The sequence below is a fragment of the Poecilia mexicana genome, unplaced genomic scaffold, assembly GCF_051168715.1.
Source record: "Poecilia mexicana isolate PSO_F unplaced genomic scaffold, ASM5116871v1 scaffold_22, whole genome shotgun sequence".
Lineage (NCBI taxonomy): Eukaryota > Metazoa > Chordata > Actinopteri > Cyprinodontiformes > Poeciliidae > Poecilia > Poecilia mexicana.
This window is the reverse complement of record NW_028263391.1, coordinates 21,578,378-21,694,391: the sequence shown is the minus strand read 5'-3', so window position 1 is coordinate 21,694,391 and position 116,014 is coordinate 21,578,378. Positions and strand designations below refer to the sequence as shown.

The 116,014-nt window shown below is 37.6% G+C and overlaps 6 protein-coding genes across 9 annotated transcripts; 3 read left to right on the top strand and 3 right to left on the bottom strand.

Moving 5' to 3' along the window:
- Positions 1 to 3,711: 3,711 nt before the first annotated feature.
- Positions 3,712 to 11,056, bottom strand: prlh2r (prolactin releasing hormone 2 receptor). Its single transcript, XM_014987857.2, has 2 exons — positions 10,104 to 11,056; positions 3,712 to 4,489 (listed from the first exon to the last, which is right to left on the bottom strand). The coding sequence occupies exons 1-2, from the start codon at positions 10,998 to 11,000 to the stop codon at positions 4,163 to 4,165; spliced, it is 1,224 nt and encodes a 407-aa protein (XP_014843343.2). The 5' UTR covers positions 11,001 to 11,056; the 3' UTR covers positions 3,712 to 4,162.
- A 14,142-nt stretch (positions 11,057 to 25,198) lies between these two features.
- ccdc32 (coiled-coil domain containing 32) lies at positions 25,199 to 27,559 on the bottom strand. Its single transcript, XM_014987862.2, has 4 exons — positions 27,421 to 27,559; positions 27,007 to 27,254; positions 25,732 to 25,885; positions 25,199 to 25,640 (listed from the first exon to the last, which is right to left on the bottom strand). The coding sequence occupies exons 2-4, from the start codon at positions 27,236 to 27,238 to the stop codon at positions 25,454 to 25,456; spliced, it is 573 nt and encodes a 190-aa protein (XP_014843348.2). The 5' UTR covers positions 27,239 to 27,254; positions 27,421 to 27,559; the 3' UTR covers positions 25,199 to 25,453.
- Positions 27,560 to 28,698: 1,139 nt separating this feature from the next.
- pcmtl (l-isoaspartyl protein carboxyl methyltransferase, like) lies at positions 28,699 to 35,667 on the top strand. Of its 4 annotated transcripts, none has more exons than XM_014987859.2 (9): positions 28,699 to 28,803; positions 29,063 to 29,192; positions 30,187 to 30,291; positions 31,392 to 31,423; positions 31,537 to 31,641; positions 32,560 to 32,680; positions 33,793 to 33,878; positions 34,096 to 34,265; positions 34,887 to 35,667. In XM_014987859.2, exons 2-9 carry the CDS (start codon positions 29,075 to 29,077, stop codon positions 34,897 to 34,899), a joined length of 750 nt encoding a protein of 249 aa, XP_014843345.1. In that variant the 5' UTR covers positions 28,699 to 28,803; positions 29,063 to 29,074; the 3' UTR covers positions 34,900 to 35,667. The 4 variants fall into 4 exon arrangements, with proteins under 4 accessions (XP_014843345.1, XP_087858752.1, XP_014843344.1 ...); XM_014987858.2 differs by having other exon boundaries at positions 28,732 to 28,803; positions 28,991 to 29,192; XM_088002626.1 differs by lacking the exon at positions 34,887 to 35,667 and having other exon boundaries at positions 28,729 to 28,803; positions 28,991 to 29,192; positions 34,096 to 34,269.
- A 1,014-nt stretch (positions 35,668 to 36,681) lies between these two features.
- Positions 36,682 to 39,641, top strand: rpusd2 (RNA pseudouridine synthase domain containing 2). The gene is made up of 3 exons (XM_014987855.2): positions 36,682 to 37,317; positions 37,746 to 38,042; positions 38,755 to 39,641. Exons 1-3 carry the CDS (start codon positions 36,694 to 36,696, stop codon positions 39,469 to 39,471), a joined length of 1,638 nt encoding a protein of 545 aa, XP_014843341.2. The 5' UTR covers positions 36,682 to 36,693; the 3' UTR covers positions 39,472 to 39,641.
- A 1,093-nt stretch (positions 39,642 to 40,734) lies between these two features.
- Positions 40,735 to 69,181, bottom strand: disp2 (dispatched RND transporter family member 2). Its single transcript, XM_014987853.2, has 10 exons — positions 67,329 to 69,181; positions 61,266 to 61,404; positions 60,043 to 60,308; positions 59,615 to 59,644; positions 59,380 to 59,503; positions 58,481 to 58,596; positions 55,971 to 56,095; positions 48,598 to 48,695; positions 47,276 to 47,434; positions 40,735 to 46,474 (listed from the first exon to the last, which is right to left on the bottom strand). The coding sequence occupies exons 1-10, from the start codon at positions 67,421 to 67,423 to the stop codon at positions 43,217 to 43,219; spliced, it is 4,410 nt and encodes a 1,469-aa protein (XP_014843339.2). The 5' UTR covers positions 67,424 to 69,181; the 3' UTR covers positions 40,735 to 43,216.
- A 3,254-nt stretch (positions 69,182 to 72,435) lies between these two features.
- On the top strand, positions 72,436 to 89,644 carry pkdccb (protein kinase domain containing, cytoplasmic b). The gene is made up of 7 exons (XM_014987863.2): positions 72,436 to 73,586; positions 76,597 to 76,737; positions 79,310 to 79,581; positions 80,900 to 80,979; positions 81,814 to 81,921; positions 86,668 to 86,844; positions 88,186 to 89,644. Exons 1-7 carry the CDS (start codon positions 72,744 to 72,746, stop codon positions 88,308 to 88,310), a joined length of 1,746 nt encoding a protein of 581 aa, XP_014843349.1. The 5' UTR covers positions 72,436 to 72,743; the 3' UTR covers positions 88,311 to 89,644.
- Positions 89,645 to 116,014: the final 26,370 nt, after the last annotated feature.

The following is a 116,014-nucleotide window of genomic DNA, read 5'->3' as shown; positions in this document are numbered from 1 at the left end:
AGGATTTAAGAAGGTTTTTTTTTTATGTTTTGTTTTGTTTTCTAAATTTTCTGCAGGTGTCAAAATTCATGACATCAGTTCTGGTGTAAATATCTTTTTTAAAATTATATTTTTAAGCAGTGACTGGTTTTTAAATGCTGATTTTTGCCTTGATTTATTATTATTGTGAATGTCTATTCTGAAATCATAATAGATACTTTACCATTTTAGTGTTTAAATGTTTACTTGGAATTGTAAAAAAGACAATTCTTTTCATGATGAAACAACATGAGAAAAGATGTAATTCAGGTTTCCCTTAAAAATTACATATAAAAACATAAATTAAACTAATCTCAAGGATATGAACCTAAAAACTGAATGTTATGCTCACTTTAAATCATGATAAACGCATGCATACTATTTTTTGGGTGCAATTGTCTTCTCTTGAGTTCTTCTTCCTACTCAATGAGGATTTACCTGAAATTCTCCAACATTCTGGTTAAATCCATACAATTTCCATCACAATTGGGGGCAAAAAAGATCAGTTGAGGATTTAATCCTCCGTTCTGGAGGGAAGAAGCAGTAGAGCGCTACAGCTCCATAACAACTGCTCCAAATTATGACAGGATGTTTGATTAACCACCTGCTGGGTTATAGATTTTACAAATAATTGACAGACGTGATGTTGCTTAGCTCTTTGGGTTTAGTGTGCACCTGTTGTGTGATGCTTGAAGGGCCAACAGCGCACAGACACCTTGTTTTCTCTTAAGGATAATAAATCCCCATTATTGAAAGTTGCTGGGTGAATGGAAGAAAGCACAAAGTCACACCCATTCAGCATCATAGCAGGGACTTAACTGCTGCTCCACCACAAATGAATCAAACATCTGTGATGAGACACAGATGTTCATTCAAAAAGAGGTGTAAGGAAAAGGATGAGATTAAAATGAACAAAAACATCAGATTTGGCTTCTTACATTTACATCTCATCTAAATTCCTTCAAAATTATCTTCTAAGTCTAATCAGGACAAACTATTACCCCACACAATTTGATGTTTTTCAATATGATCATTTTTAAAGGAGTTTCTTCCAAATTCTTCAGATTTTTCTCATTTAGAAATTTCTGAAAAATCTGTAAAAACATAAAATATTTGCAAGTACTTTTGTCCTAGTTTATAGTGCAAATATCTCAGTACACTTGAAGAAGACAAATTTACAAGAAACTTTTCAGCAAGATATGGTCATATAATGCTTATATTTTATTTGTTTTAACATCTGAGTAGAAGCTCCCTAAAACCTCCCACAAACTAACAATAAAATACTTCAATCTGTTTGCATTGTAATTATTTCATTTAAAATATTCAATCTGCATTTTAAGTGCACCAAACTAAGTAATAAAAACCTTCATTACAATGCTAAAGCTAGTTAGCTTGCCAACGGGTGACGGTGGATAAGCAGTTTTTCTGAGGCAGGTAAGTTGTTTCTTCGTGTGCATGTGGCTTCTTCTCACAGTCCCAAAACATAACTATTAGGGTAATTGGCCTCTCTAAATTGGTCAGAGATGTGTATGAGTGTGTGCATAGTTGTTTATTCAGTGTGTGTCTGTGCTATCATGCTATCATGGCAACCTGTACAGTTTGTACCCAGCCTCTTGCCTAATGGCTGCTGAAAACAGCCACCACAAAATCCTCTGAGATGATGGATGGAGGATCCATCATCTTACATTATGATCCATCATCTTACATGATGGATGGATGATCACCTTCTTTGGATTTAGTTTTTGTGTACACTTTTCCATGGGTGGTTCTACATAGAAGTCAACAGGGGCCAGCACCCAGTATAACTGCCCATCATTATGGCCCCTGTACAGAAGAGATAACGTTAAGTATGATAATACACAGCTAACTAGATACATTATTTGACTTTGACATTGCTTTATTGTTCTCTAAAGGGAACATATTATGCAAAATTCACATTTCTCTCATTTTTGTACTTCCTTTTGGGCCTCAACCACTTCTCAAAACAGTCCAAATGCTTAAAAAGCCAACCAGATGTTTTTAGAGAATAAGTTTGTATGTTTTAGTGTCAGAAAAATGACATGTTTCAAAAACCTTCTGAATGTAAGGTCACAAATCCACAAGCACTGCCCGTCACCTAGCAACCACAGGGAAGCCCAGCCCGTCACCTAGCAACCACAGGGAAGCCCAGCCCGTCACCTAGCAACCAAAGCAGAATTCTAGGGAATTTGGTCAGTTGGTTTTGTGTTCTTGAAGGAGCTCAAATGGACTGCACTTACAGTATATAGTGCTTTTCCAGTCATTTTGACCACTCAAAGCACTTTACACTAAAGTCACATTCACCCTTTTGCACTCACAAACGCTCACACATTTATATACTGATACGCAGATCGGTTGGCACTTTGGGGTTAAGTGTGACACATTGACATGTGGCAGGAGGAAGCTGGAATCGGACCTACAACCTTCCGATTGCAAGACGACGATTCTACTGTGGCTGATTTTGATGGTTGCCCAGTCAATCATCAAAATAGACAGAACCGACCAGAATGACACTTCTTTATCTAAGAATGATGTTGTTCATAAAATGTAATGAACATGTTCGTTATAGAACATTTAGTTCTAATTTGTCACCTTTAAGAGATCCCTGCCTTGCAAAGTATTTAACATTAAAAGCAGAATAAGACGTTTTGAAAAGCACTTAAATTATTAAATAGAAAACAACAAAGAGTCAATAACCACTGAAAACAAGTTTGATTTTAAGAGACACAAACAGCAGATGACTCGTTAAAGGCAGCAGCCGATAGAAGAAAAAGTTTTTCTCTCTTTGAGAGAAACTCACTCCAGCTTGTTAGCTCAACAAATCTCAAATGTCTCGGGTCAAGGCAGCTTCACATCTAAGGTCGGACAAACAGAGAAACTTTGCAGTCAAACGGCTTGTTTGGCTGCTAGTTTAATGTAAGAAAATAATAAGTTGAGAAACTTGTGTTGTTTTGTTTCAGGCTGTGACTCAACAGTGAAGTTTGAACAAAGCTCAAAGCAGAACTACAGTTTGATGGCACTAGAACACAAATTGCAGTAATTTTGTATGCATTTTGGTTTGTATAACTAGTATTTACTTCAAAAAACACAAGTGACACTACAAACTATACTTATCAAGTTCATTCATTGCTTTATAATTATAGAAGACATAATTTGAGTGCCACATTCTGTCCTCATCTCAGCTGACATTTTAAACACGCTAAAAAGTTTACACACGCACTGTCCGACAAATGTCACATCTGCAGCTCAATCGATTGTTCTGAAGTCTGACATGAATTCATTCATTCAGTCTGTGCTGCAAAAAAATCTACTATTTTCTTTAATTTCCACAATCCAAATTTTATTTTATCGAATTATTTTCATTTTCAATATACACAAATCTGCTCATAACTTTGTATTTTTGTCCATCTGGTGACATTATTTTAAAATACAACGATCAGTTACTCTGTGCTCAAGTAACCTTTTTACCAAATATTGTTTTACTCTTGAATATTTTTTTGACTGCCACTTGTTTACTTGACTAAAAATATGTTGAAGTTTTGCTAATTGAGTAAAATGTTTGGGTCATCCGTGGTTTTGACCTTTGACCCCTCCCATAGAGGTCATATAGTCAGACAGGATCTATTAGGCAATAACCAAGTGTGACTTCTGAAATAAAAAACACAGTCAAGTGTAGATTTAACAAGGTTTTTATTATTTCCATAAATAAAAGGTTTGCTCAGGTTATTTCTGTCTTATATTAAAGTTTGTTTAATGATCTGAAAATACTTTTCCACATCACATAAACATTAAAATGTGCACCAAGAGCGATGGCCAACTAAAGGCTGAAAAACCATTTTACAAGATAAGGAAACTTACAGCAAACAGCAGCATAACTAAACTGTTCAGCATTTACATCATTCCTAAAATAGCTACATTTTCAAAGTGATAAGATTATTTTTCTACTGATTTATTTGTACAAAGAGGAATGTGACAATCTTAATGTTTTGTATTTAAAGTGTGCTTTAGATTCATTTGTGTCACCGTTAGTAAAAGTTCACACCCTCCATCTCACCTGCTTTTAGTGATGTTTGTAAAGCTGATGTGAAAATCTTTATTACACATTTTGAGACAAAAACATCGCGGCTCAGATGTAGTTTTCTTTTGGCACGAGGTCATTTAGGACAACGGCAGGTAAATCCGCCACGGTGGTGAAGGTGTTGAGGCGCGGCATCCTGTGAGACGTCGTCAGCACGCTTGACCCCTGACCTCCGTGCTTCTCTGTTCCTCTCCTGCGAGTCAGGGGGTTCAGACAGAGGTAGGACAGGAATTTATTGTGCAGTGAAGCGTAAATGAAGGGGTTGTAGCACGCCGAGCTCATGGCGAGCAGGTGAGCAGACACCTGGATGACGTTAATGTAATTTTTCCCCAGTATGGAGAAGTCTGTGTCCAGGTCACGGATCAGGTTCACCACCTGGAAAATAAGACGTGTTATTGAAAGGCAAGAAACTGTAATATTTCAGAAATATGCAGTCCAATATAGAAAGCAAATCAACCTCTTGTAGCATGACCCGGTCTGTTTTTGACCTTGGAGGTTCAATACTCCAAGATCTGCATGCAAAGTTTCTTTCATTGGGTGAATGAAATGCACTGAAACATTTCAAATATGCAGAACAAGGACATAGTTTGTGTCTGGTTTGTTTGGGGAAGTGTGAATGTGCCATCAAACTCTAATGCCCAGCAAATAAGTGAAACCTTAGTTTTGATTTGGTTGAAGTGAAACCTGCTGCGGTGTGAATGCACATGTTAGCGGCAAGCAGACCAAAGATGGCTCCAGAATCAGGAGGTGGGCTAGAGTGCAAGGCATTCTGGGTAAATGCAATTAAAACAAGTTTATAACCTGTGCGAGAAATGGGTGGACATCTTTTACCAAAGACAAAATAGAAATCCTACAACTGATAAAATCTGTTGTTTTGCTACTTAGCTACTTCTGTACACTTCATGCTACATCAACCATTCAACTTTCACCATATTCTGCTGACTCAGGACGTTATGTCTATGTCTTTTGGTATTGACATCATCTACAGTTTATGAAATATTCAACTTTTTACAATCATATTGAGACCCATTGAAATGAATGAAACATCCCATAATTCTGAAAAATTATGCTAAAAAATGTTCACAGCTAACTAATTCAGTGTACTTCCAGATTTTAACACCATTTAAACTATAAAATGTGGTCATATCCTCCAAATACTTCTGTTTATTTCAGGTTTTCCAGATTTAAGGTTTTGCTTGCAGTACGAACAGTCTTCAGAAAAACCAAACAAACCACTGGAACGTTGTAACATAACCACTATGTTTGTTTGTTTTTTTCCTGGATAAATACATGGAAGAGTAAATGTATCATCTGATTTGTATAACAGTTGCTGTTATTTCATTGTAAAATTATTCCGCTTTGGATTTTTCATTTTGAATTGGGACTTTGGATTAAAATGGAGAAATTCTTCCAGGATATGGAACTCTTTTGTGGACAATATTCGCATTAAAAAGAAACGGGAATATTTGTACATTTAACCATTTGGGTTTCTATACTGACATGAACTGAGTGAATTAAATCTAACCTAACCTTATTTTTGAGGGATTTTTGGTTACTAAAACTCAACTAAATTTCATATTGAGTGGTTGGCTATTTATTTACTTCTCAAATTAACTGGTGTAACATATTTTACCTGATGCCTGTGACGTATCCCCCTTGTGTGAGTTCCGCTTAAATAGAAGCTGAATTTTACAATGTGAGAGCTAAATGTAACGCTAGCTCCAACCGCTCCTTCAAACCATAATGTCATCATTTCCTACTGTAGCCCAGGGTAAAATCTGCCCTTTCACCCGCCTCTGCTGCTCCAGATGCAGCATCATTGGTCAGAATGACGGCCAGTCATGGAGCAGAAGTGATGTCAGCTGTGAGGGGGAGGTTAGCTGCTACAGGTTTGTGCTTCCAAACAACTAATTAATCGCTTTGTTTGTTATGCTCTTTTAAAATATTATTTAGATCTGAACAACAAGTGAGCTTGGAGCCACGAAGTTTGTCTTGCACAGAACTGCGAATGGAACTGGTGAACAAAATGTTTGTTGTTTAGCATGGTGGTTTTTGTAGCCTCTGCTAATTGTTGGCTGGCGTCTGCAGCAAATTATTACCTTTTTAACTTATTAAACTCAATATGATTTTAATATGAGTTAGATGAGATATCTCTATTTTTGTCCTAAGACATACAGATTTGTTGACATAATTGCATTTGATTTATGTACCTGATCATTGAAAAGTGTCTAGCTAACTTGCAGTCTGGTAATTTACTGGTCCTGTTTATTTTAATGCAGGTGACCCTTTTAGGGTTCAAGGATGGCGAGTTTCTGACTGGGAGGCAGCGGACCTGAAGGTTCCTCTACTGGTCTGGTAGGAGGCTGTGATGGTCTGCACCTCCACCTCACCATACAGACACACAAACCACTATTCATCTCTTCTCCGTTGACAACAAACTGGGCTTGGATATTTTCCCCTCACATAGCTGGACTTACAAACCCCTGGACCTTTCAAATATTGCCAGTTGGTCCCTGTGCTGACCTGCGACAATCAATGGGGAAATTTAGGGCTGTTGTTGCACAGTTTATGCACCTTCATCCGGACGATTTGCTGCAGTACTGTGTGATTGTATTTATTTTTTGGGTTCCATTTGTGTTTTTGTGATGTCCACTTAATTTTTTTTCTTCAAAATACCTGGTATTGAAAGCAGTTATTCTTTTGCATTTTTTTCTTTTAATTACTTCAGCTCCAGGGGTCATTCCTAAGTCTTCTGGTTTTATGTGTCATCCAGTCCCTTAGTAAACTAAACAGTGCTACACAAACCTCCTTCACAGGCTGTGATGCAATCCTGCATGTATATAAAGTTTAGTCCATTTAGCTTATATTCTATTTATCGCTCAAAGCATTTTTTTTTTAGCAGTTTCAAACATCCAGTATTAATTTTTGCGTTTCTGCAGATGACAGGTTATCTTTAGTATTTCAGCTAGTTTTTGTTTTTATCTCATCTAACTTATAAACTATGACCTTACAGTTTAGCTTTGTAAACGGCGTTCTGCATACATTTCTAATGCTTTCTGACTGGAATTTTGTTTGTATTTTGCAGGTTTTTACTTTATTCTCTCACATTTCTGAAAGTCTTCTGCAGTCAACTTCTGCAATTTCCACTAAAAATATTCAGCTTACAGCATTCACAATGCAGAATTTCTAACGTTTTGTGAAGAAGGAAGTTGCTCTCAGTATCTTCTTTAGAGATCTACGTGTTGTTTCCTGTAGTGGTTCTTGTCTTGGTGCAGCGCCCCCGGAGGTGAGGAGGGGAACAGGTTTTGGTTCATTTGACTGCAGTGTGAAAGTGAATGGCAGCAGCTAAAAATGCAACAAATGTTGCAATTTTGATTCCCAGTTGAATCAAGTTCAGACTATCGGGTGAAATCACAACAGTCTCTGATTGGCTGCTTCCCAAAGGTGGGTTTAAACACTTTGAACCCACTTCAAGTGGGTTTCAATTTGACCTAATTTGTTGATCACTTTGATTTCCGTCTCTGGCTTTTGCCTTATAGATCATCCATTACATCATTGGTTTCTCGTCGGACCGTTGTTAGTTCTCCACTTTGCAGGAAGATTTGTTGTGGCCTCTGGCACCAAGCACTCTTCAGTAAATTCATTAAACCTGTAAAGTGGAAGGTGGGCTCATGTCCTTGTTAGCCAACACAACCCGCAGATCTTTAACTTGATTAATATGCAATAAATTTGGATGACAGGACCGAACTTCACACAGGAAATCAATAATCTTCCCCATCGCCACATGCCTAATATAAGTTAATTTGAGTCTGTTCATATATTTGGATTATTTTGGATAATATGATTCCATAATACCAGTTAAAAATTTGTAAATGGGTTTCTTACCATTGCGTATTGACTCTGCATCAATAAAAGTGACTGAATGTGGTAAAGATTAACAGTTTCTACAGTTTTGTAGCTGCAATTTGTCATTGTTTAAGCTGTGTCAAAGAAACAGCAGAGTGCAGCTCAAAGTGTTATATAACTGCTGACTTGCTATTTTTCTCCATGTTTTCTCATTACAAGATCTGTATGTGCAGACATTGCAATGAAAGCCATGACTAATAAAACTAAATTTTTTTAAAGCGATGGTCCATTTTTAGAGCTTTCAGGCCCGTTGACGGTGCTTCTTATGTGCGCTGCTACGTGGCTTTTGGATGTGCATGACTGATGTTTTATGATTCATGGCATCCACAAATAACCTAAACATTTTCTTCTTCTTATAGATCAGAAAATAATAATAATAACTTCTTAATGTTTTTAGTCTAGTTTGTAGTACATTTGAAATAAGACAAAACTAACTTATAAGTAACTTTTCAGCAAGATATGAGAGCTTATTTTAGGTAAATAATTCCTTAATATTGAGGAAAAGATACTAGTTCCATTGGTGGAAAAATGCTTTAAGTGAAATAATCTCCCAGTGGAACTAGTTCTTTAGACGTGTTTCTTCTTCATGTTCAAATTGCTTCCACCAGTGATCCAAGCCACACTGGTCTCTGAATTACCCTTAGTGTGTGTGTGCATGATTATTTTTAGTGTGGAATACCAACCAGTCCAGCATTTACTTTTCCTCTTGTTCATTTATTGCTGGAAATAGGCACCAGCTCCCCTTGAGACCCTTCAACAATAAGCAGCAAAGAAAATAAATGGATGGAATCTGGTTTGATTGGCTCCAGGACTGCAGGTTCAGGCATAAAATGGGCTTTAATCTGATTTCCTAACTCTCAAGAGATTCCCCTTTTCTACTCAGAATGTCAGTAAGCGTGATGCTTCATTCCAGGGTATCTGCAGATTTTGGCAACTCAAATTTAAGACTTTTAAAGACCGCTGTGAATGAAACTTAAGACAGGTATCATAACAGAAACCTGCAGAAGAAAACTGCATATTAATACTATCAACCACTATAATACCGAGCCTATTTGAACAGAATGCATCTCGCTTTTCATTGGTTGGCAACAGAAGAGAGCCAGAAGCAAAATCAAACATCCAGTAAACTGATGATAAATTTGCTTGCTTACCAATGACAGATGCAAAACCTACCTAGCTAACAAGGGTATATTAGCAGCTGCAGCCTCAGCCGCCTAAAGTCGCAGAACGCAAACAAGGTTTTTGCGCACAACTCAAGCTTTTGCCTGAGAGATAAGTCATTCAAAGAAAATATGTAAGGCCTCTGATTAAAGTATTTCAGGGCAACTTACATTTTTTTAATTAAGTTAAGAGATTTTTAAGGCCGTAATTTAAGATACATTAATTTGAAGGGAATATATTATGAAAAATTCAAAGTTTACACGGTTTTGTACTTCCATTTGGGTCTGAGCAGCTTTTAAAAACAGCCCAGATGCTTAAAAACACACACACTCACAACTGTTTTATGGCAAAAAGTTTAAGTTTTCTGGTTCCTGGAAAATGTGCAATTTCAAAAGCCTCCTGAATGTTGAGTCACGCCATCACCTAGCAACCCTGGCTTAGCCTAGCCCGTCACCTAGCAGCTGAAGCAGAGCTCCAGCTCATTTGGTCAGCTTGTTTTACCACTGTATGCGCTGTACAATGGCTGCTGGAAAAGACAAGTGTTTTGTTGTTGACTTACCATCCAGAAACCACTTTCTGCATTCTTGTGCAGGAGACTCCACTTCTGCTTTTCAAAGATGTACTGCTGTATATTTGTGCATTTGTTTGCAGTCATTTTCAGGAGCGAGTGTAAATGTTGAGTTGGGGGCCAGCAGAAGTTAATTTGGATGTAAAGTGACGGAGGCCCTAAAATATCTCAGTCTGAACTGACCAGACCAAAATGTCATTACCCAAGAATGATTTTGTGCAAAAAAATGTAATGAACATGTTTTCTAGACACCTATTACAACCTTCTCAACCTATTCAAGGAATCATGATAGGTCACCTTTAAGGCTTTTTAAAACTTTTTAAGGATATGCAGACAGCCTGTATTCATGTTTACCTGCAAGGGGAGCCAGGAGAAGGCAAAGCAGAGAACAGAAACCAGCAGCAGACAGAAGGTCTTCCTCCGCCGTCTACTCCAGGCGGCCCGTGCGCACCTCAGCTCGGGACATGCTGTCAAACTGGACGTGGTCCTCCGCTTCAGGTGGCAGGATATAGCACAGTAGGAAATGGACACAGCAGCCAGCGGGACAAAGTAGGAAAAGAAGAGGATGAAACAGGAGTAAATGAGTCTGCCTTGTTCCTGTCCATCCCAAAACTCCTCGCAGACCGCCATGTCCAGGCCCGCAGCGTGCAGGTCCAGGTAGACCGTGTGAAGCGCAGTCGGGGTGGAGAGCGCCAAAGAGGACAACCAGATCAGCATCACCAGGCAGCAGCAGAACTGGCATCCCACTCTCTTGCGAATGGGATACGCTACAACGATATAACGATCCACCGCGATGGCCATGAGGGACAGAACCGCTGCGTAAACGGCGGTGGACTGCATCATGGTCACAAAGTGACACATGTGGTACCCGAACACCCAACCGCGCCTGTCGAAGGCGTAGGAGGCCGTCAAAGGGACGCAGAAGACGCACATCACCAGGTCGACTAGCGCCAAGTTACTGATGAGGAAGTTAGTGGTGTTGTGTCTCTTTTTGTTGTACCAGATGAGAAAGAGGAGGAGGAGGTTCCCGGAGCAGGCGATCAGAACCACGACAGAGTAGAGCGGGATGAAGAAGAGCTTCAGGCTGAACAGTAGGTCGAAGCCGGAAAATGTGGGGACCGGAAACAGAGAGGGGTGGAAGAGGAGGTGGGAGGAGTTACAGCAGGAGGATGAAGAAAAGGAGGATGAAGAGTCAGAGGCCGGGGTCGAAGAGTTCACTCTGGAGAAATTCATCGCTTTCTCCCAGTCCATGTCTGCAGAAACGAAGACGGAGATGATTAGGTCGACATTCAAAAAGAAACTGAGACTCATTCCACCGATCCGATTATTTACATCTGTATCGTCCCGATACTGAAAAATATTCTAGATAGGGTATCAGTGATGATGTTTCCGGTCCATATGCTTTGGATTCTGAGCAACATCATGTTTTATTATTTATTTTACATTTACAATTCATAATTTAACTATTCTGAACTATTTGAAAGGTTTGTAGCAGTTTAATTTTGTCAGTTTTATTTTTATACTCCAAAATGAACTGACTGAACAAATTAAAATGTTTTTCTTTTACATATCTGACCAAGATTGGGAAGTTATTGGTTTATTTAAGTATGCTGCACTGTTTCTAATTCAGTACATTTATCTCTTTTTATTTTAATTTTTTTTTAAAGAAAAGTTTTCAGTCAATTCAAAACTGTTTTCCTGTATTGGATAGACACCAGCCGATAATAAACCTTAGATATTGATATCAGTATCGGCATTGGAAGTGAAAAAAATGGACCGCTGCAACCCCAAGATTCAAAAACACAAAATCAGAATGAGTATTTTTGGTATAGTTTTAAGTGAGCATTTCTTAATACACTTGAAATAAGACAAAAACTTACAAGTAACCTTTTAGCAAGACACAGGCACTTGTCAATAATTTCTTAATATTGATGAAAATGTTCTAGTTCCACAATTAGGTTGTATCACGTTTCCAATTTTAGTGAAATGAGTATTTTTTAAAATCAATGTTAAATTATTTACTTCAAAGAAGCTCCTATATCTTGCTGAAAAAAGTTACTTGTAAGTTTATGTCATATTTCAAGTGTTTTAAGATACTTACACAAGAAACTAGACCAAAAATACTGAAGCCTTTGTGTTCAATTAAAATATTTCATGTTAACTTTATGGTTGAACATTTCTATCAAACTTTATGATTTCAGTTTATTAAAAAAAAATTTTTTTGGCTTGTGAAGTTTGGACACCCTTGGCTTGATGAGATGAGTCACATTAGAGGAGAATAATCAGCGGCCACTTCAGAGCTCTCTATCAAGCTCATTAAAGAACCTTCAGCGAGGCTTTTTGTCCCCGTCAACAAACCCAACACTTCTTAGTTTTCAGCTTTTATTCTCTGAGCCTCTCTAAATCTGATGCATCGGGTATTCATGAGAAGACCAGATGATGTGTTCAGCACACGTGAACCACGCTGAACATATCCTCAAACATCTTTACATGAAATTAAATACTCATTTAGCCTTTACACGTGACGTCATTTGCATCGAAACTCGGCCCGCTCCGCCATGACGGACCTCAAAACAACCTGTGCGTTCCTGTAAAGCCTGTCGAAAAAACGCATATGTGGTGGCCTAATATCGCTTTTATTGAGCTGATTTCGCAGTAAAAAGTGGTCACAGGATACTTCGCGGTCAAACAGACACGGATACAAACCAAACCTGTCATTTTATTGTATAACTTTTAACGAGGAGCGATGGGCAGCAGCCGTCAGCCATAATGACTCGGTGTAACCGCGGACTTGCAGCGAACACTTTTTACAAGGTAAGAGTAACGTTCATATACTTTATAAGTAAGTATTATTAGAAAGATATGAAATATTGCATTATGGCGGAGGTAGCGTCTGACTATCAGTAACCATGGAAACGGTGCCGCACCGTCATGTAGCCTAGCATGTATGGTTAGCTACATACTGGTTAGCTGGTTAGCATCTCGTCTTCTGTACGTTTTTAATGCTGCTCCGGTGTAAAGGGAACCGCAGTTTATGACATAGTGACAAAAATAATGTGGTGTGAATTCAGGCAAAGTCGGTAATTTGATCACATCAGGAGGGAGGAGGTACGGGTCGGTTTCTAAGCTAGCTGCTTCCTACTTCTGTAAATACCGCCGTCTATGAGCCCCAACCAGGTTTGTTACGCTCAGAGTCAAATTTGTTTGACTTGAACAAGTAAAAGCCATTAATAAACTGGCAAAAACAACTTGGGAAAACAACTTAAGTCGTTCAGTTCAATACTCCCGATCTTCATTTCCGACGACCATCATGGCGGCTAGAATGACTGAATGACGTAGTTGCAAAGGTTCAACATCATCAGATATTAAACAAAAAAGTCAAGAAGGAGGACTTGATTTGCGGCTTTTGTTAAAAAAAAAAAGATTAAAAACACTAAATAATTAAATATAATTCAATCTTCCAGATCAGAAAAAGATTAAACAGCAGCAAGACTCACACTTTTACTGGAGGTGGATACAGAACAATCTGTCTCTCTTTGTGTCAGTTTTGTGATTGAAAAGAGAACAAGTAGCAGGCATCAAGCACACAATCAGAAGAAATCCCATCTGAGATGCTGAAGCCCAGGTAGCAGCAATGCAAAAAGAGGCAACGCCTCATTACGTGTTCAACGCACTGTAGCGCAGAAATAAGTGCATCATAATGAGCTTGGCTACTGCATGTCTTTATTCTGTCTCAAACTACCAAATTATTCCCAAAATAATCCCAATCAAAACTTAAAATTAATATTTATACCATCTTGCTTTAAAGCTGCAACATAAAACAATGCTATTCTGACTTTAGACTTGTTCTATGTCAACTATTCTTCTGTTTAATGCAACATACTGAAAGTATTTGACTATGTTTTGTCAGTGAAGTTCATATTAGAGGAAAAAGTACCTGTTAGTCCGGAGGCTCGGCACCTGTTAGTGTCTTCTATCTTGCAGGGAGTCCTGCCGTTGTGCAGAATTTCCTCCTCTGTGCTTTGAAATAAAGATGTGAGCTCGCTCTCTCTCTTTGTCAGTGGGCTTCACACACACACACACACACACACACACACACACACACACACACACACACGCACACACACACACACAGACCACTCAGTATGTGATTGTGCGTGAGTCACCTCCACTATGATGGGGGGGAAAAAAAGAGTCTGTTGTAAATGTTCTTGAGGAAGTCTGATATTCAGATAGAAATCTCTTAATTTAAAAAGGACGGTAATTACCTCCAGATGATCCAGTCGGTGTATCAGAGATTAGCTGTGGTCACACTGAATTTTCTTTAATTCCTCCATATTACCCAGTACTGTTAGACATGCCTTATACAACATTGTTAAAATTACATCACAAATTTCCTCCAGCGGTTGCTTTTTTAATACTTGTATTGGATAATTAAACATTCAAATCTAAATAAAGTTCAAAAACTAAGAATACATACATGTACTTTTTTATTTAGGTATGATGAAATATTTTTTAAAGATGTATGAGGTACTAGCTGCATGGTAATGACCTAATTATTTAGTTTAAAGGGGACAAATTATGCAAAATTCTCATTTTGCAGTTTTTTTTTTCTTGCTTTATAGTTTTTACTGCTTCTTAAAACAGTCCAAGTGCTTGGCAATAAGTTGATGTTTTTGTGGTGTCTGGAAAACGAGTCGTTTCAAAAACCTCCCAATTGTTAAGTCACATTCAACTGGCACTGTGCCGTTGCTTAGCAACCTCAGAAGCCTAGTTTGTCACCTAGCAACCCAAGCTGAGCTCCAGTATGTTTGGTCAGCTGGTTTTATTGCTCTATGCACTGCACAATGGCTGCTGGAAAAGACAAGTGTTTTTGTTGTTGACTTTCCAACCAGAAACCACTTGCTGCATTCTTGTTGATTGTACAGAAGGCTCTACTAATGCTTTTCAAAGATGTACGGTTGTATAATTACGCTGTTACAACCCCATCCCAAAACCCCTAAAGTAAATGCTGGCACTGGGCTTAACATAAAAGTCAGTCAATCCGAATATTTGATGTCAGTAACGGAACATAATTTATTTTACAATTCTGATAAAACAACTACAGGAGACAAAAAAAACAGGGAAGCTTTATGCTTCAGGGTCTCCAAGGCCAAAATAATAAACAAAACACCCCCTTATAATTATAAAATAAAACAACCACTTTCTAAAGCAGAACTAAAAGAAAATACAAAACCTAAACTCCCTTGCTAACCAAAAAACAAGAGAAAACAGTTTGCGACAAAAATGGCAGAGAACCCCTACCAGCTTCCACTGTGAACAGAAACACTTCTTAGACAATTATTCACCAAGATGCTCCCTGCAAGATCAGTTCAGTCCCCACAAACAGTCAGCTTCTCAAACAGGATCACGTCAGGTCAAGGCCCACTTCCTTTCCAAGGTTGGTCACCACTGCTTTGGCAAACTCACATTTTGCCAGATTCAAGGTGAGTGAGGCTTGAGCTAGACTAGCAAACACAGTTTTCAAAGTGTTAACATGATCAGTCCAGGATGATGAAGATGTCATGTACGATAAGCATGATAAAGACATTCCCGACACTGTGACAAACTCAAGAACATTGGATTGTGGCTGCGTCTCAGCAGACAGGAGTTGTTCTTTCAGAACCTTCAGTGGTCCTCTTGCACCATACCCAAAAACCAGTTCAGCAGGGCTAAAACCTAAAGACTCCTGTTTAGCTTCTCGGGCTGCAAACGGCAGAAAAGGAAGTCTTTCATCCCAGCTTTTGTCTGTCTCATGATAATATTTGCGCATATTGGCCTTGATAGTCTGATGCCATCTTTCTAGAGCGCCTTGTGACTGGGGGTGGTAAGGACTAGAGGAAACGTGTTCATACGCATCTCCTTGCAGCCATTTTAATGTGTTGGTGTAAACATTGAGTTTTACACTTTTGGGTGTGGCCAGCAGCAGCTTATTTAGATTTAAAGTGCCAAGATGCCCTGAAACAGCTCAGAATAGGCAGAACTGACCAGAATAAAATCTCATTATTTAAGAGTGATGTTCTGCAAAAAATTAAATGAACATGTCCCATATAGCCCAGACCTATCCTAACCTTTTTAAGGAAGCATAAGAGCATGTGCAAATAAGCATCTTTCTGTATTATATATATACATTGTAGTCACTGAAATTCACAGCTATTTCAGTCGACTAAAACAAAAAACAAGAGGCCTAAATGCAACTACAACTAAAAGAAAATTGGCATGACATTTAATACTGAGGTTATCATGCATCTGATGATCTAAAACGTGTCAAAGTTGAGGCCTGTGGGCCAAATCTGGCCCGCCGTATCTTCTTATGTGGCCCTCTAGACTCCAGATGCCACATTTCATACATCAGCCAATTTTTTTACCCAAACTCAAATAATGCATAATTATGCAAAGTCTTCTCAAAATTGGTCAAATCATTGAGTTTAAGTGATGTTAACTCCCACCTGTAGGTGGCGGTATTTGTCACTTCTATACCTCAAATAATGAAAGTCACATTTAATGTCATATATAAGTGCAAATATTACAAAATTCCCTGAAAACCTAAATTAGCGACACTACATCTTCGATTTTGATTGCAAAAAATCATAAAAACAATCATTAAATCCCATGAAAAGATGTTCAATATTAGCTAATTTTAAAAAGTACAGCTTTTTATTAATATTTTAGCAGTTTTATGTTTTATCTATGCATTCTGGCAGATCCTTTGAACACATTAATGATTTTGATGTGGCCCAAAATGAAAAAAATTTGACGTCCCTGATCTAAAACATTTAAATCCGAGAAAAAGAAGTAAAATTTTTCCAGAGAAAAATAAATTTTTCACGTCTCTGTTGGCGGAATCACCAGATCTTGACTTCCTGGAATCGTGAACGAATTGCGTCACATCTCCTGCAGTGAGGTACAAAAAAAAAAAAAACACTTGTTTGCTGAAGAGAAGAGCTGATTGAAACATGAGGAGACAAACTGGACGCCTCAGTAGCTGGAAACACATTAAACTTTCATAATAATGACTTGGGAATCATGACCTTTATTGTTTGGGTCTTTAAAGTCAGCGTGACACTGACTGTCAAAAACAACCCAGAATTCATTACTAGTCAGCTCTGTTCATGTAGAGCAAATGATTATTAGAGCCAGAATAATCTTATTTTTCCATAATTTTCTCCCAGAATATTTATGATCTCATCAAGATTGTGTTAAAATACACGCATGGACAAAGTTGTTAATGACTGAAAAACTCATTCTGGTCACTGAAATAACTTCATTCGTTTATTTTAAATTATTCTGTTGAACCAAAATCAATTTCAGTGATTCATTTTCAGGTCATTTCAGTTTTAAGATGTTTCAGTGACCAAAAAACTTCAAGTTCCACTTGCAGATTATTTCACTTATAACAAGACATTTCTCCTAAATTATAAATGAAATAATCCACCAGTGAAACTAATACTTTTTAAAAAAAATCAATATTAATTAATTATTTACTTTAGAAAAGCTCATATAACTCACTGAAAGATTACTGGTAAGTTAGTTTTTTTATTTATTTGAAGTGAAATAAGATGGTTGCACTAGAATGTCTAATTTCTAAAATTTAAAATTTAATCTCAGTATACTTGAAATAAGACAAAACTAAGACTCAGCAGTTGGTTTTAAATAAATAATTACCTATTATTTTAAAAAGTACTAGTTCTATTGACAGATTATTTCACTTAAAACACAATATTTTTCCCACATTATAAGTGAAATAATCCACCAGGGGAACCAGAACTTTTTCATCAATATTGAGGACTTATTTACTTACAAAAAACTGTAAGTCACTGAAAGGTTACTTGTAAGTTAGTTTATTTGAATTGTTCTAATATATTTGAACTAGACAGAAAAACCTTACAACCAGGTTGTGATAAGCAGCATAAAGTTTAAATATTTGTCAGTTTCTGACAATAAAACGTTGGGTTCTTTCCTGACGCTGTTGTTGGATTTACTGAGGATTTTTCCACCTGTTTCTGTCTGCAGGAGTTTTTTCACCTGGTTCACCTGAGGTTACTGGGAGTCTTTTCTGTGGAGTTATTAGACTGCTGAGCAGACAAATCCTCCAAGAAAGCCAAGTGGCCGATTCCCTCTCCTGTGTGATGAGTTCCTTGTGCAGAATATAATGTTTTATTGCTGCAGCCTCCTCAGAGTGTGACTGTCAGCGGCAAGCCTCAGGTCTAACATGTGACCACGGCCACAGCAGTCGTTTCTGGGTTCTACCTTTTTATTGTCCAAATGGAGCGTTGCCACATGCAGGGAAGGCAACCTCACGTGTGTCCACCCATTGTGTGCAGGTATAAGTGGCTCACTTTAAGATGATGGCGCTCTTTTTGAGAAAATGTTGGTTCTCCCAAGCAGGAAATCAGGTGGGACTCATGGCAGACCTCCTGGGGATTGACTCTTATTCATCAATTTTGAATATGCAGCTATTAAATATTCATTTATTTATCAAGATCTGTTTGCATTTTGATTTCCAATCCGATTTATTATTTATGTCTGGCATAAGGTTGATTTCCTTGTTTATGCCAAACATGAAAAATAATTTCATTTCAGACTCATATTTCCAAAGAACATTATCCTTGTCTTTGTTGATATTCTCTGTATCAAACTTCAGTTACACCCAGAGGTGGGTAGAGTTCCTAAAAATTGTACTCAAGTAAAAGTAGTACTACTTCAACATATTTTTACTCAAGTAAATGTAAAAGGTAGCCATCCAAAAAGTTATTAAAGTAAGAGTAAATAGTATTTGGTAAAAAGTCTACTCAAACACTGAGCAACAAATCAAATTATCAATCATTTAATAGTTAGAAATTTCATAATCGGATGGATCAAAATGTAAAGTGAACAGTTTTGTATTTTAAGGACCAAAATCAGACAAATGAAATGTTTCCAAATCAATTTCTTTCAATAGAGAATTTCTGAAACTTTAATACAAACTACAGGTGTGTGTGTGAGTCTGGTGAATTTTTAATTGAAATCTGTTTGTTTTTCATTCAGTGCATAGAGAATCCAGACATTACTCATGTAAGAGTAGCAATTCTTCACAATTAAATTACTCTATAGTAAAAGTAAAAAGTTCAGTGTAGTAAAAATACTCAATTGTTTCAAAAACGTTACTCAAGTCAATGTAATGAGTTACTTCCCAACTCTGATCACATCATTATGTCACTATGGAGACAGTTAAAGACACAAATCAGCATTTAGATTCCCTAGTTGTCAGGATTTCCCTGTTCTCTCTAGCCATTGCAAATGTATGCAAAACTTTGTCAATATTCCTCTAATACCTAAAAAAAAAAGCCACAATTTTGCAATTGTTAAGAAATGTAATAAAAATCACATGTGAATAAGTTTTTTTACGTGTTAAGTCATTAAAAACTAGCTAGCCTACTGTAAAGGAGCTGCAGCTCCTCTTGGGTTGCTAGGAGCCCGGTTGGGGTTGCTAGGTAACAGCACAGTGTGACTCAACAACCAGGAGGTTTTTGAAACGGCTCATTTTCCAGACACCAAATAATATCTGGCTGGGTAGTTGGGGGGAGGGGGTTAAGTGCTTTGGAAGTTGGTTTTTTGTTTGTTTGTTTTTTGTGGGGGTTTTTTAATAGAAATTTATTTAGCATCAAAGTACATGGTGTGGTACATTACATTAATGAACAAAAAAAAAAGAAGAGAAACAGAATGTATTGTGTTTTAATGAATGAATATTATTAACCGTGTGTGTGTTTAAAATCAGTTGAGACCCAAGTGGAAGTGTAAAAATGGAAAAAGTTAGTTTCCAGAACTTAAGTTTTCTTCTCTACGGTTCTTTGGGTGTAACAATCCCGTTAAACCACAGGTGTCAAAGTCCAGTCCTCGAGGGCCGGTGTCCTGCAACTTTTAGATGTGCCTCTGCTGCACCACACCTGAATAGAATAATTAGGTCATTAGCAGGACTCTGGTGAACTGATCTACACAAGGAGGAGGTAATTAAGCCATTTCATTCCAGTGTTTTGTACCTGTGGTACATCTAAAAACTGCAGGACACCGGCCCTCGAGGACTGGAGTTTGACACCCCTGCGTTAAACAGACGGTCTCCTCTATCTCACTGTTTTTACTTTAAGTATTCCAGTCTACCAAGGTCTGAGCATCAGAAGGGGAAGGAAAAGGAAACTACCTGAGCCAGGTAACGCATTAATTCATACCTGATCATCACTTCCTGGTTGCTTTAGCAGTCACTCCTCACTTTGTTTCTTTTGGAGAGTCTGACCTGAAAGTCACCCCCATGAAGCTCATACACATGTTCAGATTTATTATCAATAAAACTGTTTTATCTCTACTGGGTTGCTGTTTTCATTTTGGCTCCAGAACGTACTTACACTAATATTACTGGCTTTATTTATTGGCGCTGCTTTAAACAAGCAGTGCTTGTGAATGCCTTGAAATCCCAATCAGCTGATCAACACCAGCAGGATTTATTATCTTTTATCTTCATCACCTGCTGATGATAAACGACCAGCAGCTGAAGCAGAAATGGCATTTATGGATTCAGATGAAATATATCTGTGAGGTCCTGTTCAGGTCACAGACCCACTTAAACTCTGACAGGTGACACCAAATAAATCTCCAGCAAAACCAGAGAAAGTGAGCTCAGGTTATTTTATATTTAACTGCAGTTTTTAGTCATTTGTTTGTGTTTTCTTTTTGTTTGGATTTTCATGAATCAAAGCAGAGTTTTAAACATGGCAGCTACAAAATTTTGATTTCAGTCACACTGCAAAAATACTAAATCTTACCAAGAATTTTTGGTCTTAGTTTCTAGTTCAAATATCTTAGTTCACTTAAAATAAGACAAAATTAACTTTAACTGTTCAGCAAGATATCAGAGCTTGTTTCAAACTGATAATTAGTTAATAAATGAAAAGGTGCTTGTTCCTCAGGGAGATTATTTCACTTAACAGTTTTACCTTATTAGTAAAGTAATCTGCATTGGCATTAATAAACTAAATAAATTGACATAAAACAAGCTAATGTATCTTGTTAAAAGTTGCTTGTAAGTTAATTTTGTTTTATTTTAAGTGTTCTTAGATATTTGCAAAAACTAAAAAATACTTGGTAAGATTTTGTATTTTTGTAGTGTGACAAAATTAAAGCAATTCATATAAATATAATTCAAAAGTAAAATAAGAAAAAAGCTGAGATGACAGTTTGTCTTGAGAAAAATTCTCAGTAATTAAATAACTTAGACATTTAAGGTATATAATAATAAATATAATATTGAAAAAGACCAAAAATAGAAATGTTAGTTTTCTAGAAAGAACATGAAAAATATTACTGATGTCTTTGAATTCATTTTATAATCTTAGTTTCTTGAGGTAAAGTACTTTGAGTTCTTACACATGTAATCTGAGTAAATGGGCCTCGTCTGTAGTAATGCAGAAACGAAACCGTGAATAAGATTATGACGAATACATAAAGGAGTTCTTTATGAGCGCCTCACAGGTACGGATGGTACGTTTGATTAAAAAATGGATGCCAGCTAAATTCCAATTTCCAGGTCGTTATCGCCCATCCATCATGTTGGCGCTGTGAAAACAGTTTTTGATTAATTATTCTCACTGAAATAATTATGAAGAAGGGCTTCCCATAATAGATGAAAAAAGAAGTGTTTTTTATTGGCATGAATCGCCTCCTGTGAAGGATTAAATCAGGACAAACAGATCAGGAGATTTCAGATGTTCTGGAAGACGGACAGCAGAACGATCAGGGGTTTTCACACCAGGACCCTGGAAGACACTGAAAACAAAGCTGCTGGTTTTGTTTTAATGACAACATGTTGCCAGGAGTTTCCCAGGATGAATTGATTTTGCTGAAAGGGACAATTTATATGTTGCATTTGGGACAAACTGGAAAAAAATGCTGATATGTGAACTTTGAGCATCGATTCTTCTTTTTCTCTTCATTTTTCTATCACTGATCTTTATTTATGTGATATATATTCCAACGTGTAGGAGGTTTAAACTCAGCAATACACATTTCAATCTGATCTGACTAAAGTAAAATTAATTTTATGATGCGAATTTTAAATGTTGGCTGATTCAGTTCAGTTCAACTCTGAACAGGAATGGATGTCATCCCACAGAATATTATCAGATTTGTCCCAAAATGGTTCTCGCCAATACAACAGCATATTAGTGACATTGTGGATAAAAAAGAACATTTTTACCAAAAACTCATAAAGTTTTAGATTAATCTAAGAAATTTTCAAGAAAAAAAATTAAGAGCTTGAAAAGTGGAAAGTCTGGTCGATAAAATACTTTGAATTTTACGATTAAGCTCAGAAATATTTTAGAAAAAACAAGAAAATTTCAGAGATTAAACTCAGAAATTTCTAGAAAAAGCAAGGAATTTTTTGAGCTTGAAAAGTGGAAAAATGTCCAGAAAAAGAACTGAAATTCTGAGATTAATCTTATAAATTTTCTATAACAAAAATATAGAAAATATTCAAGATGTGTCCAAGCTGACAAGCTTCAGCCTCACAGAGCAGCTCTCCTCTGCAACTTTTCCACTCCTTCAGACTAGCCAGCAGCAATTAGCAAACAGTGGAACTGCACATCTGTTGAGCTCATGATAGGAGCAGCTTCGCAGTGAAACGCTGGTAAAAACGTGCTCCAGGGTTAATAGAGGAAAAATGTTATGATCATTTCCTGAAAGTAGAGTTTCAGAAAGAGCAGAATGTCTTAAAGAGACAGAGAATTTCAAGGTGCTAAATTACAAAGTAAAATTTCTTTTAAGTTATATTTGATATATAGAAACTGAAGTTAACATAGTTACTTAATCGTGCTATAAAATTGCACTATGTCCATTTAAAATGCATAATACTGGCCCTTTAAATTTAATTTTTTTATTTGCTGCAGACACATTTTTCAGTTTTTACCCATAGTGCATCTGTTCTTTCCCAGATCTTTACTCACTCAGGATCACCCCTCTTAGGGAAACACGTGCAGATCCTGATTCCTCCTTCACTGCGTCTTGGTGTCGAGATAATGAGGCGACATTCTGGGCAGGATTTCTTTTAACCCGCTGTGTGACAGCATTTATGATGCACAAGTGTCTGGAAGGTTTGGAGCTTTAGGAAACTGCAAAGAGAGATGTGAAAACAGACTTCGGGTTCCTGAATCTGAATTTATTCTAACTACAGGTGGGAGCCACATGCCCAGCCTCTGAAAAGCTTTGAGAAATTTGTGTTGCTTGATGTTACATCACGTTACCTGCACAATGATGCAGAAAAGGATGACAAATGCAGGGGACGTTCCTGGACTATTTGGTCATGAAGGAGAAACGTTCAAAGAAAAATAGTCAGAACCAAACTTCCTGCTTTCCCTTTAATTTTATGGTTGATATGACCACATTTATCCTTCATGTATACACTAAAAATGACCAAAATCTGTATTTATTTACATCATTTAAACCTGGCTGAATGCAGAAAGTGTTTTCAAATAAAGAATTACCTAGATTGTGTTATTGATAAGAATATACTCAATCCTTTCTACTTTTCTTTAACAGTTGCCCAAAAAATAAGGAAAATGTTTTCAGTCTACAAACATTTACACATTCCTTTATATATATATATATATATATATATATATATATATATATATAACCTGACTGTTTTGTTTACACCTTAAAAGCAAAATCTTACCAAGTGTTTTTGTTTAGTTACTAGTGATAATGTATTAGTACATTTTAAATAAGAAAAAACTAAATTAAAAGTAACTTTTCAGCAAGATATTGGTGCTTGTTTTAGACCAATAATCCCTGAAAGGTTTTATGATTGCTTGGACAGGTTAGAATATGTCTATGGGTTACACATGTTGCTAGGTAATGGGCTGGACTCGGCTGGGGTTGCTAGGAAACAGGCTAGGCACGGCTGGGGTTGCTAGGTAACGGGCTAGGCTTGGCTGATGTGTTACGTTATATTCCAGAGGTTTTTGAAACCGCTCATTTTCCAAACACTTTTATGCACCTGAGCTGTTTTTATAAGAAATAGAAATCCAAATCAAAGTAAAAAGAAAAAATTTTATTCAAAATGTGAATTTTGTATAAAATTAAAAAAAAACATCCTGGTTGTAGATTATTTAACTGGTTGTAGATTATTTAATTTATAGGAAAAATGTTTTGTTACAAGTGAAGCAATCTGCCAGTAGAGCTAATAAAGTTGCTAATGTTAGCATAAATCTCAGTGTTGATGATTTTTTTGCTGCTTTTTGTTTAGATTTATAGCTAATACACAGAACCAGTCTCTGCAGATTGTTGCTCAAATATAAGTCGAGTCTTACTTTTAATTAAAAGATAATTTATGAACCACTCATGTTTATGATAGAAATTACATGAAGAAATGGGATTTCTTGTCTCTTAATACTCAAGTGTACTTCTGTGCCACTTTCCAATAAATTAACCAGACTTATAATTTGATTTTAAATAAGCTAAAAGTAAGTGTAATCTAAAAATCAAACAGATATTTAATGAACCACATTGAAGTCTAGTGGTTTATCCTCCTCTAAATGTTTTAACTAAAACATAACAGTGGAAGCAGAGAGATATGAAAAAACCTAACATGTTTGGGTACACAGATATTTACAACCTAGAAGGTTGAACAGATATTACAATTAAAACGGAAGAAAATTATGGAGAGTGAACAGTGCCGAATTATGAAAAAATGATTTAAATGTCACTATTTTTTTTAAAAACTGGAAGAAAATACAGAAATAACTTATTAAATATAGATTATAGAATTCATTTCTACCAAGAAATAGAAAAAATAAGGAAATGTCTGAGTTTCAAGTCAAAATTTTCCAACTTTTGAAACTCAGAAATGTCCTTGATTTTTCTTGAAATTTTCTGAAATTTATCTAAAAAGATTTTTTTCTAACAAATGTTCAACTTTTCAAATTCAGAATTCTGTTTTTAATTCTTTTATTAATTTCAAAATGCTTGAGTTTTTTCTAGAAAATTGTCAAACTCAAAGTGTTTTCACTGTTTTTTAGAAAACCCTGTCTTGTTAAACAATATTTCACATTTGAAATACAGTTCAGTATCCGTGAATCTTTTCCAAATGTTTTTTGGTTAAAGTCAACAGCCAGAAGTCAGGAGAAGCTAATCTGGAGGCAGCTGATCTGCTGTGGCGCCCCCTACGGGGAACAGGCTACAGCTTTTTTTCCTTTTGAATAATTAAAACATTAAATCAAATTTCTCTCATTTTCAACTGCATGTAAGAAGCAAAGTAACAGTCACAACATTTTTTATTTAAACATGAGTAAAATTATGCTCAAAATGAAAGGAAACATAAAATGATGTATAGGTTTCTAAAAGTCATATTGATTTGTGGAAATGAGATTAAAAAAACAGAATGTGGTTTGTATTTTATTGCAATATTTACAGCTTTTTGTATTTCCAACTATTGTGGTTTTCCTATTTAAGCAAATCTGAGAAACACATGAGAACAAGGATATTTTTACACGTCATTTTGTGGAAAAAGATGGACATTTAAGACAAAAACAGGAGAACTGGCAGATGAACCCGACATCGCCACTGGAAGGTAAATTGGAAATTATTTTTACAGAATACTTGGCTGATTAATACTTCCATTCAGAATATTTACACATTTATTTCTCTGGGGAGCTGCTATTGCCCTCCTCTTCGTTCTGTTCTCCCGCCGTCTCCTCTTCGTGTGGCGTGCAAACCGATCCGGTTGGTTCTGTACTCTGGGTCGGCCTCAGGAGATACTCCAGCTCCTCCGCGCTGATGGCCACCTTCTCTGGGATCAACCACCTCTTGAAATGCTCCAGAGCACTGAGAGGAGCAGCCAAGGCCTAACGGTTACTGACTGAGTCACACACACATGAATAAGTAAATAAAAACTAACAGATTTGGATGGTCCTACCTCTCATCCATGTCGTCGCTTTGGAAGAGCTCTGAGGTCTGGGCATCATGCAGAAATCGATCCCAGCATTCCTTCTTAGCTTGAGACAACGAGCGCAGGATGTCTCTGGAGGTCACGTCACTGGACTGACCCTTTATCTTTCTCAAACGGTTTTCTGTGATAAAATAGAAACAAAATGTACAAGTCTTAAATTATTATAATTATTATTCCATTTTGATCAGCATTGATGCAGAAGAATATTTAGTAATTTAAAACAAAATGAAAACGTTTCATTGACAAAATAGCACACAACAACCTTTTTAATAAAACCTTAAAATTATGGAAATATTTTATTTTCCATTTAGACATTTATAGCTTTTAATTTTTAATTTACTGCAGCATTTACCAGTAATACTGCTGACAGGATAAAATTGTTATCAAAGAGAAAACAAGAAGCACTAATCTAAAGAAATGAGAAACATGTTAGTCTGGAGTTACAAAGACGATGGTAAGACTTTGGGAGTCCGTTTAATCACAGTATATGGAGGACTGGTCCTGCCAAAACAAACAAATAAATACACAAGGAAATAAAACTGTAAATAAATCTGTTAAAAATAATTAGTATTATCTCCTCATTTATTATTTATTACTGACCTACTTCATGCTGCCAGATAAGTTGTATTTAAGTAATTTCTTAATTCTACAGATCTAACAGTAATGAGGACTCAACTTTCTAAAATAAAAAAAGCTTATTTATGGTTAATTTATAGCTTAATGAGGGGGACAATTATATTTTCCTCAAAGAATCATATTGGTTTAGATGTCTGGTTTCCTTTTAAGACTCAAACTCTTCAACTGTAAACTGCTTTTTGAATTTATTTATTTTTTTGCCAAATATTAAACATTCCTTGGTCTTCTGAAACACTTCAGTTTGGCAAAGCACTAAAACAAGGAAAAATCTGAGAAGTAAATACTTTAACGCTGTAAAAACCAGTACAATGGTTTAGATAATAATTATAATTTGGATATAATTTAGATTGTATTTCCATGTATTCTCTGTTATGAATTATTATTTTATACAGTAACTAAGACTAAAACAAGCAGTTTATTCTAACCATGAAAAAAAAATCAACAATATTTTGTTTAACATTTCATGGGAACATCAGGAAAATGTCTGAAATTAGCTTTTTTTTTTTTTGTTTTTTTGTAATAGAAACTCAGCATTTAACTCATAATCTACACAGTGTTTGTATTCGAGAGTGCATTTCTTTCACATAAAGAGCAGAAGAGAAATACCTAAACTGGCTAAGTAAGACTCGGAGTCCTCCATGGGTTTCCACTGAGCACTGGGAGAACTGGTCCCATTCACTTGTGCACCAGCCTGGACTTCATGGTGGGCTACTGGGTGGAAGGAGTCCGTGAACTCCGGGCTGGTCTCCGGAGCCTGGACCTCCGGAAGGCTGGAGCAAATCTGCGACCACAACTCCCCGCTGGTTTGAACCTCCTGACCGTCGAAGTTATCAACCATCCTTGTCCAGTCAGCGCTGAACAGAGATCGGTTTTAGATCGTTATTTTTCCTTTAATAACGACAGTTTCCTGAGACAGTAATAACCTCCATGGTTGCTTCTGCGCACCTAAAGTGTTCTCCTGACATGTTAGCACTAAAAAACGACAACACAAATCAAATAACATTAACAAACGAGTCTTACCTGGTAGATAATATCACCTGGTCAATATGTATTTACGATGATTTATAAAGTTAAACTAGCTACCACTGCTAACTGTGTCGTCCAAACACTGTTTTAAATCGCAGGGAGAATTTAATTGGACGTCACGGCTGTTAATCAAACGTTCTAGAGATTTCATTGGATAATCACTCAAACACGTAAAAGAGACGTACACGCGGCGTAAGAGTCCAGATCGTACGTAGACCTCTTCGCCATATTGTGAAGGTAATTTCAAGAGATTTCTGTCCAGTTATATGATTGTGAGACATCAAAAGCTAAAAATGTTGTGTATTTTGCTACTTATCATAACATAGAAATGAATAACCGAAAACCATGATTCCTGATACTATGTAATAAATTATGAAAAATAAAAAGTAAAGTTAATATAATAATAATAATAATAATAATAATAATAATAATAATAATAATAATAATAATAACATACTATATTAATTAATCATCATCATCATCAATGTTAACTGAAGATAAGATTACTTTCATAAAAAGTAATCTTTCTTTATTTAACCTTTAAAAATGACTCTTTTTGCTATTTACAACTGGAACCAAACAAAAGGCAGGGCACACTGAGGAAAATTGGACTAAATTGCTACAAAGCAAAACATTAATAACGCTAAACAAATCAAACCATTTAGGGATTTGAAGCATAAAGCTAAGTAAAAATACATATCTTTTAACCTTTAAAGCTACAAACACAAAGAACTTATTAAAATTACCAACAAGATAAAACTAGCAAAGGTCAGACACACATAAAATTATGAAAAACTAATATCAGCAGGAAATAAAAGAGAAGTGCTAACCAGTATAATCTTTCATTCTGCTGTGTTCACTGACTTCCCCTTTTTAGACTAGGGAAGCTGCTCTAAAATTATTCGTCCGTCTAAACAAACAGTTTTAAATAGATTATGACAAAACAGGATTTTAGCTTGCAAACTGAGCCAAATTAAAATTAGCTTTGGTGAATTTTCTAGATGAAATCAAAGTATATACAGGTTCATTTTTTGTACAGAATTGGTATGAGTTGTGCTGTTTATTGTAATATATTTTAATATATGTAAAAATATATTACTGAATGTGAAAAGATATATCAAAATCAGTTAAACGTTTTTTTAACCTCAGAAAACTAAATTTTCAAGTGGAAGTCTGAGGGGAAACTGACACTCACAATATGGCGGACGCTGTGACGTTCCGCTTCTCCATTGGGCACCAACGCCAATGAGGCGCGTGTTCTATGTAGTTACGCCTGCGGCGTGTAAAGTCAGGATCCTATTGGCTAACGGCTTCTGCAGCTCCGATGACAGTCAGGAAGTGTCCATCGCTTTAAAGGAACTGTGACCAACTTCAAAGGTAAACAACTATTAATACGTCCTCTACTCACGACAATAAACCTTAAATGTGACGAGAAAATCCATGTTATTTTCGCTCTACTTTTGTATTATGGTTACATATTAGCGTGAACTTTAACTATCTGCTTGCTAGCTAGCTGACTTTCAAGTGCATTTATTAAAAATTGCGCCGCTGTTCTGCATTTCAGCACACAGAGCGTTTCTGTGGCTTCTTTGTAAATGCTGTTGGTGAGTAAAGCTGCGTGAATTTGTCCCGGCAGGACACCCGGGAGATGAAAGCTGCCCTGCGCTTTGCAGCAGTGGCAGTCCCGATGGGTGTCCTGCTGTCCCGCACCATGGCGTGGATGTCCAGCGGAAAAACTAACTCAGAGCTCGTCACTAGACTGAGAGGTACTGGTTTGAAAGGCTAAGCCGTGGGAATCGTTTCTTTGTTGTTTTTCTTTAAATGTTGCATGTACATTTAGACAAACTGATTGCTTAAAGGGGAGAAATGATCTAAAATTGACTTTTTTAAAGCTTTATATCATGTTATAATGTACATTTCTAATCAACAATATACATGGAGAGTTGCTTTGATTTGTTCATGAATGTTTGAGGAGTCTTTGAATGTCTGGACAGACATTTGGAAGGTGCCTAAGCGCTTGCTATCACAAAGCTCCCCCATTTTGGCAAACTTTCCCTCTCAGCTCCTCCAGACTAGCGGCAGCAGCAATTAGCAAACACCTGGTGCAACCCTTCTAAGAATGGTTGTTAAGATATGTTTGATATATGCAGTTATAACAGTTGTAGAATGAATCACGTCAAGGAACCAGGATTTGCATTGATTTATTCCTGTTTAAAACAAAAACATGTTCAGCAGCAGCTCCTGGCTCTGGCTTTCTCTCACATACCTCTCCCCAGCGCAGCTTCGCGCAAACTGACAGGAATGGGTTAAAACCAACCAAAGTTCACAAATGATAATAAAATAAAATCTGCATTCATACAAAACAATTAAAATAAAACAGAAATAATCTGCCCAAAAGTTACAATTTTACATTATAATATAAAAATATACAAAATACGTACATTTAACAACAAGATAACATTTTGAAATAACTGTTTAAAACAAAAACATGTTCAGCAGCAGCTTCTGGCTCTGGCTTTCCCACATACACCTTTACCATCCAAAAGAACAAAAAAAATAACCATACTGGCACGGTAAACTGGATAAATGAAAACCAGAATTATTTTTACCTTCTAAATGCCAAAGTTAAGACAGAATGTTTGTATTGTTTTCTTCAAAGTCAGAAATCTAAATCTGTTTAGATTTAAATAGGCTTTATTTCTTTTTGCTGCCACATTAAGTACCAGTGTAGGATTAATTATTATTTCTTTTCCCCTTCAGATCATGGAATAATCCGGAGCGACAGAGTGTTTGATGCCATGCTATCCACTGACAGAGGACTTTACTCCAGAGATTATCCTTATGCAGACTCTCCACAAACAATAGGTACTCCATTTAGTCACACTTCATAAACACACACTGGTGCTTCTTAGTAAATCTGAGATAAATAGAAAAGTCATTTTATTCCAGTGATTCATACTGAGTTACACACAAACAGTGATATATGTCCAAGTGTTTATTCCACCTGATTGTGGCTCAGTTTCTAGAGTAGTTAATATTAGAAATTGGTAGACTTTATTCCAGCTCTGCCACATCTCAACGTTAATCATTTATGCTTATGGTATCTTACAAATGTATTCAGCCTTAAGAGTGGAATGCATTTGTTTTTGTTTTATATTTCAGGAAAAAAAATATACAGAAAGAAAGGAAGTAAGCTGTAAAAAATAAAAAAAAACTGAAAATACACAATAAAATTATGTTCAAAACAACTAAATTACTGTAACTCCTCTGTTTTGTCTTCAAAAGGTGAAACAAGGTTGTTGTGTTGCTTTTTTTAAAGATAACACATTTACTGCACATTTTTAGGGATATTTTGCTGGACGATAAATTGTACCAGACGTTATCGTGATAAACAATAATAATGTTGTTTTGAGACATTAGAGTAATATATCTCTAATGATGTAATAATAATTCAGGGACACATTCTTAAAGATCAACAAACTTTAAATTTTAATGAACATTCAATGCTGGAACTGGAAGACATTTTAAATATACAAACTAAATTAACAAAACAACAAATAAAATTAACTATGAAGTTTCTGTAAACAAAATTGTCGTTCAAAAAAACGAAACTAGTTGAGACTAAAGCACCAGACTGAAGACTTGTTTCTTCGGTAGAAAGAGAGAAAATTGATAAATCATGAATATTATTAAACTCTTTTAATCTATTGATTAATTTATTGCAACAAGCCTAATTGTGCTTTGTTGGCTCTCTTTCCGACTGCATTAAAACTACACCAGATTCTGTGAATATTGATTTCTCAGCGACATTCTGAATCACTGAGATGCATCTGTGTTTGACAAGTAAATCATTGTTATAAACCTCAGGATTTAGTGTTTTGAATCACACTAACAGTGAACACCTTTTGCTGCAGATGTGCAGCAGCTGTGCAGTAGCTCCAGCTAATAATGTTTACTTCTTACAGGCTTCAGGGCAACCATCAGTGCTCCACACATGGTAAGGCCGACTGGAAACACTTCAGATACAATAGACAGAGACAGAGTTGATCATTTATTATCATAAAAAATCAAAATGAAGCAGAAGTGTTTGTTGCTGGTTTAATTTTGCAGCATGCTCATGCTTTGGAGCTGCTGAGCGACAAGCTAGTCGAAGGAGCGTCGGCGCTGGATGTAGGCTCGGGAAGTGGATATTTAACCGCCTGTTTTGCAAGAATGGTACGTCTAATACGTACGTACGTGAGTCTGATCCGGAAGTGATCCGCGCCATCTTAGGAGGCAAGTGCAGCACAAAGCATAGCAGACCCATGGCTTCGAGAGCAATGAAAAGAAAATATGTGCATACTCTTGACCCATTGCAAGAGAATGATATAATCAATGCTTAAACGGATTTGTAAAGGACGTATAAACCCTTCATTGTGATGACCAGCAGAGTAAGTACATAAATATGTAGGCAACATGTCCGTCTTAGCTAGCGGAAAAAAGTTACATTAGCTAAGCTAATTTTGCTAATTTGGCAGTAGGTACTACAGTAAATATCACTGATATTTATCTTAGTATTACAGGGAGGTGGGTAGAGCACTCAAAAATTGTAATCAAGTAATAGTTGTAATCAACCTATAATGTTTATAAGTTAGATAGGTGAGCGCTAGTTCTAAGCCTGTGAGGGGTTTTTGTTGGCATAGCAACTCCATAGCAGCTACCTGCCAAAATGGCGGTCAGTTACAAAGTACCCAGTAGACCTAAACTATTTACTGCACAAATGTAATCAAGTTGATTGACGCCATTTTTTTTCAGACAAAATGTGGACAGGCTGGTTGACATTTCATGACCTCTGAAACATTTATTACAAAACTTTATGCTGCACAAATATCTGACACCAACTTTGTTAGATTTCTAGAAGGTGGAGAGGGTATAACACTCAGATTTCTGCTGCACATTGGTCAAAAATGTCAATATAATTGATTTATTTTGGACTGGAAGACATGGTTCATCTATTCTTTACCTACCAAGATGGCGCAGAGCACTTCCTGTTCAGACTTGTGGAAACTCTGTATAGTGGTTTTTATTTATTCCTAATGATTAGCAGGAGACGTACAGATTAACTACTGGTTTTTGTTTTTGTTTACTGAGCAGACGGGACTCACTGGTAGAGTTGTTGGCATCGAACACATTGAAGAACTCGTTCAGAAGTCGATAAAAAATGTGCAAAGTGACGACCCAGAACTGCTGTCGTCTGGACGCATTAGACTTGTTGGTGAGTCAGGGAACTTTCAGTACCGTATTTTCCGCACTATAAGGCGCACGGGATTATAAGGCGCACCTTCACTGAATGGCCTATTTTAGGACTTTTTTCATATATTAGGCGCACCGCATTATAAGGCGCATAGAATAGACGCGTCATACTCTATTATTACACATCCACATTAATAAAGAAATGGTCCCCGAGTACTTTATATAGTAGGCTTGCCCAGTCGTTGTTTCACTCACGGTGTTGGTGTTGCGATATTATGCCCAACTGCTTTCTGGGTAACACAGACCAACCGACACGCTGCCGCTGCAGTCTCTGTCTCTCTTCCCCTGCCCCTCCCCCCCTGGCTTTAAATGTATTATCAAACTTTATTAACAAACCAACGTTCTGACAACTATCCCAGCATGCACCGCGCATTTCTTCTTCTACGGGGAAAAAGAACCGTACTGGACCAACTACGTAAGCAGCTTACTGCATGTCTGTGTAAACATGAGGTCTTTCATTTCGATCTGAGTTAATTAGCGTAGCATTTCTGCCGGATTTTCACAAAATATCAGCCACGACAATGGACAGGGGAACCAACAAGTTCATGTCATCTTTTTTGGACGACATCAAGGTGTTTGAGCCACGGGATGCCTCTAACATTGTGCGCGTCACAGCTAAAAGCTACCGACAGATGAGGAAAACAGCAGATCCTCACACCCTCAGCATATAGCTGTGGACAAGATCACTGATGCCTATTGTTCTTGCAAGGCTGGGTAAGTCGGCATTCATGGTTTTGATGGTCCACAATGTACATTAGCATGTGTTTAGTACTGTAGCTTGTGTTTGTGAGACGGTCACGCACGTGGTAGCTGCGCTGTGACGTAAAATGGGCATTAGCCAATGAAATGCGGCCCCTGTGGTAAGGTCCGTTGCTAGACCTGTTGTGGCTCAATATTGGTCCATATATAAGGCGCACCGGATTATAAGGCGCACTGTCGGCTTTTGAGGAAATTGAAGGTTTTTAGGTGCGTCTTATAGTGCGGAAAATACGGTACTTTGATATGATTATTTTTAAATATTCCTAATTAAAATGTGCTGCAGGAAGTGACTGTTAGAACTCCATCTGATTGTAGTTGGGGATGGAAGACTTGGATATCCAGATGGAGCGCCGTACGACGCCATTCATGTTGGTGCAGCTGCAGCGACGGTTCCCAAAGCTGTAAGTTCATATTAGCTTAACTCTCAGCAGAGCTGAATCATTTATTCTACCAGAAGTTAGATTTTGTCTGTATTTTCAAATCTGATTCTCACATTATCAGGTTGTTTTACAGAAATATGTCCTCCTATGATCCGTTAATCCACCTGTCTGTTTCAGGATAATTAAAGAGTGTCTGAAAGTTCATATTTGAGCCATTTTGGTTTTCTGTTAACTGAAGCTGTTGGAGCAGCTGAAGCCGGGTGGGCGTCTGGTTCTTCCAGTCGGACCCGAAGGTGGCAGTCAGGTGCTGGAGCAGTACGACCGACAAAGTGACGGGACCTTCCTGAAGAGGGCGCTGATGGGCGTGGTTTACGTCCCGCTAACCGACAAGAGGCGTCAGTGGCCGGGGTGAGAAAACGGCTCAAACTTCTCCATAAATGTTTCCTCAACCTTCTGATTTTAGATGGCCATCAGTTCTGTGGAGGAAAATTTTATTAAAAGATCATTCAGTTTTTCATCACAATTATTTTGTCTATAAGAAAATATGTAACATTTTATATTAATGACATCAAATTTTATTTTATTCCCACAGTTCTTATGGTTTCTGTTCAGTTTTTTGTATTTTTTCTATTTGAATTTAATATATCTAATTTAATTTAATTTATCTTATGTAACTTAATTCATCATATCTAATTAAATTTATCTAACTTAACCTACCTCATATATTTTAATTTAATTGGTCTAATTTAATATATTCAATCTATTTTATCTGATTTATTTATCTCCACTAACTTGCAGCCAATTAGAAAATGAGCATCACAAATAACATTTAAATTAATTATCTTTACTTATTTTATTATTTTTTTAATGATTGAATAGCAGCAAATAAAAATTATGATGGAATTTTTTTAAATTATGGCATTCCTTTTTTTTTCTGGTCTTCCGTCCAATTTTCTGAGGCCCTCACAGGCGCCCCCTGGTGGCCCACTGCCTTCAGTAACTTCAATCTGTGTTTTCTTCTGCCTGCAGAGACGAACTCTGACTGCAGTGCTGCTGATCCGCCAGCAGGTGGCGGTGGTGCTGCATCTCTGGGGAACCATAACAGTTCCTGTTATTTACCTTCCGCTCCAGTGGCACCGCAGCGGGAGGGCAGTACGGATTGACTAACTCAATAAATGACTGAATAACAGACCTGAGGTTTACTGATTAACCTTTTTCCAGAGTTCTTGGACGAAGCAAAGTAGCAGCGAGGATGAGAAAGGAGAGATTTTTTATAGGGAGAAAACTGTAACCTCTACACTGCAAAAACAAAAAAATGTGTTTATAGTCAAGTTTCTAGTACAAATATCTTAGTACACTTTAAATAAGACAGAACAAACTTTAAAGTAACATTTAGGAGGTTTCTTTACATAAATGATTCCTTAATATTGATTAAGTGAAATAATCTGCCAGTTGAACTAGTACTTTTTTCTTTAATATTAGGGAATTATTTATTCCTTAATATTAATTAAGCTGCTAAAGGTTGCTGAGAAGTTACTTGTTAGTTAGTTTTGTTACAATACTTTATTTACACTAAAAATTAGACCAAAAATACTTGGTGTTTTTGCAGTGTAGAAAAGCAACAATTACCGAGCATAAGCCATTATTCTGTAATTAAAACACTTTGCTTATTGAATTAATTTATATTTGGCATAAAGAAGGCTTTGTCTTCTGAGAATGGTGTGCCAAAACCTGAGGAATATTTTTAACAACAGAAATATTGTATGAAGTGTGTAAATCTTGTTTCTTAATAAATCACATTAGAAAATTACTTGTTGCACTTTGATTTATTTTAAGTTGAAACATTGCCATCCATGTGTGTTTTTTTGTTTTTAATCAAAAGAGTAACATTTTTCCTGGACGTTTTTCTAAACAGAAAAAAAGGAGTTCTCACTGTGTCTGTCGACAAACACTTAAAAAATATTAAACAATAATAACCAAAAACCTTGATATATTTTTTTCAGGAAATTGTTTTCTAAACTTTTATTTATTTACATAGTGAAAAATATTTTAACTCCTTACAACATCTCACACATGTATCAAACTGAAGCACATTGCATTAGTGTTTATTTAAAAATTGTATTTATCTTTTAATTCATATTTTTTTCTTTAATTTCTAAACACTTTTTTGCATACAACTTAGAAGGAGTTTGTTTAAAATTTTTTACATCGTCAGTGTAGTTCTGAAATCTATTAAATCATAAAATTTTAAGATATGCAATGTAATCAATATTTAATTAAGATGATGATCCGATGCATTTATAATTTAAATAACTTTCTTCTGAGGCGTGTAGACAGGTTTTGTGTTAGTTTTTAATAAGAGTTTCCCCAGATCATCACGCCATAATTTAGGTATTTTAAAAAAGACTGAATGTTTTTCTTTTGACAATACTTAATTTGATTTAATATTGCTAACATTTCCATTGCATCACTCCCAAAAATCTGATTTCATACACTTTCTATTTCAATATTGTTTATCATGTGTTTAACATATTTTTTATTTGTATGCTACTAAATATTACAATTTTGTCTTACCAATATTAGGGTAACTTAATAATAACTTCAAACTATCACAATAATTCTTATTTTATAACCTTTATTTTAGTAGTGTTTTATGTTAATTTGAATCTATTTAGCCTGAATTAGATTACATAGGTAACTAGTAAAATGTAAAAAAATTATATTTATCATTATTGTTATTTATAACAAGTCCTTTAAACATTAAAATGATCATAATGGGACTAACATAACGTCTTTCAGTTGGCAGAACTACAAATGGGTCATCTTGGTTCGCGTAATGACGTCATCACCATGCGCCCAGACTCGAGCGATGCATGTCCGTTCATCAGCTAGAAGTTTTCTGTTGTTCCTAGAATCCCAGAGTCGCTTCAGGAGGCATGTTGTTCGCTTATTTTCACCTGCTAAGATTAGGAAACCTTTGACTCGCCGTCTTATTCATCCGTGGTCTCAACAGGGGGATTTAACGATGGAGGAGCAGGACACAACCCCCGAAGCTCCGTCAGGTGGGGACACAAACACCGGGAAACGCAAACACGACGACGAGCCGGGCCCCCAGGAGACAGGCGGCCGGGGAAAGAAGCGAAGAGGAGCCGGAGGGAAGAAGCTCCGACCTGGAGAGAGATACGTCCCACCGCCCCAGAAACGGAACCCGGGGGTCAGCTTCAGCCAGGAACACTTCGACGAAACATCCTACTTCTTCGAAGGCGGCCTGCGCAAAGTTTGCCCGTATTACTTTGACTTTAAAACCTACTGCAAAGGCCGGTGGATCGGGAAAAGCCTGCTGGAGGTGTTCAAAAGCGAGTTCAGAGCGGAGTCCATTGAGTACTATGAGAAGGCCACTAAAGAGGGCCGCATCCGGCTCAATGAGAGTCCTGTGGATGACCTGTCCGTGGTGCTCAGGGTCAGTGCTGTCAGAAAACATTTACATCCAACTCAAATCAAATTAAACGGATTAAATTATCCCAGTTCACTGTCATACAACGTTACTCCATTAGTGTCTCTGCTTATTTAACCGCTCAAAAGTAGCTCCTAACAAAATAATCCAGAAATGATTTAAAGCAGTGGCGATCCCAAAGGGTGGGTAGGAGGTGGCCACAGCCCCCCATGGATTAAGTCATATTGTAATTGACAGTACATAAGTAGTTATTTCTTGAACAGGTCTTTTAATGGCATTTAGTGATACGTTTTCTAAAATGGCTTCTACTATTACCTTAGAAGATTAGTTGTTTCCCTTTATAAAAGTTAAGTTGCTTCTTTGTTTCAAAAACTAAAAAAAGAAATAAAGTGGCTCTAATTATTAAAATAAGTGATGCAGTGTTTGTTCTGCAGAATAACGACCACATGAGGAACACCGTGCACCGCCATGAGCCTCCCGTAATCGGCACGCCGCTGAAGATCCTGGTGGACGACGGGGAAGTCCTCGTGGTCGACAAGCCAGCTTCCATCCCCGTCCATCCGTGCGGCCGTTTCCGCCATAACACGGTGATCTTCATCCTGGGTAAAGAGCACGGCGTCTCCAAGCTGCACACTGTCCACAGGCTGGACAGGCTCACCTCCGGGGTGCTGCTGTTCGCCCGGACACTGGAGATGTCCAAGAAGCTGGACCAGCTGGTGAGGGATAGACAGGTACGTCTGGGATGGTATTAGGGCTGCAACTACCGATTACTTTAGTTATTGGTTAATCTATTGATTATTCAAGGTTTTGACTGGTATTATAAGCCTGGCAGGTCACCAGGCTTTACTTGGCTCCCTGTCAGGCTAACATTGTTTAGATTAAATAGGGTTTTAACCATCAGAAGTAGTAAAGATGGATTAATCTAGGTCTATAGTTGAAGCATTGAGCTGGGCGTGAAGCGGTACCACTTGCGCCCATTTGCCTCACAAGCTGTTATTTCCAAATTTCATCTGTTCATCCACCTCCGAATTTTCGTAACTTTTAAAAATCTTTAGCACAAAAATACGTTGACTGCCCTAGCGCCACTACCAATAGGCTTGGGAGGTTTTTTGGGTGGAAATCCTCTTATTCTGAATATTAATTGGATAAAAAAAAAATGCCTCTAAGTCTGTCACAATAAACAATAAGTCAATTAGTCACATGGTAAATTAAACGATCTCAGTAATCTCCATTTGTATGATTTATCATCTCTCTTTCTACCAGTTACTCGAGGTTGTTGCTAGGCAACCAAAGAGTGAGTGAGTTAGTTGATTTCACCAACTTTGCTTAACTGGCTGTGTTTTTTGTATCGTTGTACGTTTTTCAGCCATACGCTTATATTTTTTTAAGAAAAGCTTTTTTCTAATCATTTACTTAGATTTTTTTTCCTTTTCATTATTTTAGCTTGAGAAGGAGTATGTGTGTCGAGTAGAGGGGGAATTTCCTGAGGGCGAGCTGATCTGTGAGGAGCCCATCCTGGTGGTCTCCTTTAAAATCGGGCTCTGCCGCGTCGACCCGAAGGGAAAAGAGTGCAGAACCGTCTTCCAGAGGCTCAGCTTCAACGGAAAAACCAGTGTAGTCCGCTGTTTACCGCTCACCGGCCGCACACACCAGATCCGAGTCCACCTGCAGTACCTGGGCTTTCCCATCCTCAACGACCCCATATATGGGTCCCATGCCTGGGGCCCCCACAGGGGCAAAGGGGGCCTGGTGGGGAAGAGCGACGAAGAGCTCCTGCAGGCTTTAGTGGAAGAACATCGCTCTCAGGAAAGTTTACACCTGCTGGACTTTATGGACGACAGCAGCGCTGTGAAGGAAGCAGAGAAAACAAACACTTTTCCAGCACAAACGGAGGATTTCTCTGAGAAAGAAAACTCCAGCCAGGTTCCACCAGAGGAGCATCAGAGTACTGGATCAACCGGAGCCGAATCGGGTCAGAAAAGTCCCCCAGGAAGCCGGGACCACCTGTGCAGCGAATGCAAGCTGGTGCGACCGGACCCCACGGAGAAGGAGCTCATCATGTATCTCCACGCTTTACGCTACAAAGGACCGGACTTTGAATATTCCACACAGTTACCCAACTGGGCCGAAGCGGACTGGGAGGAGACCGATCTCAGCTGACCTCATTTAGCCACATTTTTTTATTTATTTTGTCTCAATTTCTTGGGTTTTATTTTGATACTTCTCAGGATGTTTTCTGAAAAAGATGCTGTATAACACCTCAGTGGGAGGATTGTTTGTATTTAATTTCAGACATCTGAAATAAACCAACCTCTGCTGCTGTTGGAAAATTTGCTTTATTTCAGGTTTGTTAAAAAATTTAAAAAAAAAAGCAGGGTTCCTATCTGAAATTTTGTTTCAGTATTTTTCAGATCTAGAAAGATATGGGAAATAAAATGGTGCACTGACTGCACTTTTCTCGCAATGTTGATTTTGGCCGACACCAATTTTTTTTGTCTGAAATGTTGCAATATAAATATAATTATATCAAGAAAATTGCTGAGTTTGAAACAGTGGGGTGACTAAGGTTAACTGCAAACATGATCTGGTGGAAGAGGACAGAGGCTGATTTTAGACTTTTATGCTGCATTCACACCAAACACGTTTCAGACGTCAGAAACGAGTCAGACGCTTCAAACTGGGTGCGTTTGCACTTTGAAGTCAGGCCATCAAACGTGTCAAAGTTGCTTGAGAGGCACTATAAAAATTTGGGCTGATATCAATATTACAGCCATGTTCCAGCACCTTTTGGAAAAAAATGACCAGAAAGAGACGGCGACAACAAAGAAATATGTCTGCAGAAAACATCAAAAGTCTGAATCAAAAGAAAAGTTTTATTTCAGGTAAGTGAAAAGGTGATGATGGTGCAGCTGAGGTGTCTTTTCCACCACAAAATAAGAAACCGGGCTGTTCTGCTAGAACAAAGACTTTCTAAAAACTTAATCACACTTATGGCATCAAAAGCTTTAACAACTCAGAGGCACATTTTATGAAAGTCTTGCCAAGGTCTCATGCTGAACCACCATCAAAGCCACTTTAAAGCCTCTGTTTTTACACTTCATATCATTTAAAGGAACACAAAACACATTTACTACCCAAACAAACAAGCAAAGACAAATACTTTTCCGACACCAATAAAGTTTTGCATTGATTAAAAATAGATATTTTATGTTTGTTTAAACAACAAAAATAAAAGGTTTGACAATTCCCTGGTATAAATTTAAATTACAGCCTCATTTTCCTCACCAAAAGTCCAAATATACTTTGATTTCTTTAAAATTTAAATATCTTTGTTCATTTGAAATCTGTTTGTAAGCAAATAATCACTTTTAAATGTACTTAAAATCATTGAGTATATCCAAATTTCCTGTTTTTTTTTTTCAATTTTTGACTGATCAAAAACCTTAGATGTTTGACCCACTGAGTGTTTCTTTAACAGAAATCCCACATCTGGTTTTCTGATTCGACACCAACCACCTGTCTGCATAAGCTTTATTTAAATTGAACAAAAAGAATCACTTACAAATGTTAAAGCACCAACTTGATAACAAACATCGACTTTCAGACAATGAGCACTTGTTATAGTAAATTGTTCCAGGAATGATTGCATTGGATTGTTTTAGACTTCTAATAACAATAATAAATGGCTTTAGGGATTTCACCAGAAAACCTTACATGCTACACATATAATTAAGGCATAATTACACCACAATGTACAAAAAATATGCTTTTAAAAGTTGTTAGGCTATGGCCATAAGGGACACTCAATGCCAGTTTATCTTGAGTAAGAATTGCAATTTCACATAAAAATATAAGCAATAAATTAATTCTATAATTTTAAAACATAAAATAATCTAAATGCTTTTTTTTGGAGCAGAAAATTGCACAGGTTTTATGGAGTAATACCAGGAGTAAAGCTATCTGCTGTTGTAGAGGCTGCAGTCAGCTGGTTAGCAGACATTACCGATCCAACTGTAATTTTGAGCTAGAATTAGTTTAATAAGAATGACAAACTTCCAAAATATCCCAATTTATCTTAATTGTAAGTAAACGTATATGAGATTTATTGGAGTCAGCGTGAGCAGCAACGAGTGGGGGAGGAGCAACGCTGCACTCCTGTGCTCCATATAGCTGCGAAAACCTTGAGTAACCGTTTGCGTCACTAAATCCTTCGATGGACGTTGTGAGTACTGAACAGAGCGACTGAAATTGTTTTCCTAAGTTGTTTTTCCAGTTTATTCGTGGCTTCTTCTTGATCAAGTCGAGCTAACACACCAGGTTGGGGCTCACAGACGGAGCTATTTACAAGTTGGAAATAGCTAGCTTAGAAAATAAAGTCCAGCAGTAAATATACAGTAAGTAAACAGTATTTTAGCACTTTTCTGCTGCTTTATATCAACCCACTCCTACAAAGAAGCTGAAATTTGTATTTCAGAAGCTCAAACTTTGAAATGTTAAAGAAAATAAATGGTTAGTATTAAATGCGTATTTGTGGAACAAGATTTTGCATGAATATAATAAAGAACAACAAAATTATACAAAGTGAATCAGTGAAATGTCAGATATTCAGAGCGTTTAGGTTCAGTAGTACAAAATACTTTTTTCAAGGTTTCAGAGATAAACATGCAACTGTCTTGACTTCAACTGGTGCCTGAACAGGGTTTGTTATGCTCTGCTGGGGTTAAAGGTCATGCTTTGATTTGACCCATTTCATTGGAACAGACAGACAACCTTAAAGCGACATTAAACAAACGCAGTGTCGGCCCATATTTCCTTATGTTTGGTGACTTTTTGCATGATTTTGTGACTCTATAAATACAATAGGTTTTATAAATTAGAGCAATAAATGCACAGTGTTCGGAAAAGGTTGCTTAACGTGATCATAAGTGCTTCAGCAGAAGGCAGATTGACTTTTTCCTCCTGTTTACTGCAGGAATGTTCAGATTACGGGTAGATTATCAGAGAGGTTAAACCTGAAGTCTCTGTTTATTGTTGATTTCCGCCTCCTTTTCTTTCTCCAAGCACAAATCTTTTCTGCCCAAAAAGTGTTTGAGATGTAGAAGAACCGTTGAGTCATAACCCGACCCAAACAACTCACACACTGTAAAACATATGACCTGCATTTAGTTGCATCTACTGTTTTCTATTCTTTAGTCAAATATTTGGTATATGATAATGATTTAGTATAAATTGCAGCATTAAGTTAAAACTCACAATTCAAGATGAATAAACTTTAAAAATGTTTATACAACTTTTCTCTTGTTAAATTAACTTAATGAATATTAATTTCTGAGTTAAAACCAAAACAATTTTCAAGGAAGCAGGTGGACTTTCTTTTTGAAGTTAAACCATCTTTAAATGTTTTACAGTGTAGGACATACAGGTGAATCAGGGATTCGAGACCTTCATGGTCCTGTTGCGTTTCCATAACTTTCTCAATAATCTGCTAATGTCAAAACAGCAGAATTTCGCCATTTAATAAGAAATTGAATTAATAAGTTTGTTCATGTGATAAGTCATGATCCTTCAACTACTTCCTGTCGTCGTCTTTGTGGTTTACGTCAGTGGCAACATTCGGTCGTTGGTCATGTGACTCGTGTTTCTATTGTAACTAATTTAGATACAGCCCAGAAAACGTCTTATCCTAGCGCCAAAATTTTTCAAAATATTCTAAGTATGCGAAATTATATAGTCAATGGAAACGCAGATGGCATTTTCTAAGTTTTGAAGTCCTAACCCTCGATCTGAACAGAAGATGAGCGGTGAAATGTCTTCAGGAAACAAGAGAATAAGTCTTGATGCCTTCAATTCAAGCACTTAGCATTGAGATGTCCTGGACGACTGCAAATCCACAGCAACGTGTTGCTCAACATGCATCCTCCCGCTGTCCGTCTCGCTTTATCCAGACGTCTGGTAGGTCCGGCCTGCTGTTGGGTAAGATGACCACTTCTTCACTCCGGCTGCTGCGGTCCTTCGTCTCGTAAACCGTTTCCTTCAGCGAGAGCCTCAGCGTGTCTCTCTTGCCGTTGAGGTGTCCTGGTTGCAGCTGAGCCGCTGTCTCTCCATCGTCCTGCTGTGGGTTTGAAGACCCCTCCTCAACGTCACTCAGACATGTTTCACAGGAGTCCTCCAGGCCTTCGCAGGAGCTCTGAGATGGGAAGTGCTGACAGTGACCCTCCTTTGTGGTATTTTCATCCTTGCAGAACGACTGCTGGTCTGTGGTCTCCATTGTGTGGCTGATGATGGTTTCCTCTATGCTCGATGATGAGGAGTAAGACGTATTGCTCCATTGCTTCCCCACAACTGATTGACCCCTGCAGGTTTTGCACAGCAGATTTCCAGTAGCTACATCTTCTTGCACCTGGCCTGCTTGGCGGAGGGTATTTTCTCTGTAAGGGGACGAGGTTTGAAGGGCTGGCTGGGCTGGATCCAAATCCTTCTTGCTCACCTCTACCCCACAAAACTCAATTTCATCTGAGAGCACAGAGGGCTGGTTGGACAGCTTGCTGGTACAGGTGCTGTTTTCGAAGCTGTCGCTGAGGCGATATGCCAGAGGCTGCAGCTCGTATTGCTCTGCGCCCCTGTGCAAACCACCTCCTCCTCCGGTCTGTTTGTGTCTGTGCTGACGCTGGTGGTCGGGGTAGAGGTAACCACCTGCCTCTTTGTCATAACTCCGCCTCCCTCTAGACCTGCCAAAAGCCCCATTGGCAGCAGGCGAAGGGCCAGGCTCGGAGCAGGAGGTCAGCACGCCGTCTGTGTCCTCCGAGCAACACGGCAGCGTGATTCTTCCGCAGTTTCTCTGTGGCCCGCAAAAGCAGCACAGGGACTGAAAAAAGAAGGTAGCAAATCCACACGCCACACATTTCACCAGAAACAGGAAAATCCCTATTTTTCTAAAGTGTAAGGCAGTGGCTGGTAGCATGACAATGCCCATGAAGAAAAATGCACCGGAAACTATTGCTACAGGGCATCCCATTCTTTTAGTGGAGTGAGCCACTTTTCCTATCTTGTCCGAATGAGGAGCTAAGCTGTAGGAAATGGAAAAGTTGGCTACAAAGTCAACAGAAAGCCCTGCGGCGGAGGATATAAGCAGGGCCTCGACGCCACTGAGCTGCCACTCAAGCAGGACGAGGAGTCCAACAGTGACGAACACACTTCCTCCTACAGCAACAGTTGCATATAAGCTAAGTGGGATATTCCAGGTGGTTAGCAGCAGGAGAATAAACGTGAGAGCGACAGAGACCCCAGCGACCACCAGAGTCTCAGAACTTAGAGACTGTTGTAGATCGAACAGAGACAGCTGGCTGATGAACCAGCCGTTCTCCAGCCCTTGTGGGGCTCCTGACATCTCTTTGTTGAACCATGTCAGGATTTCCCTGTAAAAACCACTGGTTCTGCTAAAGTTGAAGCTGTAGAGATAGGTGGTCTGGAACTCCAGAACGAGGGCAGCTGCCGTGCCGTTTGGCAGGAAGTACAGGCCTCCACTACGAGGCGCATGGCTCTCAGCGTGTTTCTCTGCCAGCATCATATTCAGGCAGCTTTCAAAGACGCTGGGAGGGAAAGGGAAGAAGATGTTGCTACAGCAGAGATGAAGGGCATCACTGGTTCCTGAGCACCGCCTGACAGATACCCAGCGCACCAGCTGCTCCACAAGGCAGACGTTATCCGCCATGACATCTTTATTTTCTGGTGTTGGAGCAGAATAAAAGCTTTGGTTCTGGACCCTTGCACACAGATCTCTCAGCCAGACCTGAGCGTCCGGCCTGCTCATGTTAAAGTCCGGGTCAAAAACCAGGGAGCCGTTACTCTGTGGGTTAAAATGATCTCCATTATCAGTCGGTTTGATGCCCCAAACGAGCAGAACAGTGACGGGTTTGTCCTCCCCATTCCTCTGCCTCTCAAACATAAACATGTGGCGGTACTCTGCGTCGTATCTCTCAAAAGGGTGGCTGGAGCGGAACAGCTGGGCGACCCAGCTGTCCAGAGTGGGTAACCTCATGCCCGGGTCAACGCAGGACATATACGTGCCCCCGGCCGCAAGAACTGCAAACCAGCACACCCAGATGTAGCGAAACTTCACGACCCCACAGGGTAGGATCTTCAGAAACAGCAGGTTTGAGGTGTCTGACAGGCCTCTTTTCAGCTCTCTCAGCTTCTGAATCATGCTGAAGATGCACCTCTTACGGGAACTCGTTACCCAGAAGCCACCCAGGTTTTTGGAGCAGTGGGGCTTCCATGTTTGCACCACTACAGACGCAGCGGGCGCCTTCCTGGAGCGCTCAAGCAAGATGAAAGAGCACGGCAGCCACACTAACGCCAGCACACAGCTGATTAAGGAAGCAGTCCCCAGATAAATAGAGAAACATCTAATTGCTGGGATGCTGCTGAGATAACCGGAGAAAAAAGCTGCACTGGAGGTCCAGCCTGAAGCTAAGATAATATAGCCTATTTCCTGTAAGGCTCTGTTTACTCTCTTCTCCAGGGAGGCTGAAGGGTTTTGCGTTAGCTGCAGATTCCAGAAATCTGTAAAGATAAAAATCTGATTGGAGCAACTTCCTAAGAGAATCAGAGCTGCTGCCAGGTTTACCATGGGGAAGAAAGTCAGGTGAAAAGCTACTTTATAGAAGAAATACGAGGTCAGGAGTGAGGCTGTGATTGCTAGAACAGATAATGCTACAATGAAGAAGGACTGGAGATATAAAACCATGGTGAGCAAGAGGGATAAAACAGCGAGGACCGGGAACACCGAATCTCTCGCCAAGTAATATCTGAACAGCGTCTTCTTGATACCAAAGTCTATCCCGGTTATGGTCGTGTTATTGTACGTCAGATCTCTTCCTTCAAGGCTGTTCATGTAGATCTCCATCATGTGCTCTCCTTTCTGGACGGGTAAGAACAGAAGGCTGTACTTCAGCGTCGGTATTTGGTATTCAACAGTCTGGGGGCCGAGAAAGTCTTTGTCAACGAGGAAGTGCAGGATCTGGAACACAACGCGGGATTGTTTACAGCGCGAGGGAACGGAGGAGCAGCCGCCATGCATGGGTCTCTCTGCGCAGGCCGAGGTCAGATCTCCTCGGTGGTAGGATGGAGCACATTTCCGGAGAAGTTTCAAAGACTCTGAGACCTGGTGTGGCAGAAGGATAACAGAAAATGATTATTTAATATCTCAAATAAGACAAAGCTAACTTATAAGTAACTCTTCTGTTGTTTTAAGTCAGTAATTTGTTAACATTGATCTAAAAGTACTTGTCCAATTGGAAGATTATTTAACTCGAAAGATGGGAAATTTATCTTGTAATTACTGAACCACACGGCCAATGGAACTGGTACTTTTAGATCAATATTAAGACATTATTTATTTAAAACATGCTCATTTATTATGCTGAAAAGTTGCTTGCAAGTTAGTTCTGTCTTATTTCAAGGGTAATAAGATATTTGCATTAAAAACGAGGCAAAAATACTAGCTTCTTATATTTCATTTTAAAAAATCATAATTTCCAAACTACATTTTGTATTAAGTCAAGTTGTTTTTTCATCAGAGATTGCAATTTGTCTAACAATCTGAGACATTTAGTGTCAGTTTATATCTGAAAAAAGTAAAATTTCAGTTTCAGTTCCATTTGGGCAACAATATAAAATAGTTCAGCTCCAACTCCTTGGTTAGAGTTATAAAAATAAAAGTCCAGCACTGAAAAAAACTCCCTTGGCAATGATTAAAGTTGTTAACTAGAGCCTGACATAAACAATTCCTGATAAAACTGTGGAATCTGGCACAATTTAGCAGGAGCTAGACTCCAAACCCCATTCAGACTTTCATGGAAAATCCATGACTGACCTTCTCAATCCGCCAATCCAAACAACTGCAGCATGCAACATTATGGTGAGATCTAATTAGCTGGGAGCTGATAACATAAAGCTACAGTGCCTGTTGTGAGGTAAGGCTGAGGCAGCAGGAGGCATTGGAGAGAACCGCCAAGTAGTTCCCCAAGGACCAGCTTGGACAGCAGCCGCTTCTCGGCGCTCCCTCCGCTTCCACGCTCTCAGGCTGCTGGCACAGGTCCTGGAACTGAGCCTGGGACCGAATCTGATTCACAGGGAGAGCAAAACAAAGTTTCTGAACTCATGCCCGCTTCTGAAACTAATTCACAGTCAAGAAATTAATCTCCCATGAGATTCGGTAGAGTAGATCTACTGAAGACTGGGCTTAAAATGTCGACCGTTTGCAACTACGTCACTTAATCATGGTGGACGTCGGAAGTATTGAACAGAGCGACTGAAATTGTTTTCCAAAGTTGTTTTTGCCTATCTTTTTGTGACCTTTACTCGTTCAAATCAAGCTAATTTGTCTGTGAACATAACACACCTGATCTGGGCTCATAGACGGCGGTAGCTAGCTTAGGCACCGACTCATACCAACTTCCTTTGACGTGTTGATCAAATTACCGACTTTCCGTGAATTCCCACCAAATGAGTTATATCACTATGTCAAAAACGGCGTTTCCCTACACCAAGTAAACCTTAATGAGGTTCCCACACCCTCTTCCGGATAAAAGCTGGGCCTGTGTGAAAAAGACGTCACATGACTTCATCACGTGACCCCTCGTCGCGAACTTGAAGTCTGGGCTGGTTTGGTCTGGTTGCAATGTCTGGGATTTGGAACTGCGATTTAAAAACGGCCCCCTTGATGAGTGTGATTAGTCATGACGAGCGATAATAAACGTACAAAAGACGAGATGCTAACCAGTTTTCTCCCCCCTACATGCTAGGTTACATAACGGAATGGCACTGTTTCCATGGTTACCAATGGTTAGACATCTTCTCCATAATGGATAATGGATATCATCGTTCTAATCATACTTACTTACAAAGCATGTGAACGTTAATCTTCTTACTCTGTAAAAAGTGTTGGCTGCAAATCGGAGCAGTCAGTCGTTACGATCTCAGTTATGACTGCTGTCCATCGCCATATCTCTACTCATTAAAAGTTACTATAGAATGATAAGTTAGGTATTCACCCTCGGCCGCACAGCATCCTATGACCATTTTTACAGTGAAAACAGCTAAATAAAAGCAATATTAGACCACAGATGTCCGTTTATTGGAGCGCATTGGTTGTTTTAGCGTCCATCATGACGGGGTTCTGAAGAGCGTTACATCACTTGGTCAACAGATTACAGTCAAGACTGTCAAACAGATAAAAAGTGGCTTTGATAGAGGGTGGTGTCTAAAAGCGAAGAGAGAGCTAACCCTGGATTGCTCCATCTCACACATGGCGTGGATGGCCGTCAGGCTCCAGAGACTGGCTGAGTTTTCGGATCGAAACACCAGCTGGGCGTAGCGCTGGCCTGCGCAGAAAGAAGCAGATGGCGTCAGGCGGGATGACCGGCGGTGAATCATGTGATTCCAGGGATGGTTAGCAAACATCAAAGTGGGTTAAAAAAAAGAAAAGCTTGTGAATTACACTGAGGTATGATACGATGGAGATGAAAGACGGCAATCAACACATTTTGTGCCAAATAAAAATCAGGCTAATAAATCTACTGAGAGAGATTTCTGTGTTTCATTAAAAACATAAAAGTTAAACCTTTAACAGAAATTGGCTTTCCACATAAAGCCACATATAAAACTGCTTCTTCTGAACTACCAAACCACATCACAAAACTTGGTATTTTCATGATGCATGATGTAGTCAGGGATCTTTTACGTATTTCTAGTCCAAGATAGAGCAGGTTTAAAGATGACCTATGATGTTTCCTTGAACAGATTAGGACAGGTTTATGGTCTACATCAGCGGGTCCAAAGTGCGGCCCGGGGGCCATTTATGGGCCCTGATTTTGAGCGGCGCCCAACTGCAACTCTTAAAGATGGAGGGCTTAAATTTGTAATCGAGGTCAAAATTGTTGCCAACATTTTTTTTCTTACACAAGAAAATGTAAAGTACAACAAAAAGTATTCATGTTTTTAAAAGCAAGTTTTAACAAAAGGTAAAACTAAGAGACTTTTACTGAAAGCCAACTTTGTTGCACCCAATTCAGCTGTTATTCTTTATTAAACTTAACTAAATATAGCAAACGTTTTGAAAGAAAGTGACCCAGATCCTGTTCTTATTACTGAAAAAAGGAAATTTGATAGAAAGAAAAAAGAAATTTAGATTAATATCAGAATTTTCTCCCAAAAAATTGGAAATTTATACATTTCAAATGTCAAAAATTTTCTATAAAATGTGTTGATCACAACATTTCTGAGTTTTTATTGGAAATGTACTCATTCTTTTATTTCCCTACATTTGCCTTGAAGTTATGGCTGTCATAAAAATCCTTTCCGGGGGCGCTAGTGTGCAGTAATGGAGTAGACGTGTTTTCCAGAGCTCCGTGTCACTGCCTTCATTTAAAACTTATTCACTGCACCAAATATATTATTTTTTTTCACCGAGTGAGTAGCTAGCACCCGTCTCTTCAGTTTATTTTAGTTTTGGCATTTCACATCATGCCTAGGAAAGACGAAGCCCAGAAGTCGACTGCTCATGCGGGCTCCGCTGTTAGCAACGAGACTATACTAGCCGCCGTCAATAGCCACAAAGATGATCTTTCTAAAGTCTACACACTCGTGGATACTCTCAAGAAATCACTGGAAGGACGTCTGGACTCAATTGAAGCTCGTTTAACAACCCTGCAGACAGAGCACAGTGAGGTCCGGCACCGTTTGGATGACATGGACTCGGCTCTAACCTCTACCGATGCCCGTGTTTCGGCCCTGGAGTCATCATGTAGCGAGCTAGCGGCGGCTAACGGCCTTCTTAAGAAAAAGGTTGACGACTTGGAGGGACGCTCGCGCAGACAAAACATTCGGATTGTTGGCCTCAGGGAAGGTGTAGAGGGGGTTCGACCTGCAGAATTTGTCTCAAAATTTATCTCTGAGCTGCTGGGACAGGACAGCTTTCCCAAGCCCGTTAAAATTGATAGGGCGCATCGTGCCCTGAGACCAAAGCCACTTCCTAATGAACGTCCTCGGATTATCATCGCCAGGGTCCACAATGACCGCGACGTGATGAATATTCTGCGGTTGAGTCGACAGCAAGCCCCTCTGATGTACCACGGCCAGAAAGTTTTCATATTCCCAGACTACACAGCAGAGGTTTCAGCGCAGCGCCAGGCTTTCAACTCCGTGAGGAAGAGGCTGGTGGAGGCCGGAGCCACATGTTCCCTGCGTTTTCCTGCCAAGCTGCAAGTGTCTTTAAATGACACTGTGAAATCCTTCACTTCACCGACTGATGCAGAGCGGTTTGCCAATTCATTGTCTCATATTAAATGACTTTGTTAATCATTCTGTGCTAGTTAGTCTGCTAGTTCGATTAAGCTTTGGTGCATATTAACATCTATACAATTTCTGGAGGTAAACACGGCGTGTTGTGTTTAGATTACCCACTTGTGATTTTTTTTTTTTTTTTTTTTTTTTTTTGCTCTGTTACCCGGCAGCCTCCACTCTAGATTTTGGGATATGCCGCTTTGTTCATGTTGCGGCAAGGGTGAGTTTTGGGGTTTTTGTTTCTGCGTTGTTGCTGTTAAATTGCCTGTGTTTTGTTTTGTTTACCCTGTCAGCTGCTTTTTTTACGTTGTGATAAATGCAGGATAATAGCACTTTTAAGTCGAGCATGAGTCCTATTAATTTTGTTTCCTGGAACTGTAGAGGCCTTGGTAAGGCACTTAAAAGAGCGAAGGTGTTTTCACATCTAAAATCACTTTCATCTGATATTATCTTTCTGCAGGAGACTCATATTCATCCAACTGAGCAGAGACGGTTGAGATCGTCATGGGTGTCTCAGGTTTACCAGGCTAATTTTTCTTCCAAGGCTAGAGGGGTTGCAATCCTTATCCGCAAGTCTATTCCATTTATTTTTAACTCCATGTCTGCAGATCCGGGGGGGAGATATGTGCTTGTCACTGGCGAAATTAATTCCATCCCTGTTGCCCTTTTGAATATTTATGCCCCAAATTGTGACTGCCCCGACTTTTTCTGCAAGATATTTGATATTATTGCACAATTTAATAATAGGGACATGATTATAGGAGGTGACTTCAACTGTTATCTTGATCCAGTGTTGGATAGGTCCTCCAATAAGGTTGCCTCTTCTTTGAAATCAGTGTCTGTTTTAAATAATCTCATTAAGTCACTAAACTTAGTGGATATCTGGAGGCTTCAGCATCCTTCCGATCGCAAATACTCATTTTTTTCCCCCTCCCATGGTAGTTTTACCAGAATTGACCACTTTTTAATTGATTCTAAATTGATTTCTCGTACAGTCAGTTCTCTCTATCACGGGATCTTAATTTCAGATCACGCCCCTCTCTTACTTCAGATCCACTTTAATCTTCATGCTCCATCGTTCAACTGGAAATTTATCCCCCCCATCAATTCGGATCAAGCACTTAAGGACTTCATTTCAGCTAAAATCGCAGATTTCCTTCTTTTTAATGACAAAGGTGATGTGTCTGATTCAGTCTTGTGGGAGACATTTAAGGTGGTTCTGAGGGGTAACATTATTTCTTATCAGTCTTCGGTCAAAAGGGCCAGATCACAGCGTTTTGCAGATATTCAGGCTGAATTGGCTGTTTTGGAGGACAGGTACCAGATCTCAAATGATGAAAATATACTTAATGCCATTCTGAAGATAAAATCTGAATATAACCACATGCTTGGGGAACAAGTTGGTAATTGCATTCGCAAACTTAAACAAAAGCATTTTGAGCTGGCGGACAAACCTGATAGATTGCTTTCTAGACAAATAAAAGGCACACTGGCAGATAGAGCTATTCATAAAGTTACTTCTCCTTCTGGCCAACTGTTAACTGATCCTAAACTCATTAATGATGCCTTTTTCAATTATTACAGTGATTTATACACCTCCAGGAGTAGTGCTACCAGCACGGATATTAAAGTCTTTCTAAACAATTTAAATGTACCTGTCCTGGATGAATCCGCCAGGGCACACCTGGACTCTAGTTTTACTATTGAAGAAATTAAATCCGCGATACACTCTTTATCTCCTGGTAAGGCTTGTGGTCCGGATGGGTTTGGAATAGATTTCTATAAATGTTATTTGGATCTGGTTGCCCCTCTTCTTCTGCGTATGGTGAACTCTTCTGTGGTGGAGGGAGTGTTTCCCCTGAGTTTGTATGATGCTCATATCTGTCTTCTCCTGAAGAAGGGCAGGGATTGCTCTAATGTTGCCTCATACCGTCCTTTAAGCTTACTAAATGGTGACCAAAAAATAGTAGCCAAAGTACTAGCTACTCGTTTAAATAAACACATAGCTCATCTGATCCATCCCAACCAGACTGGCTTTATCCCCAACAGGTATTCCTTTTCAAACACTCGTCGACTCTTAAGTGTTATGTACCAGACCAACCTTCCTGCCTCCGCAGTTATTTCATTAGATGCTCAACAGGCATTCGACCAAATTGAATGGGACTATTTGTTTTTGGTTCTCCAAAAATTTGGCTTTGGCGATAAATTTATGACTTTACTAAAAATGCTTTACGCTCAGCCAAGATCCTCAGTTCTGACTAATCACGACAGGTCTGCTTCTTTTTTATTGCATCGCGGAACCAGACAGGGGTGTTGTCTTTCTCCGTTGCTATTTGCACTGGCCATGGAACCCCTTGCTATTTCCATCAGGAACCATCCATTGATCACTGGCATTTCAGACTATGCTACAGATAGTCCCATTGGCCTGTATGCGGACGATGTTATCCTGACCCTTTCAGACGTTACAGTCTCTCTTTCTCCACTTCTTACACTTATAAATAAATTTGGCAAGCTTTCCGGTTTTACTATTAATTGGGATAAAAGTCTTTTTATGCCTCTTTCAGATGGTCTGAACGCTGCTTTTCTTAGCAATCTGCCATTCAAAGTTTCCACTAGTCATTTCGAGTATCTGGGGATAAATATCACAAGAGACCCTAAACTCCTTTTTAAATATAATTTTTTGGATTTAATCAACAAAATTAAATCCATGGCTGACATGTGGAGGCACCTTCCTCTTTCATTGATTGGTCGCATCAATGTTGTCAAGATGGTGCTCCTTCCGAAATTTACCTATCTTTTTCAAAATATACCCATTTATCTCACTGCTTCCTTTTTTAAGATGATAGACTCTATTATAATCCCTTTTGTCTGGGCTGGTAAGCACCCTCGAATATCAAAGTCTCACCTACAGAAACCTACTGCGGAGGGGGGCCTAGGCCTTCCTGTTTTTCGATACTATTACTGGGCGTGTAATGCCAGATCCTGGGTTTTCTGGACTCAGTTCTGTTCGAGGGGTGAGTTGGTTGACTCGCTACTACCCAAATGGCCATTGAACGAAAACCTTGCGTTATTAGAGCTTACTTCTTCTTCCTCAGCTGCAGTATTGTTTTCCAATCCTTCTTTGTCCTTTCAGTTGTTGAAGGATAATTTTATATTAAGAAATTCACTCAGGATTCTGAAGCAGTTAAAGAATGTATTGAATCTCCCTGGCTTGTCCATCTATGCTCCGATTTGTCAGAATTCAGCATTTAAGCCAGGTAATATGGATGTAGTTTTTAAGCACTGGTTAAATAAGGGGATAGTTGCTGTTAAGGATTTATACATTAATAATCACTTTGCTTCCTTCACGCAACTACAATCAAAATTTGGTCTTCCTTCTAGCCATTTTTTCAGATACTTGCAAGCTCGGAACTTTGTAAAACAGCACCTCCCCCACTATGAAACCTTACCGGCACAGCATAGTTTCTACGAGCTTATAAGAAAGCCCTCTACCTCTAAAAACCTAATTTCTCAGTTTGTTCATCTTTTCAGTTCATCCCCATCTACTAGGCATATAAAAGAGGCCTGGGCTTCTGATCTACTTGGTGAGATTTCGGATGAGCAATGGGATTTGTCTCTTTCAAGAATCAAGACCTGCTCCATTAACTCTAGACTGCAACTTATTCAATTCAAAGTTATCCATCGGCTGCACTTTTCTAAAACTAAACTCAATAGGCTATTCCCCTGCGTCTCACCAAAATGCGACAAATGTAAATTAGATGATGGGACTCTGGGTCACATGTTTTGCTCCTGTCCTAAACTAATGGACTTCTGGTGCAAGATTTTTGAATTTTATAGCAATGCTTATGGCAAGCCTCTATGCCCGGATAGGCATTTGATCATTTTGGGTTGCTCTAAATCCTCTCTTGCTCTTCCCATGTCCCTACAACAGTCTCTAATGTTTGGTTTAGTGGTAGCAAAGCGGGTTATTCTACGGGAATGGAAATCCTCTACACCGCCTTGTTTTAAGAAATGGCTTAATGATATGGTGTCCTGTATCTATCTTGAGGAGATTCGATACTCTTTGTCTGACAATCATCAGAAGTTCCTGGATGTGTGGGGTCCTTTCAATAGATACATACAAAATAATAGGCTAAAATAACTGTCGTTTACATCTGGACCTGTATTTTCTAATAATTTATTTTACTCATTTACCGTTTCGCCTTGTTTATTGTGATTATAACTTGTGTTCATCTTTTCTTGTTATTCCATATTCCATGGTGGGCTGTTTGTTTCAATGTCCTCAGAAATGTCTCTTACTCGCTTGGACTCTGTCTCATGCTCGATAACACTCTAGAATATGATGTGCATTTTATCCTCTTATCAGACCCTTTGTAAGCTGACAGTGTTTTGATTGTTCTGTTCTGTGGATTTTTGTTTTGATGATTCTGGTTAGTTTTTTTTTTGTTTTTGTTTTTTTGTTTTTTTATCCTTGTTGTTTTGTCCTGTAATTTGCCTGTTTATTCTTGAAAATCATAAATAAATATTAAAAAAAAAAAAAAAAAAAAAAAAAAAAAAAAATCCTTTCCAAGAGCTGGATCTTCAATAAGAATCGGGCTGCTTTTGTTGCTTAGTTTTAGTTAGTTTTTTTCTTTTTATTGGCCCTCTACTACTTTTGAGTCAACAATTTTGGCAAAAAGTTTGGACACTCCTCATCTGTATAAAATATCTTTATCACTAAATCATTCTTAATGAAATTTTAGCCTGGTAATTTCTAACTTTTATGAGTTCCTCTCAGAATGAGCTGCTTTAAGGCGTCTTGTCACTTTAAATCTAAATAAGTTCTTCTGGCAGCGCCGCCAACTTAATGTTTACTCTCACATGTGAAAATGGCTCCAAACAGATGCACAATTATAAAAATTTATATCTTTGAAAAGCAGAAATGGGGCCTCCTGCAAAACCAACAAGAATGCAGCAAGTGATTTCTGAATAGTAAGCCAACAACAAAATCCAGCAGCCATTGTACAATGGTAAAACGAGCTGAGCAAATATGCTGGAGTTCTTATTGGGTTGCTAGGTGACAGGTGGAACTCCACTGCAGTTGCTAGGTAACAGCGTAGTCTAATTGTGCAATCAGGAGGTTTTTGAAGCGACCCATGTTCTAGACATGTAAAACATTAACTTATTGCCAAAGAACATCTTGGCGTTTTCTTTTAAGCGCTTCGGCTGTTTTTAGAAGCAGCAGAAACACAAATGAAAGTATAAAAACATGCAAAATGTAAATTTTGAATGTGTGCCCTTTAATTAAAGAACCGGGTGGTTCAGGACTTCCTCACCTGGAGCATCACAGAGGAAAGTGTCCAGAGAAAAGTCAGCGGCCAGCATCCTCTTAATACGACGACCTCTGGAGGCGAGCTGACTGCCATTACTGTCTCTGCTGACAGCGCCGGCCTTGGCAAAGCTGGGATGTCAGGAAACACGTCTGCTATTACAAATGTAAATACTTTATACTTTAATTTTATGAATAATCAATTCTTAATTAATGTACAGCCATTATAGGGAAAAGCAACTCATTAGTTTTGGCCTGGAGGGTTTAATTGTTTCATGGTGGAATAATCACATAACAAGCAACTGCAATTAACTTTATAAACAAGAATTGATCACACAAATTGTAATTTATTGTGGATTTTTATGAAATCCTCACAGGGTTTATACACATGCTCGACATTTAAAGCTTCTGGCTTCACTCCTGCTGGATATTGTTACCACTTTCATTGGCAGGACTGCCAAAGTTCTTTTAATTTGGTTGGCTTATTGTTTGGAGCTTAATATCAGTACAAAGGAAAGTTTGGATGCGTATTTCTTATATTTTTAAAGCCTTGGCACCGACATTCCATAAATTTCCATCACACCTGATTTAATGATCCTAAACTTAGTTTGTTTGGGGGATCATTGTCCTGTTGATACACCAGAACCACCAGTTAATTCTCTATTTTCATTTTTCCGTCCACTTTTTGCAATTCATCAGCTTATCTGGCAGTAAAACAGCCCAGAGCATTAAGCTGCCACCGCTGAGCTTGGCAGTATATTAAGAACTGAAAGCCTCACTTTGACTTCTCCAAACATATTTTTTGTCATTTCTTGCCAGCCATAGTAATCTTTTTCTCCTCTGACCATGTGGTTTAACCAAAGTGGTGATTAACCTGCTTCACTGGACAGTAGCACTGGTATTCCAGATGTTTTCAGTTAAGCTTTGACCATTCCTGGTTGTTCTTGAACTAGAGATACAAACAATTAATCCACTTTACGCATAATGGTTTAATAGATTCAAATTAGTTCCAATTGAATGACTAATAACGTCAGCTTACGCAGCCTTCTTTTATTTAGTGTTGTAGTTTAGCCGCCAACCAGCAGAGGGCCCCGCTGGTCATCTTCAAGCGAAATAGAAACAAAGATGGCGGCGGGCCATACCAAAAGAAACTGTCCAAACGGAGTCCATAGTGGGATCAAAAATGCACTTTATACGGTTATGTTTAGAAATATAAACACTCGACAAGTTCCTAAAGTTAGACATGACGGAAAATCATGGCGCCAATAAGCACGGTTGATTTTGATGGCTGTGGTGAGTTAATACACTTCATGGAGAAAAGTTTTAGCTTTCTTCAAGAGCAACCACAGACTATTTCTGTATAGACATCTCTCTCTTCACGGGGAATTACGTGTTCCACATGTTATTGTTTTCATCTTTTACTTTTCTGTTCAGAAACTGAAGAGGTTCCTGTTTTTTGTTAAATATATAAATATGTTTGTAAATGAGAGAAAACCAGAATTTTCTGTTTATTCAGCAATTAAAATAGCCGATGCAAAATAATGTTAAAATTATTTTTTTTAGTCAGCATAATATGAACAAATTCAGGCAAATATGTTATGCAAAGATGGTTGACCCTCTTAAAATAAGAGAAAACTCAGGTTTTTAAGAAAATGGATGCTTATCGATTAATCTTTAATAAATTCAAAAATACTTTATTGGGAAATTAAATATTGTTGTTACTCATATTAATTCAAATTCTTCATAGTTATTGTGTGTGATGATAGCTGTTAGAAAATATTTCCTGTAGCAGTCTGTATTACAGCAAATTTGAAGATCCCTCTGACAGAAGACAATGGTGTTGTCCATAGTTAAATCAACTTTAGATTAACTTATTAAACAATAGCTTGCATCTAGGCCTGTCACAATAAATCAATTAATTGTGTGATAAATTAAAGGGAGCTCAATAATTCCCATTTACATAATTTATAATTTCTTTTATTTTCTGTCTTTCTAACAAAATCTGGATGATAAAAGTCTTCAGTTTGGCACTTTGGTCTGAACTAACCGTTTTTTTTGAGACTTCATAATTTTATTTGTCGTTTCTGTTGTTTTGTTTATTTATTTTGGATATTTAAAATGTCTTCCAGTTCCAGTGATAAGTGTTCATTAGAATCTGAAGTTTATTTATCTTTGAGAATGTGTTCTTGTATAATTATGCTATTTCCATTAGATTATTTGGAAATGGTCTCAAAACAACAATATTATTGTTTATCGCAACAAATTCTGGGGGAATTTATCATCTAGAAACATTTGTTATTGTGAAAGGCCAAGATTCTTACCTAACCCAAACCATTTTTCTTCCACCTGAGAAAAGTTTGCTAGTTTTGAACTAGATCAGGCTAACATTTAGCATCTGCAATGACCTTGACCTCAACCAGTTAAAAGAAACTCTGCTGGTTTGACCTTGAAAACCATTAAAATATTCAGCAGAATGGTTTGCAGAAACTTCTCATTATGCTCTGACTCTTTGCTGACCTCTTGCTGAGCTGCGGTGGCTCAGCAGAAAGAGTTTTCCCCGGGCCGGTTTCCTGCTGCAGCCTGGACAAGCTGGACAGCCGAACGCCGATGTACGTTCCCCGCGGCTGGAAACCCTGAGACGTTCGGAGCAAATGATTCAGAAACAAAGATAATTATGAGGAAAAGACGCTGCAGAGGGCAGAGTACACAAAACGTTTACTCAAGTTAGAGTAGCACCACTTCAACAACATATTTCTACTAAAGTAAAAAGTGGCTGTGAAAGAAATTACTCAGGAGTAAAAAGTATTTGGTAAAAAGTTTACACAAGAACAGAGTAACTGATCAAATTATCAATCATTTAATATTTTAAAAATTACATCAGATCGACCAAAATGTAAAGTTAGGTGGAAATTTTAGTATTTTAAGGACAACAATTCATATAACTAACAAATACAACAAAATCAGACAAAAGAAAATTTTGCAAATCAGTTTCTTTCAATAAAAAACTTAGGAAACTTTAATAAAAACTGCAGGTGTGTGTCTGTCTGGTGAATTTTTTGGTTATAACATGTTTGTTTTTCATTCAGAAATTTTACTCAAGTAAAAGTAAGAAGTACAGCGCAGTAAAAATACTCCTAAAAGTAATTTTTTTGCTCTCAGAGTGCTGCGTACTTAATATTTTTGTTGATTTGCTCACATTTTACTTTCATTATCAATTAGTGTTCACTATCTGAGCAGGATAATTTAAATTAAATGTGAGACTGAACTGCCTGGAAACATCATTATACATCCCCAGACGTTTCTGTTGTAGGTTTGATTTGAGGTGTGAAAGCACCTTGAGTCTGCTTCTCACCAGATGCGTTGAGGTGAGATTTTAAAGACAAATCCTGCTGACTCGGCGCGTCTCATTTACTCACCAGAAGCGGATCAGAGAAGTCTGGCAGAGACCCAATGAAGAGTCCAGCCAGTGACAATCCCAGCAGCAGGACGGCACAAACCAGCAGCACCAGTAACGGTCGGTCCACCAACAGCTGGGAATACCTGCAAAAACAGAAATGAAATAAAAATCTACACAGCAATCAAAATAAATATTTAAAAATAAGAGAAGAAAATTAAGAAACGATGAATCCTACACTGGGATTTAATACTCACTTTCTAATTATGAAGTAAAATCCTCCAGTCCTGTAATATTAATAACAGAACATAATTATGACAGAAATTATCTACTTGTCTAACATTTGAATTATTTGAATTGTGTGAAGCTAAAACTTGGGCACTAGAGGTGTTCTGGGTAGAAATTGTTTTTTACAAATCTTATATTTTTTGTACAAATTGCCTTAATTACTGCTCTGAATTTGTTGTTCTTTCAGCAGTTGATCTTTTTATGAGTCCTTATATTCTAGTTCATTATTAAATTACTAATTTAGTTAAGGATTATTACAATAATCGATTCTTAATCCAATTAATCATTTCAGCCTTAAATAATCTAACAAAATCTGTCCGCCAGCATTAAAACATGAGGCAAACATTCTCATATTTCATTACTGGGAAACATGCCTTGGTGTTTTATTTTGTCCCACCTTACTGACACAACCTGCCGCTGCTTCGGTTTGGTTCTGGTCTCTTTCGGCCCGTGCAGCCAGTGGCACCTGGCCGACCCGTGGCAGGACCCCTGCTGGGCAGAACCACAGCTGTGTCCGGGTTTCACCGCCAGCCCTCCGTCCGCATGAGAACACGCTGCGTTCGAATGGCAGCAGCGGGCTTTGACTGGTCCGTGATGGCTGCAGTGGGGGCATTTAAGGTGGCACGGCGAATGGCAGGCTCCAGTCTGAAGACGCTGCGGGACCTTAAGGAAGAGTAACACAGTTTATGGTTGGTCTAGTCAAAGTAAAAAATAAAATAAAATAGGGATGGTTAGATAAAGTGCACTACGTATTTAGTAGGGACTGATATGCACTTTAACATTTTTTTAATGCATCAGAATTAGCCAAAATGCTGTTTTTCATCTGTTTTTGGACAATGCATATAATAAAGGTTAAACAAAGCATAGTTAAAGTGACTTAACTACACACATTATAAAACAGTAAATACAAAACAAAGCCAAGTACTACACAATTATTATAAAAAGTCCAAGAAAACTGCAAAAATACAAAATCTTACCAAGTATTTTTGGTCTAGTTTCTAGTGCAAATGTCTTAGTTCACTTGAAATAAGACAAAACTAACTTATAAGTAACATGTGGGCAAAAAAATATGACCTTATTTAAGTAAATAATTACTGAAAAAGTACTAGGACCATAACGAGACATTTTTCAGTGTCATAAGTGAAATAATTTGCTAATGCAACTAGTTTTGATTAGTTTGAGCTTGATTTAAGTCAATAATTCCTGCAAGTGGAACAAGACATTTTAATTTATAAAATCCACTGGCAGATTATTTCACCTGTAGTTTTTCTTCAATATCGAGGCATTATTTACTTAAAACAATCTCCTATAACTTGCTAAATAGATATTTGTAAGTTAATTTAGTCTTATTTCAAGTGAGATAAGATATTTGAACTAGAAAATAGACCAACATTACTTGGTAATATGTTGTGTTTTTTCAGTGTAGACTGTAATGTCATTGCTACTTGAATTGTGTTTTTCCATGCGTATAAATAACATCATCTGCGTGTATTTGAACAAAGACATTTAAGAAGATGTTATTGCATAAATTTGAATAAAACAATGGCTGTTTGGGGGTATTTTCTAAATATAGCAGGTGTTGCTGAACGCGGTGCTGCAGGCAGAGACACGCAGACGTACCTGATGGTAGAGCTGGAAAGAGGAGGAGGGTTTTCCCAGGCTGCTGCAGCTGTCACACAGCTCCTCTGCAGAGGGGATGACAGTCAGCTGGGCCTCAACGGAGCCGTCGGGGGGGCACAGAGAAACCACCGGGATGCAACTGAGCAAAGAGATAAATAAAGGCTTGTAACCCCAACAACACGATATACCTGGAAATGAAGGAGTAGCAGAAGCAATAACCTTTTCCTCTTAGATTCAGAGTAGAAATGCACAGCTCAGCAGCAAGAATGAGGTAAGAAATGGATTCAGAAACACTTTGTAGCTTCAGGTTGTATGTAGGCCAAACAAAGAGGAGAAGAAGATGGTTGATGGTAAAGCTGGATCACATCATGAGTTGGTTTTTGGGTCGCCTTAAATTGGAAACATGCCGAATTCTGCAGCACATCTACATGTTAAAGTTGTCATAGTCAAGCTAGCATAACTGACCTACTTCCCTCTACCGACCTATCTTTTCTTTTAATTAAAACTTTTTCCTGACCTTCTTATCTAGTTGTCACAGTGTTGACAATTGGTAGCAAAGCATTCCTTCTTTTACACATCGTGTCTGCGTTTAATATTTAGCGTGTTATGTTGACAGCTAAAAGCCTAAAACCCTCGGTCTCGGTTCGTTTGAAGTGAACTCTTAAATGCTTATGTGATCATCAACTGGAGACCACTCTAAAAACAGGAAGTGGGTTACAGCGCAGGGCATTCTGGGTAAATACAACCAAAACAAAGGCACAAGTTTAGCATTAGCGGGACAAATGTCTTTTTCCAAAGAGAAATCCTAAAACAGCTAAAATCTGAGGCCACTCATTTTTGTTTACATTTTATGAGGAAGAAAGTTGCGCTCATGTCTTTTTCAGAGGTTTTCTTGTTGTTTCCTTCAGCAGTTCTTGGTGCAGCGCCCCCAGAGGAGAGGATGGGAACAGGTTTTTCAAAGGATTTGGTTCGTTTGACATGTTGCAGTGTAAAGAAAACTGCAGAAGCTGAATAATGTAACAAATGTAGCAAAAGTCTACTGGACAATCAGGTGTGAAAATACCCTGAAAGTGTTTGTAACCCTGTACTTTTCCAACACTTATCAAGCTTAACTCCATAGAAAACACAGTTTCTACTCAATCCACAACTGTTCAAACATACATGTGCAACAGAACAACATATCCGACCTGCTTCTGCATCAGCCCCTGCACAGCTCGGCTCCAAACTGAAACATTGCATAATTTACTCATAAACAGCCCAAGCTGCTGCGTAATGGCCGTTCTCCGTTGTTTGTTTTTCCAGCAGCCAGTCTTGTCGTCTCGTAACCATGGCATTAGAGGGAGCCAGCGAAACCCGGCTGACCTCACAGATACAGCTGCATCGAGCAGTAAGGGGCTCAGATGAGGTAAAAAATACAGTAAACCTGAAGATTTCTGTGTTTTTGTGTGCTAAAATAAAACTGATAGGAATGTAAACCAAAATATACAGTAGTACCTCTTTGTCATAAAGCATTTTATTACTATTTAGACACAAATAGTGAATAAGGCGTCTAACTAACAGACCCGTAATTTACATAATTCATTAATATTTCTGAGAAATTACAAAAACTGATCCACACAGGACTGTCTAAGACTTTGACGTCAGTGTGGCTCGTATGAAGCTGCTCGTGGGAATCTGCATCTGAAATGACTTCCTACTGCTGCTCCACACTTTGTGCACCGAATACATTAAAAACAGACACAGTGGAAAAACTTTGTGGAGCTGAAAATCTGAGCTTAACAGAATGACCACAAGCTAAACACGCGTTTCCTGTAGATCACATTGCTGGCTTTGATTCTAGTTGTTTCTCCAAAGTCCCAAGAGGAAACCAAAATCAGCAGCAATGGTTTGGTTTGTAGAGCTGTGATTAGAAAAATTATCCAGTTTCAGTTAGCATGTCTGTGTAACAACTTGCAGTCTCATCCGTTCATCGTTTTCCGCTACGAGGAGAGTGGGAGAAAGTGCAGGCATCATTCATCAAGAATGTTATAAATTAGTCAGAATTCTGAGAGAAAAAAAAATCAAAATTCAAAAAATTCTGAATTCTAAGAAAAAGTCAGAATTCTGACCGAAAATTCAAGATTTAAGTTAATTCTGACTTTTTCGTCTCAATTTTGGGAAAAAGACTCAGAATTCCAAAAAATGTCAGAATTCCAAGAGAATGTCAGAATTGTGACAAGAGTTAGAATTCTGTTGAAAAAATCTGAATTTTGAGAAAAATCTGGAGAGAAATTCTGAGGAAAAATTTAAAACATTCAAGTTCCACCGGCAGATTATTTCATAAGCAGACATTTTCCCATGTTGTAAGTGAAATAATCTGCCAATGGAACCGGTAAGCTTTCATCAATATTAAGAAATTATTGGCTTCAAACAAGCTCCTATATCTTGCTACTTGTTACTTGTAAGTTAGTTTTGTCTTACTTTATATATACTACGATAAATATCTAGAAACTCTAAAAACTAGACCAAAATGCTTGGTAAGATTTTGTATTTTTGCAGTATTTGTCCAGTTTAAGTACCTGTGTATTTCAAAATAAGAGTCCCGTTCATACAGTTAGAACAAAAACTTTTAATTATCTCAAGAAATCCATGACACCAGTATGTTGAAGCTAATTACAAACATCGCTAATAATAGTAAGTATGTTGCACACATAGAGTAGCTTTGGATCGATGAAGCATCTGGTGTTGAAATGTCAGTACGATGGCCCCCAAATGAAATCTGCCCTGGGTCCCAAAAAGCTTTGACCAGCCCTGCCTAATGTTCGCATTCTCCTGGAACGACATATTTCCTCATGCAGTAAACTCTCAATCTGTCAATCCAAATTAGGGCTGAAACGATTCCTCGAATGATTCGAGTACCTCGATTACTAAAATTCCTCGAGGAAAATTTACCTGCCTCGAAGCTTCGTTAATTTATGTTTTATTAGTTAGCGCACCGTGTTCCGGCCGGGACTTCATTAGCGTTGCGCGGAGCTCTCACTTCCGCCTCTGAGTTGTTGACAAAAGCTAAGTCTCAGCGGCATAAAGTCCAATCTTCAAGATTGGCCCGTGGGGATTTTATTGATTGATGATAATGCCCGACTTTTTATCGTTTTTGGGGAACCAATAAGCATCCTTAAAATGACTGGGGGATGCCTGGAGTACGGCAGCATTTCTCCTCCGGGGCTGCTGGTTGAAAGCGAACGGCGGGAAGAGCGCTGAGGTGAGCGGATAGCCTGAACAGGGCGGGCGGCTGAGTAGCTGATGCTTACCGTGTAAATGTAGCTTTACCGACGAACCGCACAATAAATTTCATATCCCGGTCTGAAGAAACGGGTGGCGGAGCGCATCGTACATGGCTGGTAGATGAGTTTCTGAGTGTGACCAGTGAAGGTGTCGTAAATATCCCGTATTGCTTCCCCCCGTGTTCGTCCCCCGGTCTAACGGTTCGTCAGTCCGCTGGTCTATTTCCTCCCCTCCACCCCATGTTCGTTCATTCGCCCTCTCCTCCCACTCCAGGCGGCATTTCCCGTATTTTCAAACCCAAAGCGTGACAGGTTAGGTGGCAAGGTGAGTTTAATTAATCTATTAAACTCACTGAAGATGAATACATAAACTAAAAGCTGGATTGTAGACATTTTTTATAAGCATATTTGTGAGCCTGCCTCTTTGTTATTAAATTCAATATAATTTCAGATTTTTCTATAACTTTTCTTCTGGTTAACTTAGAAAGTGAGCTATTATTGTTACAGGTTAGTTTTCTAAACTACAAAAAAGCAACTGTTAGGGATGCTCAAATATGAAAAATTGGACTGATATTGATATCTGATAGTAACACCGGTATTATGCCAGATTTACCAATATTTCATTTTATATATTTTTTATCCGATTACTCGATTAATCGTAAGAATAATCGATAGATTACTCGATTACTAAAATATTCGTTTACAACAGCCCTAATCCAAATACTGACTGCTGATTCCTATAGAAATCAGATCTGTTGGGACTCGACCTGAAGTGACTTGGAGACTCAGCGTTTTGCATGTCAGAGAAGAACAGGCGGCATTCTCCTCGTAGCGACAGATGCTGCTGAGTTTAGCTCCATGTTTTCTCCAGCCTCACTGTCTGATGTTTTCCAGCAAAGTAGAAAAGCTGCTGGGGATCAAAATGAGTGACTGGTTGACATCTGTAAGCTGAACAGCAGGAGAAAGAAACAGAACTGATTTCTGACAAGTCAACATGTTAGCTACTGCTGCTCTCAGTCTGTTAAACGCAAAAACAGGGCAGGGCAAAGTGTCAGGATCTGTCTGGATCTATCAAAGTGATCAGGACCTGTCAGGATCTATCAAAGTGATCAGGATCTGTCATGATTTATCAAAGTGATCAGGACCTGTCAGGATCTATCAAAGTGATCAGGACCTGTCAGGATCTATCAAAGTGATCAGGATCTGTCATGATCTATCAAAGTGATCAGGATCTGTCAGGATCTATCAAAGTTATCAGGATCTGTCAGGATCTATCAAAGTGATCAGGATCTGTCATGATCTATCAAAGTGATCAGGACCTGTCAGGATCTATCAAAGTGATCAGGACCTGTCAGGATCTATCAACGTGATCAGGATCTATCAATGTGATCAGGACCTGTCAGGATCTATCAAAGTGATCAGGATCTGTCAGGATCTATCAAAGTGATCAGGATCTGTCATGATCTATCAAAGTGATCAGGATCTGTCAGGATCTATCAAAGTTATCAGGATCTGTCAGGATCTATCAAAGTGATCAGGATCTGTCATGATCTATCAAAGTGATCAGGACCTGTCAGGATCTATCAAAGTGATCAGGACCTGTCAGGATCTATCAACGTGATCAGGATCTATCAATGTGATCAGGACCTGTCAGGATCTATCAAAGTGATCAGGATCTGTCAGGAACTATCAAAGTGATCAGGACCTGTCAGGATCTATCAAAGTGATCAGGATCTGTCTGGGTGGGCATTTGTAAAGTTACACAATAAAACATTTACAGAAATAATTTTAATTATTACACTATCAAAGAGGAAAAAATATTCATTTTTCAAAATGTTCTTCATATATTTATAAATGTAACAGTGCCTGACTAAATGCTCAATTAGAAAGCTAAATATTTAGCTTTCTAATTAAGTATTTAAAGGCTAAATATTTAGAGAACTGAATAATTAGTTTTCAAACTAAGCATTTCCAAATATTTAGTTTAAAAACTAAATAGATAGCTTGTGAATTAAACATTTAGGAAGGAAGCTAAATAATTAGTTAGGAAAATGGACTTAAGTATTTAGTTGGGAAGTAAATGGTTAGCTTACAGACTAAATATTTACTTTCCAACTAAGTGTTTAGCTTAAAAGCTAAATATTGATTTTTCAAACTAAATATTCAGTTTGAATAATATTTACATTGAAGAAATATTCAAACTAAATACTTAGGAAACTAAATGTTTTTGCTTGGACCTAAAAACACTTGGTACTAAATATTTAGCTTGCAAACTAGATATTTCTTTTCCAACTAAATATTTAAAACTAAATATTTAGCTTGGACTTAATCATTTAGTTGGGAACTAAATATTTAGCTCACAAACTAAACATTAGTTCCTAACTTAATATTTAATTCAAAAGCAAAAAAAAATTATTTTGTAAGTTAAATGTAGTTTTTGACTTAAATGTTTGTAACGTTGACATTTATAAAATTAGGAAGAACACAGTGAAATATTAGTTTAAAAAAATAACACCAACATTTGTTTTCTCTGACAGGCTAAATAAACTAAAACATTGCTGTAAGCGTTACAATGGCAGCCCGTAGGTTTGTCCTACCAAATTAATGCAGATCATTTGACCTGCCACAATAAAGAACATGAAGATGTTTTTTAAAATGCACGTAGTTACAGTGTTCGTGCCAACAGAGCTGCTTTATGCGATCTTCCAGCAGGTGAAATCATCACTCATTGAGACTTTTTATTTAATTAAACCCAAATGCGGATTTAAATCAGTTTCCCATCCAGAAAAAAGAAACCCACCTCTGGGCAGTCTGCTGAATTTCCTTCTCTTCAGTCGGAGAATCATCCACCACTATCGCATCAGTACTTTCTCCAATAATCGATCGAGTCTCCATCTTCCTCCCGATTCAATCAGCGCCTCTTAAAAGGTCACAATCACTGCGGGAACATTTTAAATCAGCTCAATTAATCTGCTTTAATCTTCGTGGAGTGAATCCACGCGGATCAGACCAGCAGTGCTTGTTTCTGGGGTTGCTACTACACAGCGGCAGCATCAGGGATGTTTGCGTTAACCTGCTGCGCTCTGATTGGCTGAGCCGCGCTGATGCTGCTGACGCGGCGCGGTCGCTGTCCAATCGGGTGCGGAGCTGGAGAGCCCGGAGACGGGCTGCATCCTGCAGGTGCCGCTTAGTTATTAACAGGCAGCACCGGCTCTGATGCTCAGTCTGAACAACTGGACCGGGACTTCCTGCTAAAAAGATTTAAAAAAATAAAAATAAACTCTCATCAGACCAGAGGGAAACTAATGAGGTGAAACCTTCAGTTTGTTTTCAGTCAAATAAATTTAATGATGTAATGCAGGAATCAGAACAAAGAAACTTTAATAACAAACAGGTCCAGAAGTTTCATATTTAAGGATCAAGTTTGGTCCAATTCAAGCCTCATTTACAAAAATGAATTTACAGATAGATTTTTTTATTTTAAAACTTTTTTCCAATGATTATACATTATATCATCAGAATTTTCACTCAAAAAAACATTTAGATTATGAAAGAAAAGAAAGAAAACACTAAAGAGAGAAAGAAAACAAAATAGAGAGAACAAAATATAGAAAACAAGGAAGAAAGAGAAGAAAAGGAGAAAGAAAACAAAACAAAAACAAGAAATAAAGGGAGAAAAAAACAAGCAAAAGATAGAAAACAAGGAAGGAAGGAAGAAAAGGAGAAAGAAAAGAAGACACAACAAGTAACAGTTGGATCTGACAAAGACTGAATGAATCCGTGAGCTTTAAGATCTGAGGAAGGTGATTGGTGGAACAAAAAAGGCAAATAGTGTTTTTATTTCTGTTTTGTTGATTTTTCCCCCCCAACATTAAAATGACAAAACTAGAAGATAAAAGTATCCTGTCTTAATAAAACCATAAAAGTTTAAGGTTTTTTTAAATATTAAATCTCTGTTGTAAATAGTTTCAACATCAGATTTTTCAGGCATTTGAGGTTTATGTTCCGTATCACAATGGATCCTTCATATTTTCCTTTTTCTCATTTGAAAGTATACAAATACTTTGGATAAGATATATACAATAACTATACAGAAACTGATGTTTTCGAGCCTTAATTCCTATTAATTATGATGATTCTTTGTTTACAGTTAATGTAAACACGACTTTAAAACTAGAATATTACATCAGATCAACAAAAATATTTACAGGATTAATGAAACGGATGTTTAGTAAGTGTCTACAGGTTATTATTAAGGTATGGGTTACATGTGATGCTTTATCACAAAGCGTCACAACTGGATGCTTCCCAGCAGGAAGTCGGCCATTTTGGATCCAAGCTGCAATTTCCTCTTTTTTAGACGTTGCATCTGATCGAACTCGTTCTACCAGTGGATTAAATACAGAGTTTGTATTTAATCCTGTTGACCACAGGATTCTGCTCTCGTGTTTATAACAGAGAAAACTGGATTTAATGGTTTCAGTCTTAAACTGTCAGTTTTTCAATCCAGTTTGGCAATTTCTCCTCACTTACAAGATCCCTTTGGTTCTGGAGCGCCCCAAGGTTCCATATTTGGTCCAATGTTGTTTTTGTTACATTTATTGAAACACAGCTTTTCTTTTACACTTGAAATAAAACAAAACTAACTTACAAGTGACTTTTCAGGAGGAAATAAGAGCCTGTTTTAAGTCAGTAACTCTTGGATATTGTATTTACTGGCAAATTATTTAACTCATAACAAAACATTTTTCCCATATTATAATAAGATTTGATGAAAGCAGAAAAACAATGAATATTCTGGAGAAGAAGTTGTTTTGGGTAGTTAGTTCGATGTGACCTTGCAGGTGAAAGGTCAGATTCGGGAATTTCTGAGTTTTTCTGGAATTTTTTTTTAGATTAATCTCAAGATTTCTGTTTTTTCTAGCAACTTCTTGACTTTTCAAACTTAGAAATTTTCTTGTTTTATCTAGAAAATTTCAGAGATCAGTCTAAAAAAATTCTGATTTTTTTCTAGGAAATTATCAACTTTTAGATTAATCTTAAAATTTCAGATTTTCTTGTTAGAAAATTTACAACTTTTGAAAATCTCAGAAATTTTTCAAAAATTTCTGGGATCAATTTCAAAATTTCAAAGTTTTTAAATCAAATGTTCAACTTTTCAGACTGAAATTTCCTTTATTTTTCTAGACATTGTTTTAATTTTGATGGAAATTTATTCCTCTTGGTGTTTTTCTATCTACAATGGCCCTAATACTTAGAAAACAAATAATAAATATGTTTAACATTTCCTGAAGCCATTTCTTTGTGACTCATAGAAGTCAGTCAGCTAATGAGGCGACTGCTGGTCTGGCTTTTGCCAAGAATATGAATCATGGCCCCCGGCTCTTTTTCCTTCTGCCTCCATGGGGGGAAATGGATCGGCACAGCAGGAGGCTGAGAAACTTTTGACAATGCGATCAAAGTTGTGTTTTGTCATTTTAAATCAAAGCAGAGCGACTTTATTTCCATCTCTTTCTCTCTAGGTGCGTTTTCAATAACCATAAAATTTCGCAAATTTGAATTACGAAAATAATTTTGCTTCTTGGAAACACGCCAATTTCGAAAAGACGCGATGAAAAGTTTTTGCACTGGGATGGATGTGGTGTTTTTTCAACAACCGGATGTTACTACTGGCGGAAAAGATGAAGACGACAATACATTTTTGTTGGTGTTTGTTTTTTATCAACGTATATGTATTTATTTAATAAACCGAACATACTAAAATCAACATAAGAGTATAAACCACCCCACACAAATAACCTAAATGAATCTAAAACTTTCATAAAATATCATGGCAGAAAACTAAACTTTCCCCAACAAAATAAAAAGAGGGTAATCTTGATAGCATTTTTTTGAATCCACAATGAGGACTTAATAAAAAAAAAACAAATTATTCCATTGTGTAAAGTAAGGGACCGTTTTAAAGAAACATTTATGTAAAGTTAATATATATTTAATTAATAAAGTATTTTTGAAGTACTCCGGAAGTAGTGGGAGAATTATGTTTTTTAATTATTTATGGCGCTAACAAACTTATTCTCTCCTCATTATAATACATTTCTGAAACACTACAATTGCAAAATCGCGTTTTTTTTAAACATTAGCCAAATATCAACAAAGTTTAGCGCACCTTTGCAGTAGAAACGCGGCCACTGTTGGCGCTTAAACCTCCGCCATTCACAGCTAAATTAAGTTGTGTGATTTTATCCGGATAATCCAAACCTATTCAGACGGAAAATCAATCTAAAGTGCATTTGATTAGATTACAGGAGGATTCTTGGCTAAAATACGATCTTTAAGAGGAGAGGGAGGCTGTTGTTGGTTAGTCGGAGTTTTCTGCACAGCTTGAGAGACAGCTGACGCAGCTGAAGCCCTGTTTACTTAACATGAAAATGATTAACACACGCGCACGCACACACACACACACACACGCACACACACATCTGGTGAGGCTGACGGATACAAAACTGGAAGCCAGACACACAAATAGCTGGGAAGATGAGGGGAGGGCTCAGCTTGTGGCGGGCGCGCTGAGGTGACAGCCATGGTAATTTCCTGTGGCAGATTTCAGCCTGAGAATGGCGACGTGGGAGAAAACGCTTCATTAGAGCCGCAGAGCTGCTGCAGGAAGCGAGGCACAAACACAGAGCTGGATGCAAGAGGAAGACCGTGTGGAAATACAGAGAAATAACAGCGAAACTCGAATGCTTCACTAAAAAAACCTACTGAGTGAATATTTTAAAGGGGACATATTAGGCAAAATTTACATTTTACACTTTTCTGTATCTCCATTTGGCTCTGAACGGCTTCTGAAAGCAGTCCAAAAATAACATCCAGCAGTTTTTTGGTAATAATTTTATGTTTTGTTTTTTTTTTTTTTTTTTTTGGGGGGGGGTTGGTGTCTGCATTTTATCCAAATATCTTCTTGTAATTTAATCAAATGCATTTTACATTGATTTTCTGTCTGAATCAAGTTGTATTACCCGGAAAAAAATCATACAACTTAATTTAGCTGTGAATAGTGGAGATTTAAGCGCTAACAGTAGCTGCGTAGTAACAAAGAAAAATATTTACATAAGCATATTTACAAAGAAAGTTGTTTTTATTGTAAAATCAACATTTACAATAAAATGTTGCATCTTACTGAAACATTTTATTGTCCCAATAATATATATATGGTACTACTCTATGCGAGTTCTTTCAGTAAATGGTCTTAAACTCTTCTCATCAAATCAGTTTTTGCCTGGAAGATGTTTTGCTGCCATCTTGTGGACAGATTGTAGAAGTGCATTCTTTTATGACCTTTTAAAACACTACACTAACTATCAGGGCTGTATTTTACTTTCAGCTTCTTTGAAGTTCTGACTTAAAGAGCGTCAGTATATCTTATGAGGCTGAAAATTAAAGTGCTGCTACCAGATATTCTTTTGAATTGGATTCTGTTCTGTAGAAAAACAGTTTTCCCTGAAATCCAACAACAGCGTAATGCCATGGTAGATATGGAAAAATTGAGTAAAATTTCCATTAAAAAAAACTCTGAAATTTTGAGATTTCCAGAAATTTTCCAGACAAAAAGGAAATGTTGTCTGAGATTTTTTTTCCAGGAAAAAAAACATTTCAAAGATCAAAAATTCAATCAAAAATCTGAGATTAACCTCAGAAATTTTCAATTAAAAGCAAGGACATTTTTGAGCTTTAAAGGTTAAAAGATTTCAGAGAAAAACAACTCCAAAAAAATTGAGATTAACCTCAGAAATGTTGAAGAAAAAAGTGGGAATAATAAAAAATAAGATTAATCTCAAAATTTCAGAGTTTTTACTTGCAAATTTTTGACTTTTGAAACTCAGAAAAGTCCTTGTTTTTTGTTATTGTTTTTTATTTTTATTGTCTGAGAATAATCTCAAAATATTGGAGTTTTTGTCTCACAAATTTCAAACTTTTGTAATTCAGAAATCCTCATTTTTTTTCTACAAAATTTCTGAAACTGATCTCAAAATTTCTGAATTGTTTTTCTCGCAAATTTTCGAGATTTGGAAGTCAAAAATTGCCTCATTTTTTCTAGAAAATTTCTTAAATTTTAAAATCTGAGATGTGTCCTTGTTTTTTCTACAAACTTTTTTTAGATTAATCTCAGTATCTCAGTGGTTGTGGCAGAAATTTTCTCTCTTTATCTACAATGACCCTAATACGCCGCCGTAGATCCTTATCAAAGCTAAAACGGGACTTTTACTCGAGCCAACATGAGGTCGAGCCTCCTGAAAGCAGTCTGACCCGCGGGTGTAAAGTTACGAGCGCTCTCCGCGTAGGACACACCTCCAGAGGGAGTTTCCTGGGAGCCGAGCAGGAGCCTCCTGCTGCTGCTGCAGAAAGCTCCGACTCGGAGAGGTCGCTCTGCAGGTCCGCAGTTCCTGCAGCTACGGACGGGAAAGCGCCCGGGATGGGCCACTCTTTACGCGCGGCTGCCCTCCTGGCCTTCGTGGTCCTGTCTGTCCTGGTGTCACTGCTCATTACGAGCCTGAAGCAGTTTGGATCTGGATCAACGCGCTTTTTCAACGCCACCAATCCGGAGGAGCTGCGCAGGGGGCTGGATGTCCAACTCCGGGAGAGACGGAAAGAAATCCTCCCGCTGCTCCTACCTCATGCTGCTGATGATGATGATGAGAAAAACGGAGTTTTGGAAGAAGTTCAGCACTCCTCCGACTCAGCTTTGGATCTCAGTTTGTGGAATGAGGTCACGCTTGGCACCGGGAAGGCGCACCGGGATCAGATGGGCTGCGAGTCCTTAGTGGACGTGCGGGCGGTGGAGGTGCTTGGGTCGGGATACACCAAGCTGGTGGTGAAGGCGAATGTGGCCGGAGGTCAGGCCGTGGCGCTGAAGATGGTCAACGAGCAAGGCGTCGACATGAGAAAGTGCTTGAAGGAGTTTAGGGACGCGGAGGGCTGCCGGGAGCTGGTTTCCTACAAGCTGCAGAAAGAAATGCTGCTGCTGCAGAGACTGCGCCATCCCAACGTCATCAAGGTGAAAAAGTTTGATCCTAATCACCCACAGTTGGGGAGTAGCTAGTTACTTTTACTGGAGCTACTTTATGAAGAATTGCTACTCTTAAGCTGCAAACACGCAAACCAAGTATTTTTGGTCTAGTTTCTAGTGCAGATATCTTGGTACACTTGTAATAAGAAAAACACTCTCAAGTACCTTTTCAGCAAAAAAAGTAGGAGCATATTTTAAGTCAATAATTCTTTAATATTGATGAAAAAGTTCTAGTTCCACTGGCGGATTATTTAACTTATGATATTTTTGCTTTGCTTTCAGTAAAAATAATCTGTAGTGGAACTAGAACTTTTTCATTAATATCAAGAAATAATTGATTTCAAACAAGCTCTATTATCTTACTGAAAAGTTATGCGTAAGTTAGTTTTGTGTTATATCAAGTGTGACAGGATATTTGCAATAGAAAGCAGTTAAAAAATAAATGTGTGTTTTTGAGTAAAGTTACTCCAGTTACTCGGTGTACTTATGTACTCAAATAGATACTCAAACAAGCTCGTTGAAGGAAACTTATTTGGGGGAACATTTAATTATTTCCACGTAACTTTATATTTTGATCTGTCTGGTTATGTGCTGTTTAAATATTAAATTATTGATAATTTACTCAGTACTTGAGTAGACTTTTAAGCGAATACTTTTTTACTCTTGAGTAACTTCTTGGATGGATACTTTTTACATTTTAATTGAGTAAAAATTTGTTGAAGTAGTGCTGGTCTTGCTTGAGAACAAGTCTTGGGTACTTTACCCACCTCTTTAGTTGCCATGTTTTACTCCACATTCACAGAAAAACTAGTAAAGTACGAGTAAAAAAGTATTAGGAGCAACAGATCAAGGCATTAATGGACTAAAATATAAAGTTATGTGCAAATTTTGGTATTTTAAGGACCAAAATTACAACATTTCTATAAATAACAAAATCAGGTAAAAAAAAAAATCCCAAATCAGTTTCTTTCAATATTTAATTTATGAAACTTGAACAAAAACTGCAGGTGTGTGTCTGTATCTGGTGAGGTTTTGGTTAAAATATGTTAGAGAATCCAGAAATTTTACTTAAAAGTAGCAACGTTTCAAAATAAAATTACTCGGGTAAATGTAACTGCCCATCTCTGAGTAAATACAACAAAAAGCCCCCATCATGTTAATGCATTTAAAAGCTAAAAATGCTCTTCTAATCTAACATGTGACAGTGAAATCACATTAAATGCAGAAAAATGATCATTCGGTTAAAATGATTTGATTCAGCCGTCACACACATGCCGGAGACAATTGCTTGGGTTTGCTTCTAAATTGAGCCATAATGGTCTGAGTGAGTCAGATGGAGCCAGGACAGAGGAGCATTGTGTGCTCCTGCCAAAACTGGACGCAGAGGTCAGAGGAAGGTCAGCAAATTTAATTTAATTAGACGGGAAGGCCCTGCAGAGCCAGGCAGACTTTCCATCCAGCACTGAGACAAAGGAAAATCTGAGCAGTGGGACAGGAACCATGGAAAGTCAGGATTAGATCCAGAGATATTCCCTTTCCACAGCTTCTCAACGCCACACCATCATTTCATATGCAGAGCTGGTAAAAACTAGTTACATTTACTCAGTTACATGCACGAAGTGACCCAACTCCGACTTTCTTGCCTTAATGCGATCTGCATCTGACCTTTTCATGACAGTCTGAACAAATCAGATCGGATTTTTTCTAAGCGACTCGGGCCACTTGGATTTCCGATCGTTTCTAATGTGACCTGAATGCTAACGGTCAGGTCCTGAACGTCATTGATGCTCGACAAACGTCACTTTTCTGCATCCTGGGAAGAAAAACAACAGCATGGCGGACGGTAATGAGGATTAAGTTGTTAATGTGCTGGCTCCGGTCGGACATCAACTTAAAAATAATAAAATAATAAAATAATAATAAAAACTTCAAAATCGTAAGCTATGCTACACCGTTAGCATCCATGTTTACTTCCGCAAACGCTTCTTCTTCTTCTTTATTGCGTTTGGGAAGACGCTCTAACGCTGGGCGCCCTCTACTGCGCATGCGGGACACTTTCTGGCCGTCTGCAGTTCACATACAAGTCGCATATATTTGGAAGTGTGAACGACCACGAAAAAAGAATCCGATTTGACAAAAAAAATCGGTATTCGGTCACTTCAGGCTGCAGTGTGAAAATAGTCTAACTTGAGTAACTTTTTTGGGGGGGAAATTACCTTTAGAAGTATTTTTACTACGCTGTACTTTTTTTACTTTTACCTGAGTAATTTAACTGTGACCTATTGGTACTCTTACTTGAGTAAAATTTCTGTGTCAAACTGACGGCTCGGGGGCCAAATCCGGCCCACCATAATATTGTATGTGGCTCAGAGGGAAACGTAAATAGAACCCTGAAGATAACCATTGCATGCGCTTAAATCATATTTTAACAGTGAAATCAAAGCAGCTTTCATATGTATATTGTCAAATTACATCAATGTGAAATGAAGTTCAACATTATTTAACTCTAAGAAACACTCAACTGCAGAGACAGTTATGTATTTATATTTCAACCACAACCAATTATGAGGACACAATTCATAATCTTGATGAGGCCCAAAATAAAATAAAAGTGAGTTTGACACTGTGAGTAACTTCACTGAATGAAAAACAAATAAAATTCACCAGGCACAGAGTTTTATACTGACAAAAAACTCGTTTGGAAAAAAATTGGAAATATTTTGTAATTATGTTATTTACGTGAATTAGTTTAATGTTTTTGGTCCTTTAAACACCAAAATTTCCACTGACCGTTATACTTTGGTTCATCTGATGATGTAATTTTTAAATATTAAATTATGTTTTACTCAGTACTTGAATGGCCTTTTTAGCAAATACGTTTTTACTTTTACTTGAGTAACAACATTTTCAAGCAGTTCTGCTCTACTTGAGTGCAGTTTTTGGGTTTTCTATTACCTGTGTATTTACTGCGCTGTTATTTATTTATTTTCCTCTGCAGCTGAAGGGCCACTGTTCAGGAGTCCATGGAGGAGGAGAAGGAGGAGGAGTGGAGAGAGGAAGAGTGGCTGTCATTCTGGAGCAGGGGACTCCTCTCCAGATGATCCAGCTGCTCCAGACTCCCTGGGAGGACAGATTCAGGGTAAACAGCAGCTTCTTCTCTTTTCTTTACCTCTTCATTCAGGTCTGACTTCTGTGATTAACAATTGTTTTATTAATCAGTTTTTCTGACAATTAATCGGATTTAAAAAATTGCCACATTCTACAGATTTTTCAATTAACCACATAATTAAAAATTTTTGATAAGAAACTAAACATTTTAATGCATAAGAAGTAATAATAGCATTCTTTTAGTGAAATCTTCTTCATCTGCAACTAAAAAATATACTTCTAACATCATCATGTGTCAAAATCTGACTATAAATTTAGATTAGTCTATTAATAATTGGACAGCAGAAGATGCTAGGTGGGAGATTTTTACAAGTGAAGCTTAAACTATCCCGTTTGAGGAGTTTTGGGTAGAACGTGTTTACAGACAAAAATGTTTTTTTTTTGTTTTATCTTGAATGCCATGTTAAATTGTCATGTTTCTGCGTTTGTATTCTCCAGTTTCTATAAAAAAAAAATTGTCATGATCTGTGAAAAAAATCAAGCTCCTTTGTCTTTTTCTAACAACCAATCAGAGCCAGAAGGCGGGTCTTAGCGCTGTCAATCACCCTTCACCATCCCTTTGTACTCTCTGCTACCTACAGCTAGCATAGCCTGTCGTAAATGCTAATGTTAGTTAGCATAGCGGCGGATAAACGGATTTCCTGTAACTGCAAGTTGTTTTTCCGCCATAAGCACATTTAGCAGAGTATGTGCTGATTGCAGTAAGTCAATCAGGGACTTACTGATTGACAGCAGTAAGTCCCTCCTCCTGGCTCTGATTGGTTGTTTTCAGACAGAAATAGTAACTCTGGGTGGAAGTGGAACGAACTAATGACATAATGACAGTTTTAACAAATATGTAAAAAAAAAACATATTTTTTAATAAAAGTTATATACTTCACCTTTAAATGCCAAATGTGTTTATTTTTGTACCGTTTTGGCAAAATTACTGCTCTGACTGTTTTTTTATGTCTGTAAATTCTGTTTAACGACGAATGATTATTTAACTTATCGATTAATCACAATTAAACCGATTAATCGTTTCGGCTGCAGACTTCTTCCTCTCCAGGGAATATAACGTGAGTAAGTTGAGGTGTGGGATTGTTTGACGGACAGAATCGGTGGGTGGTGGACTGAAAATACGAGCGATTATCTCAGCTGTGGCTCTTTTTCTGCTGCATCGCCTGAATTTTGGGTCATGATACCCCTGGCAGGCCGGCCGGGCCCCTGCAGGGTGCATCACTCTCAGGGTGTTCGGTTTCACTCTTCCTCTGCTCTGCCCTGATTCCACCGCGTGGCGTTCAAGAAACTCCCGACGTTACACAACCCTGCAGCCATGTTTTTATTTTAAAAACATTTAAGCAGTTGTTGAATTTGATTAAATTTTATCCTTGTATAATTGAATCTCTCATTTCTGGAATTTGTCAGGTTTCGGTTTAAATACGAATATTTTGGGACAAAATAAACAAAATGAAAACAAATAAATCAGCTGCTCTTAGAATGGCTGATTATATTATAATTAATCAGCAAGAAAACAGTCTTCTGCTTGTTTTCTCATAGGAAAAAACAATCATAATAATTATTTAAAAAGTTATGTTTTTCTTATTAAAATGGCTATTTTTATTTATTTAGATGTTTTTTTTACTTAGATAATTAGTTTAATCCATTTTTATCCTAAATACAAAATCTACATATTGTACAGTTTTGACTCTGATTATGTGTTTTTTTAAGCAAACAGTCTTTTCATTCTGCATTTTCAACAATATTAAGAAATTATTTACTTAAAACATCCTCATATATAGCTAAAAGTTACTTTTAAGTTAGTTTAGTCCTATTTCAAGTGCATTAAATAGTTGAGCTACAAACTAAGCAAAAATACTTGCTTAGTTTATTTTTGCAGTGTCGGAGTAGCAATAATTCATAATAAAATTACTCAAGTAATAGTAAAAAGTATACTAAAAGTAAATGTAATTAGTTACTACAAAACTCTGTTATGATAACAAATTTTTCTGGACCATAAATTGTCCCAGAATTTATTGTGGCGATAAACGATAGAATTGTTGATTTGAGTCTATTTTCATATAATATAATGGTAATAATGTAAGAATACATTCAAGACCAATAAACATTAACACTGGAACTGTAAGACATTTTAAATATCTAAAATAAATATACAACAGAAACAACAAATAAAATTAATCATGAAGTCTCAAAAAATGGTCTTTTTGAGATCAAAACACCAAACTAAAGATTTTTATCATCCAGTTTTTGTTTGTTTAAAGAGAAAAACAATAAATCATTAAAATTAAAATTCAGTTTGCTTTAATTCATCTTGTGGTTAGTAGATTTACTGCTTATTGTGACAGCTCTACCTAACTCAGCTTTCCACAGAGTTAGGTTAGTTTGGAAAAAGAAAAAAAACATAAATTTGCAGAGAGGAAAATGATTCTCGCAGCTCCAAACGTGATTTTTCCTGTAATGTGGTTTTCATCTTGTTATCCAGTAGCTGTAGGGTAATTATTCAGCGCCTGAACTGATCAGGTTTTGGCATGTCTGGATCTCAGGTGTGTCTGGATCTGGTCCGGCTGCTGCACTTCCTGTCCCGCTCTCCGCTGGGCTCCGTGGGGCTGCTGGACTTCCAGCCGCGGCAGTTCGTCACCGTCTCCGGCCAGCTGAAGCTCACCGACCTGGACGACGTCAGCGCCGGGGAGCTCGCCTGCCGGACGCACGCCGACTGCACGCTCAAGTTTCCGCACAGGAACTTCACCGTGCTCTGCTCGACGCAGGGCGTGTGCGACGGCCTGAACGAGAAGAGGAACATTTACAACGCCTACAGGTACGAAACAAAACAAGAAGAAGAAGAAGACGTGACAGCTTTACAGGGTGATGGATGTGCTTTGGACGGGTGGGACGAAAACACAGGTTACACTGACAACTAAAATAATAACAGAAAAGATAAAGACATACATCTGGAAATATGGCTGGAAAAAAAACACGTGTTTTCCCTTTAAACTGGATTCTGACGCACTGCAAAAACACTAAATCTTACCAACTATTTTTAGTCTAGTTTTTAGTGCAAATATCTTAATGCACTTAAACTTAAAAATAACTTTTCAAAAAGTTATGCAATCTTTTTTAAGTAAATTGTTCTTGAATAGTGATTTAAAAAAGTTATGCACTGCAAAAACATAAAATTTTACTAAATATTTTTAGCTTAGTTTTTAGTGTAAATATCTTAGTACACTTTAAATAAGAAAAGTAACTTACAAGTAACTTTTCAGCAAGATATAGGCGATTGTTTTAAGTTAATACTTTCAACGTATTAATGAAAAAAATACTAATTACATTTGCATATTATTTCATTTATAACATGGGAAAAATGTGTTGTTACAAGTTAAATAATCTGCCAATGAAGCTTGTACTTTTTAAAGGATTTATTTGCTTAATATAAGCTCCTATTTCCTGCTGAAAAGTTAATTTTGTATTATTTTAAGTTTAATGAGATATTTCCACTAGAAACTAGACCAAAATACTTGGTAAGATTTTGTATTTTTGCAGTGTAGAACGTTCTTTTTAATCTATATTCAAGAATTTTGTTTCTGTTTGTCTGTTCTGTACAGAAAAAACAGAGATGTTAAGTTTTTACAAATTTCAGTTTTTACAAGTTTTATAAATGGCAAGAGCTGCGATTTGTCAATATTGCAATAAACTGGTGGATAAATATTTACGCTACACTGTGAAAACACAAAACTTTACCAAATTTTTTGTCTGGTTTCTTGTCCAAATATTTTAGTTCACATGAAATAAGACAAAACTAACTTACAAGTAACTTTTCAGCAATAAATAGGAAACTGTTTTTGTTTGTTATGTAAAGTTTCACTGGTACATTATTTCATTTATAACATAAAAAAAATGTTTTGTTGTAAGTTAAAAAAAACAACAACAAATCCCACAGAAACTAGTACTTTAAAAAAATCTAAATCAAGAATAATTGACTAAAAACTAGCTTCTTCAGGCTGAAAAGTTACTTTTAAGTTAGTTTTGTCTTATTTCAAGTGGACTGAGAAACAAGTTCAGATTTTGTGTTTTTGCAGTGCAGCTTTATGAAAAGTCGTGGTCATGGTGTTTTTCTGTCTCGCTTTGCTCCGCTGCAGATTTTTTTTCACCTACCTGCTGCCTCACCAGGCCCCGCCCGGCCTCACACACCTGGTCGACCACATCATGAACACCACAGGTGAGGACGGCACACACACCGACATGATTAACTATCAGAGATCAGAGAGCGAATCGTTCCATCACCGCCGTCGTGTGACGACATGCCCTTCAGGCAGGGCGGCCAAATGTTTTGTAACATCCTCAAACAAAGGAGAACTTAAAAAAATCACAAAGTTTAATTTAAAATATAGCTTACATGCTCAACAATAAACTTGTAAAGGGTTTTTTGTCAAGTTTCTAGTGCAAATATCTTATCTTACGCTTGAAATAGGACAAAACCTATGTTAGTTCTGTCTTATTTCAAGTGGACTAAAATAAAGTTGTAACATTTTGAAAGTAAAGTTGTAATAATACCAGAATAAATTATAATAACACCACAATAAAGTTGTAATAACACTATTATAAAGTTGTAACATTCTGAAAGTAAAGTTGTAATAATACCAGAATAAAGTTGCAATATTACCAGAATAAAGTTGCAATATTACCAGAATACAGTTGTAAATATTATAACTTTATTTTCGTAATTTAATTTTTAAATATTTTTAGCACATATCTGACATTTGTGTGAAAAAAGTCTCCATCTACATCAACCACTTGCGCTGGTGCGACAAATTCGCATCATTCAATGTCCGCATATTTTCCATCTAGGGTCCACAAATGGCCCTCGATCCACACTTTGAACACCCTTACTTTAAGTTTTCCTATTTTTTTTTTTAACTTAATGAGCTCAACGAGCATGATACTCCTCTGAAACAAATGTTATGTTAAAATCGTGAACCTGTGAAGCTAAATCACATCAGTGCTGATGAGAAATGTGACGATCAGATGAGACTGGGTTCATTTTGTTTACCAGGGGAGCTGAAAGCCGACATCAATCAGACTCTGGAGGCCTTTGAACACATCCTCCTCCTCTACAAATTGGGCCTCCACCTGGACAACCTGCACCCTTCGGCCCTGAGAGGTGAGAGCTGTGGGAATGAAGCTGGCTCTTCACGCACACAATCTGCACTTCTGTTTTCATTTTATAAGCTGGAGAAAAATGAAAGCCGCTCGTTTCTCCCGCTCTGGCTTTTTGTGACAGCTTTATTAGGCAGCTGGAGCGAGAGGACGAGAAAAACAAAGTGGAATTGATCCTGAACTCTGCATTCTCCCCCACAACCACAAACTTTATATCGATAGGATTTTATATGCTAGATCAACTCAATATAGTGCCTACTGGCGAAGAGGGAGGGAAATTATAGCTTTCTTTACAAATAAAATCTGTGCTGTGTATTTGCCAGCTTTGCACAACAAGACACTAATTTTGCAACATTTTGGATCGAGAGTCTTTTAGCTGCATTTCCAAACTAGAGCAAATGGGAAAAGCTAAATTAAATTCGCTTAAGAAACATGCACATTTCTGAAAAAACTAAATCTGATTTTTCATTTAAATTTAAATGGAAGCACGTTTTTTATCACAAGAGTCACATGATCAACAACCGGGTGGTACTACTGGCGGAAACGACAAAGAAGATGACAGGAAGTGGTAGGACACGTGTCAAACTCGAGGCCCGGGGGCCAAATCTGGCTCACTGTAGATTTTTATGTGGCCTGCTAGACTCCAGATTACATCAGTAAATCCTTCCAGTTTTCACAAATCCTCAAAATTCACACAAAATCAACAGATCCTCACATTTTTCCTAAGTTTTATTGCAATTTTTTCTCAAAATTGGCTAAAAACATTGGATTTAAGTCACAGCTGCCTCAGCCTTGTCAATGTCAAGCTACAGTCCGTGACCATTAGGGTGATTAATAAAAAGTCACATTTAAACACCATATATTAATGCAAATACTGTAAAAAATCATTACTAACATTTCTAAATTAGTATCACAAAATCTGCGATTCTGATTCCACAAAACCACAAAAACAATCATGAAACCATAGAGGGACTGATTAGTGTGAAAAGATTATGTAACTTTAAGAAACACTTTTTTTATTGATATCTTAACAGTTTAATGGGTTTTATCAATACATTTTGCTACAGCTGGCCCTTTAAGAACATTGCGTGAACAAACGTTTTCACATGTGATTTAATTTGCGTTTATTTAATTGTGAAATTGTGTTTTTTCAACATTAACAGAAGATCTACAAAGTTTCATCTGTTTTTTAATCTCAGTTGAATTTACACTGCAAAAACACCAAATATAACCAAGTATTTGTCTGTTTTCTAGTGCAAATATCTTATTCTACTTGAAATAAGACAAAACTAACTTATAAATAACTTTTCAGCAAGATATAGGAGGTAAACAATTTCTTAATATTGATTAAAAATTACTAATTCCACAGATTATTTAACTTATATTGTGGTAAAAATATAAGTTGATTAGTGGTCCCACTAATCAACCAGTGGAACCAGTACTTTATTATCATTAATGTTATTGGGTCTAAACAAACTCCTACATCTTCCTGAAAAGTTTATTTTGGGTTTATTTTGTTTTATTTCAAGTGTACTAATATATTTGCACTAGAAACCAGACTAAAAAATACTTTTGTGTTTTTGCAGTGTAGGATCATTTACTTTAAAAAAGCTGCTCTATGTTGCTGAATAGTTCATTTTAAGTTGGTTTTGCCTTGTTTTTGCAGTGTAGGTCTGAACTTTGACCTTTTGGTCCAAACATTTAGACCTTTTTTGGTTCATTGTCTTGCTGAAAACGAACCTCCATTCTTGTCTTTTGACATATTTTCCTCCTAAATTTAGCAAAATTCATCTTCAGTTCAACTCTAACCAGTGAATACAAAGACATGTTACAAAACATATTTTATTCGTGCCGTTTGTTAGTCTGTCACATGAAATCCTAGCAAAAAGGAGAGTGAAAACTTTTGCAGAAACGTTTCATTTCCTCCATAAAAACAATCCTACACAACGTAAACTTCTTCCATATAAGCTCAGAGAAGCCCTTCACTTTCCCTCTCCCCTCCCCGCCTCTCCTCTCGGCCGTATGAAATATTAATAACAGAATGACTGGCTGCGTTCCTGTGGGGAGATTTTTTCCGTCCCCCAGATGCTGGGCTGTTTATATAGCAGCGCTTTGTGAATTTAATCACAGGTCCGGGGTAAAGAGAGGCCTGGTTACGGAGGGAGGCTGCCAGCAAAGGGAGGGAACGTTTCGGCTTAGCGAGGAGGTGCCAGGAGTCGACTGCTGCTGCCGCCGCCGCCGAGCGATAAGGCTCGAAAAATGTCTCTGTTTATTATAAACGCATTCTGCAGACTCTGCTGCAACCTTCCCTGGTTTTAGGGTTTTATTATGGCCTGTTAGCGGAGGTCACAGGCGCAGTTTTGGACTCAAAGCTCAGACTGGATTAGCATTAAGAAGAACGCGGCAACATTTCACCAAGTATGTTTGCTGTAAATATCTTACTTCACCTAAAATAAGACAAAACTAACTGAAAGGTGAATTTTTAGCAAGGTTTAAGAACTTGTTTTAACTCAGTAATTCCTTCATATTCATAAAAAGTACTTATTTTATTTATAACATGGGGAAAATATCTTATAATAAGTGAAATAATCAGCCAGAGGAATTAAAACTTTATGGGAGTTTCACTGTATTTCTCTCAGAGTTGTATTCTCATGTTTACTTGAGTAATTTTATTATGAAGTATCGCTTCTTCAATTCGAGTAAAATGTCTGGATATTCTGCTGACTGTGAGGAACTTCACTGCAAAAACACAAAATCCTACCAAGTAATTTTAGTCTATTTTCCACTGCAAACATCTTAGTTCAATTTAAAAAAGACAAAACTAATTTTTAAGTATCTTTTCAGCAGATATGAGTTTAAGTCAGTAATTCCTTAGTACTTATACTTCCACTGGTAAATTATTTTATTTAAACAAGGGAAAATGTTTTAAGTGAAATAATCTTTCATCATTATTAAGGAATTATATGAGTTAGTTTTGTCTTATTTCAAGTGAAATAAACATTTCTGCTGGAAACTAGACCAGAATTACTTCGTAAGATTTTGTTTTTGCAGTGAGAACTAAGCCTAACTTTGCAGCACTGCCATGTTTTTCTGGGTTTTTTTATTCGATTAATCAAACGCATGAGAAAAGCTAAAGTAGCTCAGCCTCATTTCTGGTTGGAATAAGCGGGCGACGTGTGAGTTATGGTTAGGTTAAGCTCCAGCTTAGTCTTGAATTTGTTTTGGTTATGCTTTGTGTCAGTGGAATGTCCCTGGAAGGGAAAAAATCCACAAGCTCCAATGTGTGAGAGAGAAAAAAGATACTCATCAGACCTCCAGTCTTAATTTAAAATTGCTGACAGATGGAGAGTCTTCAGTAATTTCTGCAGAGATCATCTGAGCTGCGATGGAGGAGCAAAGACGTAGAGTTGCAATATTTGTAAGTGGAAGAGGGAGAAATGCATTTATTCAGGAATAAAGCCACAATTTGGAATATAAAGGAGTTAATTTTTGAATCTAGATATGAACGTTCCTGATTTTCCTTCTTCTTTTGAAGTTTTTTACTCCTAATACACGTACACACACACACACACACACGCTGCCTCCTGCCACTTACAAAAGGTTACCAGCTTGTAGCCATGCGCCTCCTCCACACCGCCTCACAGGCAAGGCTTTTGTCCACTTCTGGGCCGGGTGTGCGTGCAGACGTATGTGTGCATGCTTTTCTCTCATGGCTCCGGCTAATGTGTAGCAGATGATTTAAGGCCAGATCCACAAGACGTCTGACTGAAAGAGTTATGATGATGAATGTAACGCAAATGTTGAGAAGGAGGAGGGAGAAGAAACGGAGCGGGTCGGTCCGGAGGGGGGAGTTCTGCTCTTAATGCACAGCAGCAGTTTGTTGGAGAGACTTGAGCTGCATTCAACTGCAGCCCAAAGTGACACAATTACAATTTTTTTTTTTTTGCCTTAATGCAACCCGTATTTGATCTGAGTCTGAACAACACAGGTCTGATTTATTTATTTATTTTATTTTTTAATGTGACCCAGGCCACTTGGACATCTGATTCTTTCCAATGTGATTTGCATTCTGGCCCAGTTCAGCTCAATAACAGAGGTGTCATAAAGGCACATAAAGACTCCAGTTACATTTACAGTAAAGTATATAATCGTGAGTAAAGGGGTCAAATTAGCGGTAAATCTCAGAGCTCTGTGGTAAAATCTGTCCTTATTGTGGAAACTGTATATTCGGTTACTAGCAAAAAGGTTTTCCCGTTAATATTTGCTGTAAAATGAAAGAGAAGCAGCATTTGCTTCTATAAGAGTAAAAGTTTCATGATGCTAAATGTGCTCAACTAAAAACTCTGAATGTGTAAAATTTAATTCCTACTCAGTTTGTTGACCATCTCTTGGTGAGATATTTTAAAGTCAAGACTGATGCTGCTTTTGGGAAAGCCTGAAAGGCAGCAGCAGGAGAAAATAATGTCATCTGCATATAAATAATACATTTTCACTCTGAATACTTTGTCCAAGATTTTGAATGTAAATGGTGAATAATAATGGGCTTAGCACACGACCCAGTGGTGCGCCATTGTGTTACACTGACTGAACAAATACTTTCTTAAACTATTCAGCTGCTTGCATTTTATTTAGTTCTTTTGTTAAATCTCAGATCTTAATTGAACTTTTTTTATTTTCCAAGTTGCATTAGTGGTCTAGTTTTCCTCATAGAGCTGCTGTACTGAAGAACCGTCTCTCATTCTGTGGTTAGATTACACTGTGATGCGAGACATGAGCACCTCTGGGAACGGGGAGTACCGCTGCTGGCCGTCCTACAGCCAGCAGGGCTGCGTTTTGTCCGTCCACAGCGCCAGAGAGGCTGCGCACATCTGCAACTCCCACTCTCAGTGCAGCAGCTTCACTCTGACCGGGCAGAAGACGTGGACGGGTGAGAAACTGCTCTGATCTGAAGCATAGTGTCCAACAAGATGCTTGGTTTCTGAAAGTGACCTATTATAATTCTCCTAGAACAAGTTAGGTTAGATCTATGAGCGACACTAAACATGTTCATTACATTTTCTGCACAAAATAATTAGATCTTAGAATGAGCTGTTTTAGAGCGTCTTGTCACTTTAAATCCAAATAATCTGCTGCTGGCCCCCAACTCAACGTTTACACTCACATGTGAAATTAGCTGCAAACGGATGCACAACTAAACAACCGTACATCATTGAAAAGCATTAGTAGATCCTAATAGGCCCCTTCAAACATAACACTCTGTCCAACCCTGCAAGGCTCTTGAGACAATCTCATTAGATTGGTGTCTGAGCAGCAAAACACTCGTCTTTTCCAGCACGTACAGCGGTAAAATCAGCTGACCAAATGTGCTGGAGTTCCGTTGGGGTTGCCAGGTAACAGGCTTTGCTGGAGTTGCTAGGTGATGGGTTGGGCTTTGCTGGGGTTGCTAAGTAACAGTGCAGTGCCAGCTGATGTGTGACGTCGCATTTGGAAGTTAAAACACATTGATTTGTTGCCAAAAAACAACTGGGTGGTTTTTTGTAAGTGCTTGAACTGTTTTCAAAAGTCCAGCCCTTACAGAAAATCTCATTAGATTGGTATTTGAGCAGCAGTCCTGAGCAATAATTGACAAAAACACTTGACTTTTCCAGCATCCATTGTACAGCACATATGGTAGTAAAACCAGCTGGCCCACTGGTTGTGAAAAGCATTTTATAAAAAACTTAGTCTTATTGTTCATAAATATTTGCAAATAAGTGACATTTAATTTTATATAGTACTCCTTGTGGATGAAAAAAGCTGGAGTTCTGTTGTGGTTGCTAGGTAACGGGTTGGGCTTTGCTGGGGTTGCTAGGTAACGGGTTGGGCTTTGCTGGGGTTGCTAGGTAACGGCTCAGTGCCTGCTGATTTATAACGTTACATTTAGAAGTTTTTCAGACACCAAAAGACATTAACTTATTACCAAAAAACAGCTGGATGTTTCTTTTAAAGAGCTGGAGCTGTTTTTAGAAGCAGTAGAAACTAAATAGAAGTAAAAATATGTGCAAATTTTGCTTAATAAGTCTCTTTAAACATGCCAACCCCTCAAGGCTCCTAAGAAAATCTCATTAGATTGGTATTTGAGCAGCAGTCCTGAACAATAAGCCTGAATAATCACAGCTGCTGCTCGACTGCGGCGTCTAAGTAAACATTTCTTTTTAAACGCTAGTTGAGGACGTCATGTAGGAACACGTTACTCCAGCGATGCGTTTCACACGTATTTCTTTTCTAGGCCACCACCTCGCTTCGTTCAGGAGCAGCTTCGGCCACCTGGTGCCCGACTCCGCCTCGGAGGTCTACGTGAAGAAAAGCAGAGTTCCCCAGCCGCCGCTGCCGCCGCCGCCGTCATCGTCTTGACCTGCTGCCGCAGCGGTCAGCGCTAACGTGAAGTGAGAGCTGAAACTCGGCTCGTTGATGGGAAGTGAAGCGTTTATGCAGAGAACTGAAGTCTCTCTGTGAACATGCTGACCGCAGCTCGGCCCGGCTGCATGAGGAGCGGCCTGCAGAGGCTGTTTGAAGTCAGCAAGTGAATGTGTTGTATTTATAAGGCTTCTGCTCAGCGACTGTTTGATCTGCCTGCCAGCTCGCTGCCTCTGCCAGCTACTATTTAAAGGGATTTCCCTTTAGGTACAATTAAGGAGGGAGAGCCTTGTGCCCTCACTTATTTTGTTTTTTCCTTTATTTGCCATGTGTCTCGACTTTCGCCAGAGTTTAAAAGCGGACCTCGGAGTTCGGCGTTTGACGAGAAGCGAAAACAAGTTCAGAGAGAAGCGGACTTTGATGAAGGGCGCTGAGGTCGGGGTTGTGTTTTCATGGTTGTCTGGATTAAGCTGCAGCCATGTGAGCGTTTGAACATCAACACTGGGACACATAATTAAAACCATTCCACAGAAGTCTGCTCTCACATGCATTTTATACAAAACTTAGTCTTATTGTTGGTAAATATTTATACAATCAAGTGAAATGTAACTTTATATAGTGCACCTTGTGGGTGAAACTTTTATTTTCAATGAAAAATGATTTTTATTTTATTTTTTTTACCATGCTACAAAAACACAAAATCTTACTTTTGGACTAGCTTTTAGTCCAAATATCTTAGGACACTAGAAATAAGACAAAACTAACTTACTTGTTTTAAGTAAATAATTCCTTAATAATGATGAGAAACGGCCAGTTTCAGCAGCTGCATTTTGAAAATAAATTACCTCAAAGGAATCACTGCAGTTTTGAAAATAAAACTAATTTTTGCACTAGGAAAACTGTAATGGAAACATTTTTCACATGATCAACAAACAGATATTACCACTGGCAGAAACCACGAAGAAGACGACGACGGGAAGTAGTTGGAGGATGATGGCACGGCATGGTTTTTAATGATTTGTTGCTTGAACAAACACCACAATTGTGTTTAATCGACTTTAAACCACATTTGTAATAAAGATTTCACTTTTAACATGAAATAATCTGCCAGTAAATCTATAACTTCTCCATTATTATTAAGGAATTATCAACTTAAAACAAGCTCTTATATCTCTCTAAAAGCTACTTGTAAGTTAGTTTTGTCTTATTTCAGGTGTGTAAATATATTTGCACTAGAAACTTAACCAGAAAACTTGGTAATGTTTCGTGTTTTTGCAGTGCATTTGTAACTGTATGATTTGTCCCTATATAAACATATTCCTTCTCCTTTTCACGGTTGTGCCTATTTGCATTTTTTATTGTGCGGCATGTAACTGCCACTAACAGCCTGATTATTTGTCATTAGCACCTCAGTGTGTGTTTCAGCGGGTGGGCCGGGGGCCTGCAGGCCGTCCGATGGGTGTTTGTGTGCTTTAGCCCTTTATCTGCCTGCCCACCCCCACATCTACAGTCTGCAGCCCATCTAGATGACTCGGGTTGCAAAACCTCCGCAGAGTTTGCACAATGACAGAGGAATGCAGTGAAATGCCTGATCATGCTGGGCTCATCATGAGGCTTAATTAATACACGTTAAGTCGCTGATGTGGGCCGTTTTGCATGACGAGGCTCAGGGCTGTCACTCGCAGACAAATGCAGAGGTCAGGACAATAACGGCTCAGTTTGCACACGAATGGGCGGCCATCTTTGTCTGCCAGGAGGAACTCTGTGAGGTAAGGACAGGTTAGCAGGGTGGAGAGCAGCAGAGTTTGTAAAGTCAAATCTTCTACACTGTAAAAACACAAAATCTTACCAAGAATTTTTACTTTCTAGAGCAAATATCATAGTACGCTTGAAATAAGACAAAACTAACTTACAAGTAACTTTTCAGTAAAATATAGGAGCTTGTTTTAAGTCAACAATTCTTGATTAAAGATGGAAAGAACTTGTTCCACTGGCAGATTTATTTAGTTTTAGTAATAAGTGAAATAATCTGCCAGTAGAAAAGCTATTTTTTATTAAGAACTACAGAAAGCTCGATTTTGTTGCTAAAATGTTACTTGTAAGTTAGTTTTGTCTTATTTTAAGTGTACTGAGATATTTGCACTACAAACTAGACAAAATACTTATTAGGTTTTGAGTTTTTGAAGTAAAAGTCCTTTATCTAGTATCTTTGGTCTAATAGTGAAAATATATTAATTTTGTCCTATTTTAAATATAAAAACTTAAAAGTAACTTCAACAAGATATACAATCTTAAGTTGATCTTAAATATTAAGAACTTGCTCCACTGACAGACTGATTTAGTTATAAGTGAAATAATCTGCCAGTGGAACTAGTACTTTTAACTTTTAACTAAAAAATCTATTTGTTGCTAAAAAGTTACTAATTTTGTCTTATTTCAAGTGTAGTAAGGCATTTGTTCTAAAACTTTGTAAGATTTTTTGTTTTTGCAGTGTAGCGTAAATATTTAGCCACCATTTTATTGCTGGATTGACAAATCGCAGCTGTTGCCTTCTATGCAAAAATGTTGTAAAAACTGAAATCCCTTTTTTTCCCAAACATTCTCCATTTTTTTCTGCACACAGCAGCAAAACAATGGATGCCAGATTATATATCTAAGCAGCGATTCCATCTGACTTGAAAGGACATGTCCGTGTCTATGAGTTAAAGTTTTATAGCAGAGGTAGCAGGGAGGCCTCGGGGCCCTGTTCGCCTCATGTTGGCCCCTTGTTGTCTGGACAAAGCCACCTGATTACCGTCTTGATCACACAGATAAGACGTCTCTGTGAGCGATTAGATAAAACAAACTCAACAGACCAACACAGCCGGACTGGCAGGAGAGGCTGGTGTCTTACCAGCATTATACCGAACAAACGTGCTGCGAAACCGAAAAAGAAAAACATAACACGCACAAAAACCATAATATAATGGCTATTGAAACCAAGGATAACATGAGTAAGCTAGATATTATCATAGTATCTTGACTGACAAAATACTCAATAGGTTGTTGGGAATGAGTTTATTTTGAAACCAAAAGTTGCTCAAAAACATTGAGATTACACTAGTAGGAAACAACCTTTAGCACTGTCAGCTTAGCTCATTTGTCCACTGAAAATAAAACCAGCTAAATAAAACCTGTTACCACAATTTAAAACTATAAGAGATACAAACTCCATGTTGGTTATGATGCTTTTTAGTTATTGCTAAGCTAAGCTAACATGTTCATTTTTAAAACAAACTATAATCTAGACTGATTTTTTTAATTCACTGAAAATGTAAACTCATTAAAGAACTACATATGCTGTTAATGATGTAACATAATTAAACTTGGAGCAGTTTAGTTGGTTTTTGGGGAGAAATTGGCTTGCCTCAGAAAAGTTTTAATATAACTAATGAATCATGTTTTAGCTTTAAAAACAATTAATTTGATCAGTTTAATCAGTATTATAACAAAATACACAACAACCATTTTATAACATAACGTCTGGCGAAACTAAATCAAATTAGCTTGTTTGTAAGCTACGTTGCTATCAGTAGCCTAGCTTAACAGCCATTAGCTCTGGCTATGCTAACAACTGACATTGAAAAGTTAACCAGTTAAAACCATAAACTTGTTATGACAGTTAAACCACCAAAACTGTAAAGTGTCTTCCGCTTTACACACTTTCTGTAGAATATATTAGCTAGCTGTATGATACTGTGAGCATGTATTGGGATTAAAAACAAGCTAGGCTATAATAAATGGTACCAGTTAGAGATCTAAAGTAGAAAATGGACACAGGGCATTCTTCAAAAAACTAAAAGACAAAAAAGTCTGAAAAGTTTCTACAGGTGTGTTTTTAAATTAAATATTAAATATTGAACTTAAGCCTGTTTTAGCCAAAATTGCACCAGTTTTTATTTTCTATCTGCTGAGCTGAATGACAGATTAAAATACATGTATTTTACTATGTTTGTAACAGATTTCATGTTTTTCTGAGCCAGAATAACATGTTGGCTGCACTAAAAGAGAATAATAATGGTGTAAAAACTAAAAACTAGACACACCCTGTCATTTCTCTGACAACTTAAAGAAACATAAATCCCAGATGCTTTTCTAAAGTAATAAATACTGAGTTAAATCTTTACATGCAGCTCCACTGATAAAGAGAAAATGTATTAAAATTTAGAGTATTTATTTCATCCTCCTCTATGTTTGGAGGAGAAATTGGTCGGCCTCAAACTGGTTTGTCTTGGCAGCCATTTTGACAGACTTAATGAATGTTTTGGCTTTGAAAGAATCTTACTTGTGTTTTTTCTTTAAACCTCAAATGTTTTGAAATCATTTATAAATGCAGAGCAGCTGAAGGACTGTAACCAAGCTTTCAGAAAACGTTGGGACACTGTGTAATCTGTAAAAACAACAGAATTCAGCGTTCTGCAAATCATTTGAACCACATGTTTTTCTGAAAATAGTAGAAAATATCAAAGCTGGACCAGAGATGTTTTATTGCTCTTTGAAAAATAGTCTGCATACTCAATTTTGAAGCATGTTTTAAATAAGTTGGGGAGATGAGCATGCTTGCTCTGGGCTTAATTAAGTTTTGGTTTACCAACAGAGCTTTGAGTGGGATGGAAATTGTCCCCAAAACAATGAAAAACTTTCCTCAAAAAACACAAAAAAAGAAAAAGCTGTTTCTTTGTTTAGATGCCTCTCTGGGTGTTGTTTCTGTCTGGATTTTTTCTTCTCATGATGCAGTTTCCACTTTCTGTTTCTAATAAAATTACAGTACACAATGACCAAAAAACAAGAGCCAACATCAAAACATCCAACAGCTAAAGCTAATAGCTAAAGCTAGTCGCTATTTATAGCCGTAGTCATGGCGACCAGTATTTACTTTTTGGAGCCTAAGACATCATTGAAAACAGCTTCAAAGAGGAGCTGAGCTGTTGTTTTGGATTTCATTTAGCCAGTTAATAACACACATTTCATGGTTTCAACCAACTCCAGATGTTTGTTTCAGCATCTGAGATGGGAACAATTGGCACAAATGGGTGTTATGTTATTGATGCTGCACATAGTCTGTTAGAATAACTCATAAAGTTAACCACCGATGGGATTAGAAAAATAAACATGAAAATTATGCCTGATGAAATAGAGCTCAAAAAGACAGTCTGATCTGACAAAACCTGAATGAATCAGGAAGATACACGATCTGGGGAAGGTGATTACTGGACAACTGACAGAAAAGTAGCATTTTTTATTGTCCAACTGTTTATTTTACCAAAATTATGAGACTAAAGGACAAAAATAACTTAATAAGACAATAAAAGATACTGTTTCTTTTTAAAATTATGTTATTATAAGACGATCTTTATTTTCAGGGTTGTTGCATCGTCCAGGTTCAACATTTTAAACACATTTCAAATCAATAGGAAGAGTTGGAGTAAGATACAATAAATAAAATCACAAATTAACAGTGTAGATAACAGTTTGATCTGACAAGAACTGAATAAATCAGGAAGCTTGAAGGTCTGGGGAAGGTGACTGCTGGGCAAATAACAGTCAAATAGTACATTTTCAACATCGAACTTTTATCAAAATGAGAAGACTAAAAGGTAAAATAATCCTGCCTATAAATAAACAATAAAAGTTTAAGTTTTTAAAGATTATATCAGTTAAATTGTACACTAAAAAACTTTGTTTTCCAGGTGGTTGATGTTTGTATGTAACATTTTATAATGTGTTGCATTTTCCAGGGTTTGTCCAGCATTTTAAGTTAAATTCAAATCCATAGCAACAGTAGGAGTGAGATAAAACAAATAAAATCAGCAACAGACAGTGTTGGTAGCAGTTGGATCTGACAAAGACTGGATGAATAAAGGAAGCTATTAAAGCTGGGAAGGTGATCACTGGAACAAAGAATAGCCAAGTGCTGCCTTTTTAATCTGTTGTTGAATATTTTCCATCGTTTTTAATAAAATGACATCACTAAAAGTTCAGGTTCTTTAAATCTATGCTGTAAACAGTTACTGTCTGTTTATATGTACACTAAGCAATATGATTTTTCAGTTGGATGAGGTTTGCATGTATCGTATGACAATGGATGTTTCTTTCTTCTTTGTTGCGTCGCCTGGGGTTTGTGAATCAGCACCCTGACTGCGGTTGGTCCCTGCAGGTTTTCCTTGTACTCCAAAAGTATCTCTTTCTTTGCCCGACGTCTTTTTAAACCTAAGCTACGTGTGAGGGTCTAACAGCAGAGTTTGTTATGAAAGCTCTTTTCTGTTTAGATATTTTGTCACATTTCCTGCGTTGAAAGATGTAAAACACAGCAGCCATATGATTATGTTCATGTGTGGTACACTGACTGTTCCTCTGTGTTTTTGAGCGTGTAATTGACAAGCTGGTCCTTTTTTCTTTCCTTTTTTTCTGCTCTGGAAAGGCTCGGGAACGAGCGGGGGAGGAGAATGATTGTTGTTTTAACTCAGCTCCATACCCCTCCATTTCTGTTTTTTTAAGTTTCTAGTTTCACCCAACTTGTTTCCGTCAGGTTTTATTCATGACCTCCATCTGGAAATAATATCACTTCATGAAAACAAGCCATCAGCAATTTTAGGGAAGAGTTGTGTGTGTGCACGTGCACTGAGGGGGACATTAAGGCTTCCTCTGTGGGGTTTGGGCCTCGCAGACCAAACAGCGTCCCTCTCCTAAAACACTGCAAAAACACAAAATATAGGTGTAGCTTCTAGTGCAAATATCTTAGTACACTTAAAAGAAAAAAAACTTACAAGTAACTTTTCAGCAAGATACAGAAACTTGTTTCTTAGAAATGAAATCAACCTGACAGTGCTTCTTCACGGCAAAAACACAAAATCTTACCAAGTATTTTTCAAAATCAAATTTTATTTGTATAGCACATTTCAGCAGCAAGGCATTTCAAAGTGCTTTACATAATTAAAATAAAAACAGCATGTGAGAAAGAGTTTAAAAAAAAACATCATTAAAACACAAACAGTGAGAAAGAGAAATAAAAAGCTGTCTCCAACACTTTTGACTTCAGTCAAAACGCCGTTTGACAAACTTTTGTCAAGTTTCCAGTCCAAACATCTTACTACACTTGAAATAAATCAAAACTAATTTATAAGCAGCTTTTCAGCAAATTATAGGAGCTTGTTTTATGAAAATAATTCCTTAATATTGATGAAAAAGTTCCAGATCTATTGGCAGATTATTTGGCTTATAACAAGACATTTTCCTACATTGTAAGAGAAATAATCTGCTAAGTACTAGTAGCTAAAAACTGGCACAAACAGATTATTTCCTTACAACTAGAACTTTTCTGTCAATATTAAGAAATTATTTACTTACAACAATCTCCTATATCTTGTTGAAAATTTGCTTGCAAGTTAGTTTTGTCTTATTTCATGTCTACTTATATTTGCATTACACACTAGACCAAAAATATTTGGTAAGATTTTGTGTTTTTGTAGTGTATTCGTGTGGCAGAATGACCTAGTCAAAGCACAGACTTAAATCCAACCGAAATTCTGTCAAGTCCTATAAAAATATACGACTACAGTCTGACTGAGAATAAGTTTGAAATGCTAGACATGATTCTTCTGCAAAAACGCAAAATCTTACCAAGTATTTTTAGTCTAGTTTCTAGTGCAAATATCTTATTACAGTTGAAATAAAACAAAACTAAAACAACAAATAACTTTTCAGATAGTAGCTTGTTTTAAGTCAATTATTGCATAATATGGATTTTTTTAAAAGTATAGTTTCACTTTAATATTAATTTACTTATGACTAGAACTTTTTCACAAATATTAAGGAATTATTGCCTTACAAAAGGCTAATATATTTTGCTGAAAAGTCACTTGAAAGTTAGTTTTGTCTCATTTATGTGTACTAAGATATTTGCACTTGAAACTAGACCAAATATTTGATAATTTGTGTTTTTGCGGTGCAGAAAAGTCTTGCCAAATATTTTGGTCTCATTTCAACTGTAAATATTTTAGCATACTTAAACTTACAAATAACTTTTCAGAAAGATAAAGGAGTTTAAGTCAATTACTGTATTCACTTTAATAAGGGAAAATGTTTTGCTACAAGTGAAATAACCTGCAAGTATAACTAATACTTTTAATCAATATTATGGAATTATTTACGTAAAACAAGCTCTTTTACCTAGTTTACTTAAAGTTACTTTTAAGTTAGTTTTGTCTTATTTCAAATGTACTGAGATATTTGCACTAGAAACTAAACCAAAAATACTTGGTAAGATTCTGTGTTTCTGCAGTGAGCCCTGCTGCAATGCAGTTATGCTCTATAAACTCTTTGATTCAAATGCAAAGTTAGTCATCAAATGTTGGAACATTGAGCTGCCGGGAGGAATTACGTGTCAGGCAGTTTCTTTGGCAAAACGTTTGACCTTGGCTCAGACTGAAAATATGCATTAACTCAGTGAAAGCCTGCATAGTTCCACAGGAAAGAAGATCTGGCTTGTGTTAGCGCTGCTCACAGGAGCGTACGCAGCTTGTGACGGGGGAGATAAAGCAGATATTCACTCCGCTCCAGGCTCACTGAAACACCTCTGTTATGGAAAACCTTTCTGGTTTCCAGAGTCTGTGTCTGCCTGCCTGCCTGCCGTCTTGGCCGGCTCACACAGGAGACATGCCGGTCACACCTGAGAGCCTCTGAAGAGCAGCCAGACATTTCGGCTACGTTCACACTGCAGCCCGAAGTGACCCGAATCTGATTTTTTTTTTTTTTTTTGTCTTAATGCGACCTGCATCAGATTTTTTCATGACAGTCTGAACAACACAAATCTGATTTTTTTCAAATGCGACCCAGGCCACTTGGATTTCCAATACGTATCCGATATGTTCTAATGTGACCTGAATCCTATCGAATGTCATCGATGCTCAACAAACATCACTATTCTGCATCCTTATATGCACAAGCGGGAAGAAAAACAACAGCAATGGTGGTAATGAGGATTAAGTTGTTACTGGTTGGACAACAACTTTAAAATCGTAGCTTTGCTAGGTAGCATAGCTACGGTTGGCAAACAACGTTTAGATACTGTATGTGCACTACCACCATCTACTGGAATGGACTGTGGACTGGGATGCTAAGTATATATTACAAAGATTGATAACAAAAAATGTCTTTTTAAGGTATCTTAGTAAAAAACCAAAAGGTTCAAAATATATTGTATGTTTAATTGCAATTTATTGTTTTGTAGTCTATGTACTAATTCCCTTCTCTCACTGGAATATTTGGAAAAGAACAAAACATGTCTCTTCTTACATAACAAAATTCACATTTTCTTGTTTCCGTTTTAAATAAAATACTACTTAACCCTGTATAACCAAAACGTCATCTGGATATATTGGTTTCCTCCTTTCTAATGGTACCAATGGTACCATTATATCAATGTAGGTATTTTTTGTTACGTTCTTCTTCTTCTTCTTCTTCTTCTTCTTCTTCTTCTTCTTGGCAAAACACTGACCACGCTCTCGGTGTGACGTTATTGCGCCCTCTACTGCGCATGCGGGACAGTTTCATGTCGCTTGCGGTTCACATACAAGTCGCATATATTTGGAAGTGTGAACGGCCACGCCAAAAAAATAAAAATAAAATGAAAAAAATCAAATTTCACAAATAAAAACATAAAAAATCTTTGGGATCTGGGTGAGTTCAGGCTGCAGTGTGAACGCAGCCTTGGCCGGCCGGTCCCTGGCACCGAGGCGTCCGTCCAGCTGTCGGCCTGAGGGCACGCCTGTCTGCCTGGAGCCGATATGATCTCTTTCAGAGCCATAATGGCTTTAGCAGCCCCTGAAGGAGAAAGAGCGAAGGAGGTGTGTGAGAGGACAGCTTTCATTTCTGCATCTGGAGGTGTGGCTGGATCATGTTTTAAAAGCCTTGAAGTTAACCCCTGTCAAAAGGTTTATGCATACCACGAAAGCCGCAGAGGAATCATGTACAGCGTCTCTCCTAGGTGTACACGCCCTTGTTAAGATGTCAGGTTTTTATGATAGAGGGAAAATGAGACTTTGATAAATCGGTTGAAACATTTTTTCATCTTTATCAAATTGCAACAGATAACATGCATATTTGATTCATTTTTCTCAACATTTACTCTTGTTTAGTTACCATCCACCAATTAAATTAAATCATCCTGAAATAAACTTCTGTTTATTTACTGCAAAAACACAAACTCTTACAAATTATGTTGGTCTAGTTTTTATTGAAAACATCTTATTACACTTGAAAAAAGACAAAATTAACATACAGGTAACTTTTCAAGGTATAGAAGCTTGTTTTAAGTCAGTTATTCCTTTATATTAATGAAAAGGTATTAATTCCACTGGCAGATTATTTTTATAACAAGACATTTTCCCCATGTGGAACTACAGCTTTCTAAAAATCAATATTAAGGAATTATTTACTTAAAACAAGCTTTAAAATCTTGCTGAAAAGTTTCTGTAAGTTAATTTTGTCTTATTTCAAGTGTGCTGAGATATTTGTACTACACACTAAATCAAAATGCTTGGAAATTTGTGTTTTTACAGTGTTTGAGTTTTCTGAAAATTTGCGTCCTTTAGATGAAGCCATTTGCTGAAATGTTGCAAAAGCTCAAGGATTTATCGTCGGTGTATAAAGCTACCGGTCAGGAGAAGAGCATAAACTTTCACAGCATTGTTTACATACCTTCAAGGTAATTGGACATTTCTCCAACATTATTGAAACGACAAGATGGAAACTCATCAGGGGGGCAAACAAGAAGCTGATTCAGGAATTTCCAACAAGGTCTGGTTCTGTTGTATGTCTGACAACAGTCCCCTGTATTCTCCAAGAGAGGTCAGAGGTCAGGAGCCTTTTCAATTCAAAGAGCCAATTTTGCCCTCATTCCTACTGAGGATCAAACACTTAATTGACTTTAGATTAATTCTTGATTAATGTTTTATTAGATTAAAATTAGTTCAAATTGATTTACTAATAGCGTCAGCTTAGACCAGGGGTGTCAAACGTACGGCCCGCGGGCCGGAACCGGCCCGCCGAACGATTTAGTCCGGCCCGGGGGCTAAATGCCTTATCATTATTCATGAAAAAACATATACTTCGTTTAATTGAAAATCTGCAGTTCCTATACTGTCCACGAGGGGCGCTGTGTTTTATTCAGAGCACACAACATGATGCAACACTGCAGCGGAACTAACAGCAGATGGCAGCACTGAGCTTCAGGTTCTGTAAACAAGTTCGATTCTATGCTTTACCAGCTTTTTATTTTGGCCCTGGCAACCTCATATTTCTCGTGCATGCTAACATACATACATGTTATGTATGCAGGTTTTTCTATATGTATGCATTTTATGCATCAACAAATGTACTTAATCAAATGTCTGTTTAAAACAGCTGACACTTAAGGTTTCAAATGTGTGAAGCCAGATAATTTGTTCAAATTGCTTCCCAGATGTTGAAAATTGATTTTAAATCTTTTCTTAATTTTTGTCTGTTGTATTTTGTGATGCAGGACCGTGTTTTTAAGTTCCAAAAACTGTGAATAGATGTTTTGCAACATTGTACAATCACTGAGATCAGTTCAGATTAAGCTGTATGCGGCCCCTAAACCAAAATGAGTTTGACACCCCTGGCTTAGACTGTCTTTTAGTGTTGTAGTTTGGCCGCCACCCGGAAGAGGGCGCCGCTGATCATCCTCAAGCGTTGATACACAAACAAAGATGGCGGCCGTAACAGAACGGTAAACCGAAACGGTCTGAACAGAGTGCGGTGTGGGGTGAATAATGCTCTTTATACTCTTCTTTTTTTGATTTAGTCAAGTGAAAAAACATGAGTCTGGAACCAAATCTAACGGAGAATCTGCGGGTTTATCTGAGAAAAGATATTATGTGGGTAAGTATTGACAAAACGTGGGATGCAGAAAAATAGCTAAAAAAAAAAAAATCAAACGGTGTTTAAGAAAACTTTATGTTTAAAATGTGGACAACAGAGTTGGGTAGTAGAGCAACCTCTTTTTTAAATAGCACTTTTATAAGTGTTTGTACCTTTATTTGAGTAACTTTATTATGAAGTATTTGAACTCTTAATAGAGTAAAATTTCACTAAACATGTTTTAACTTAAAGTCATCTGCAGATTCTGTTAAAGTTTCACATTAAAAAAAGTTATTTATATGATTTATAATTTTTTCCAACACATCAAACTTTATATTTTAGTGTGTCTGATTGTGTAATTTTTAAATATCAAATGATAGCTGTTTTTATTCGTTTACCCTTACTTGAGTAACTTCGGCTACTTTTTACTTTTACTTGAGTAAAAATGTGTTAAGTAGTGCTACTACTTTTTTTAGGTATCTCTACAACATTTTATGACTTTTCTCTCAAGGTTTCCAAGTTATTAATGTTAGAAATGGGTCAGTCACCATTTCCTGCTGTGGAATCCGTTGGCTGAGACATTTTGAGGTATTTGGCTTTTTGGTTATGAGATCCCCACATGTTGCTTTGCCCCCACACTCACTACATCACAGCAGCAGGCTGGGTCATTTTTCTTTTGAAGGCTCCTTCTTCCCCCCTCTTTTCTTCCTCGGCAGTTCATCCATCATACAGAACCTCCTCTCAGCCCCCGCAGCGCTCCCTCGTCATTTAAAAAAAACGCTTTTTTTTTTTTTTACCAACACTGGCTTCATAACAGGGTATTAATTCAAACTTCCTTCATTGCTTTACTTCTTCTTCGTCTTTGCATCTGGAGTTTCCCCCAAACCTTCAGCTGGTTGAGACCTGAGGGCAGGGCTGCTGAGGATCAGGGACCGGGGTTTCTCAGTGTGTGTGTTTCTGACTAACTCCACTGTTCAAATCAAAGTGTCTGCCTTTTGTCTCTGCGCTCTGGAATCCCCTCCGTCACACCTCGGCTGCTGCCTGAGGAAAACTTCCTCCTCCTACCGTTAATCCTCCTCCAGAACGGCCTCCCCACAGGGGGAAAGAATTCAATTAATTAAAGGATTTCAGGAGTTTTAATCTGGCAGATTAAAAGTTTGTAAAGCCACATGAGTAATCAGTTCTCTTTATACAGGTCTTGCACCAAAAGCTGGTATACTTCAGTCTTTTTGGAGGAAATGAATACAAATATATACTTTTTTGCTAAAAAAAAAAGAGAAATTTGCATAACCTGTTTGCATTTTCATGTCCAATCATTTTAATTTAATGTGAAAGACCAACACAAAGTCGTACACAATTCAATCAAAACATTTTTTTTACAAATAAAGAACTGAACAGTGCGGTGTGCAAATGTTTTCAGCCTCCTTTTTGCAACCAGTTCCCTTTAAAGGTTTCCTGATTACCTACGTGTGTGTGATTGTCTCTCGTGCCAAAATAGCTGCTTTGTGGTTGAAATGTGACAAAATATGGAAAAGTTAAAGGAGTGTGAATACTTTTGCAAGCCACTTTATTTATACACATATAAAAGACGTAAAGAAAACTGGTAAATGTAAATAAATTAGCATTAAAATATTTTTTTTAGCTAAAAATGTGTATATTTGTATATTTTTTTTCTATTTGCTAGATGCCAGAATAACGAGAAAGATGATTTTTAAATGCAGTTTTTATCTTCAAAGTCAACAGATTATTTTGCTTTTAAACAATTTCAGATAACATCAAACAAACCTGATTAAAATGTCTATTTTATTTAGCATAAAAAAATCCTCATAAATTCACAATTAAATATGTTCTGGCTAAAATAAAACATTATTGGTTAAGTGTAAATATCTGTAATGTGGTTCCTGCTCTGCGTTGCAGCGATTTAGCTTCTGCAGGTTGTTAAACCCGTAAAAAGCTGTGAACTGCAGCTCCACAAGTCCTCAATTAGGGCTTTTCCCACAGAGCCATAAAACCGTTAGTGAAATCATCCAGAGGCCGTTAGATTCAACACGATTAAGAGTTCATTAGTACCTGCAGACGCAGCTACTGCAGCAATTGGAGGATCATTACCATTAGCCGTTAAAGCCGCCAGCCACAGGCCTCTTTTCATCCACTCCACTTGTTTTCTCCACAAACAACGCAATAAAAATTTAAAGGAAAGCGTCTTCCTTCAGCCTCCCAGACTCTCCAAGGTTAGAATACACTGCAGGTGTCAAATTGGCAGATAAGGCTCAACAAAGAAGAGCTTAATTAGCATAATTAGCTTTAAGGCAGACAGGTGTTTAGTAATTAATCCAATTGACACATTTCAACATTTAATTTACATTCAAAATGATTTAAAAAATATAGAAATCTGCCTGTTTTTTTCTTTCTTGATTATAAGGATTCAAAAATAACTAATCTGAATGTAATTTCAGACCAAGACCACCAGTCTTCAGTGTTATGAAAACACACAATGGCAACAATATTCACAGAAATACAGGTTTTAGAAATTAAAAGCAGAAAACTAAGTGTTTTAAATTATCAAAAAGACATAAATATAATTTTATGTAGACACAACATATACTGAATAATTATTTTCTTCAAAAAGTGGGAACTAACAAGCCCCATTAACTGGAACAACCTGGGACAAGGAGGTGACAGCATCATGCTGTGGGATGTTTTTCTTCATCAGGGACAGATTATTTCCTCATAGTTAGAACTTTTTCATCCATATTAAGGAATTATTGACTTAAAACAAGCTGCTATGTGTGGCTGAGTAGTTACTGCTTAGTTAATTTTGTCTTATTTCAAATGTATGACCTAGAAACTAGACAAAAATAGAAACATATAAAAGATTTTGTGATTTTGAAGTGTATTCAGATGGTCAAAAATATGTTAACATTCAGTCTGACTGACATTAAACCATTAGCAATAGCAGAAAATGTAACTTTAAGTAGCTAAAAGTGGTTCTACAAAATCTTACCAAGTATTTTTGTCTAGTTTCTATTGCAAATGTCTTAGTACACATAAAATAAGACAAAACTAAATCAGAAATAACTTTTCAACAAGATAAAGGAGCATGTTTTAAGTACACAATTACATAATATTGGTTTAAAAAGGTATAGTTTCACTGGCAGACTATTTCACTTGTAACTAATAATTTTCCATCAATATCAAGGATTTATTGACTTATAAAATCTCCAATATCTTCCTGAAAAGTTACTTGTAAGTTAGTTTTGTCTTATTTTGTATGTTCTAAGGTTTTTGCAATAGAAACTAGACCAAAATACTTTGTAAGATTTCGTGTTTTTGCAGTGTATTAACAGAAAATGGAAAAAACATTGAAGTTTCTTAAAAGAAAGAATAATTAACGATGATCTGGACCAAGTCATCCAAACTTATCGCACGTGATCAAAGGCCGTGAATTAGACGCAGTGCTTTCTAATTCTTTCTGTTTGCAGGAGCTCATGGGGTCAAGAGGTCAGGACTGGGTGGAGGTTTAGGCTGTGTTTGGGAAAGCGCCTCTCCGGCTCTTGTTTGCCAAACATCAAAGTCGGTGTGAAGACTGTGAGCTCGGAGGGTGGAGGGGCTCCTGGCAGGTCCGCAGGAAAGATAACAGACCCGACACGTAACCCCCCGTGTTCCTCCAAAATCCCCTGATAACCCGTCTTCCCCCCGGCCGCCAAGTCCCAGCCTCCATCACTCCAGGTTCTGCCGGACAAGCCCAGCGTCTGACCCCACTTAATCACATGCTGAACCTTTCCCTCGTGATAATCCTCGCTGCCAACTGACAGGGGGGGTCAGCTGAGTAAAGCCGGCGAGTAATTCAGGACAGAAAGTTCAACTGAAGCGCTCAGTTTTTCCCTTTGTTCACTCAAGTGGGCTGGTGATCTGTGACCACTTTCCTTTGTGTCAAATTTGGGAAAGAAGACTTTAACCAACCTGAACGTTTTGTGTGTTTTTGGAGGTTTTTTTTTCGTTTGTCTGCTTCCTGTCGCTCATAGACATGCGCTTCCATCTGTTTACTTGTCTGAAATTATCTCTCTTGACAACAGAGTCACTTGACCCTGGAATCTGATCGCTATCCAGGAGGAACAACAGATTTCCTGGGAAGTGATGGAGCAAGAGCTCAACGAGACGCTGCTGCCCTCTAGCGGAACGCCAAGGTACTACAACCAAAACTAAACCGGTTTGGAGAAACGCCGTTTAAACTAATGGATCTGATTTTATATGAAGAAACTTATGGGGTGCCGTTTGTAAAGCTACACAGTAAAAAATAACAAAGAATAAAAAAAAACAATGCATTTACCCAGTCATTAAAAACTGGGTGTTCGTTTTTCAACCATCTTATTCATGTCAGTTCTAAACCAGATATTTAGTTTACAAAATAAATGTTTAGCTTTCAACTTAAATATTTAATTAGGAAGATACATATTTAATTTGTAAACGAAATAGTTGAGTCTCAGCTAGATATTTAGTTTGCAAATTAAATATTTAGCTCAGAATTAAATATTTATTTTGTTAAAATAAACTATTTAGTTGTAAATTAAATATTTATTTTCCAAACTAAACATTTATTTTTTTTAAACTAAATATTTACTTTCAAAATTAATGAGTTTGCAAGGAAGATAAATATTTAGCTCCAAATTAAAATTTTATTATGCTAAATATTTAGTCCCAGATTAAATATATATTTTCCAAATTATTTACCAAGCAAACTGAATATTTAGCTCCAAACTAAATATTTAACTTTCAAACTAAATATTTATTTTACAAATGCATTATTTAGCAAGTAAGCTAAACATTTAGATATTTAACATTTAAGTTGCTAAGTATTTAATTTGAAAGTTAAACATTTAGTTTTGTAAATTAGATATCTAGTTCGGAACGCAGATATTTATAAATTTATGAACAATATGATGAAAATATGACTTTAAAAAATAATTCCTGCATTTTTATCAATGACAGGCTCAATAAACCTAAACAGAGCTGTTTATTTTTTACTGTGTAACTGTAAACTGCTCATAAAGATGTCTCATTGGGATCAGGTTTAATTAATAATATGAAAAAAATCAGATTACAGTAAAAAAATTAGAATTTCACTGTGAACGTATCATAATAGATTAAATAAAGTGTTAGGTAACCAAACAATTCAGGATTTTCAACAACGCTTCGTGCTTTACTGCAGTTCCTGTGTTTTTGTGTTGAATTTTGACTAAGACAGCCTGTGAAATCTTATCCACGGGGGTCGGTCACATCTCAGCGAAACAGTACCCCAAGGGAGGGCTGCTGGTTACAAATTTAGTGTCCAATGGAGCAGAGTGCAGCGGCTGAGTGACGTCTGCTCTGGCCACTGCTCAGGTTGTTCGTAGAGGGTCAGAGTGGAGGAGGATAATCTGGCAGAAAGTGCGCAGAGAGACAGAGTCTGTCAGCCAAGACTAAACAGAAGTTTCTTTGAGTCTTAAAGGAAGAAAAAAGAAGTAGAAGACGAGAGACAATCCCTTCATCCTTCCGTCTGCAAGCATGTCTGACTGTGAGGGACCACCCGCGGGTAAGAGGAGCTGAAATGATTATTCTTCGGTGGTGAACCCATGTTTAAGAGAGACGTCTGAAGCAAACACTGGGCATGCATGTGTGTAAATTGTTTGGATTTGTGTTCCTGGATTGTGTGTGTATTTTTAGTGGAGGAGGGGACTTTGTTGGCCCATCCTGTTTTAGTCTCCACTGGGGACGCCTCACCCAACAAGGAGTCTGTTCAGTCAAAGGCCTTATATGGAAACCTGAAGCAGCTTTCTTTGGAGAGATGCACGATGACCTCGGCTGATGAAAACTTATTAAAAATCTTTTAGGGCTTTTTTTTATGCAGAGGAACTAAGGGTGAATGTCCAGGTGTCTGATTTTGAGCGCATTAACCGGTTTGTGTGTAGTAAAACATTAAAGCTGCAGTATGTAACTTTTATTACAATTTTTCTTTTACATATTTGCTGAAACTGTCTCTGCATCCTGAAAAAATCAAGCTCCTCTGCCTTCCCTCAGTGATATCTAGAAACAACCAATCAGAGCCAAGAGGCAGGTCTTAGCGCTGTCAATCACCTCTGTGATCCTGACATACAGTTGTTGCCATGGGGAAACATTAGTTGGCACACTTGGAGAGTCACACTGAAGACACTGGTTAGAAGAAGCTGGAGATAATGCAGCTAAAGAGGTATGACTTTATTTTAGTTCTTGATGTATTTTTGGGGGGATTATTTGTTGTCCGCATTAAATATCTGTTGAAACCCAAAAACAACAGTAAAAGAGCTCTGACATAGCTGGCCGTAGATGCTAATGCTAGTTAGCATAGCCAACAATGACAGATGTTAAACGGTTTTTCTGTAATGGTAAGTTGTTTCTCCCCCATTAGCACTTTTAACAGCGAGTACATGAGGTTGATTGTTGGCACCAATACCCGCCTCCTGGCTCTGATAGGTTGGTTTTGGTCTTGTACATTTCTTCACATGGCAATAGTAGCTCAGGGAAGAGGTGGACGAGATCAGTCTTCACAGATTATCTGTCTCACAACATGGTGACGGTTTTAACAAATACGTAAAAAACATTAAAAAAAAAAAAAGTCACATACTGCAGCTTTAAGTGAGAGGTTGAGAGAGAAATAAGCCTTTCTAACGTCTGGAAGTCTCACCAACAGTAACAGTCACTTACAAACAGAAAGCTTCTTCTCCCACTGATGTCTGAGCCTTTTTCCCTTCATCTTCTACGGATGATTCCCTCTCCAGTAAATATGATCCTTTGATGTAGTTGGCCACACACAGATTCCTGTAATTGAGTCTGCTGCATGACTTGTTATCGTCTGACCGTCCCGCCTTATCGGATACTACGATTTCCTGACGCATTGGCCAGGAAATTACATCAAGGCTGATAAAATCTAAACCGCTGAAACGGCCAGACGTCTGTCCTGCTTATTGCATTCATCCGCTTGGAAGCCCTTCAGCTTTATGAAATAACTATGATATTAGCTTCACTGCAAAAACACAAAATCTTGCCAAGTATTTTTGGTCTAGTTTCAAATGCAAATATCTTAAGACGCTAAAGAAATAAGACAAAACTAAATTATAAGCAACTTTTCAACAAGATATAAGAGTTTGTTGCCAGACTATTTATCTTACAACATGGGAAAATGTCTTGTTATAAGTTAAATAATGTGCTGGTATTTTTTTTTCATCAAAATTAAGAAATTATTGACTTAACACAGTTCATATTTCTCGCTTAAAAGTTATTTATATGTTAGTTTTTGTCTTATTTCAAATCTTTTGGATATTTGCTGTCGAAACGAGACAGAAATGACTGAGTTAGATTTTGTGTTTTTGCAGTGTTGACTACAAATCCGTTTTTACATCTCAGTGTGTTTTATTCCTTTGTCAACTAGAGGAATATGAGGTTAGATGGCATCTGTCTTGTCAACAGTTCAAACAGCATATATATACCATGTTTACAGTTTTTATTCTCAGTCGTGTTTGACTTTGTAGCTTTGATGGATGACATGGAGAAATATGTTTAAGAACGGAGGAAAGCTGCCAAGGAGTGATGAATGTTACACACAAACTTGGGCATTATTGTCTAACACAATGACCACCCAAAAATAAATCACTGTGGATTCTAGTATTTGTTGGGTTTAGCAACTAAAAACCCCTACAAATAACTTAAATCTGGTTATAATGGCCTACTTTAATAGTTCAAACACCAAATATGCACTAAAGCTGCAGGATGTAACTTCTGTTAAAAATTACATATTTACTTAAATATGTGATTAGAAAACTACACCTTTCTTTTATTAAAGGAGACCAGTTTCTGCATCCACTATGATTTGTTATTTTGATCTATGTTTCATCAAAATATTGCAGAAAAATTCACATTAAAGTAGTTTTTCATTTTTACAAGACAAACTTGTACTTTCAACGTGTCGATGTTGGCCCCTACTTCAAAAGGTTTAAACTCCAGAAGCTGGTTTTAGAGAAAACACCAACCTGCTGTGCTGCGGCAGGGAAATTAGCTGCAGCACAGCTAATTTCCCATAGGGGGCAGTATTGTCATGTTTTCCGTCTCCAGGCCAAAATGATTGAAGCACACAGAAACAGAAAGATGTAATGTAATGTAAGGGCAAGGAATGAAAACAGACTAGAGGGACAAAACTTAAGGGTAAACGAGTGAAAGCAGTGAGAAACGAAAGAGGGTGAGGAAGTGAGAAAGACAGCAGCCCTGCCTCATCTTGATATTATGCTAAATTCACATACTGCATGTTTTTGAACTTCCATTTGGTTCTTAATTGCTTCTAAAATCTGCGTTTAAAAAACCCCACCTAGCTGTTTTATCGCTATAAGTTAATGTTTTTTGGTTTGTGGAAAATGAGCTGTTTCAAAAACCTTCTGAATGTAACATTAAAATCAGCAGGCACTTCCCCGTTACCTAGCAACCCAAATGGAGCTCCAGCACATTTGGTCAGCTGGTTTTTACCATTGCTTGCGCTGTACAATGGCTGCTGGAAAAGGAAAAAAATGTTTTGTTGTTGACTTATCATCCAGAAACCACTTGCTGCATTCTTGTTGGTTGTGCAGGAGGCTCCACTTTGTATAGTTGCACATCTGTTTGAAGTCATTTTTATGTGCGAACATAAACGTTGAGTTTGGGGGGCGTGGCCAGCAGCAGCTTATTTGGATTTAAAGTGACAAGATGCCCTGAAATAGCACAGAATAGTCAGAAGTGATCAGACTAAAATCTCATTATTTAAGAATAATTTTATGCAAAAATATATTAACATGTTTTGTATAGACCTTTCCTAACACGTTCAAAGAAGCTTAATAGGTCACCTTTAAGGATAAATCAATGGAAGTAGGAGTTTTTCAGACTACACGTGTTTGAAATCTGTTCTGTGTGAAAACAAACGTTTGTTCAGAAACGGAGGTGATGATGTCATACCTAAACATGCTAACCATGTTCTTCTGGATCAGAACAGGCCCGTTGTCCTGCAGTGGGATTGAATGAGTTTATATTTCATGCAGGCCCGTGCTTGTCATAAATCTTTTCTTGCTATTCTAAGTTTTTGTTTGTGATTCAAAGTTTTGCTTGCTTCTCACATGACGTCGTGGGCAGGGCCGAAAATTGCAACAAAAGATTTCTGATGTGTGCAAATAAAAGTTTATGTTTTGCAAAGAACTTTTTAAGTTAACAAGACAAAAATTAGTTATTTAAAAAATTTAAATAAAACTTTTTGTTTTAAAAAAAAATCACTATAATTCAAACAGTTTTGAAAGTGCTATTCCGCTTCAAGATACATTTACCTAATGCCAGAATAAATGCAATGTACATTATGCAGCAAAGGAAATTAGATAATCGGACATATATCCATTATGGAGATGATCGGTTTTGGATCGTCGATGTGGCCCCATCAGCAATAATGAAGAATGACTGCTATCATTAGCGATACAGGGAAGTTTTAGTTATCTTGCTTTGCTAGCAAACTCGTTGGCTAGCAGCTAGCTAATAGGACAACAACAACAGCCTAATGTCTGTGTGATAAAATACTGAATCGATAGATAAGAACAGTTTTTCCTTCCTTCCTCCTCCACGTTGAGCTCCACAGTAAGCTACCTTTTCTCACTGACTGAGCGGGAGGCAGCTGCGTCATGCGTCACGGACAAAAGGTCAAAGGTAACAAAGTGACCGGTGGCTTATTATGTTGTTTTTCTTTAAATAAAAACAACAAAAAAACAAATAATTTTAGTACATATCAGAGGAGGGCTTGGGAAATAATAATAATAATAATAATAGCTTAAAAAGGGCACTTTGGGGCAAGGAGCAAAAAGGGCAGGTGCTCAAGCCCCCCCAGCCCCCCCTCTGCACGTGCCTGATTTCATGCACAGGTTTTTATAGATTACCATATTTGCAACGTGTGTTGGACGTTGCAGGAGTCTCGGGGAAGGGCGTCCAAACATGGCGCCACATCAGATGTGATTAAACCTGAGAGAAGCAGCAGCAACACAGAGTCCGTTCCCACCTCAGCGTTTCATAGCAGCTCCGACGTTACAGATTAATTCACAGCAGTTGACCTCAACCTGCTCTCTTGTGCTGTTTTCTGGTGTTTTCTATGAAACACAGCCGTAGTTTTATTGAGTTTCATGATCTGCTGAATTATTGCCATCATTAACATATAGATTAGAAGAGGAGGAATCGCTGGTTTACAGCCACTCGTCTCCGTTTCATCAGTAGGAAGTTTGAAACTGAGGCGGAAAGCACTACCAAAGGTTGAGACAAAGCAATAAAGTCCAAAAAGTATCATCTGATATGGAGTAACGGTGCTATGAACCGAATGAAGCAACAGATTCTCATATCGTCTGCTTCTCTTTTTCCATGCCCACAGTTTTATATGTACATAACCTGCAAAAACACAACATTTTACCAAGTATTTTTGGTCTAATAGTGCAAATGTCTCTGTCCACATGCAAGAAGATAAAATTAGCTTCTCATCAATAAATAGAAGGTTTTTTAAGTCAACAATTTCTTTAATAATGATGAAAACCTTATAAATGAAAGTGGAATCAGTACTTTTTTATTCAATATTAAGAAATGATTTACTTAAAAATGCTCAAGTTTATTGCTGGAATGTTCCTTGTAAGTTAGTTTTATCTTATTTCAAGTGTACAGAGATATTTACACTAAAAAATAAAAAAATAAATATTTTAATAATAATACAGTAGAAACAGATGTTAAGAAAATGGGTCAAGGTAACAGCTGTTTGTTCTCGTCTTTATTATAACTTTAGAGAAAATATAAGCGTTTAATTCTCAGACATTAAGATGTTTCCGCCTCGTTTTCAGCAGAACTTCAGGATCCAAATCTTTTTGCGTTGCTCTCTAATGCTCGTCAGAAGAACCGCGTTCCTGAAGAGTAGAGCAGCGTTACTGAGCCACGGCTCGGCGGGGATAAATGAGGAGCATCCACAGATATTAGCTGCATCATTTTAAGAGCAGAAGTGGTGACCCAGTTTCCTCTGACTCATAACATCATCGCTTGGCAGAGCTGCAGCTTGTGTGGCCCGCAGTCTGCAGCTGCTGCAGCTTTTCCTCTGCAGCATCACAAAAAAATCACTGCATTTATAGCTTCATGAAGGGATTAAAGCAGGTAAGTAAAGAATAAAACGTCCTGAATTCAGGATCTTTATGGTTGAGTTTCAGCTTTTCTCTGATTCAGTCTCAGATTCTCTCTCTGCCTGAAACTGGGTCACGTTTCCCCCATAAAATCCTCCAACGGTTTGCAGTGAAACACTTCGGGTCCTGCTGATCTGCAGCGGGATGCCAGCCATCGCTGATGGTTTCTGTTGGTAATGGTGCATAAATCACAGGTTTTGGGTTTTTATTCTGTCGTAAAATATAATCTGATCTGGTTAATTTTTCTGTTTGACTGATGTCAAAGCGTAACTTCACCAGCTGCTCAACATTCCTAATTTAAATGTTTTATTTTTCGTATTGAGTTCTCATAAAATTACTACTTTATTTTACTAAATATTTTATTTAGTTGCAGAGTTGACCTGAATTCAAAGCAAGATGGCCGCCCTTGTTGGTCTGTTAACACGACTGAACATCTCAAAAAGCTTCATTCAGATAATAAATGTGTGCTGCTAAATATGAATTTCAAAATCTTCCACACAGATCAAGCTTTTTCAGTGTTTTGTTTTTTTTTACTGTAAACTTTTATGCAAAATTCATATTTTGCAGTTTTTTATGCTTCCATTTTTAAGACTTTCCTGCTGATAACAGCTTGAAAAAGAAACCCATCCAGCTGTTTTATGTCAACTAGTTTTTGGTGTCTGGAAAATAATCAGCAGTGATTGCCTTGTTACCTAGCAACGGCAGCAGAGCTCCAGCATGTTTGGTCAGCTGGTTTTACTGCTGGAAAGGAAAAAAATGTTTTTTTGTTGACTTGACATCCAGAAACCATTTGCCTCATTCTTGTTGGTTGTGCAGGAGGCTCCACTTCTGCTTTTGAAAAATGCATGGTTGTATAATTTCGCATCTTTTTGCAGCCATTTCCACGTGCAAGTGTAAACATTGAATTAGGGGCGTGGCCAGCAGCAGCAGCTTATTTGGATTTAAAGTGACAGAGACCCTAAAACAGCTCAATATAGTCAGAACTGAGCAGAATACTGTTACGGAGTAAAGCTTCTTCTCAAACAAGACGGAGGCTCGTATTTCTTTTACTGAACCTTTCTGTTCAGTATTTATTGAAGAGGAAAACAACGGCGTCAGCTGATAACGGGCAACAGCTGTTCTTAACCAATAGCAATCAAAAGTCAACAAAGCAAGATAGTGACAAAACAGTAACAGATCCTTAAGCATTCTTCAAAATAAAAGACTTCCTCTATTCAAATAAATCATGTCTTGCACTGAAATATATTTCACTTCACCTTTGTAATTATATACAATCATGTTCAATACAATTAATAATAATAATCATCATGTAAATTATGCTTAACATATAATTGTAAATCAGTCACTTATGCAAATATACCGAACAACATAAGTGTAAAAAAGTCACAACAAATACTTTTTGTTGTAGTATTCTTTATGTAGCCTGTAGATATCCAAACCTGTTGAAGGAAGAATGACTTGTCACCTTTAATTGTCTTTTCGTAATTTCTCAGAGAAATTAAATTCGACTTAAGTGTTTGGCAATAATCTTATTTTCTATCCCAGAAGGATCAGCAACAACAATTCCTGTTTTAGGAGTATTATTCCATTTAAATGATGTCTTACTTCAAAATAAACATGTCAGGTTTATTAAAGTCCTTTCTGCTCTCTGAAGTTTTATTTACTTTTGGCAGGTTTTGTTCATACTTGTTTGCTTTCTGTCACAAGCAGGTTGAAATGAATATTAAACCTTATAAATCTTAGCTGGCAGCTGTTCAATTCCTCTTTAGTTAAAATGTTCATCTGTCCAACTTGTTTATGTAAAATATTTCAGTGTTTGAGAGTTTAAAGGACGGATTCGGAGCCCATGAATTCATGTTGTAAAAGAACAAAGCAGATAAATAAGCAGGACAGGAACACAGATGGTGGCTGGATCACACCGAGGATTGACCCTTTCCCCCCTCTGCTCTGGATTTGATTGTTCATAATCCCAACCCACCAACAGACCAACTGATCATCTGCTGATGAAACTAACGTCAGCAGTTTCTTCTCTTTTAAAAAGAGAAACGTCTGGTGTGGCTGAATGTGACCTTCAGGATCCACCGGGGAGCTGCAGCTGTAAAGCAGCAGGGAGTTTTAGAAACAAAACGAGGTCAGGCTGTTAGATAAAACCATGAAATTATTACATTTACTGGGATTAGAACTGATCTACCGACACAAAGCAGTCCGTAATTGCAACATTTTGTATGGTATAAACCTGAAAAGTGTGGCATGAAAAGTAGTAACATCCTGCTGTTGATCACACGACAAAAAAAAAAGTGTTTCCATTGCAGTTTTGCAAAAATAAATCTGTTTCAATATGGCTGAAAAAACAAGTTTTATCAAAGAAATTTATGTTCATAATTTCAATTTGTGCAATTTTACGGTTAATAGAAACGCAGTTATTGATGCCAGTCCCATTCATATGTCATCTTGTTAGTCCAATCTCAAATCCAGGTTTTCTTCTGGTATCGTTCCGTATTTCGCTCCATCCATCTTCCCATCAACTCTAGTATGATTTTATTTAGGAGTATCACAGTTAGAGGGGTTTAATACAAAGACATGCCACATTTGTAAGATATTCATTTTAAAATGTTTTCTTCTCATTATCAATTTCTTATATTTTGTCTGGAATGCTTAAAATGATAGAAACCAGCATGCAGGGAGCCTCATGATGAGTTTTTAATGACCTGTGGGTAACGTGGCGCAGAGGGCCGGTTCTCCGTCTGCCTCCTGCTGAGACTCAGGCGGGGCTCTGGGCCCCATGTGGGGCTCTGGACTCCATGTGGGGGTCTGGTTTAAGGGATTGTGCTCCTCTCATGTGAGCACTGGGGGAAAAAGAGAGGCAGACACAAACAAAAGCCAGACCTGTCCCTAATCTGGATACCAAATCAGCTCCACAATGAGATTTACAAAAATCTGAACCCCCTTCAGACAAAGCAGCACAAGGCTCGATAAATCCAGGATGAAGGACAAAGGATGCACAGAGCACGAAACTCCTGCTTTATCTGCAGAAAACCTCCGATTTCAACGCTTTAGCACATCTTGGAGCTGATAGGAGCAAAAAAACATAATTTATAGATAAAAAACTGAACAAGCAGCACTGTAAAAACACAAAATCTCACCAAGTATTTTTGGTCTAGTTTGTAGGACAAATATCTTATTATGCTTGAAATAAGAGAGAAGAAACTTTTCAGGAAGAAATATGATCATGTTTAAGTAAATAATTATTAAATATTGATGAAAAATACGATTATTTCACTTATAACATTTTTTCCATTTTATGGAAAAACGTAAAGTTATTTCACTTGTTTATCAATATTAAGGAAATAATTACTTTAAACAAGCTCATATCTTTCTGAAAAGTTACTTATTGGTTAGTTTTGTTTTATTTCAAGTGTAATAAGATATTTGCACCAGACCATGAATATTTGGTGAGATTTTGTGTTTTTGCAGTGAAAAATGAATTTTGCGCTTTAGGTTCTCTTTAACAGGACATTTTCCCCACGTTAAGTGAAATAATCTGCAGTGGAACTGGTACTTTCTGATCCATAATGACCAAGTAATCTCCTATTTGTTGTGTATGTCATGTCTTTGTTTTTTATGTCATGACTCTGTTGAACAAATCAATTCTTTATCTGAAGCTGAAGTTACTTTGAAATTGTTTTTTATCTAATTTTAAGATATTTGCACTAGAAACCAGATCTTGTGATCAGACGAACCGTTTGCTCTACAAAGATCAAATTGTTTCCTGGCGTAATCCCGGCTGCGACCGAGCTTAACGCGTCGCCTTACGCTTGATGCTGTTGCGTAATGAGCGAGTTCTCCTGCGGGACACGGAGGCGGTCAGCGATTCAGAGGCAGCTCTGGCAGTGACCCGTTCATCTCTTTAAGGGTCAAACCGACGAGCCGCTACCTGCCCAGGAGGAAACGACGCGCTGCTGTTTTTAGCCGCCTCTGTGTGGCTCCGTCTTGTGATGTGAGGAGAAAATGGGGGAAGTGTTTCAGCATGAATGTAGGCCACAGATTCTATTTTCCTCAGGCTTCTTATTCTTTTCCCCTTCAAGCCTATAAATAATGCAAAGCGTTTCCTCCTCTTGAGCACATACAAAAACTCCAACCCCCGGTCTAAAGAAGAGCGCAAATTACCCCTTTTTGTCCTGCAGGGTTTCCCTCCTAAAACTCCCACCTCACTTTTTAATTTGGGTTTTCTCCTCCTCATTTGCTCCTCCAGTTGCCCCCTCTTGTCCTTGTTTTTAGGCCGGGTCTGCAACGGGGCAGATAACCCAGACAGAGCGATAATCGTGTTGAGCCACAGCAGAAAAACTTGGCTGTCGCTTTAGGAGATTTTGATGTCGGTCTGTTTCTTCCCATGTGACTTCATGCAGAAAAAGGAGCGGCTTTGATTCTCCTGCCGAGTCAGAATGAAGCTCAGCTTTTAGATTTCAGCCGTTACCGGAGGTTAATCAATCAAGTTTATTAGTAAAGAACATTTCAGCAACAGAAACATTAAAAGTGAAACCAGTTCACTGCAAAAATCACAAA

Excerpts from the sequence above, each read along its gene's own strand:
- prlh2r (XM_014987857.2), bottom strand. The coding sequence starts at position 11,000 with ATGGACTGGGAGAAAGCGATGAATTTCTCCAGAGTGAACTCTTCGACC. Across the intron at positions 4,490-10,103 it reads TCTCCTGGCTCCCCTTGCAG|GTGGTGAACCTGATCCGTGA; the intron begins GTAAACATGAAT and ends CTTATTTTCCAG.
- ccdc32 (XM_014987862.2), bottom strand. The coding sequence starts at position 27,238 with ATGGTTGATAACTTCGACGGTCAGGAGGTTCAAACCAGCGGGGAGTTG. Across the intron at positions 25,886-27,006 it reads GTCTTACTTAGCCAGTTTAG|AAAACCGTTTGAGAAAGATA; the intron begins GTATTTCTCTTC and ends ATTTTATCACAG. Across the intron at positions 25,641-25,731 it reads AGCGACGACATGGATGAGAG|TGCTCTGGAGCATTTCAAGA; the intron begins GTAGGACCATCC and ends TGCTCCTCTCAG.
- pcmtl (XM_014987859.2), top strand. The coding sequence starts at position 29,075 with ATGAAAGCTGCCCTGCGCTTTGCAGCAGTGGCAGTCCCGATGGGTGTC. Across the intron at positions 31,424-31,536 it reads CCATCAGTGCTCCACACATG|CATGCTCATGCTTTGGAGCT; the intron begins GTAAGGCCGACT and ends TTAATTTTGCAG. Across the intron at positions 32,681-33,792 it reads TGGACGCATTAGACTTGTTG|TTGGGGATGGAAGACTTGGA; the intron begins GTGAGTCAGGGA and ends ATCTGATTGTAG.
- rpusd2 (XM_014987855.2), top strand. The coding sequence starts at position 36,694 with ATGACGTCATCACCATGCGCCCAGACTCGAGCGATGCATGTCCGTTCA. Across the intron at positions 37,318-37,745 it reads ACCTGTCCGTGGTGCTCAGG|AATAACGACCACATGAGGAA; the intron begins GTCAGTGCTGTC and ends TTTGTTCTGCAG. Across the intron at positions 38,043-38,754 it reads AGCTGGTGAGGGATAGACAG|CTTGAGAAGGAGTATGTGTG; the intron begins GTACGTCTGGGA and ends TCATTATTTTAG.
- disp2 (XM_014987853.2), bottom strand. The coding sequence starts at position 67,423 with ATGGAGACTCGATCGATTATTGGAGAAAGTACTGATGCGATAGTGGTG. Across the intron at positions 56,096-58,480 it reads CCACCGCAGCTCAGCAAGAG|CTTTGCCAAGGCCGGCGCTG; the intron begins GTCAGCAAAGAG and ends CTGACATCCCAG. Across the intron at positions 48,696-55,970 it reads TTTCCTCTGTGATGCTCCAG|GCCAGCGCTACGCCCAGCTG; the intron begins GTGAGGAAGTCC and ends CTTTCTGCGCAG.
- pkdccb (XM_014987863.2), top strand. The coding sequence starts at position 72,744 with ATGACCCTAATACGCCGCCGTAGATCCTTATCAAAGCTAAAACGGGAC. Across the intron at positions 80,980-81,813 it reads CCACATCATGAACACCACAG|GGGAGCTGAAAGCCGACATC; the intron begins GTGAGGACGGCA and ends TTTGTTTACCAG. Across the intron at positions 81,922-86,667 it reads GCACCCTTCGGCCCTGAGAG|ATTACACTGTGATGCGAGAC; the intron begins GTGAGAGCTGTG and ends TTCTGTGGTTAG.